At 47.0% G+C, this 102693-nt stretch overlaps 3 protein-coding genes across 7 annotated transcripts; 1 reads left to right on the forward strand and 2 right to left on the reverse strand.

Annotated features, from left to right (window-relative positions):
* Positions 1-3467: 3467 nt before the first annotated feature.
* LOC141927670 (rho GTPase-activating protein 20-like) lies at positions 3468-37456 on the forward strand. 3 transcript variants are annotated; one of them, XM_074834918.1, is made up of 15 exons: positions 3468-3573; positions 18408-18490; positions 21166-21336; positions 21914-22063; positions 23621-23662; positions 24407-24491; positions 25382-25459; positions 26189-26255; positions 28297-28485; positions 28944-29119; positions 29643-29804; positions 31258-31367; positions 32269-32458; positions 33078-33195; positions 33773-37456. In XM_074834918.1, the coding sequence occupies exons 2-15, from the start codon at positions 18411-18413 to the stop codon at positions 35482-35484; spliced, it is 3330 nt and encodes a 1109-aa protein (XP_074691019.1). In that variant the 5' UTR covers positions 3468-3573; positions 18408-18410; the 3' UTR covers positions 35485-37456. The 3 variants fall into 3 exon arrangements, with proteins under 3 accessions (XP_074691019.1, XP_074691020.1, XP_074691021.1); XM_074834919.1 differs by lacking the exon at positions 3468-3573 and adding an exon at positions 15000-15018; XM_074834920.1 differs by lacking the exon at positions 3468-3573 and adding an exon at positions 16732-16750.
* A 2589-nt stretch (positions 37457-40045) lies between these two features.
* LOC141927673 (adrenodoxin-like) lies at positions 40046-55876 on the reverse strand. 3 transcript variants are annotated; one of them, XM_074834924.1, is made up of 6 exons: positions 55260-55876; positions 50988-51145; positions 46766-47005; positions 41577-41701; positions 41040-41169; positions 40046-40788 (listed from the first exon to the last, which is right to left on the reverse strand). In XM_074834924.1, the coding sequence occupies exons 3-6, from the start codon at positions 46942-46944 to the stop codon at positions 40668-40670; spliced, it is 555 nt and encodes a 184-aa protein (XP_074691025.1). In that variant the 5' UTR covers positions 46945-47005; positions 50988-51145; positions 55260-55876; the 3' UTR covers positions 40046-40667. The 3 variants fall into 3 exon arrangements, with proteins under 3 accessions (XP_074691025.1, XP_074691023.1, XP_074691026.1); XM_074834922.1 differs by having other exon boundaries at positions 46766-46981; positions 49638-51145; XM_074834925.1 differs by lacking the exons at positions 40046-40788; positions 41040-41169; positions 41577-41701 and adding an exon at positions 44229-44862 and having other exon boundaries at positions 46766-46981; positions 49638-51145.
* Positions 55877-56010: 134 nt separating this feature from the next.
* On the reverse strand, positions 56011-102240 carry MSN (moesin). Its single transcript, XM_074834921.1, has 13 exons — positions 102139-102240; positions 75445-75528; positions 66437-66532; positions 65641-65915; positions 65084-65167; positions 64591-64737; positions 64038-64134; positions 62908-63071; positions 62315-62445; positions 61482-61642; positions 60874-60966; positions 60218-60451; positions 56011-59232 (listed from the first exon to the last, which is right to left on the reverse strand). Exons 1-13 carry the CDS (start codon positions 102148-102150, stop codon positions 59068-59070), a joined length of 1743 nt encoding a protein of 580 aa, XP_074691022.1. The 5' UTR covers positions 102151-102240; the 3' UTR covers positions 56011-59067.
* Positions 102241-102693: the final 453 nt, after the last annotated feature.

A 102693-nucleotide genomic window follows, 5' to 3' on the forward strand; every position in this document is an offset into this window, starting at 1 on the left:
AGCAAACATCTAATTAGGACCGCTGAACATCAGTGCATTACGACTGTAGGTAGCAGTGTCAGCAGCGTGACAAATCGCCAGCCATGTGGTATTTCTGCAGCACTCTAGTATGGAAAGCAAACTCCGGAGCACAATGAATTTACTTGTTGATCCTGTATGTTGGCAGATTCTTTCAAATAGTTCCTCTGCACTATCAAATAACAACTCAGAAAAATTAAAGCAAAATATTCCTATCTGTTGAGAAATTTACTTCTGTTCAGGGCTGGCCTGTCTCTGAGTCACTCCCGTCAGACAGAGGCCTCATCACTTGATGCTCATGCAACAGGGTGAAGGAGATCTGGCAGCAGCAAAGTTTTCAGCCGTGTCCCATAAACAAGGGAAGTATTCCAAGCCCTTCCCTGCCTGCACAGGAGGATGAGGACTGGACTGCACTATGTTTTGAAACAAATCCATAACCAGCAAAGGAAACAACTGCATTGGAGCAGAATCCCTTGGCTGATTCTTTATTTTCTAATGTAGATGGGGCCAGAGTTGTGGAATTGGGTCTGTCTGAGATGTGATAATGCAGTTTGCATTTTTTCCAAAGCACAATGATTTGAAATAACAGTTCTCCAGGAATTTATCTTGAACGTCCTTCTGAAAACAAATCCCCAACTGTTGGGGTTTTGTTTCTGGGGAGGTGTGGGGTTCTTTTTTTTTTTTTAAGGACTCTTAAAAAACTTACCAACAGCTACAGTTGGAACAAGCTGGGTTTGATCTGGTTGCACATGGGCTTCCCTGCTGGAAAAGGCTGTTTCAGTGGAGCATTGACATTCAGCACCCCTGCAAAAGACACCAGGGACCTAGAGACCACTGATGATGTCATATTTCCAAGACTGAATTCCTCCCTATAATATCCAGGCTTGCAGCCAATTTGGCTGGCTTGGAGCAGTTGTATCTTTAAAAAATGTTTGATGTGTATTCACACTTCAAAAAGGAAAAAAAAACCACCACAACATTGCTGAGCGATTCAGAAAGATAGGCAGATGATGGAGCAGAGCAACAAAGTCACAAGCAAAGACAACACAAGCAGAGATGAGCTTCCCAAATTCCATATCACTAATTCTGCTCCTTGGAGAGAGTGCCTCAGCATTTGCACCCTAGCATGATACAACTATTTCCTTTCTCCATATCTGATCCTCTACATGGCTGCTGTGATACCGCAAAACAAACTAGTTTGAGAAAACAGCAGGCTGTTTCTGAGCTCTTTCTTACCAAGATTAACTGCTCTTCAGAAAATGATCATTCATGGATGTTTCCTGGGCAGGAGGCGAAGGGGAGGGAAGAGGATCCTCTGTCTAAGTTTGCTCATAAATTTAGGAGAAATGTTCTCTTGGTTATTGATGCATTTGCTGATCTGGAAAACACAGATATCCTGAAACCCTATGCCCATGCGATGGAAATAAAGAAACATCAAGCTACCAGTGGGAGTGTAATAAGCTTAGAGGCTCTAAAGCATTTTTAATTAATGTAACGAGTGTTGCTAAACTCAGAATTCACAAAAACTTGCCACTGCAAAGGAAACTTTTCTCTGCTTGCTAGATTAGGAAAGAGGTACTTTGGAAAGAAAAGCTCAAGAAATCTTATCTGGAGAGCTCCTTTGGAAAAGGCTGTGCTGTTTTACTTGCAGCATTGTTGCTATAACAAGACAGTGGGCAGAGCCATATCAGATTGTGGATCCACTTCACCAAACACAGAAAAACACGAATGAAAAGCACTAATAAGCTCTAGTATTGTTTGCAATCTTAAATTTGTCTGGCCCATTTGTACCTTTTCGCTTACAGGAAATGCCTCCTGAGGTATTTCTCAGGAGAGTAAGAGCTGATGGAGGGACTGCACGGTTAGTAACGCTCCATCAGTGTATGCTGGGGGAAGGCTGGCTGCTTTATTTTGTCTTTTTAAAGACAAAACACATCACATTGGGGGGGCGCTATCATTGCATTTTTCAAAAGTATCTCTTATGTATCTTGTGTTCAGAAATATTTGTAAGGGTTGTTTAGAGACAGAGGAGATGTCATTACTGAAAAATCACAGCTTTTCAAATCTTGTATGCATAGAGAAAACAAAGATCAGACCACAGTGTACCAGGTGGCAAATAAAGCATCCCTCCTATTTCTTCATAGCTTTCAAAAATCACTTGGCAGTCTGTGTGACTGAGATGTGGTGCGCTTTTGTTTTTTAAATGCTTCAGTTTATTTACCGCTTTAAGTACTTGTTTGCAGGACTGAAGCTATAATGTGAAAGAGATCAAAACACCTCAGCCTAGATCAGAGTTATGTTCTCCCCATGCAATGTATTCTTTTTAGCACATCTCCAGAGAGAACTTTATAGCACAGGTATTTCTCAAAGTGACAGAACTGTGAAAGTATCCGCCCTTGGTACACATTTACCTTGGAAGAGTTTCCCAAGTGGCTTCTTCCTCAACACAAACAGACTTCCCCACAGAGACAAAATTTCCCTGCCATGCAGATAGAAAACTTTCTAAAGGAAACTTCATACACAACAACAAAACAAAACAAAAACAACAAACCAAAAAAAAAGGAGGAGGGGCAGGGAGGGAATACACTTTTTGCTTTTCCTGTCCTCTCAGTGATAAACGGTCCCAGACGCTCCAGCCCGCGTGACAGCCACCCGGGCAGGTCCCACTTCAAGCAGCGCCAGTAATGGAGGACAGCGAGGAGTTTGGGCCAGTCTCTGAGGGCACTTACATACCTCTCCGCTTGGTTTATGATGGCAAAACATTCCCATGGCAGGAGCTTTAAAAGTCTTGGTGTGAGAGCTTCACAGAGTGCCTCCTGGCTTTAGCTGCGTGGTTACTCCGAACGTTCAGTGGGCCTTGACCCCCCCCCACTTCGGGGGCTCTTTCAAAAAATTTCCCTGTACATTACGGTAACACTAACAAATAACTTAATGATAAAATCTATTAGCACGATTGCCACTAACTGGCTTCCTTGCAGGAAGATCAAGGAAGAGGTCAAACAAATGTAGCAAAGGATGGTAAAGAAGCCTTTCCCAAGATGAGGTGTCGACCCTCCTCCCAGGGTCAGGCACTAACGGGGGTGACAGAGGAGAGGCCCCCGTGCCCCACCCGCCCTGGGGGTGCCCGCACGCTCCCTCGCAGGGCCATGCCTGCTGCCTTCCAGCATGGAGGAAGAGCTGCCTAAAATTTAAAAAAATAAAACTTAAAAAGAGAGTAAGGTAAAAAACTCATAGTAAATAAGTGACAAAATGTTCAGAGCAGATATTTAATAAGAGAAGAGGGACGCAAAGCGGAACAATACAGGTGCCCCCGGCACCCCCCGGCACCCCCCGACAGGGGACGCCCGCCCCCGGCCCCGCCCATCCCCGCGCCCAGCCAATGGCCGGAGGGACCCGCGGCGGGGAGCGGGACCTCCGCCCCCGGCCCCGCCCCCGCCGCGCGCGGGGTCGGTCGCCCTCAGCAGCGGCCGCCGCCGCCCCGGGACCGAGCGGCCGCCATGAGTCCCGCGCGCCGGCCATGACCGCGGCCGCGGCCCCAGCTCCGTGTGGAGCCAGGCGAGTGCCGGGGGGGGTGCCGGGGGGGGGGTGCCGGGGGGGGAGTGCGCGGTCAGCCAGGGGCGCCGCGCCCGCGGAGCCGGAGCCGGGGCCGGAGGCGGGGGATGTCCGGTGTCCCCAGCCCCGGGGCGGCGATGGTGTGCGCCGAGCCGGGGGCCCGGGGGACGTTGGGGTGGGCGGGGGGCTGGGGGCCGCTCGGCTTGAGGCGCCCTTCACGGGGCCGCTCTCCCAGCGCGGCGGTTCGGGGCATCCCGGTGCCGTTCCGGCAGAGCCCTCGGGAGCGCCGTGCCCGGACACGGTGACGGGCAGAGCCGCCCCCGCTGCCGCCGCCGGGGGAAGCCAGAGCGTGCTCTGGAGCGGGCGGCGGGGAAGGGATGCTCGGTCTGTACCCGCAACAGAGCAAACAATAGAATCTCGTATTAGCATGAGGTTAGCCCGTAAGAATGGAAAATAAGAGGGGAAATCTGTAAACATTATTCAAAGCGCCAGTTTGAAATGCTCAAACGAATCATCCAAAACAAACAGTAGCTGAGTGGAACTATTTTCTTTTCAGGGAGTTTCCACTGGAATAAATAGCAAGTTTTATTCAAAAAAAAATAAATCCGCAACTAGTTGTAATACTTAACAGTGCTTGCCAGGGGCTGGAGGGTGCCCGCAGCCAGAGGCACCCTGACCCAGGGTGATGGTTCATTGCAGCTTTTGCTGCCAGGTCTTTAGAGGCACTTGCAGTTTTTACCTGTGGGCCCTGCCTAAGACAGAGGTGTCTGTTTTTCCCTTTACCTTCCCATCTTCGACATTTCGAACATTCCTCGGCGTTCTTTTTCCTAACCAGACCTCTGTCTGCTGATGCCTTGGTGTAACCCAGAGTGTTGCTGTAATGTGCCAGCACTGCACACCCGCAGATGTGGAAAATGGGGCCTTTAACGGCACGTTCCTTGCCTCGGCATCACAGCCGGCCACCGGCTCGCGCAGGCAGAGCAGCAAGGCCACGGGCACCTGCCTCTGCGGGAGCACGGCGCTCCGACGCCAACTCTATTCCCTGGGATGCGTAGAGCGCTGCCAGGCACTGCCTCAGTCTTCCCAGTGTTTTCTTTAAGGACCAGGTCACTGGTTTGTCCAGCAGGACAGAGCTAATTAAGCCCCTGGTACCTGATGGGTTCTGTATAATGGGCCGTGTTCCTGGCCACGGGACAGCTGCGTGACTTGCCGAGACCTGGCACAGCTCGTGCCCAGCTGCAGGGAAGTTCCTGGGTGCATTTCCCGGGCCCACGGGCTGGTGCTCTCCAGGACACACCTAAAGAGAAATAAAGCATTCAGCTTGTGAGCCAGAGAGGAATTGATCAGGAGGCCGTTTTGATATGCACAGACCTTTTAAATCTTCCCCTCCAAGGTTTGCAACGAAACAGTTTTCTCAAAGATCTCACTGCCTGTACAGGCAGTTAGCTTGATTGGGAAGCCCATTTATTTAACGCCCTCTAGTGATGTTTTAAAAACGAACACACATTCCTTTCAAGAGGAAAACAAATACTAAAGTTTATTGGTTTAAAAAGATTTACATTTTCAGAGAGTCAGCTGCTTCAGAGAATGCCTGTCAAGCACGTTATCTGGATTGGTGCAAAACCTACTTTTGGATAGGTGTCCCTAGCCATGGAGGTGTAATGATAGTCTCTGCCTCCCGTGCAGTCTCTCAGTGAGCTCAGTGAAGGTCCTTCCTTCATCAGCACTGGGCACAGTTCCTTTCTCTTGACCTGTCTTTAAGTGCTGCTGCACTTTAGGTGTTGGATGAACCCACAGGTGGATTGCTCAGTGTGGCTCTGGTCTGGGTGAGCCCCCATCCTCCGGCAGGAAGCTGGCGAGCAGAGGTGGTTGGGAGGTGGTACTGGAGGTGGTGCACATCCAATCCGCATCGAGAGCTGGGACACACCTGGTCTGCGTGGTCAGGTTCTCGGCTAAGGCAGGAAATCTGCCTCGCCAGATCCCCACCTCTCCGCGTGCTCTGCCTGGGGTCCGGGCACCTCCTCAGGATGTTCTCTTTGGCTCATCCATGAAAGCATCGTCAATATGAGCACTTAGGCCTAGTAGAGCGAATAGCAAGTCTGCTTAACAGCACCTTCTCCATTTCAGAGGTGGAGACTGTGGCAGTCACTGTGATTAAAAAAAACAAAACGAAACAAAAAACAGTAAACCCCACTTCTGTTCATCTTCCACTTCTCCACGTTTTCTCCTGATGGATCTTAGAGCTGTGGGAAAAAGGACTGGCTCAGGGATGGGTGTGCAGGGGATCAACCCCTCTTTTCTTGGCTCCACAGTGCTGCCCTCCTCACGTTCCCGTGAGAGCACATGGCAGGGTAGATAAGGACATGAAAGTTTCCAAAACCCGGAGCCCATAGTTAGCCCCTCTGAAAACAGCTAGGGTGGAGTCCAGCTTGGGGCATGTGAGAGAGAAACTGAAGCAAAACAGGATGTTTTTGTGATTTAATACTTATTTTTCATAATTCCTGTTGAAAGGCTTGTTTTGATTTGGTTTTGAAGTTGCCTGCCATCTTTATTGGGAAGTTTATGAGCCAGAGAGCTTTGTGTAGGTGTGTGTGTGCAGACGTGTATGTGCACATGTGCTTGCGTAGGGGGAGCAAATGAAGAGTCTACTATTCAGCCTCAGGACAGTTTTCTACCTGAAAATTAATAAAACCAGTAGGGACTGACCACTAAGTGGTGGAAAATATAAATTCCACGTAGCTCTTCTGTAAACCTTGCTGGACAATTGTTTTCTGCTCCAAACACCTCAAAATTGGAAAGTTTCTTTCAAATTACAAAGTATTTATCAAAGATCCACAAAAATGCTCATGCCTGGAGGTATTAATTTACACATAGATGTTTTAAACCCAAGTAATGGGAAGTGAGGCATAAGGGGCAGATTAGGAAGCCTTTGGGGTCATCTGTACCCCATAATGTGTCCTATATTTGGCCTAGTTTCAGCTGATACAGTTTTCATGCTAGTTCCTGTAGAGGTTAAGGCAAAAGTAAAAAAGAAATACCAGGAGAAGTGAAGGCGGGGAATAATATATGAATCAGAATACGTGTCTTTAAACAGAATGTTTCTCGGAGTTTTCCACTGCCTGCCCTTCAGGCTGCGCCAGAAATAGAGGCACAGGGAGTGACATCCCAAGGAGCCCCTCAGCCACGCAGGCTGGGTGCTCCCAGGAGAAGGTGCAAGCTCTGTACCCCTCTGTCCCAGAGCAAAACCGCCGCCCTGACCCCAGCCTGTACCCTCCCGTGGGATGTGAGGAGTCACTGTGCTCTCTCGCGGTTGCCTGATTCGCTGGAGATGTCTGCCTGCTCTTATAAATCCTTCGTGCTGCAGGGCACTGGCATTTTATCATTGACTTCAGTGGAACAAGACATTTTCTGCCTTAATCCTTTCTTCGCCTTGCCTCATCTGTGAATTTCTGCAGTAGCTTGTACCAGTTGCTCCTAGGGAATAATGTGTATGGAATAATGTAGGGCACATGTAGGGAACTTAATGTGAAGTTTGATTTCATTGCTTTTTCCACCTCTCATGTCATCAAAGAACTGGGACACATTCTTTAAGGCCACACAACTTAACTCGCATTGGTTCATAGCTTTTTACTATAAGAATTGTGCGTATTTCTTTGTTAGCCTCACTTGGCAAACTGTCCTGTTGCTTCCAGGCTATTTGATCTCTGAGCTATTCATCCTCCACGGTTCGCCTCTCCCTTTCCCTGTCTCTGTCCACTGGCAGCTCTTCACGCCCCTCCTTCGCACCTTCTTTTTTACGTGGGCTCAGCTCACGGAATGCTGCTCCTGCCTGCCTTTCCAGTCTTGACCGTTGCCCAGCTGCTGAGCCATGCCTCTCCCTTGGCCTCTGTCACTGTTCAACCCTTAGTGTCCTCCTGCAACTCCAAAAACTGGCAAAAAAAGTCCAATTGTTTAAGCCAAAGTCTACTTTTATTTGCCCAGCTTGTATAACTTTAGACTTGCAGCTCCACTGAAATTCAGGATGTTTGGATCCTCGTTTGAGGCTGGGATGCCAGTTTTTCATTTGCATCAACTGCAAAATGCTGTGGGATTAAATCCTGCAATTTAGCACAAACCTATCATGAGTTTTGAGGAGTTCGACAGTGAATGTTACTAAGTGTGTTACCCATCCTGATGCTGACAGGCAGATGAGCAAGCAACAGAAAGAGGAAAATGCCTTTCATAGTGTGTGTGCTAGCAGAGGTGCTCTTCATTAACCCGTTTTTCAGCCAGGCAGCTCTGAGAGTGCCATTTAAGAACCCCAAGTCTGTGTAATGCTAACAGGATGCTTATAAGGCATTAATGTTCAGCTCTAATGAAATCCAGATGCACAGAGCTGACTCTTTTCAAGGTCTTTTCCATGACTGAGCTGCAAATAAAATGATTGAGCCATTGTAAATAGACAAGGAATACTAGACTTGCAACGTGCACTAGGTTCTTAAACTCAGGGGCACCAAGAGCTCTGGCAGTTACTGGGGGGAGGATGGGGTCAGCCGCAGACCCTCTGCCTGCAGCAACCTCATTCGGAAGGTGGGACCTTGGGACCTTTCCTGGGAGCACAGTTCGTGCACGTTTGCGCTGGGGCTGGGGGAAGCTAGCGGGGAAGCAGGCCTGCTTCTGTCCCGAAGAGAGAAAGCCAAGGCAGGCGGAGAGGGCTTGGTGAGTCTGGTCGGTCTGTCAGGGTGTTGGTGCCCCGCTGCAACGTGGCAGCTGGCACAGGACACGCATCCAGGGAGGGCTGAGGAGTCACACCACAGCATTCATGCGCTGTCTGCTCAGGGGACTTGCAGCGTTGCTGCCTCCTAAAGTGTCTGTAGTTTACACTTTCTCTTCCTTGTGCAGTTTATATCATCCTGTGTCTCATACCAAGCGTGGGTGCTGTGCATTTCATGCACTGGTAGTTAACCTGGGCCCTGGCTAGGGCTGGACCAGCACACTCGAGCTCAGAGGCCCTGCTTTGGAAAGGCTGGAGTAATTCTGTAGCCGAGGAGACCCAGCTATGGGTTCTTAATTTTTAATATGGCAGGAGGGGGAGTTTTGAACCAAGAGAGGGGAAGAGAGGGGGGGTTATTTTAAAGACATGAAGGAATGCGTTACATTTTTCTGTTCCTCAGGTTTGGCTGCTCTGCAAGTTTTTCATTTTGCCAAAGTTCAATTCAGTGAACTATTTATTTGCATTTTTGAAGAAAGAGCATGATTCTTAATTTACTTTGGCCTCGGTGATGAATTCTTATACTGTGAAACCCAGCAAGTTCCCTTCCAGTGCTATATATACATCCAACTTTACAGCAGAAACTTCAACCACAAAGTACCAGCCTGAATTAAATGGTTTAAAGGGCTTTGTAAAAGTGTGCCCCCACTGATTTCCCACGAGTCTTATCAGTAGTCACCCCATAATTGTTTGGTGCTACACTCATAACCAGAGCATGCCACATCTTGATGCTGGAGACCGTACGTGTGTGTAGAGCTATGTAGAGGTTTTCTTTAGAGCTCTAGACACAAGAATTCCTTGTGAGAAGTTCCTGGGGTAGCTTTCAGCATTGGTTCAAAGGAAGGAAAAGGGTGATGAGAGTTCTATCAAAACATACAGGGGGAATCTGTTGCAGTGGGTTTTCACCATGGGAATAAGCATTGCAGGAAAATCCCAATAGGCAGCAGCTGTTTGGTCTAATCCATTGTCAGCAAATAGTTAAATTTACTCAGCCCTGGACATCAGAATTGCAGCCAAGCCATTGGGACCTCCAAGAAAAGGTGAATTAATTTTACAAAACAAGGTTTTACTTTTCCCACTGCTTTTGGTCTCCTATGCTGGTACTAGAAGGGGAAAACGCTTTCTCTGGTGGCTGTTGGTTTCTTGCCAGGCCAGAAGCACCAAGTACAGAAAGAAATATTTCTAAATCAACATCAACATGTATTGATCTCTGAAGTTTCCATCAATTAGCAATTTGCTGTGCTGTGCTAGCTACAGAGAAGACTTGCATTTGTGTTATTCAGAGTTTTTCAAATTGATATCGATGCAAAAAAGACTTTGTCCGAGTGCACCATTCAGATGTTCAGAGCCTAATCCCGTTGAAGGTGATAGCCAATAATCATCCTCACCAGCAGTAAGTGTTTTTCTTGCAGTGTTTTTTTTTTGTTGTTGCCCCAGAATACATAGATGTCCCCCTTCCTCCTGAACCTTCAGACTGGCAGAGAAAAGACCATCCATGGGTGTTTTCAGCAGCAGTTGCCCATAATTTTCATAGATTCTGTCCACCAACAATGTATCAGCAGGCTGAGGCTTAGAAATAGCAGGATTTTTTTTTTAATTCTTGTATTCATCAGTTTTCACCTCTCTGTCCACTACCGGCTGCCACAGTGAGGATGCACAGAGCTCCAGGTGCCACGCCTGTTTATCGAGGCACAGCTGATGAACGGGAGCTGTGGCCTTGTCTTTGTATTTCAAGTTTTTGGGCGCTTTTTTAGGTACCTCTCCTGCTGTTTGAGTGACAGTTGAGAGTTTCACTGTGGTTGAGGACCCTGGTGCTGTCAGGGACCAGACCCTTGCACTCATCCCCAGGCATGGACGCTCCCAGAGGAGTGCGGGCAAGGCTGTGTCCAACCGACCCAAGCCTTGACAAATTCCAAGTGTCCCGATTTGGGGTCCAGCCTGGTGTCATTTAAGAGCGTGGACCGTTACATCAGCTGTTCAGAGAGACCCACTCCAGTCAGGAAGGCCTCTGGTGCTCCATGAGACAGCAGTCCCCTCTGTGCTTCGCAGGACATCCTCTCTCATTGCCATCTGCTGCTGGTGTTGTTCCAGACTCCCAGGCAGGCCCTGCAGGCACAAGTAATCCATGGGAGCAGGGAAAAAAAGTGGCATGGAACAGATTAGTGTGAGTCAAACTAATCCCCAGCCACCTCCAAGTGGAAAACCCACTCGGCCTTTGGCAGCCGAGAATTGCTTCTCCCAGTCCCCCTTATATGGGCCATTTTAAAATAAACCAGCAGGGCTCCGTTTCTTGGAAGGAAAAGGAAATGTTTCAAAGTGTGTCCTTGCAAACTGATTTACTGCCATCGGGCTCTGCATATTTTAAGAAATGTTTGAGTTTGGTTGGATCTGTGTTTTAGCAGAAGAGGGAAGCAATTAGTGAAACAACACGGGAAGATGAATTTGTGTAAAACGGCTCAGATAAATATTTACACTCAAGTTTCTTAGCTCTGAGTCACATTAAACCCTGCCCAGTCTCTCTGAGAGGATTTGCATCCACAAATAAAATACGGGGCTGTGGCCACCCAACATTATTTTACACTTCCTCCTCTGATCAATTAGGCTAATCATGGCTCTTAAGGAATTCAAAGGGTTAAAGTAGTGACAGGAGAGTTAAAGATTCTCCCTAGCATTTGCAAGGAAATGTTAATGCTTCACCATATGCCTCTGCTGGCAAAATTCACCCCAAAGAGCTCCTAAAACAGCTGCACTTCTTTTCCTCTGTTCTGGGCACTGAATTTTCACCCGGTGGAAGGTGAAGTAGCGCGAGCTATTAAAATATAGATGGACACACACACATGTCCTTGCCTAACATGAAGGAATATGGAAAAATGAGGCTGGATGGATTGAAACAGGGTTGCATTAGCCAGAAAACGGAATGGACTGCCAGTCTCAGGGTGGCAGGAGGCACAGGGCAGTTAGCGTAGTGTTAATTGGGCTGCGTGAGCAGTTAATACTGCTCCTTATTAGGTGGGATGAGTCATCCCTGTTGTGGAAAAGCTTCTTGTAGCCCCAATGGTAGCAAACAGACCTGTTTCTTTGGACAGGTAGATGATGGCAAATGTTTAGATATCAGGAATTCCTGATAATATTCCATGAGATTTGATCTGCTCTGATTCTGTCTGCTGACAGATGTCGTTGGGTCTGTCTGTGCTTTTGGATAACATTCTGGGGAAAGAACTGGAGGTCTTGTTTTTGCAATGAAAATGTCACAATAATGACTCCAGGAGGTTATACCTTGTGTTTGGAGGAGAAAGAACACCTAGCTTAGCCCTCTCCAGAACAAAGGCCTGGCTTCTGTCACTACTTTTCTGCACTGCCAGGGGCATGTTACTTAAATCTTCATTCTGAGCCTCAGTTTCTCCATTTCCCAAGAAGTCACTTCGAATCTGGAGTAGAAATGTATGATATAAAAGTAAGGAAGGGCTTGGTTGAATAATGACTGTAATGTGGTTTAGAGCCCATCAGCTGGAAAGCACAATAGTTATATGGAGGGAGATGCAGAGTGTCACTTTGGTAAGGCCACCGCTGTCTCAGAAGCAGCCCGTGCCAGTCCGCTGGCAGGTAATCGTGGTCCCAATCGATAGAGCTTCCCAGCTGGCCAGCTGCTCAGGGGCATGTACAGCGCTGGGCATTCCTCTAGACACGTGGAGTTGGCTTCTCTTCCCTTATTCACCTGCGCCGAAATGTCTCTAGAGCAGCCACGAAGGCCTCCCATCCCTCAGGGGTGCTGGCGTGGCAGCTGCCAGGGACCTGGGAGCGGGGTGGTGTCACAGCACAGCGTGTGGATCTGCTCCTGCAGCTGCTGCAAACATTCCTGGGGCTGGGGTGGGAGACCTGGCAGCGCAGCTGGCGGGCCAGCACCTGAGCTGGATGCCGTAGCCTGCTTCATCTTCTCCTGCCTGTTCCACGTAGCGGGAGGAGGCCCGTCTGGTGCCTCGGGGTGGAATATCTGACAGAGGTGTGAGTTTGCCTATACAGCCGCACTGCTGAGAGGCAGAGAGCGTGGAGCCTGTGTCTGTGGGTAGCACTGCTAGAGGTGCAGCGGGCCAGGCATCAAAACAGACACGGTACACTTTTTGCTCTGGCTTTCTCTCAAAATGAGGCCCTCGCTGTCACCATAAGGACTGGGAGGTGAAGTTGTTACAGGAAATATTCCGAATTGCACAGGAAAAGCAACGTGTCCAGCCCTCCACCCTGAGACTTTGTGTGCCTTCTGGCCAAGCCAGCTCCTGCAGTGCTTACACTCGCAGTATTCTTATGCACTCTGACTTGAGGGAAACTAAGCACGGGACAGACGTGGGAGATCCCTTGGGAAACCTGCTCCCCCTTTCTCTAATCCATCTGTCAAGACTATTGTCATCTCCCGAGTGTGCATCTGCAGACTCACTCCCTCAGTTACCTGCCTTCCAGCACGCAGCACAGGCCCTGCTAGTGCGTCTGCTCACAGCGTTCCTGGTGTCAAAAGTCAGTAGGCACTGCACTAATGGAGATTACACTTTTAGGCATAGCACGATTTCTGGATGTCTCCTAAAGACATCTAATGCTTGAACAGCTCTGTTACTCAGCAAACGTTTCACACTAGTGCTCCACCAGTAATTATTCCTGTTACTCTAGTAGCTGGTGGCTCAATGTAGGATGGAGTGTAGCTTTTCAGGGCAGTATCACCCAGGATCAGGCTGGCAGAGTGGCACAGCACATCTGGGTGAGAGGCAGGGCAGGCAGGCACAGCTGAGGCTGCCTCCCAGCGAGGTGGCACTGAGGCTCCTGCAGTGGATTTCCCATTCGGGCCAGGGGGGAATGCCTGCAGGACAGCAGCCTTTGGAACCCCCGCTAAAACTGCTCCTGGTCATGGGGCCACATTCAAATTTGTAGTTTCTCGAGTGGCAGATGAAGACTGGGAACAAGAGGAGAAGGAGACAGCAAGTGCTCTTTCCCTAAACTCATTTTAAGTGCAAATCAATATAAAATGGCAAGCCCAGTTGTTTTCAGTTTGTGTAGCTTAATGCCCCATTTCTTTTTATGCAGTGAACAATTTCCCCTTCTCTTTCTTTGTCTCTCTCTAATTGGGTTTTCTAACTAGAAATGCAACCGCAGTCTTGTAGAGGCCCTTTGTAAGAGCATCCTTTGCTCACATAAACAAGAGATGTACCAGATCAGGAGACTGAAGTGTCTCACATTATCTCATTAAGATACTTCTGTAGGAATGCCACTGCTAACATAAATACTCATTACTGGATGGAAGAGCAGCAGCAGTTGTTTTCACGTGGGTGGATCCAAGCCCAGGCGATCGGTTAATTGTTTCTGTACTCTTAACTGGATTCTTAAGTATTTTTTTGAATGTTGTCTGAGAGCTAAATAACCACGTTCTACATTTATACAGTAACTTTTGCTCTGTTGCAGTAGACCACTGAAAAATGTGCCTTTACTGGGTTCAGTTGATTAATAGCAGCGATTGCTACCTGCTCTGACACAACATACCAGTACTGTGATGAGAGCATTCGTAGGAAGAGAGTGTTTCACAAGATTCATCCAAGAATGAGAATAACATCAGTGTTGTTAGCTCTGAACAATCTGATGCTCCAACTAATCAAAGACATTGCGGCCCATGTTTTGCGCTCTGACTGGGCCTTTAGCAACATAAGCCTCCCTAACTGATCTGAATGTCAGCATGGAATTGATTCAGAGCCCATGTTTATAAAAATACAGGGTTTTTTTTTTAAAGAATGTTACCCTTTCACCACCTTCACAGCTAGAAAGTGGACTGTTTGTCTAACATGGGGAGAATGACACTGACAGCCAAATGTTTCACATAAATGAGTAACAGAACGTGGAGTTAAGAGCATTGGGAGAAGTAAATTTCTCTTGGATGTGTGAGCTGGTGCCTGCTGCCATGCTAGTGGCGCGTTGGTAGGGTCGCTCCACTCAGTATCATGCAGAGAACTCATGGTAAAATGTCAGGATTCTGAGAATAAGGGTAGATCTAAATTAACCCTCTCCCTATATTTGATCTTCCTGCTTTTAACCCCCCTGGGTACTTGGAAGCCAGTCCAGTGTCAGGTCTGAAGTCTGAATTGCTTTGAAAGAGTCTTCCAGTAAAATGGAGGGCGGGCTCTGGAGGAACTCTTCCTGCCACACAGGATCTTAAAGCTTCCTGCCAGGCAATTTTCCACTGGAACACATCCTGGATTCATGCCAGCTTACCCACCCAGCCCCATGGTCTGCAGCTTTGCAGCAGCTCTATCATATGGATTAACCCAGAAACTCAAAGTCCTGTGGATCTGCCACGTCTTTCTGTGCAGGTGGTCCTGCAACCTGGCCCTTACAGGTGGCCGAGCCAGCCAGCTCCTTGGCTCCTGTCAACTTGCAGCAGCTGCTAGAGTCGAAGAAAACACATGGAGGTTTTGAAGACACAGTGCATCAATGTTTCTGAAACAAATATTTCAATTTATGTTTTGCAGGAAAATTACACTATTAAAAAAAATGTTGCTTTCATTTCTGAATGTGAACTTAACCAAATGGCAGCATTCCAGCACCAGTCATTGCAAGCTTTGACCAGCTCTTGACAGGAGGAAAATCCACCCTCTTCTAAGCAGGTGTCGTCATTTTTCGGCTCCATCCCACCTTAACTATCTGAAGAATAACATTCAACTGCAGAGGTCAGTGGGGGGAAAAAAAACCCGCTCATGCTGGCCAGCCGAGCCGATAGTGTAGGCCATACATGGGTTTGGAATGAGGGGTATTAGACTCACAACCTCCCCAGTGCCAAGAAATACACAGCTAAAATTGGCAGCTCAGAGATGAGTAATGCACAAAAACGGTCCAGAGAGTTGCAAGTGCTCAAGCCCTTTCAGAGTATGTTGGGTAAACGAGTATCTGTTTCCATGGCATCAAAACAGCACAGAGATTACACGCGTCCCGTTGGCGGTTCTCTGATTTCAGTGCCTGGTTAACGTGAGCTGGACTCCCAGCAGAGGCTCTTCCTGGCTCTGAGATGGAGGGGCAGAGCGAAGACCCCCTCCATCCCCAGGCAGTGCTCGTGGGAAGGGCTGGGCGACGCTGACGAGCCCTGCCAGCTCTGCTGCTGAGGGGCGGCAGGGCCCAGGCGCTGCGGCTGCTCCGGAGAGCTCCGGCGTGAGACAGAGGCCTTGTGGTGTTCCTGCTGTGTAGGGAGATGAGAGGGGTGTTTTGCAAGAAAACCATAAAACTGTAGACCTTAGAAGCATGCAGGATTTAGAGCACATTTTAGTGGCACTGGAAGAACACTCAAGGTGTTCGGAGACTCTCCTTGTCCAGCAGCCTCTTAAGGAAACATCATTTACATGGGTGAGCCCCTGCAGACCAGAATTGTTTAAAATGAGGTATACAGCGAGGGTCTCCCACGCAGGGAACTGTTTTACCTCGCAAGGCTACTGAAACCAAAGGCAGAACAATTTATTATTCCTCTATTAAATATGCAAATTAGTATGTTAACTGTGAAATGATGCCAATTAGTTGTGTCCCGTTCCCTCAGTAAGATGCCACTCGTGTGATCTTGTGGCCATCACCTCAGTGATGTCCTGCCAAGGACTCCTGACTGGCTGGGGACAAAGAGACTTTGGCTAAGGGCTTGAAAGGCAGTTTTCTGGTTTGCCTGGAGGCTGTTTGGCATCAGGCAACTGGACCTCTGGGCAACGGATGATACCCGTATTTGATTTGGAGATAGCACGTGTGGGGATTACCTTGTGTCCTGTAGTCACAGCGTCTCACTGGAAACCCAGAGTTATGTCTTTGTGAGATTCCCACAGGTAGCCCAGTGCCTGCTGGAAGCAGTGCCAGTGAACAGGTCCTCAGACTCCGCTGGAGAAGTGCAATGGGTGGGCAAAGACGAGGATTCTCGGAAGGCACTGCTGCACCGTTCGGATACAGCCTGAAACCATTCCAAACGGTCGGGAGAAGAAATCCCGGTGCGGTGCGGACTGTCTGATATCCACCCTGAAATTTACTCTGAGTAAAATGTCCTTCTACACCACGCTCACATCATGTGTGTCATTGGCACTCCTTACCACGTTGTACCACAGAGGAGACTAGTTTTGGGGTGGCTAAAATAGTGCTTTACGTACAGTAAGGTTATTATGTGCTGTAGGATTCTTTGGCACAGAAGATACTATCATGTGCAAGGCTTTCGTACAGTGCCGCTCAAGATGTTACTACAATGCCCTGGCACAAAGATGTATCCGATCGCCCCGCGTGCTGCTGTGACCTTGGCAGCGACAGCCCGCTGGAGTTCCCACCAGGCAACCGCACCCATCCTCTCCTGAGACACCGCATGACTGAGGCTTTGCTGTGCTGTGTTTTGTAGGAACATTTTACCCTATTAAGGCACCTCTGAAAGCCGGATGTTCTGTTTTGGTAGGGACCCTCTTTTTTTAAAACAAGCATTTTTGAGCTGATGTTATTTTTATGTAGTCCTCTCTGTGAAACTTGCGAAGACAGATCTTTGCTTGGCAAGGTTGTATCAGGGAATGAGGGAGAAATTGCCATCTATCTGTCACTGTCTACATATATATGCACACGTACTCAGGGAGTCTACTTAGAGAGCACTACGGATGTTGCAAAGCTGAGTATTCATGAGTTAGGAAATTGCTTTATTGCACTTGCAGTCCCACTCCCACTTTGAGTTACATGATCATGCACTCTTTTTCACGAGGTCATCTGTGCTTTGGAGGGCTGGACCTGATCAGGCAATGAATCAGGAGTCTGTGTTGTAGAGAGCTCTTGCCTTTAGAATTCCCTGGTCTTTTGTCACAGAATTCAAAGGTGTATTTTAAATGAAACGGGACGTGAGGAGGAGTGTGCCTTCCCTGGCAGCTGGACTCCACCCCGGCCTCTGCCACAGATCTCCTTTCTGAAGTGTGGTAAATCACTTTCACCAGCTTTTGAAGTGGTCACTAATCCCTTGTTCTTAATTTCTGGGGTTCCTGGAGACAGACTTACAGCCATGCCGAGCACCTGTAGCTCCAGCGAGAGCGAGCAGGAAGAGTGTTTCAAACCGACCCCGCAGCCAACCTTTGTCTGCTCGGAAAAGCCCAGTCCAATGTGCTGAACACCAGGCACCCAAATTCACTGTAATCGCTTTGTTCTTGGCCTTTCCATCAGTGAAATGAGGACAATACCTTCCTCTAACATTGTAAGAATGTCGCGATAATGTGGTTGTAAGGTACTGAGCTGTAATAGCATCGTGTACTCAGATGGGACTAATGAGCTCACATCCAACAAATAGTTCTGCATTCGGCACAGAGTTTGAAAAGTATATGGTCAATAAAAGGGACACGCTTTCTCCATAGGACCTCTCCTCAACCAGCAATCCTGGTTTCTTTTATTCTTATGATATTCCATATTTTGATACGTTCAGAAGTCAAAAGATAATAATTCTCAGCAAAATCTAATCTTCACTTAAAGCTCTAATACAGGCAAATGCTGAAATTAGAAATGAGCCATGGGACAGATTTCTCCATGCTTACTAAGCAAGAGCCATTGACAAAGATACAGGTGTCCTGAGGTTACACTGCCTGGAGAGGGGCCTAATAACAGTCTATTTGCTGAATCTGTGAGTCATAGAAAATGAAGATAGAGAAAAATCTACTAAATAACCTCATCCATTTCTTCAGCCCATAAAATAGGGCTCCCTACAGTATTATATGCTGTTCATAGCTTTGTCCACTAGAGTTTTAAATTGGTTTTCTATACCTTTCCTTAACAAACTCTTCCATAGCATGAGTGTTAGGAAGTTTTTCCTGACCTTCAGCCTGTGGTTTTTTTTCTCTGCATTTTGGCTGTGAAAACTGGAAGCTTTTCAAGTTAGGAAAGTTTTAAGCATCCCACATAAATGTGAGAGTTGACAAGTGTTTTAACAATAAGGAAGGGGATGGAGGTGTCTGAAAGCACAGATCATGGCTCTTGGTGTGGAGGTTTCATGAGTGTTAACTAGATAAAAAGAGAACTTGTAGAGTGCAGTGAGAAGAGCTGCTTCCAAGGCGGCTAACTGGAACATCTTTTTGTCTTGCAGAAGATGAAGCCCATAGTCCAAAGACGACGATCTACCCCTTCTGCCATTACTAAAGCTCTCGGCAAGTCAAAGTACCATTCCAGGTAGGGGAAGTACCTTTCTGACTCCTTTTTCCGCCTTTCTGCCTATACGGACTAAAATCAAACTGGTTTTCAGATTCATTTAACGGTGTTGAGGGCAATTTGTTTGTGGACAGTTAAGGAAGAGTTTCTTTGTTACTGGAATGGCATGGTGCTGAGCATTACAAGCTGAGGGAAAGGATGATGAGGAGGGGACATTAGCATTATGGCATTTGTCTTCCCAAGTAACCACTATGTGTGCTGAGGCCCAGCTTCCCATGCAGAGGCCGGGCATCTGCCTGCTGATGGGAAGTAGTGCATGAATTCCTCTTTTTTTCCCATCTTATTTTCTCCCCCTGTCCTGTTGGGAGGGAGTGAGAGAGCAGCTGGCTGGGGGTCTGGCAGCCAGCTCAGATCAACCCACCATGCAAGGCTGGCTGGTTATTTTCAATGCAGATAATATAGAGAGAGGTTGAGGGAGCTGGGACTGTTCCGTTTGAGGAAGAGAAGTCTGAGGGGAGACCTCATCACTCTCTACAGCTCCCTGAAAGGACATTGTAGAGAGGTTGGTGCTGGTCTCTTCTCACAGGTGATTAGTGACAGAACAAGAGGGAACGGCTTTAAACTGCAACAGGGGAGGTTCAGACTGGACATTAAGAAAAAATGTTTCACAGAAAGAGTGGTCAGAGAGTGGAATAGGCTGCCCAGGGAGGGGGTGGAGTCACCATCCCTGGATGTGTTTAAGGGTCGTTTAGATGAGATGTTGGGGGATGTGGTGTAGGGGAGAACTTTGTAGAGTCGGGCTGAGGGTTGGACTTGATGATCCCGAGGGTCTTTTCCAACCTGAATGATTCTGTGATTCTATACTAGGACTAGACATCTGATGCCTGTTATATCCAAGTATAAATACACCTGGACAATATCACACAGTGCAGACACCCAAGTAAAATCAGGTACAAGAAACGGTGTTTAAGTTCCTGCTTTTCTGAAACAAGTGTGTGGGGTCAGTGTTGTAGGATCATTTAAAATAAAGTGCAGGACTGATTTTCATTTGGTTGTCTTCTGACCAAGTTATGTGGCTTATTTGTCATTCCCACCCACCCCCTTCTAAATTGCACTAAAAAGTAAAGAGAAACAAATTCTTGACTTTATTTGGCTGGAGAATATCCCGTGAGGGAGGGACGCTTTAAACATTTCTCGTGATGGATTGCTCTGGCTGGAGCTGGTACAATGCCATCTTTGCTTAGGCCACCAGAGTATTGATGAGATTTTTTTGCTATCCTGTGTTGTGTTTACAAAGCTGTGTAACTCCTCCAGCTTTAGGAAATCCACTGCTGAGATTGTGAGATGGTGTGGCTCCCACTGCTCAACTGACGCACATGGGGAGCTTTTAAAATCAAGTTTAAAGGTGATTTAGCTTCTCACTTGTAGAGGCAACAGATGCATAAGCCAAGAATTCGCTTGTTGGTGGCTGTGGAGTGGAAAGGAGGGAAGAAGGAATTTCTGCTTGCAGGAGTGCGGGTGTTCCTGTGACTGGGGGATGATTTTAGAAAAGCAGCTACTGGTTAGCTTTAACCTCACTCCCGTGAAATCCACAGAGCTCAGTTATGAGGCCGGTGGAAACTGAGTTACGACTAACAACGTCAAAAATACTACCCTTAAAGCTCATGTGGTTTTCCATTTGTTTGCGTAGAGACTTCCTTCAGACTAGAGTAGTATTGCTGAGGGGTAGATGGAAGGTAAAGCTCCTCCGCATGCATCCTTGCCTGCAGGCAAGAAACACATTTTTGTCTGTTCGTAGAGACAGGAGGATTTCTGGTTTTCTCCTTTCTGCATAAATCTAAGGCCATGTCTCAGATGTTAGTTAACGCAGTCAGGGTCGGGCACGTGAACACGGTCTCTGAACAAGGCTCAGCAAAGAACGATCGCTTGTTCCTTCAGCACAGGCCACCTGCAGAGCAGGGGCAGACCCAGGCAATGAGGGTGGGACCCACCGTACTGCCAGCACTGCTGACCAGAGCCAGGGGCAGCGCTGAGACAGTGCTCTGGGAGGGTGCTGAGAGGCACGAGGGGAGATTAGCACTTGGCAGAGCTTTTCCAGCTGGGGAGAGCATAGAGAAGGGATCTGGTTTGTTGACTGCAGTCAACATGCAAAAACCACCAGGTTTTTTTGGAAATGGCAAGCACCTGTATCAATCTCAGTAGAAACAAATGCTGGATTGCAGCCAGGCAAGCCAGAAACAGATGGCTGGAACTGGATGAGTGCGTGCAGTCCATTTTCTTTGTGCTACAGCCCCTACATTGACAAGCAGTTCAGTACGGGTGGAAGACATGCACAGAAATGGCAGTCCCTCTCCATGCCAGGCTGAGCAGTGCCATGGGTTTCTGTGTTCAACTCGAGTAACAGCTCACACCCATGTGCAGGAAGTAAGTGTTTTACCTGAGTGAGAGATTACTCAGAAACTAATATTTCAGCAGCTTAACCTCCCCAGATTTGGGGTGGGCATTTTCCATCTGTCTGAGGCTGGTAAAATTGATTGGGCAGAGGCAGGCAGTTGCAGTTCATAATTGAGAGCAATAGGGGCAGTGCTGGGAGCAGCAGGGGGCTGTCGGGCTGTTCCGAAAGAGCCTGTGTCCAGTCACAAACCCCTGTGAGAAAAGCTTCTGACAAAGTCTTGCGATTTTTCTTCCTCCTGCAGGGAAACTACCCTTTCCTCTTCCCATTCGGACAATGGGCTGCCAAGTGGGGTGTTCAGCAGCCCAGGCTCCACTTTCATCCTGGACGAGCGAGTACAGCTAACCGTGGGCCTGCAGACCCAGGAAAGACATCTGATCTTGTTCAGTGATGTGCTGGTCATCGCCAAGTCCAAGTAAGAGGAATTCGCACTCACTCCTTCTCCCTGGTATGTGCTGTTGAAGCTGTTTGTGGAGAAGGCATCAAAACAACTCTTCTTTACAAATGTGGATCTAAAATGTGGCATCTCCCCCTTCCACCTCCAGAAATTCTTCTTGGTATTAATGTTTCGCACCATTTTCCTCAAGGAAAAGGCTGTCTAATTGGTTTTGCCCTTTCACTTATGCGGCTTCTTGGAGAAATAGCATGAGGACGGGAGGCAGTAAGGACAGAAGACTGACTCCTGGTCTGGCTACTTCTGCCACACATAAATTAACAGCTTAGGTGACTTCAGTCTAATACACAGACAGTAATTAGCCTAAATCACCATTACCTGCATGGGGCTCTAGTGGATCACGTTGCCCTAAGCCACAGCTGTCCCACTGCAGGCACCACCCCCAAAACTCCCTGGTAGTGCGTTCACATGCCTAGACATCTAGTTTTGGGGGACTTGTTGCTGTCACTGCATCCACGTGACTGGAAGGTGGCACGACCAGACTCTGAAGGTCTAGATGTTAGTATCTGGCCTAAGAAATCTGTAACTTGAATTGCAGATCCTCCTCCAGCCTGAAGCTGAAAAAGCAGGTGCATCTGAGTGAAGTGTGGACTGGCACCTGTCTCAGCGAAGTGACAGAGAAAAAGATGGGTCCTGAGAATTCGTTTGTCATCGGCTGGCCTACCACCAACTATGTTGTCACCTTCAGGTATCTCGTCAGACACCAGACCTCCCTCTGCAGCCTGGCAGCTGCCTGAGTCTCCCCTGTGTCAAGCAAAACAAGGACTGAGGCTAGAGCCCTGAACTCTACCACAACCCTTGTCCCCATTGAGTAGAGCACTTCCACTCAGGCAGTGTGGTAAAAACTTAGATGTTGGGAGACAGTCACCTTAGACAGATATCTGCCGTCTGGTCCCTGAGAGCCTTTCAGAGGACCAACCCTTGTAAGCATTGTTATAGCAAGGGCTAACCCTGCTGCAGAGCATCCTGGAACATCACAACCAAATCTGCTGTAGCAAACCAGCTCGTGCCATCACGTAACCTACGAGCGTGTTGTTTCAGCACCTGTCAGCAGCCATTTCTGTCGGGGATTAGCCCTAGTTTGAGAATTTCTCATTACAGAGGACAGGTTAGTTATGTCAGTGAAAAGTGCCAGATGGCCTTGTGCCAGGATTAAGTCCTTTATCCACCCCGTGTGGGCAAACCTTCCTCCTGCATTTGTCTGCAGGTGTCCCAAGCCCACAGCAACAGGCTGTAAAATGGAAAGGTTCTTCAAGATGGGTCTGCACAAGCAGCACAGTCCAGAGCTTGCTTAGCCCTTGCTAACCCCAAAAGCAGAAATGCAGGGGAGTATGGAGCAGGCTAGAGAGTAGCCCATTCGTGTCCAAACGCCATCTCGAAGGCTGTCCCAACGTTGTGCCTGAGCTAATAAGGTTCACCAAAAAGGAGGTGAGCTTTTTGTTACCTGGAGCTCAGTCTAGCCTGGGTAGATTGAGTCTGGAGCTGGTATGTCCACAGGGAGCTCAGGCCACTGCTGGCTTAGGCACCTCTGCCTCATATTCTCTTGCAGAGCAGAGAGGTCAGCAGTCTTCCAGGGTCGCTCTGTCCTCGGGGGCTCTGCTGGCACAGCTAGGAGGGGCTGAGCTGGTCTGAAGCTTTTCCCTCTGGGGACAGCTGCCTTGGTGGAAAAAGAAACGGGAACCATACCGTGGTTTCATGCACACTGTGTCATCATTTCCAAGGGTCAGGATGGTCTGTCCTGGGTGATGCATCCTTGGTCAGGATTCGTGCTCCGACATGCAGCTGCTGATTGTGTCTTAGTCCAAACTCAACGGCCGTTCCATTCCCTTCACATTGCTGAGACCTGGGTAACCCGTGTTGGCAGCAGAAGCTTCTAGGAACAGCAGACACTGGGAAGGAAATAATAGGAGAAAGAAAATAGCAATTAAAGGTCACTGCAAAGATAATAAGGGCTCAGAAGATGAGTTAACTCCAGCATCACAGAAAGATATTTGTCCCTTATCTGAACGCTCACCATCCTGGGCAGGAAATGTAGTCCAGTTTGTTTCTGGGATTTTTTTGTTACTATTATTTTTGTTATTTGTTAAAATAGGACAGAAGCAGGAAAGGACTGTGCTTTTGTTCCAGGGCTTTGCAGGAAGGAACTTTGACTTACAGCTATATATAAATAAAACTGGGTAGAGTTTCCAAAGGCTGTTACCCACTCAGCACTTGTTTGATGATCTGCCTCCCTTTTTATCTTCAGCTCAGCTGACGTGAAGGAACGATGGCTGTCAGCATTACTGTGGTAAGTGACCCTCCTTTCATCCTCCTCCTGGGTGGTTCCTGTACAGTCCTCAGAGAAATTTGTCATGCTAGGTGTCAAATTGCCGTCTGATTTTCAGCACATTGTCTAGCTACTGTTTGAAAAATCCACCTTTGAAACCTGAATGTAGAAGCCCCTGGGTGAAAGCAACATTGGTGTTAACAGTCCAGAAAAGATGAAATCCACTAGAAGATAACATTGTTGGAGCACCATTTTTCCTTTGGAGCTGGAGGCTGACATTGCTAACCACTGTGAAAATGTCACAGGTGTTACTGATTCTTCAGATGTTTTCTGATTCAAACTAAAGTTTGTATTTTGTGGCATCTAGAGGCTACAGTTGTTTCTTTTTCATGTTATGTTTTTATATGTTGTTTCCACTGACAGGCAGAAGTGTTTATATAGCTACAGAGAGGGGAAGAATTCTCATTTGTGGAGAACAGTAATAATCCTAAGGATGCTGGAAGGTGTTATGTCAGATGCATCTATCTGTGTTAAAGTAGTGCCATGTGGGGTTTCGCTAGTCTGGGGCCTCAGGAAAGATGAAGAAGCCAGTAAGAGCACATGACCACACTATGAACATTGCATGCTATTGTAACTGTCGTAATGAATCCGTATTTATTATAGTGCCAAGGAGCAGGTCCCTTGGACCTCTTGGATCGAAATCTTAGAGTCCTTCTCAAGTTTGGTTGGGAAATTATATTCCCTCTCCCTTTCTTTGACTTTCAGGCATATCAATGAGGTCAAACAGAATGAATATCTGAAGAATCTAACCCTTCAGATCTTTGTGCTGGGTGCTGACAACAGTTCTTCTGTAAGTAAAGCTAAGAACCTGCTCATCAGACCAATGTTACGTGGAGGTCTATGGGGTAGGGGTGGGAATGGAGGGCTGTGCTGCTGCTGCTATCGCTGTTTAAAATTCAAGTCCCAGCTGTAAAGGTTTTAGAGGGTGTGCATCTGAGCAGCTGCATCCTTCCCACTGGAAGCCCACTCAGAGAGTTTTGGTTTGGGAAATCAGGAGGTAGCCAGACCCTTACCAAAGAGCAGTTAATTCTTAAGATTATTCTTGGCCTCTGGCTTCTTTTCTCTTTTCCTTCTGCATCACTTCATAATTGGTGATGGTTTGTGGTTGAGTGCCCAGTCATTCCCATTTTCAGTGCAATAAGTTGAGGATATTGATCATGAAAGAGTCACCGGTGTGTTCTCCCGAATTAATTTCCTGGAATGTGTCCCAGTCTCTTCATATTCATAGCGTATATTCCTAGGCTTCATGCCAAGCTTGGTGGGTCACATTGAGCTCCTGGGGACTCTTCTCTCAGGGAGCGACCCCAAACACTCGTGGTTTATTAACATTGTGCCGTGTGCACCCTTGGAGTGGCAGTGGCACCACTATCAGTCAAATACTGATGGGATCAAATACAGCATCTGAACATCACCCACTTCCTGTGATTTCTACCAGATGAAATGTTTGGATGGTATAATAACCCCGTGATGGAACAGTTTTCACAATGTATAGCCATCACCCTTAACAATGATGCCAGCGTAGTTCAAATTAGTACAACTTTTCTAACCATGAACATTTAGTGAAGACAGTCAACAGACAGATGAGTGACATTTTATCCAGATTTTCAAGCTACAAGAAACTACAACCAAACTTCATGCCTCCTTATTAGCTTCCTGTATTTTCTCTGTTTTCCTTTCCAGACTGCTGCAGTCAGTGTCTCCAATGTGGAAACCGCAGAGAGTGTGATGAAGAAGGCCCTTCTGCAGCTTGGACTTCCTGTAAGTGGCAGTTGCATAGTCTGCCCGATCTTAGCTAAGGAAGCTGGCAACGTCTGGTTTACAGGACAGTGCAGCTGTGGAGAAGTCTAGATGTGCTGAACCTAACCAGTAAGGCATTAATACTCTCTGGCCTGCAAGATGAATCTATTTGTGTGGGTGCCAAGAATTAGAAACACAGACGTGCTTAGATGCCTACATTAAATTCAATCCTTGTATAATAAAGTCCTTTGGATTTCAGAGGACTTCAGTGCTTGCGATCCAGCATTAGCCAAGCTTGTCAAAGGATTATTAATGTAGCCATGAAATACTGAATGAATCAGTGGTGTTACCAGATGGGCCTTGCCCATTGCAGTGGCCCAGCCTTTCCCATCCCAGTCTTTGACAGGTAGCTTTGACAATGTTCCTGTAGTTTAATACCAAGGAAGGTTGTGGAACACAGTGCTAAAATAGTCTGGGAAACCACCGTCGTCTTGGTTTACATCCTGCTGGCTCTCAGCCTTTTTCTCTCCTGAACCTTTCCCCCTCCACTCCGTATCGGGCAGGCTGACCCTGAGCGCCATCCTTCCCGGCCTGCTGGCTGTCCTGGAGACAGCCGTGCGTGTCGGGCTCCTCAGCCTCTCCGGACGCTTGTTGCTGTCTCTTGCTGTCTGAGTGGAGTACAACCTTGTGGACCCTCACCCTGGCCCCCTTCACCTCATATTTTTCTCTTCTCTGTTCCTCAACCACCAGGGCAGGACAAGTGAACACCACCTCTGGGTGATCTCGGGAAAAGATGACCCTGCTTACCCTCTTATTGGTAAGAGCTCTTCCATTTTCCCTCAATCCTGGCACCACAGGAACTAGTGATAAATGGTACTGGTGTGTGTGGCAGAGAAACACCTCAAACGTTGCACTCTCCACTTAAAAAAGCAACGGTCGGGGGACTGTTGCTGGTGTGAGATGTCACATCAAGCTGATGTGAGATGTCACTTGGCTTTTATGGTCACAGAATCCATGTTTAACCAGCGGATGGTGGCGTCTTTGAACATCTTCACACACACCTCCCTTTCCCAAGCAAATCTCTGCATTTCTGGATGGGAGCCTGTGACATTTTTCACCACATGCTCCAAATGAAAGGGAGATTTTTAGGCTGGCCTATGCAGTGGGTGTGATGCAAGGGTAGGACACGCCTCGAAGCCCAGTCCCATGCCCAGGGCTGCTGGTATGAGCTTGCAGGGCTGCGTATGTGAAGGCTGCTCAGCCTCCTGCTCAGCTGTGCAGGCTTCTCCTCACAGCCAGCACCTGCGGTCTGGAGCAGCCTCAGCCCAACTTCACTGCCATGGTGGAGACGTCCAGGGATGTCCCTCACACAAAGCAGCCCCTGACACCTCTTGAGCTCTTTGCCCTCGGGCTCCATCAGAAGCAAAACAAGTCGCTGCAGCTCGGTGGTCATTCAGCAAGAACATGCTGGGTCTAGAGGAAAACACTCTGGCAGCTGAAAGAAGCAGAACTTTTAGATGGATCATTGGTGACTTTTAAGCCCCTAGTTAGGAAGCTAACATGTTTATCCTACTTTTTTGGTATTTATTTAGTTTTCATTGCGTTTCAGTTCACAAATAAGGAAACTGTTTTCCACATAAGATGTCATGTCATATTAAAAACCAAATTTGTTGCATACGGCACCTTAACGTTACTGTCCTCTGAATTGCCACCTTAATCCCGTAATGATCTGATCTCACAAGCACACGTGGGCCACTTGAGGCAATGCCTTTGCAGGCTGTTTATTTGAAAACTTTCCTTTTTAACAATTTGTGTTTAGGTCTTAGAAACTCCTAAGGCTTGAGGGAAAGTAGGTATGTATGTAAAGGGATTTGAGGACAGTCACAACGGAGGAGAGTGCTGGAGATCTGTAGGAGATGATTCAGAAATACAAGAAGCATTTTCAAATAAACCACTGAATTTTGTCTGTTAAGCATTCATCACAGAGATCACCAAAGGTGGAATTTTCCAGTAATAATATTTAGTTGTGGATTGTTGGCTAAACCAAGACAGCAAAATACAAGATTAAATGTACAGTCTGACAGAGAGGAAGCAAGGAAATACACTGATTTACCCAGCATCTAAACCAAAGCTGTTAGATGCATTTAAACTGCTGCTTGCTTCTCTGACAGATGTATCAGTGATGCAGCCACTGCTCAGACCCTATAGAACACTGCTTAGTTACACTGAACGAGTAATCTCTGCATTAACTCTGCATTGTGTTTTCAGTGATAACCCAATAAATACATTCCCAGGCTCTCCAAGGAAGTTTATGCATGTTGGCTTATTAAAGAGATCTTGCTCCAAAGACCATGTTGTTGTAGTAAGACTATTTATTCTGGGGCTTTTTCGACTGCCGTTGTTTATTTGTGGGTGTTTATTGGTGTTTTCCAAGTCGTCATGGCACATGCTTGCTTTTTGCATTCGTCCAGTACACACCAGACTGTCAGAGTGAACTGACTCCTACACAGAGCCACGCTCGCTGCACTTCGTTAGTGCAGCGGGGCCCGTGAGCCTGTTAATGAGGGCTTAAACACAGTTAATATTGCTTTGTTGCATGATCTTCTGGGGAGCTGCTAATGAAGAGTGGCCGGCCAGGCTGAATTGGATGAACTTATTTGTAAAGCAATGATCATATATATGCATAGATGTGGCCCCTGTTAGTCCAGAGTAGAGGCTTTCAGCAGCATCGCTGAGGGGCCCAGCTGCAGTTGGAGCATTTGGATGTGGCCTGGGCACTTCCTCCTGCCCAGGTTTGGAGCTGTTTTCACACAGCTCTGCATCCTTGCTTGCTCCTTACACAACCGTTTGCTCAACAGGGCACGAACATCCTTTCAGCATCGCATTGAACTGTCTCCGGGACTCTGCTGACCAGCAACAAGGCACCAACAATAACACCCTCCTGGCTGACGGGACAGAGGCTTCCTTGCTCCATCAGCTCCCAAAGGAAAAGCAGTGCCAGTTTGTCCTGAAGCCCAGGCTCCAAGCTCCCATGCAGCTGAGGAGAGGTAGGGGCTGCAGGGGAGCCTTACAGCCAGGCAGAGACTGTGCTGCTTTCCATGGCAGTGACAAACTTCTCCTGGCATCCTACACGTGTCCCAGAGTCGCTGACCTGAGCGTATGCAAAGAGGAGGAGATTGCAGAGGGGCTAAATTTGTCTGTGCAAATGTTCAGAATTAGCTTTCAGTCCTTGATTAGCTTTCAGTTGCAAGCCATTCGTACATTGCTCAGACAGCAAGGTTTACCTGAAGAACAGTGACTGAATAAGAGTTTTGCTGATGGTTTTGAGAGGAACGAGTGGTTTCACTGCTGTATGTTATCTGACCGTCCCTGTTCAGGGTAGTTACTAAGCACACGATGACAGAAGGTCCTGGCTTTGCTGGGAGCTCTGCCTCCACTGTGGATCACTGACTGGCCAGTAGGAAGCACAGACAGGTGTGTAACGAAGGTCTGTCTTTTCTTTCAGAGTCACTGCAGAAACATACCAAGAGGAAGAAGTCCTTGATTGACTGGGCCCTGCGCCGCAGCACCAGCACCCCCACAGGTAGCCCTCCTTCGCAGTCGCCCACCACCCCACGGAAGCTCTTCGGCCTGTCTCTGTCCTCTGTCTGTCCTGACGGGATCCTTCCCAAGCCCATCATGGTAAGGAGCAGCCTGGACTTTTCATCCTGACATCAACTTGATGTGTTTAGCCCAGGATTTAAAGCCACTTGTGGTATTTATGAGGATTGGATGGGGAAGAAGGCCATCATTTGCTTGTGATCAGATCTAGCTCAGTAACAGCAGTGAGGGCACCCCTCTCCTCTGTAATCTTACCACTTTATGTCCATCCTGTCTCAGTGGGTGTCTCCAGTCAGGTCATCACACGCTGACAAGGGGCAGTGTCAGTGGACTGGACCGCGCTACACAGCCTGGACCTCCTTCACTGCAAGAGTCCACTGGGCTCACAGTTGTCACGGGATAAGAATACCCACATGAACTGTACCTGCAGCTTAGCTGACAGGCTCTTGTCTCTGGTTAAATCATGATAAAACTCTTGTGTGTCTGTCCTCTTCCTGGTACTGGCTAGGTCTTACACAAATTATGTTATAATGGGTGAGGTATAATATGCATGGACAACAGGGTAAACTGTTAGGCTCTTAAGTACAACTGGGCTTTCTCTTAGGATATGCTGCTCCTGCTGTACCACAAAGGGCCCTATACTAGGGGCATTTTCAGACGTTCTGCCAATGCCAAGACTTGCAAGGAGTTGAAAGAGAAGCTGAATTCTGGAGATGATGTGCAGGTGGATGGAGAGTCAGTCTTTGTGGCTGCTGCTGTCATCACGGTATGTTTGGCCAAGTAACTCGGCTGTCAGGGCTAAGGGTACCTTCCTTCTTTAAGGAAGCAACTTTAATGAGTCTTTATGGGTAGGGAAGATTGTGGGGGGAGCAGAAAGCATTTTCCAGCAAGGCACATTCTCACTTGGTCCATCTGTGTGCACAGAGGCATCTGCTGGGCCCCGTGGTGCTCAGTTTCACTTGCAGATACATGTAGTGGCCCTGAGGCCAGTGTGTTATTTTCACCTCCCTGTACAAAACAGCCTCCAGCAGGCAATATCGTGATGTCTGCCTCCAGGATAACCACAGTATCTATACAGTGCCAGAGTCTGGAGTCAGCAGGTCAGATGCTGCACTGCTGTAGCGTGAAGCCCTTTGGTGGCAGCAGCACAGATGCTCTGTGTCCTTTCTGGACACAGGGGAGACTGGGGGAGATGTGGGAGGACATTTAAGTGCTCTGCATCGCCCCCAGACAGGCCGTGCTCAGAGGAGCTGGCCCGGGCTATCTAGACCCTGAGCCTTCACCTTTAATCGGCCAGCATGCAAGAGGGAGAACAGCTGCCAAATCCAAGTAGAGGGGTTGTGGTGGGTGGGGATGCAGCTTGCGATAAGACCAAGTTTTAGTAAGAAAAAGCCTGTCTTTTGCATTGGCAATTAAATCTCGTCAAAACAATTTATGTACCTAAAGTATCAAAAAACATCCCCGTCTCTTGCTCTTGTTGGCCAAATGCAAAAGGCTGTTGACTGGGAGGATATTCAGGCACTTTCCAATGCAAGACATATATTAAGTTGTTAGATAGTCCCTGTGGTGGTTTAGCCCCTGCCCAGGTCTGAGACCACGCGGTCGCTGCTCCTCCCCCACAAAAGGAGTGAAATACAAAGCCCCGAGACTGAGATAAGGAAAGGTTTAATACAACAGTGCAATAGCAACACAACAAACAATAACAATAACAGTGATACCAATGAACAGAGCAAAGTATATACCGATACAGCAAAGAGAGAACCGGCTGCGCCAACCCATGCGATCACCGATTCTTCCCACGCTCGCGCCAGGATGTGACGTCAGCATGATATATGAATAACCCGGCTAGAGCTTCCCCCCCACTGCTGGGGAAACTTAACCCTATCCTGGCTAAACCAGGACAGTCCCCTGAGAAAAAAAAACATCAGTCTTCATAGCTAAGAAATGTTTCAAACAGAACTATGCACAGCCTCAGGGGCAAGTCCTTTGCCTGCTCAGCAGAGCTCAGCCGGCTGCAGAGGAGCGGCAGGGCCCGCAGGCCGGCACTGCGCTGCCAGGGGAGAGCCCAGAGGAGGTGGGGAGGGAGGAGAAATGTGTTTGTGCCATGTCTTGTTTTATCTTGTGCTTAATATGAATAAACAGTAACTATATGCATCGTGAAACCACAACAAGGAATTCAAAACTGACCAGACTGCTCTGCATATATATATTTAATTCAGGATTTTCTCCGAAATATACCTGACAGTGTTCTATCCTCAGACATGCACGGACTGTGGATGGAAGCTGTGGACACAGAAAATTGGGCACATAAGATTGAAGCTATCAAAAGGTTCGTAAAAGCCTTTGTAAAAGCTTCTTTTGGTGGGAGACGGGGGATCATATGGCCCTACACATAGACGTCATCTTCTGGGAGACTCCTGGCGATGCTCCAGGCCACAGTACAGCTATTGCTGATGGCCAGAGTCACTGGTCAGAACATTTTCCTTTCGGTGGTCTTTTATGAACATTGTTAACATTTCGACCCCAGAAAATGTCATTCGAAAATTCCTTTCTGACGACCAGTTCAGGTTACCAGAACCAGCAAACTGAAAAAGCACAGTAATTAAGCCACCAGTAGTACAAGTGTTAGGGGAATTAGAGCCTTAACAATGGTAACTTTTCTCTTATGTGCACAAAATGAAGCTGATCATCATATTGGCAGTTAGAAGAAATGGCCCTGTCAGGATGGTGACTGGGACCTTAAAAACAGCTTTACTGCCTTGAAGGTGCTGCCCTGAGCAGGACTGTCCTGTGCAGTATATCAGACCTCTTCTTGTCTGTGGCTCAGCTGAGTTTTTGAGCCCTGCCATTCACCTGGGCCTGCTCCCTGCGCTGTCCTGCAGCACGGGGCGCGGGCAGCAGCGTTGCCTGGCTGCTGCTGGCCCAGAGCTCTGTGCCTCCCCTGCGGGAGATCACTTTGTTAGTGCCTCACGGGCTCTACCCGCGTGCTCTGGACTCACGTCCCTCGGTCCCTCCAGCTCTGACCGAACAAGCAGGCAGTATGGATGTGAAGTTGTGGCTCTCTCAGAAGTTGGTTCAGGGGAGTGACACAGTCTTAACTTTATTATCGAATGTGAATGTCTCAGACTGGTTGCAAAAGGGGGCAAAAGCATTGGGAAGCACCTTCTGGTATCTGAAGAGCGGATTTTTGTGAACAGCACTGTTTTCCTTTGTTCCCACTCTCTGAACAGTCTGGTCAACCAGCTTCCGGAGGCCAACTTCATCTTACTCAGACATCTCTTTGGAGTCCTCCACCATATTGAGCAGAACTCCGGCGTGAATCAGATGAATGCCTTTAACCTGGCTCTTTGCATAGCACCCAATATGCTGTGGCTGCCAAGTCCCACTGGTCCTGAAGAGGAGAGCAGGTCTACAAAGAAGGTAATTGCTCATGGGTTTGGCCTCACGCCGCCTTCCCCTCCTACTGCTTCTTACGGGCACTCGTAGAGGAAGGCACAGGGCCGGTGACAGCGCTGGCTGAGCGGCATCCACGCTTCATCCTTTCCCCCGTGCAGCTGTGCCCGTGCTGGAAGGGGAATTCAGCTACTCAGTGTGTCCAGGGTGGAAAGGGAAGTTGTGGCTGCTTCACCAGAGGGACGTCCTGTGTGGTCAGGCAAGCACAGGAGCAGCTGAAGTTAGACACTGCCACTTCAGCCGGGTCTAAAGCCAACTTGCAGAGGCAAAGTGAGGAACAAACATGACAGTGCATCAGAGGGAGGAATGCTTGCTTGTAGCTTATGAGGTGTCACCAATAGTAAGGAAAATTGTAGAACGTGCTGTACCTGGCTCATTGTACCAGTTCATGTAGCTCATATTCTTGCCCCAGGTGTAGTTCATAGAGTCGCATTGCCACGTTCTTAACAGCTCCTTCAGCAAAATGTTCTGTAGGAAATTACATCTTTGTCAAAGGAAATGGACCATTCTGGGACTGATTTGACTTGCTTTGTACAGCTGGCTACATTCTCATGAAACCAACTGTGTAAATTCATGTCTTTGCCAGGTGGCATTATTAGTGCAGTTCCTGATTGAAAACTCAGGAGAGATTTTTGGAGGTGACATTGCTTCCTTGTTTCAAAGACCAGACAAAAAGAAGTCCAAAAACTCAGAGGAATCTCTGGGTAAGTCAGTGGTGCTGTATCTTCCAGAAATGTTTAACATCTTTGAACAGGTAAACTCCTTGTGCAGAAGAGTTTGCTTTCCCTTCATGTCTCTTCCAAGGAAAAGCATGGAAAAACAGTTGGGTTTGGTTTTCCCTTTGCCTGTCAGGCAGAGGGAAGGGCAAAGCAGAAGGCTGAGGTACAGCACTTGAGACGTGTCCCTGAAGATGGCTCTTTCTCTGTGGCCGCTGTTCAACCCGCTCTGCTGTCACAAGGGTTTAGTGTAGCCTTGGCAATGCCATGTCCCAGCCGGCTTTTCTTCCAGATTAAGCTAAACCAAATGGTTGAATGGAAAGAGATCGAGTGGTCTCTGTTAACTATCTGTTAGCTAACTCTGTTAACTATCCTGTGAATACACCTGGTGAAAGTTCAGGTCATCAAGCCAGAATTTTTGATATTGTTCCCAGTCCTGCTCTGGTCCCTGTGAAAATAATGGATCGTCTTTGCTTTTCCATGGACTTGATAATATTTCCCTGCCTTGGTTGTAAGATACCCTATGGTATCTTAGCAACAAACTAATTTGCGTTCTCTGCCCCAGGTGTAGGCTTGGCTCAGCATGATGATTCCTCTGATGAGCTGGAATTCTCTGCTTGTGACCCAGAAGGACCAAAGCACCACCTGGTACCTGAAACAGATGCCATTTTTGGCCCATCCAGCGGCCTGTTACTCGATGAGGACCAGGAAGACTGGGACTTGTTCAGCGAGATCACAGCCTGCTACCAAAGCAAAGCCCGGAAGAACACCCGTGCGGACAGCTATGACCTCCTGGAAGAGGAGGGCTCTTTCTGCTCCCTCAGCTCCATCCGCTCCCTCAGCCCAGCCAGGGACCGGTGCTCCTCGGAGCCCAGCGTCTGCCTCAGCTCCCAGCCCGCTCCGAGCCACGAGCCGGTGGCCCGCCAGTCCAGCTGTGACGCCACCATCATGCGCAGCCACATGGACTGTATCCACCGGCTGCGGCAGCTGCAGGCCGAGAGCCAGAAGCTGATCGACGAAGGCCTAAGCCCTGGGGTTAGTAAGGCCAGGCAGAACTTGTGGCAGTCGCCTCAGACCAGCTCTAGGGTGAAGAAGCTCAGCCTTCAGAAATCCAGCCTGTCCAACAGGTCCAGCTTCTCCAGCCTGTCCTCTACCACCACCTCCCCGTCCGCCTCCTCGCTCAGCTCCTTAGACAGTGCCTTCTCCTACTGCTCCGAGTCGTCAGCCGTCAGTCCCACAGACATCTCGGCCCTGCCCTTCATGTTCGGCACCTCTGCCAGGCTTCACACTGTGTCCCCCAAGATTGCCAAGAGGTCCACGAAAGAATGGCACAAGTCCTTCAACTCTCCTGTGCCTTTACACCCGTGTGACCTGGAAGGTTTCCAGGGGTATGAACCCAAGTCTGTGGAGAGCAGTCACTGCCTTGGAGAGGGGAGGAGGTTTCCGTCGGTCAGCAGCGTTGCTGTGGGGAGCCCACAAACTGGCGGTGACTGGGAAGAAGAGGAGGGACAGCTGAGTTGTGCGGGGGGCCCTGGCCCAGGGCTCAGGAGCCAGGATTATGCCAAAGAGTTTGAACAAACCCCAGAGCTCCCAACTGCCAGCCCAGCCAGCAAGAAACCCCCACAGGTCAGCCCCCAGCAGCACCGAGAGAAGGCAGTGAAGAACGTAGAAATCAGAAGTGTCGATGCCTGCCCGCCAAGCCAGGAAGGCCTGAAGCGCACCAAGATAACGTTTTACATGGCCCCAAATAAAGAAAGCTCTTGGGGGCTGCCAGAGGAAGAGGAGAGCCCCATGGCAAACAGCAGCAGCAGCGGGCAAAACCTGCCCAAGGGCTTGCAGACTGTCCGAGTCCACATCCCCCAGACAGTTTTCTACGGGCAGAACACCCCCCTCGTCCTGCAGTCTGTCTCCAGGCGCTACCACCACGAGCCGGTGATCCCGTCCCCGCAGGCAGAGTGCAAGGAGAGCCCCCCGCGTGCCCCCACCCCCCAGGAGCCGCAGAGCCAGCCAGTGGAAACGGCGCAGGCGCCAACCCCTAGCGAGGGCTTCAGCACCTTCAGCCACACCATCCGCATCATCCTCCCCGCCTCCATTCGAAACACCATCAGGGAGTATTTCAAGCACGATGAAACCCAGACCTGTCCCATGGCCGAGGCCGAAGAGGTGGAGAACGAACTCCTTCGGAGCAGGGTGGAGTGGCTCAGGGGCCAGCCTCCAGCAGAAGCGGCCACAGAGGAGCGTGATGCAGTGGCGTTTGCAGAAGAGACGTTTGTCTAGGGGAGAGGGGTGTGGAAGAACTGAGTATTTTTTTGTGTATGATGTGCAGCAAAACGTATTTTGTAAGATATGATCAGGGTGTGAAGAATCTAGTAGGCTGCATGGGGCAATAAGTGTAAAGTGACACCAATGTGTACGTAATGTTGGGGTTTAACGTTCATTTTGGCCAGGATGGGGTGGCGGGCAGAGGGTGGTTCTCATTTTTTTTTTTTCTTTACACCATTTTTCTACAGAAGAGACTTCACTGGCTGGTGTCTAGTGGGCTGAACACCACCAGACTCTCCCTGCCTGTGAATGAGCTGACCTGTACAGGGTCCAACTTTTTTTTTTTTAAAGCAGTGAAGGAGAAACTCTGCTTTATTTTCTCCAGTCAGTTGCTGCTGCTGTGTGTGGATGTCTGGAGAGCTGGGACAGCTAAAGCTCCATCAGAATTAGTTAAAAATCTTTACGCTTGCACAAAATCCTCCACTGTTCACCACCACCATTCATCCAGAGGAAGACCCTTCACCTCCATCCCAGAAACCGCTGCTGCTGCTCCTCTCTGCTCACCTTGGTCACAGTCCGTGTTCATCACTGGCTGAGGCCGGCTGCCAGAAACACCAAGCAGACCCCAGAGCCCAAAGCCCAGCTTTCACTGGCAGACCGCATATGTGACATTTTAACCCTGAGATATTGCGCTTTTTTTCCCCCCAAGTATTTGTGCATTAATTCTCTTCTCCTACCTCCCCCAAAGCTAGCATTTGACAGAGCCACAGCTACTATAAAGGATTTTAACACTGTCACTGTGGCAGGGCTATGAACATTTGTCTTCTTCGGTGTCCTCTGGGAGTAGCTGGTCCTTTTAGTCCTAGTAAAAGGTGACATTATATTTCTGTAAATGACTGTGACATTTCAGAAGGCCCTTTTCCAGAGGCAGTGTGGATGGGGCAACTAATCAAATTCCTAGTCATGCTGAGAGGGACTGAAGCAGGATTTGGCTTTAGCACGAGGTCAAGGAGTTGTGGAAGTTGTCAGGAATGTTGTCAAGTGGATGCTGAAGCAAAGCCCCATCTGGTCAGGCAGTTGTCAGACAGTCCATGAGCTGAGACTCTCCCGGCTTCAGCAGCACTGGCGGCATCTCGGGGACACATGGGGTTCCCACTCAGCGCAGGACCTGGCCCAGGTGCTGCAGCAGAATGAAGCCTGGGGAAGTGCCAGGTGGGCACAGGCTGCTGGGGTTGCACCACTACAGAAGTGCAGCCAGTGGACTCTGGGGGTGTCCACGCCCTGCCTCTCAGAGCGATGCTGGGAAGCACTGTAGCCACCATGGGACTTGCTTAGAGGGTTGTGATGCTGCCAGCTGAGCTCTGAAAGAGGCTGAGAACACCACATTAGTCTGACAGGCATTAAGAAAATGATGGGAAAAGGCTGAGAGGTTAAAAGGTTCAGGATGTTTCATTTGAAAGTGATGGGAGAGTTTTCTAAGGTGGTTTCTCTCAGAGACGCTCCTTTTACGTAATTATCAGTGAATGGGTGAAGGACCAGAGGAATACCTGAACCCTAATGACTGACAGGGACTGTCCTGGTGGAGCACAAGCCCCTGCCTGCTGCAGGGTGGCTGTAAATGGCCATACCTGGAGCTGCCAGAAACCCGTTGTGGTTCAGTCCTTGCACAGTGGGGAAGCCACCTCTGTAACAGGATCTGCCCCAGCACTCCAGATCCCCACCATGAAATACCAGGGCAAGGGAGAGAGGGGGGAAGCCCAGAGCCCCCATTCCAAGGTATACAGAGTTTGATTTGTTATATGGAGGGTGTTGAACACTCCCTGTCCCAGATCACCTCAGTGGCCCTTGTATGATGAAAGGTGTATGTAATAATAATACAACCCCCCTGCCATCATTTCCCTCACACGTGAACACTGACAAGGCATTCACAGCCTTTTTCCAGAGCTACAGTTTTAACTATTTTAATAAAAGACACACAAGTTTGTCATCATGGTGCCATCATCACCTTTTGTTCCCTTGCTGTTACTTCCCTCCCTCCTGTGCTTGGGCCATGGCATTTGCAAAACACCAAACTGTGCTGAGAAACACAGCGAAACACTGAACTGTGCTGAGAAGTGGTGGAGTCTCTGGACCTGCACTCCTGGAAAGCCCAAGGAAGGCAATTGCAAAACCTACAACTAAGGGCCCCTTCCCTCAACAGGAGAGTACCCCATCCTCACAGGAGGATATGATCAGTGATGCCTTAGGGTGCTGCTTGATGTCATTTTCCTGTCACATATTACATCCAACTGCTACCAAAATTCCTTTCTCAAGTCTCCCAAGTGGGATGTGCCCCTCCCTGAGACACAGAGGTATCTGGAAATCACCAAGCAGTCTTGAAAAAATTTCACAGCACCCAGCTTGCTGATAAGAGGAAATACCAAACACACAGACAGGTGGCTTTCTGCCCCAGAAAGGCTACATTTTCCCCTTTATGTACAGCCCTGACACAAAGAGGTTTCCCTTCTCCCTCTGCCCTTTTTCAGCCCAAAAGGAGAGATTTAGTCCAAGTTGGCCTGACACATACCAAAAGGGGTGCCCCACCGGATACAGTCACTCAGGAAGACGCATCGTGCGGTTGCCATCCGGGAAGCGAGGAGCCCTCACGACCTGCTCCCGGTATAGATCAAGGCCAGACAAGTCCAGCACATTTGTCTTGAGACAAGGACTCACACGCTTCAGCCTCTTCTCGTTTCTGCTTGGCATGTAGGATTTGTTCCCTTGCCCGCAGGCTGACAGAGACCCTGATGGAAGCACCTGGGGCAGCTGTAGTTTATTTCAACCATCCCACTCTCTTCTCTGACATCCCAACAGAGTCAGGAAGACCTGCTCTGCAGGAGGCTGCTTTGTGCAGAGTCCTCTGCACCACGGCACCGTTGAGGGACAGGTGGGCTGTTCTGGCTGCCTGCGTATCAAAACAGCTCCCCTTAGAACCTTTCTTCAAAGGTCACCCACACACTGAAGAGGAAGGTGACAGTCACTCAACCCCTTCACGCCAGCAGCTATTCCCTCCCTCCCTCACCCTCCCGCCAGCACACGCTGTCACATCTGCACGTGGAGAACTGCTAGCAGCAACCTGGGACCCAGCCCCAAAGCCACGGAGAGGAGGGAGCCGAGGAGCAGGACGGCCCAGCCCCAGCTCAGCTCCAGCCCAGCCCCAGCTCAGCTCCAGCCCAGCCGAAACAGGGCCTGAGAAGGGCTGGGCCGGAGCTGAGCCGGAGAGAAACAGGCACACCTTGGAGTTTTCTGAGGTACAACACAGCAAAGGGCCACCCTGCAGAAGGCTTGGCCTTGCCCTGGCTCATGAGAAATGCCAGTCAAGAGCCTCTGAAGCCCCCATACACCACCACATCCAGGGGCCCAAAGCAGGGCGGGGACCCTGCGAGATCTACCCTGGCTGCCTTCCCCTCCTACAGCAAGTGGTTCTGGCTCACGCTGGAGAACTCCCCCAGCAGACACCTTCTGTCCAGCTCCCTGGATACAATTTTGTACTGATTTTCACATCATGAACCAGAGAGGAAGACAAAGACTACAGAGGGGCTTCACGGGGCGTCCCTCTCCCATGCCCAGGGCCCCTGGAGTGCCCTGGGAGGGGCTGGATCGTGTCACACTGCCACGGCCATCCCGGAGGTCACCCAGCCCTCATCTCACTGGACTTTCCCAGGGTGTCCCAGCCAAAACACAGTAGGTAACGGGGGAAAACTAACTGCAAGAGGTGGCAGGGGTACAGGGTGGTCCCAGACAGAATCGCTTCACACACCTGCAGAGGTCCTGACCATTAGATCCCCTCCACTCACTCCACACCAGGATGCTTCAGCTCGGAGGTTCCAGCTCTTATCTCAGACCTAGAGGACGACTCATAGGTCTGAAACCGTCCACCCTCCTCTGCCATTTGCTCTAATGAAAGATATTACCTCTCTCTCCATACAAAATTTGTTTTTCACACATCTTACCAGGTGCTATTGCCACAGGCTGAAACTCCTCAACTTGAGGCATTTTACTTAATTTATTACCAATTAGCATAAACTTTTAAGTACTGATTGGGGGGGCAGGGGACAACACAACAGACTGTCAGATCACAAACAATTAAACAAACAGGGACACATTTTTCCTCACTCTTCCACAAGCTCAACCTCAGTCATTGTCTAAACATCCCTTTACCAGCCCCTCCCAACCCCTCCCATGAGGGAAGAGGTGGCAGAGGAGGTCAGGATATGTGTGTAACAGTTTCGTTCTGCCAGTCCTGGCTTCTTACTCATCTACTGTTGGTTTAAATTGGTTGCTAAAGATAGCCTAGGTTTTAACTAAATCCATAGGAAAGGTTTCTGTGCAGAACTCTGTTTGGAAAAATCAGTTACAGGTCATGGGTTCTCTATGACATTGAAATGGCAAGTCTGACATATTCATTCATACACGAGGGGAAAAATCCAGTCGAGTCAACTGGGAAACAGGATATTATACCTAAATTTCCATCAAATTCATTCTATTCCAAGCAGACTCATGTTACCAGAAAAGTGCATCTCATAGGTCTAAAAGCCTGATTATTAGAATTTTATTTCATGTGGTAGTACACCAACAGGAAAATTTAATATGTGGAGAAAGTAGCAGATTATGGCACATAACAATTCAGTGACGTGTAACGTCTTGAATTCACAGAAAGTGGTTCCCTCTCAGAGGAGCTGTCGGTGTTCAAGCACTAACCAAACTCAGCCTGTACCATCAAGCCAATAGCATACCATCTTGTGCTTGGAACAGCTCTCTCTTCTTAAGCTTCCCAAATGGGGAAAAATCTGTTCTACAGTTAAAGAGCCAAGCCTTGCAAAATGCCCAGCAGTTACTCAGAATAGCAGAATTCCTTAAATTTCAAAGGAGAAGGTGAGTCATACAGCACAGATGTTTACTGTCACCCGCCCAGGGAAACATAAAGCCATACGCTTTAGTCCAGTTGTGTTCAGAGCACTTAGGCACTTAAAACATGTACCAAAAACCACAGTATTAAGCTTTGTTTAAATAAGAGATTTGCTGAACAGGCATTTATACTGAATCAGACCTCTACGGTGTACTGCAAGCCAGCCACAAAAAGCAATAGTGTTAACCGAAAGCAAAGTACCCTGCCACACCTAAACCGAGGATGTGAGTTGTGCAGGAGTCGTTTCCAGCTACTGTTTGCTTTGCTTTCCAACCTCCATCTGCCTCCTGATGTCCGATACATCCACGGGGACCCGCACCGTCAGACCATCCATTGACTTCTTTATGCACACCTGGCAGCCAAGGCGAGATCTGAGAAAACAACATTAAGTGAGGCTCATCCGCTCCCACAGTAAAGCAAGAAATTCCCCACCCGCATCTGGATGTCTGGTCCAGGCTGGGTTTTTGATAAAGCTCCTGTTAAAGGTCTCATGTGCCCCAAGAGAAAGCAGCTCTAGAGGCACAACTGTACCACAGAGTAAGTCCTGTCCCCTTGGAAACAGGTGCCAGGAGAATCTGCCTGGGAGGTTTCAGAACCCGCTGTGGTCAGCGGGGAGGCTTACGTCTCCGTGAGCCCGTACGCCAAGTCCAGCATGTCCAGCTCTTCATCTGAGATGGCATCCAGCTTCTGGAAGGTGTCCTTCTCAAAGATGAGGTGACAGGTGGAGCAGGCTAATGTCCCTTCACATGCACCTGGCGGAGAAACGAGGGGGTGACAGCAAATCAGAAAAAACAAGGAGGTGAGAGAGCTCATCTTGGGGAACAGTGTGAGAGAAGGTCCTTTAACAGACCGGGAGCATGTCAAAAGAGATGCCAGAAAACTCAACAGATGATGCAGATTCCAACCTGCCTCTTCTCTGGGAGGATCCCAACCAGTTTCCAAAATTGTACGTCAGCTCTAACCAGCCAAATGCATTGGCACAGGCGCTGGAATCCCAGCCGTGACAGCGTGGGAGTCACACTGTCACCTCGGTGTGGCAAAGCAGCCCAGCAAGCCCAAGTTTGCTTCATGGTCTCGCCAGAACACAGCAGCGTGTGTACCGCTGGTCACAGCACAGGCACATAAATCCTAAGAGCACACACCCTTGTGCAACACCTACCAAATCCATCAATGGCCAAGTTCTGATTGACTACCACTTCCAGCAAACTCTCCCCTTCTTTGGCTATGGCTGTAAATCGCTCTCCATCCCGATTTACAAAATGCACTGTCACCTGGTCCGCAGAGCTGTAAAACAAGTTTGCAGAAATCAGAGGAGCCCACCCCGCCTGCACGCCCACCGCTGAGGTCTTTCGGATGAGCACTAGAGACATGACACTTGGAGGGAAACGTGCATACAAACACTTTCTAGAGGGATTACACCACTCATGTCGGAAGAGGTTCAGATTATCAGTTCTCAGTGACAGGCAAATCCGAGTTGACCCACTTTATCAAACATCCCCCGGAATAATGTTTAGCTGCACATGAACAAGTGCAGATGCTCTGCACCTGCTGCCTCTGCTTGGGCTGACTGGCAGGCAAAGCATTTGCAAGTCCTGGGCCTGGGATGTTAATCCTAAACAGAGTGATGTAATAACAAGAACAGCGCTCAGGTTCAGACGCTCATCACGCAGTAAGAGCTGTTGTCATTCACATTTTGTTTCCCCTTCCCAAGGAGATTATGACTGTTCCTTTTCTGCTGCTTGTTCGTTCATGAAGTACCTGCTCCTTCCCTGAACTCAGTCACAAGGAGCCTTGTTGTGATGAGACATGCTCAGCCCCAGCTTACAGAGCAACCATGCTGAGTAACCCCTGAGCTGATGTTAGCCTCGCTCAGGAGAAGCTGATAGTTATTTTGACAGCCTGTGAGATTTAATCTGTAGAGAGTTAAGAACAAGGCCATCAGCATCTCTTAGCGCTGACTTGCAGAAGCCGCATCTCCAAATAAGATGGAAACAGCACCCACTTCATCCCCTCCAGAGCAGGCTCTGCTCCCCACCAGTGTGGAGAAGGCTGCCACCCTCAGCAGCAGTGTCAGGGGTTTCTCACCAAGACAGCATATTCCGAGACCATCTGTCATACTGGGCAGGGGAGCACACGAGCAGGGGGTTTTCTTAGTGTACCCAAATGGCTACTTGGAAGCAGGAGGTACCAGTGACCCAGAGGTCCCAGCCTCTGTGCTGAAGCGGGGCAGTGGGGGTTTTGCCCAGTACCCCTTGCTGTGGCACTGCCCCCATACCCGTCAGCTCAAAGCCCAGGACCCTCTCCAGTGGCAGGAGCTGCCCCCACCCTCTTCTCGTCTGTCAGGCTGACACCATGCACCACTCCCAGGGCCCTGGAAAGATCCACCTCTGTCCCCAGAGCTCTGACCAGCTCCCGAGCACTAGCAGTGCCAGCACTGCCCATGGCCTTGGTGCTGACATGTCTGGCACAGGAAGAACAAACCACAGCCTTGGAGATAGATTGGATTTCAGTGAGAACTGCCCAAGCTCACAGTCCCCTGATTTTTCTCCACTTACACAAGACTGAGCGAAGCTGCATCTAGCTCCTTCCAATAAAAGTGCTGTTTGGTACAAAGCTTGCTAACACTTCTCTGGGAAGCCCTGGGGCCAGTGGAACAAACAGCAAGTACAGCTCAGAGCTCTGAGAATTTCCAATCTGCCAGTTTCTTGCAATGTAATTGCAATATACACTGATACAAACTGCCACAGCCCCAGAGTTGCACATTACAGCAAACCTGCCAGCAAGGAAGGGCTGTAGCACCTACACCCCTCTGTGCCAGGCATCCTCTTGGACAGTCACAGAAGTTGGGAGGAGGAATTGGTTAAGTGGGAATTGTCCCTGGGATAGCAGCACCAGCAGCTGGAAGGATTTACCCTGCCTGCTCATCCCTCTCTGCTCTGTGGCAGATGAAAATGAAGTATGTGGAGATCTCTGCTGATTTCCTTTGAACATTAAGCACAGAAACATATGAGGATCAAGCTTAAACAATTTTCTTTGCTCTTTTTTAACTCACAAGAGGCAGAGGTGGGGTATGGGGGAAGTATCCAGCTGAATAGGAGACAGGAAAGAATTCCTGTAAAAATGTAATGGAAAGGGGAGAAGAAATGTTCTCTTTCAAGTTTTCAGGTCTTGTTCATTCTGCTTCACATAAGTCACAATCACCATCTAGATCTGATCCCATTTACCTGCTGACAAACCATTGCAGTACATCTCTAAGTGATTAAGGATGCTGGTTTTTAAAATGCCACGTGGGCTTCATCAGCAAAACTCCAGAAGCAGAAAATTCCAAACAATTATCTCTTTGGAAAGCCAATCCCCATATTCCATCAAAACTTGGAAGCGGAGAAAAGAGTAAAACAGTGTCGTTTGCCTTTTCTGCTCTTTTGGTTTTAGTTGCGTCTTGATTCAGCTAGCAGGAGCAGAACCCAGGGGCCACTGTACCTTCATCTGAGGAGGCTGGCTTCCTGTTTTTCAGAAAGCTTCAGCAGAAAACAATGCCTGGGTCATTAGTCTATAACAGGGTCCCCGGTTATGAAAACAGCTGTGAAGTTAGCACTGAGACCACGCTGCAAAGGGAAGACTTTCCTACATGCAGAATGGAAGGATCACACTGCAGTCACACGCAACCACCCTACCTCCCAAAGCAAACAGCCAAAGAACATCTTTAAGACATTTCAGTCTCCTTCAGAGAGACACCCACAGACTTTTCTTTGTAAATAAGCAATTTAAAGACTAGTTCTCAAATGTCAAAAGAAAACAAAACAACCCCCTCTATATTTTGATGGATTAGACCCATTTATTCCATTTTTATGGCAAATAGGCATGTTTCCTGGCGATGTTGGTTTTACAGTTATGGGTGAAATCATTTGTTACGCAATAGCAATAGTAAAGTCACAGGACTTCACTTAATGCTGCAAGTCAATGCATTCTTCAACAGGATAATGCGAGCTGCCTGCCCGCAGGCAGAGCGTGCTGGATCCAACAATCCCAGGGCTGCACACATGTTTACTGACAGAAGACTTAATTCATGTTGTCTCTGAGGCACCTAGAGCCAACATTACCCAGGAAGATCCCCGCACCAGGCTCCCAGGAGTGCTGGGGGGGTCAGTTCCCTGCAGCCCCTCCTGCCCACAGCCCTGCCAGTTAAACGAGCCCCAAGACAGCTGAGCTGCAGCCAGGGACAGCACAGGGAGATTGGGATGGAGAGAGGGGAGCGCAGATGCTGTGGCCACAGACCACCTGCAGGACTCTGGAGTGCCTGGGTGCAGCAGCTCACCCTCCTTGGGAGCGGGGATGCTGCCGAGCACTCCTGACCACCACACAGAGCACACGTGAGCAGCTTCTCTCTCTTCACTGGTTGTAGGGGAAGTTTAAGCTGTTCGTCTGTGTTCTTAGTAGAGGTGTCTCTGTTGGGGGCATAAACCCAGCCTGATTAGTCCCCATTTTCACTGTTCAGTTCAGTCCCCTCCCACAGACCCGCTCGCGTACCGGCCTAGTTGTCTTCACATCCCCCAAAACAGTCCCACGCTCCAGTCTCCTCTGGAGGACACCTGCTTGGGGTACCCAAGGCTTCAGGAGAGCTCAGAAAGAAAACCTGGAGCTTTCATTTTCTATTTACTTCTGAATTTGTTTACACATGTTTTTGAAACTGAAAAAATTCCTTTCACATTTTGTTAAGAAAATTATTTTGAACCAGGATTTTAAAAACAATTCAAAATGGATTAAACTAAATTTTGCTTCATTTAGGCTGAACTATTTTACAGTGGCATTACTGTCACAGGACACACAGTCAGAGCTTCGGAAAGATCAGGATGTGACAAACTCAGCACTGCAAGTTCAACACTTGTCAACTGAGTATCCCCTTTCAAAAAAAAAAATCTCAAACTTTCTATGACACATGGAACTAGTGAAGGGAGTTTCAAGAAGGTTCTTCTCCCTGTCTGTGTTTTTCCCTAAAAGATACTTTCCAAGGCCATACAAACCAGCAAGATGCCTACAAGTACTGCCAGAGATAACTTCATGAGCAACAAACCAATTAGAAAGAAACCCCACTGATAACAAGCCTTCATAAATCCCATTAAGCAGGGTTATCAGTATAACTTTTCTCTAAGGTCAGATAGCAAAATGTTTTATTGCATTTTCTGTGATGTTGGTTGGCTCTTTTTCTCAATGTCTAGCAGATTGCCATCTGACCCAGATCATACTGAACTAGGCGATCTGTGAATTCCCTTTATTTTGCTAAGACAAATGCAATCTCCTTTTGAATTATCCTTCAGGAACAGACAGAGGAAAGACTGGCAGGGCGTCTGCAGTAGTGCCTGCTGTAGGAATACAGATGGGTGCTCTGTGCCAGGCTCCCTCTCTTGCCAGCCCCATCTTTTCAGCATGTAGGCAGGGCCTGCTCCTATGTCTGTAAGATTTCCTTCGGGAGGAACGTCCAGTCTTCCTAGACTCCTCTGCCCTCCAGGACTGCCAAGGGATCTGTCAGCCAGGCCCCTAAACAGGCCAGGGCCTGCCCCTTCTAGATGATGAGCCGGGAGCCCTCCACCCTGGCAGGGACCAAATGCATTTAGATGCATTTCTAAAGACAAGTGTCAAACTGATTTCCACCCGAGTTCAACTCACAAACCCAGGCACCATAACCAGCTGTGCGTCCTGTCCTCAGTGAGCAGCATCAGCAAAGCCCAGCAGAAGCTGGGGGCCTCAGGAGCCCGGCAGACACCAGCGCTGAGGGCTCCGACAGCCCCTTGCCCCAAGAGCCACCACCGCCGAGCGCGTGAGCCAGCTCCTGTCTCCCTGCCACGGGCAGCGAGGCACCAGAGCTTGCAGCGTGGCCTCCCGTAACCCAGAGAGCGTTTGGCTCCCTGGGGCTGCAGACACCATCAGCTCCCCATTCTGCCTTTACAGCAGCCAGGCCTGCACTTTCCAGACCAGCCCAGCAGTCACCGCAGCCTCCCCACCGCAGGAACACAGCAGGCTCGCAGCCCAGCTGCCCAACACCCCTCGCCCACCATCCCTGTTCCTCGAAGGCTGGTGACTGGGCCCCAATGGACTCTGGTGCCACGCCGCCACCTTCACACGCTGGGCCCAGGCCCCTGTCTCCAGAAGCAGGGAGCGGCTCCTCTCGCGGAACAGCTCCCCGCTCCACCTTCCTCCTGTCAGCACCTGCTCGGCCTGCGCTGCCTCGTCCACCTCCCCCCCGCCGGCCACGCTCTGTGCTGGGCTCTCTTTTCTCCCTTCTGCGGGGCAAGGCAGAGGTAAGCTCGTCCCTCCTGGATGCAGCAAGGTCAGGTTCAGCATTTCACTCACCTCGTCTCCCCAGGTGTGTCCTGGAGCTTGTGCGTGGAGCTGAAGCCTCTTCTCGACCACTGCTTCACTGGTGTGTGATGCTGCTCAGTCACCCCACTCAGATAAATAAAGCGAATTTTGCTCACATTCAGTCCACTTCGCAAGGGTCGCATGAGCCCCGAGATGCCATGAGCCATCATGCTCTGTCTCCTGGGCTGTTGTTTGTTGCAAGGCCAGCTAGATTAAGAGTTATAAGTACAGCTGGGGGGTGGGGAGGGGGGAAAAGAAAGAAAAAAAAGAGGAAAAGCTAGGACAGCCTCCCTGGGGGTGGAGGAGGGAGGGGAAGGCGGAGGGAAGGATGGACAGAAGGATCATGCTTGGATCTTACTGCAATCTAGCCCATCAGGGCACAGGAACTAGGTGAAGCACGGTGAGATGAGCAGCATCTCCACATACCAGTCCCCCAGCGATGCTCACCTCATCCTGCCTCACCAACCTCCCTTTTAGGAACCAGACCTACCTCCAGTTACAGGCGCGATACTCACTGCAGTGTCTGATCATACAAGAGGTTGCAAGCTGAGGGCTGGACCAGCAGACAGGAGCACAGAGAGCTGCTGCCTCAGGGAGAGGGGCACGCCAGCTCTTACAGCCATGGGGCATGAGTAGGGCCGACAGGTCCTGCTCTTGATATGGATTGTCATCGAGCCACATCACCGCCTGCCCCAGTGCTGCAGCTCCCAGCTCCAAAATGTGAATATTCACTTCACAGGACAGTGGTGAGGAAGCAGCCACACTTTGCTCATTTGCTAAATTCTCTGCTGAAAAGTGCCATAAAGGCACAGATAAGGATCATTCATTTCACACTGATACTCCATGCTAGTGAGACTTCTCTAAGAAGAAAACTCTTAAATGTATTCCCAGAAACACTGTCATTAATTTAGTCTACTCTCCCCTCCAGGGTAAATCAATTGCCCCCGAGGACCAAAATGCAACAGTGGACAGAGTTTCAGTTCCTGGGTTTTGTGGAGTTTAAGAACAGCTCTCATCTCAGGAACCTGAATTGTCCCTAATACCAAATTAACAGTTCACCATTCGGTGGGATGTTTGCTTTAGTCAAGTTTTGTAATGCAGTAATGTATCAGTAGTCAGTATAAGCAAAAACCTCTGAAACTGGACTCTCTAATCAATCCATACAGGGGAGAGAAACTACAGCATAAGAAGAAGAACTAGCTAGAAAATGTTCAGAAAACAAATCCTCCACACAGACACACACACACACAGACACACACACACACAGACACACACACACACAGACACACACACACACAGACACACACACACACAGACACACACACACACAGACACACACACACACAGACACACACACACAGACACACACACACAGACACACACACACAGACACACACACACAGACACACACACACACAGACACACACACACAGACACACACACACAGACACACACACACAGACACACACACACAGACACACACACACAGACACACACACACAGACACACACACACAGACACACACACACAGACACACACACACAGACACACACACACAGACACACACACACACAGACACACACACACACAGACACACACACACACAGACACACACACACACAGACACACACACACACAGACACACACACACACAGACACACACACACACAGACACACACACACACAGACACACACACACACAGACACACACACACACAGACACACACACACAGACACACACACACAGACACACACACACAGACACACACACACAGACACACACACACAGACACACACACACAGACACACACACACAGACACACACACACAGACACACACACACAGACACACACACACAGACACACACTGTTTTGAAGATAATTGGAAAGTTTTGGTTTTCCACCCCAAAATGAAAGTTTCCTACCCAAAGCTTTCAGGTTAGGAGATCCTTAAACCTTCGGAGAAAAGCATCAAAGACATTGAGTGCAAGAATTTTCCATAAGGAGTGGGGAAGGGAATCCTATTCTTCAGTTCAATAAAGTTTTAAAGGCCAGTGTCCAAGCATTCAAACACACCACCAAGATAGCTTCAGGGGAGAGAAACTCATGGGCAATGCATAAAGGATTAAAAAAGAAAAAAGATTTTATTTCTTAGGGGGAAATCCAGTTTCTAAAGTCACCTGTCCAGTTCCCTCTGTTCACTCTGCACCTGGTAGAGCACAGAGGAATATTTCATTCCACCTCACTCCCGTTTGCCAAGTGCAGGCTGGGCGTGACTGCTCCCGTGACAGGGCACAGGCAAGAGAAGGCAGTGCTCTACAGAGGGACGTGATCTGAGGTAAGGGAGTCATGTTTGCAGGGCATCACTGACCAGTCTCCTCACCCCTTGTGCCAAACACGGGTGACACATCCCAGCTCAGTATGTGATGGCCTTGGCCACCGGCAGTCACAGCCCTGCAGCAGCCTCGCACCAGCCCCTGCTCGTCACACAAATGCGTTTTTTCTACTGCAGGATTTGCCCCTCAGGTTTGTTCAGGCCAACAGCTCTGTGAGCGCAGGGAGGGTGGGACAAACCACTGAGTATCACCAGGGTTTTGATCCAGGGCGAGTGCTACCCCCGAGCCCAGAGTGGGCGAGAGCCGTGGTGCGTGTCCCGGGGAGCAGCAGGGTCGGGCACAGTGCGGAAGCAGAAATGTCAGACTGCCCAGGGTCACTGGGACTGCTCTGTAATTCCACCCCTTGACCCCAGCTAACACAAAAATTCCTTACTTCCAATCATCTGTAGAATGTCCTTGGAAGGCTTCCCTCCCCACCCTCACTTGTATCAGAGGAGAGCTGGCAGGGGGGTGAGTGGTTTGCTTTACCTGGACGCAGCTCTGGCCAGCGTCCTGCTCTGTGGCCCCTCACTCAGGTCAGCCTTTCCAGATGGTTTGCTCTTTCTTGCAAGCTGCCCTGAATGCCTCAGCCTTCAAACCCAAGTTCTTGGGCTGCAGCTCACCCCTGAATTTAAAATCCCCCTGTGCAGACTCTGCAGCCAAGACGCTCTGCCCAGCCCTGCCTGCTTTTCAGGCCCTACAGGAAGGCAGCAGTTCAGTGTCTCAGTCATTTCCGTAGCAGGAAAGCAAGGCTTGCCATGAGAGATGCAAGGAAAGGGGCCACAGCACATCCAAACAAACCACAAAGCATCTTATCTCTCCAGCAAACCTTGAATTGAGAAATACATCGGATATATGTGCAGCAGTTTTTCACAGCAAGGACACTTGTGTGTTTGCCCAGCACTGACCCCTCTCCGTGCCAGAGCTCAGAGCACAGCAAGTGACGGGTCAGTGCCACCCGACGGGAGAGGGGCAACGCAGAGAGGGGTGTGGGGTCTGAGCACACCCAGCCCTGCAGGGAGGGAGGCAGCAACGGCCTGCTGGAGTAGGAGAAAATCACACCCTGTACCAAGTTCGGATAGCCTGTTTTAGGGTCTTTGAAATAGGGGGAAAAGGGCAGAACTAAGATCTTCTTTTCCCTCCTCTTCCCCAACTCCATCTAGCAGCAAGCCTAGAAGTAAACACAGGCTTTCCAGAGTAAACCGGTGTTCATTTAGCACCGGACACAGAAATAGAAAACTTTGCAAATAATCACCCCTCCCACAAAAAACAAACTAACAAAAAAAAGAAAACAAACTAAGCAAAAATATCCTTGCTTTGAAAAAACACTCTCAAAATGTTGCTTTGGAGGTCAGCACACACTTTATGTGCAGGAAAGACACTGCTAAAGTGAATCTTTAACTCTGTTTCACAGAGGTCTGGCAGAAGGCAAGTTTCCACGGGTGTGCACACAGGCACACACACCCCCAGCCCCCAGCCTGCTTACCAGCAGGTCACACTTCGCTGTCGGTGCGATGGCTGTGCCTACACCTCTAGCGATGTGTTAGCACATGCTAGGAAGGAAGTGGTTTTCTAGCTCAAAACATGTTGTCCGATTTCTTCCGTACCACGCAAAGGACAATTTGCCCCTGCCCCAGTCTAGGGACTCTCATGCTAATGCCCAAAATAGCCAAGAGGTGCCATTAACTCCACCTTGTCCCTGATTTCTGCACAAGAAGTAAACAGACTGAAGTCAGCACTGCACTGATCTAGCAAAAAGTTATATAATACCACTGCAGCTCTCCACAGACAGAAGCACACTCAGACTTCCGAGATACCAGACCCAGATCTGCTGCCCACCGTCAGAGTTTCGATCCTTCCGTGGGCCAGTTCAGCAAACACGTAGGGATCGTCAGCACGAGGCCGACTTGCATCAGTTCCTTTGGGCAGGAGATACTCCGGGCAAACAGCTCTGACCAGAAGAGATCTTCCATAAACTTTGTGGCTTACAAGAGATCCTAGATGGAAGGTTTAAAATTACCATATTAGTCTGCTGGCTCTCTGAAAGCAGATGGAAACCACTGTGTAATCCTGTAGTTATTAATATACACATTAATATAGTTTTAGCGATCCTGCAGTTCTGGGGTTGTGAGAGTAACTCCACTACCATTTGAATCAACACTTGATACATTTGATAAATTAAGGGAGGAAGAAGTTCCTCTGCAAAGGAGCAGAAGAATCAGAAGGAGCAGGAAGCACCAGGAGAGGCAGCCTGTCCTGCAGCAGAGCAGCCACGAGAGCAGGAGAGGGAAGAGACAGAAATCTCACACGAGTCAGAAACCACCTGGCTCCTACCCATGGGCAAGCTACAACATACACAGAAAGATTACAGGTGTCATCCAGGCAAGCAAAGTAACACCTGTTTGCTCCAGTACTGGAGGATTTCATCAAATCAGTACTTGATAAAATCCCAGGTGCTCGACAGTGGAACTCCCAAAGGAAAAGCGTCCAGAGTGGAGGGAGGAACTGAACGAGCAGTTCAACAAGTCATGACAACGCTGAAGGCCAGCACTGAGCCCCAGCACAGAAGTCAGCGCCCCGTTACCGTCTGGAGCAGGCAGGAGCGGCCCGCGCTCTCCTCAGGTTTGTGGAAGGCCGGTGGTCTGGGCATGCAAAGGGCATGGAGCTGGCGGCCTGAGCTGAGGTCTAGGAAATGAGCCACCAGGTTCAGCCACAACTCTTCTGCCTTTGAAGAAACACATTGTCCTCTGTGCCTTGTTTTACCTCTAAAGAAGTGGGAGAAAGGATTCTTGGTTGGCCTCTGAGGAGCGTGGATGAAGGATGATGGATGAGACAGAGAAGTGCTCTTGCCAGAGCTGCACTGGCTCAGTCACTGCCAAGAGGCAGCCAGAGGCAAACCCGTGCTGTTCCCACAGGTGAAGTCTCGGGGACTGCAGTCAGAGCAGCAGGCACACAGACCCAAGAATAATAAAGGTTTCCAGAACACAGCCTTCGTTCTTAACTTGAACAGCAAGAACAGACCACCCCCCACCTCCTGCCAAGCCCACTGCCTCAGAGTCCTGCGAGGAAGCAGATACAGGCTGCTTATGTACACAGAACTAAAGCCACTGAACTAAACTAAAATTCCCCTTCCCCGTTGTCACTATGAAAACCCATCACCCACCCTTCCTGTTCCAGAACAAGCTGCTAATAAAAGCAAATAGGACAAGTTGTGCTTGTTCTGCTTTCTCCAAGCCCACAGGACCAGGTACAAAGTGCTGCCCCAAAGCAAATGCACTGATACAAACCTGCAGACCAAGTGCTCACATCAGGTGTGCTCAAGCCTCAGACACTGCCACGGAGGCTGGAGGCTTAGGGGGAAGACTGTCAACCTGTCTCAGTTTCTACATCTCTCAAACAAGACTACCGTTTGTCCGCTCCAGCCTTTCTCTAGATGTTCCACAGCCTTCTGAGAATCACTGCCAACAGGAACAAGGGCCAAATTTTCACCAGTGGAAGCAAGAGGGCAGTGACGCAGTCATCGGAGATGGGCCAACACGGCAACAAGGAAACAGAACAAATTCAAAACAGGGCTTCTTGACAGCAGCCACCTCTGCAATGCAGCTGCTGCCCAGCTGGGTGAAGGCCACTGAGAAGTTACAGTGCCCCAGCCAAGGCCTTGCAGATGCTTCTCCTTTAGTCAGGGATGCTCTAAAGATAGATGAGAGCACATGTGGGGTATAGACAACCTTCACTGTAACCTCCCAGCTCAAGAACAGTATATTCCACATCACCTTGACCCTTCAGTCAGTCTTGTTGATTGAAGATCAACCCTGTCTGGTATTTCTTTAAAAGATGATCCACAGCTGGAGACAATAGCAATCACGAGTGCTTGTAATTTTCCAGCTAGCTCTGCTCACTTGAAAACTGCGTCAATGGTATTAACACCTGCTCAGAGCAAGTGCATTCTCAACAGAAGTCAGAGGATCAGTCCCTGCCAGGAGCTCCCAGTATTCCTTTTTGCAGTCTCAGCACTATTCTTTCCTTAATGTCGCCTCCTTGTTCTTTTCTCCACTTTTCCCCATACCCACTTCACACTGCCATCTATCCTGAGAGACTCCATCTTAAAGTTACTAGTAACTTCCAGAGACCCATCACTTGCAGTCATAAGGACCTGCACCCTTGTCTACAAACTGCACTTAAATTAGAGCTGCAGACATCCAAGACAAAGGCCAGCCTCAGCCTAACATTCAATGCATTGAGGCCCAGATTCTTTTTCTTACAGATAATTTTTCTGTAAGGGAGACATTAACATCACAAGTGGAGTCAACTTGCATAAGGGTATGCAGCAGTTATGGGTTGACATCAGCCACAGATGATTGCACTGCTCTCTGCTAGTTGTCACATGCTCCCATTACACACTGGTGTAAGACAATTCGACTGTCTGCCCAAGACTGGGTTATGTACAGCTGCAAAGCTGGCACTCAGCAGAGGTCACACTGATTGGACAGGACAAAGCAGCCACTCCTCAGTTACTCTCTGCTTTCTCATTGAGATGGTCTGTTCACAGGTGTGCAAGCAGCTGCCGTGCAACAGTCTACAATTATCATACCTTGTCCTGTATATCGCATTACCAGGCTTTGCAAGGTGTTGGAAAACAGCTATTAGATGCAGCTACTGAATGGAGAGCTACTGCAGCATGAAGCACCAAGTCTGAAGACAGGTTACAGACAGAAGTAGCAGCTTCTAGGACCAGCTAACATGAGAAAGAGGGAACAAGTCTTGTTTGGTATCTCAGAGACTATCAACCCCAAACAGATTTCAAGAAGATAGTGCTGTGAAAAGGCAGAGTCCTACCCTGATAAGTAGAGAGCAAAATCTAATCTAGTTCTTACTGCCGTAGTTACTAACATAGTTACTAACACAGTTCCCTTACTGCCATAGTTACTAACAGTATCCTACACAAATTGACCTGAACTGCCACAACAACATTCTATTATTGTTCATCACAGAGAAGAAAAAAAAAAAAAGAAGTGGCTGGGAAGCTCCCAAGCCTGCTCATCTGTTCACTGAGAATCTCACACCAGGCCACTTCAAACCTAAAAATGCCCATGCTGCCCTCCAAATGTCTTAGCCTGAGCAAGCAACCAACAAGCTTGTCACCTACTTCGAGAAGTCCCTACAGGACCTGTCTACATCAAAACAAAATCAGAATTTGGAGACCAATCCCTTGCAATTCCCTGCCTTAAAGTGAAAACAAGAGAAGGAAAAAGCAATCACAGCCTTATTTCTACAGTTGCACTGACTCCAAGTAGGAGGACAAAGTATCCTAGGCCAAATGGATTAGTCCACTGGACAGATTTATCTCAATAAAAACTTGACTCTACAGTTACTTTGGCTTTTAAGTTCTCAGTAAGTTGCACTGCTTAATAAAACCACATTCCAGAACCTGCAAAAAGACAGTGTTTCTGATCCCCAGCTCTTCTGAGAGCCTTTTACGCTCCAGCCTGTCCCTATCCTACAGAAAAAAAAATCATCTGGGCCCCCAGCACTTGTAGGTATAGCCTAAACTGGATCTGAAATGTATGACAGACTATAACAAATCCCGCAGCGGCTGTCTACACAAACTAGAGGTTAAATACAAGTTTCTGATTCTAAACTACAAAATGCCTTCCAACAGATCAGAAGAATCAGGTGTTTGTTTTGGGTTTGTATTTAGGTTGGGTTGTGGTTTTTTTTACACTATGTGGTCCTGTGGAAGCAGCCTTCTGCCATTAATGCTTTGCACTTCATTTTTTCAAAGACAAACTGAATATAGATATACCTATAACTGGAGAATTACTAAGCCTCTTAAATCTCCACGGTTACAGGCAAGGGAATCCATGAAAGCTAGGCCACGCATGCGGAAGAGTAATCTGGCTGCAAGCGCAGAGACCTCGGAGACTCCAAAAATTATTGGGCATTGAGAAGCAAGGGCAATAAAATCAGCAAGAACCCCATTTGTGAGAGCAGCCTTCCCAGAGCAGCACAACCTTCACCTGAAGGCTGTGGTAGTACTGGAGCAGACGCACAATTCCTCCAGTGGGGTTCGAGTTTTTGGAATCCTGGAAGGAAGAAACGAGAAAGACCCACCTATGGAAACTGGCTCTGTGCCAGGCCTGGCGGGGATTGCAGAAGTCTCCGCTGCTCCACACTTCACGTTTTGCTTACGGACAAGTTCAGGTTTCTCCCCTAGCACCAGAACTCTGCGCACTAACACACTCCGATGGAATCTCTGCCTTATTCTGCAGGGCAGCAACCACGAGACTGCGGTTCTGCAAAGCCCCTCTTCTCAACCACACGGAGAACGGCTACAAACAGAGACCACACAGTTAATTAGCAGGAAGGTGGCAGCAGCCACGCTCCTCCATCACCAGTCCCAGTCCCTGGCCCTCAGGAACCGCAGGAACGCAGCCACAGCAAGGTAACCGCTCCGCAAGATGGGCTGAAATCCCCAGTACAGGGTCAGGGCCAGGCTCAGCATCGAGGCCCCACACCCCCGGCACCCTCACCTGGGCACGGCACAGCAGGTGCTCACCTGCAGCAAGATCCAACAGCAGCTCCTCATCCTCCTCCATTTCACCCGTCCGATACAAATTTATACTCAGTGTCTCCACAAAGAAATGTGAATTCCAGCACTGGCTCCAGTCAGCTTGGAGGGCTGGGGAGGGGGAAAGGGAGGTTATTCAAGCAGTTGCTTTTCAGGATGCAAGTAAGAGATGTCCTTATTGATGAGAGTGCTTCAAGGCTAAACCTCTGGGGAGCCCCACAGCAGACCCATTTAGCTTGGAGACACAGCACTAGACTCAAAGCAACCTTAAGTAACCAGCCAGACACCATCTGCTGAATTTCTCTGAACTTTATTGGCACTTTAGGAAGAACAGGGTATGGATTTTAACAACTCCTCGAAACAGGAAAAAAAAAAAATGCCTGAATATCAAGGTTCTCTCTGCAGATAAGTACATGGACCCATGAATTACTCCACAACTTTAAGGAACTGATGTTTTATTATAAACCAGTAAAAAGACTGGTCAAAAACTTCCAACATAATTTACAGCAACAAAAAATAAAACAAGAAAAAATAAGTCAGGCAAACATTTGACAAAGTACTTCCCTGACCCCCAAGAGGAGTAGTTATCCAATTAAACTGGAACATGGAGAGGAAGAACAACTCACTGTATTCTAACAAATAAAAAATGTGTCTACAAATCTCATTGTAATACTGAAAGCTTCTTAACATTAGTTCTCTTGCAAAATATCATTTCTTTACAATACAGTATACATTTCCAAGGGAAGGAGGACAATAAAAACATCCTCTATCCCATGACTAATATTTTCTAATTGTGCATAGCTAGAAGTATTGAAATCAAATATCATTAGATACCACTTGAATATAATACTGGTTAAGAAGAAGGCAGGGCTGAAACAACTACAAAGAGTTAGGTGGACTCACTGGCACAAGCTGTTCTATTCCTATATTGGACCATCTGGAATTAGAACGATTAAAAAACCCTATAAACAGAAGTCATGCCAGCATCATAATACATGAGCTCAGCAGTGTTGTGTGACCCATCAAAGCAGAAAAGGTTTACTGGTTTATTATTTGAACACGTATTCCAGGCACCATACATCAGCTTGTTAGGAAACTTAAAATGTAATAAAGGCTTTTCTCCCCCCAAATGCATCAATAGTTGCCACAGACAGAGCAGAAGTGCTGAGAACCAGCTTTAAAGCACCAAAACAGAAGTGCAAAGGTTGTCTGTTCCCTCAGTAATGAGACTCACATAGAGCCAGTGCCAATAACCCTTCAGTATAGAAATACGCCAATCAATTCTGACAAATTTAACTGCAATCTTTCATTTGTGACTTTCAAAGTACTGAGGCATGTGTTTTTGGCCAACCAAAAGCTTTCCATGTCATGCGTCTCCCAAAAGCATGCTGTATCCAGGGGAGAGAAGGGGCCTCCCACGTGATCCACCTGGATGTTTAGAAGCAGCATGCTAAGCTCGTGCTCCTAACGGAGGTTGGTCGGTTGGTATTTGTGTGGATCTCCACACAGACTTCTATTGCTTCCAAAAAAAATATAATACAGCACTGGTAAGGTTGTTTCTAGAAGCCCAAGAAATTCTTGGGGAAATACTGCAGTTTATTAACACTATCATGAACATTTCTTTTTGGCACAGTCCCCCTTTACCTCTCCTGTAGATCAGGGAGCTGAAAATGCTCTAGCATTTAGATGTTCTCCTTCTATCACCACTAGCAGTGATACCATACGAAGGGGGAATCCACAAAGCTGAGAAAGTCACAAGATTTAGCATCATGCTAGGCAAGAAAATAAATCCCAGGCTAGCCTGATGCCTTCCTACAGGGACAGGCCAATCCAAGGAGGGCAAAGCAAAGGAGGACTCCATTGCAGGTGGAATACATTTTTAAGAGGCCTCTTCTGAAGGTTAACATGTCCTTCTACAAAGGATCAAGGCAAAATCCAAGTCAACCCTGAGCATACATAGCTGATTCCTCCCCAGAAATGGCAGGAAGGATTCTGGGCAGCTACAGCATGGATAGCTTGGAAGACAGGAGGTGATGGGTATTACAACAGCTGGTACAACAGCTCTCGGGACCAGCCTCCCAACCACTCGTGTCCCACTGCTGAGACAGAGCCTTCTGTTCTCAAAGACACAGAGGGGCAAAGCATCCTTCTGGGGAAGGAAAAGCACTTCAGCCAGGGATCTGGCAGAACATCAGTGAGGATTAAGGCAGCAATTGGACAAATATCTCAGGATCCTCTCCCCTCAAATGCTGCTTGAAGCCAGGAAGACAGATGCAGTCTTGTACATGTCCCAGATACAAGAATAGTTTTTGGTCCCCAGCTGCTGATCACTTTTTATGATTGCATCTAGTTTAAACTAAAGACAGTTACAGTAGATCTATACACAGTCATAAGGCACCAATGACTATGTGCTAAAAAGGCCTCTTATGGAAAAAACTCTGAAATCCTATTCACATGACTAGAAATGTATTGGTTCAGCAAGGGAATACACAGCTACAAGAATTTTTAGTCTTTTACATTTCTGCTCACCCCTTTAGGTCTCCATTGGCAAACCCAAAAAGGAAGGCAGCATTCTTTAGCTATCTCTGCCTCACTGGTTACCACTCAAGTCAAACAAATGACAGTGAACAAAGCCATTTACCAGAGACAACACTTCTGGAAAGCAGGGAAGTCAAGGCTCCAAACTACACTGCATCAGTGGACATATTTCAAAGGCCTCCTCATGATTAGGAAATTCAAAGTTCCATCATTAAACAACAAAAGGTAACACCAGCAGGAACGCCACAGAATCTGTTTGGTCTGTTTATGTTTGAAGGACAAAAGCTTTGGTCTTTTAGGAAGTTCACATTCTACTTCCAACACCTCTTCCTAAGCTCCGGCCTCCCCTTCTCAACTACATGGTTCAGACCCTGTATTTAAGTCAGAAATTCAGACCCTGGCTACTAAGCTTAATACTGAAGCTTGCACAAGTTAGTAGGAAGGCACAGTGTCAAACTGTTAGCGCTTTATGTAATTCAATAAAAGTATCTGCTGTCCTCCCCACCCAATGGGAGAGGACAGCAACACAGCCACTTCAGTAAGCAACACAAAACTAAATGCAGTGAGACTTTACCCAAAGCCAAACAATCTCAGATTTGCCCCAGTAAATGTTTGTTTTCCCAAGCCATCCTAGGAAGATGACTACTATTCCTTCTTCTGTCGCTTAACTCCAGCATTTGCCCAAAACTTGATAAATAAGACCATGGTCACTCTTCTGTAGTGGTTCCAGCATAGCATGATTACGAGTGAATGACGGGAGAGGATGGGAAAGAGGGGAGAAGAGAGTGCAGGGCAGCAGGTGCAGGGGAGAGTTTACATGGACTCAAACTCGTCAATGCGCTGCTTGGTGTTGCCCTGCCGAATCTGACGGAGGGTCTTGTACTTGTCTCGGCCTAGACGCATGTTCTCAGCGTGGATCATATCATTGGTTGTCTTCTTGGTTTCATCCCGAGCATTTGCCAGCTCTGAGGAAAGAGCCTTCAGAGAAGGGGAAACAGACAGCAGTGGGTTAGCACATGCCAGACTCAAAGCTGGACAAGGAGGTTCCTTGCTGATCCTCCCAAAGATTCAGTATCACTGAGACAGGAAACAGATAAGCCCAAATGTTTACAGTTCTGGGCAACCTGCTCTAGCTGACCCTACTTGAGCAAGGAAGTGGGACTAGATGATCTTAAGAGGTCCCTTCCAACCTAAACAATTCTGTGATTCTGTAGAAGTTGTTAATGTTTTCCCCTAACATTTGAAGGTAGAAAACATCAGGCAGTCTGTCACCCTATTTACCTTTGTCTAGCACACTAAGAGAGACCATCTCCAATGTACTTATGAAGAATCAAGTGGAGGGATCCCTAAAGAAAACAGGAGCATCTTGCAGAATTTGAGCAATTACTAGCCTTCTACCACAAAAGAAACTTGCTGCAGAAGATAAAGTGCACCTCTGTCACTCTGCCTGTGCACAACCACCACAGGACGATGCGAGTCAGTCAGCTAGCAGGCAGCATAACAAAATGCTTGGAAAGAGTCAACACCAGGACACTGTCATTCCTTGTGAGGTGGTGGTGCAGCACTGCTCCCTCCACGCCGAGCCCTGGTGTGCTGCTCTCGGGGTTTTGCCACGCAACGCAGTCAGACAAGACAGCTGCTCGATAGGAGCTGACCAAGCTCTCCGATTCACTGCAGCCAGGGCTATGGACAGCTGTCAGACAGCCAGACTCACAAAAGCACACTACGTCTGACAGATGCTGCTTTTTGGCACTGCTAGAAAATACTTCACTACTTCCAGCAAAATGGAAGTGCCAGGAGACAAGATCTGCCCCTCTGCTCAGTGGTTAAGCAGCTATCTGGCAAGATCATGATGCCCCCCTCTTCCCCCCGCCTTTTTCTTTTAAATACCAGTAATACCTCCCAGCTGCAATTAATGGTGAGAAGAATAGAAGCAGCACCTTCTCTGCTGCCAAGCTCTTACCTTCAAGTGTTTCTGGACCCGTTCATTCTTCTCTGCCTCAGTGGTGCGCTGCTCCTCACTGCGGTCCTTGATGGTGGCCTCTGATCGTAGGTCAGCACTGGCTTCTGCTGCATTCTCGTCCTGCTCGTCATCGTGCTCATTCTCAGAGTGCATGGGCTCAGTGACGTGAGGGGTGCTCATGGCTGTCTTCAGCTCCTCTTTGGTCTTTTCCAGATCCTCCTGCACCATCTGTGCCTGCAGTAGGGCATGCCACAGTAAGTCAGTGTAAACCTGAGTGTGTGAGACTTCTGGCAGAAGCACTATTCAATGCTTATTACAGGAAACATTGCACCTATTGCATGCTGAAGTGGTACATTCCAAAGCTACTCTGCCACAATCATTTGCAAAACTTTCTGCTGGATAACACTTCAGAGATTTGAAGAATGGTTGTAATTCGCAGAAAATGGGCTATAGGCCTAGTAAGTCAAAAATATTTCTACATGGAGTTAGAATACGGCACTCATTCCAGCAAGAAAACTAAGCTGGGTATTTACAACAGCCTCAAGCTCGCAGACACTCAAGTCTAGTGAGGTATCTAGTGCAGTAGTTTAGATCACAACACAGAATGAAGAACAACTTCACAGAAAGTACTGCTGTTTGCTCAGATTCTGCTTTACCTTCTGTTGCCACTCCTGGGCCTCGCTCTCTTTCTTCTGCCTGGCCAGCTCCAGCTGCGTGATCCTAGCTGTGAGTTCTGCCATCTCAACAGCCTGCAAAAGAAAGGCTTTTAGTGGGGACAAAACCAAAGTACTTGCTAAATGAAGCATTTAGTCCAAGTCCTGAACAAACACGGTATCTTTAACATCTTTTTGGTAAGGAGAAGGCTTTCCTGTAAACTTCAGTCCCACTGATATCTCCATGATGCAAGGGAAAAGGAAGCCAAAAGAGTTTGGAGCTTTGTGTGGTGTTGGTTTGGGTTTTTTTGTGGGTTTTTTTTTTTTCCTTCTCCTCCAAACAAAGCTACAGAACTCAATTCCTGAATCCAAACCAGGGAAAGCAATTAGTGAGCTCTACACTATTCTCAGTATCACATACCAAAAAGAAAGAGCAGAAAGCACGACAATCCAGATCTACTGTACAAATACACTTGTATTCAGGTATAAAAGGCTAAAAATTAAAGAACCAAACTATACTTCCTCACTATATTCATAACCTTGTTTGCTTCAAGAGCTTACATGCCTACCCTGTCACTATTTTCCTACCCAGTTTTCAGCCACCCACTTACCAGCTGTTCCTGGGTCTTTTGTTGATCGTGGGATGCTTTCAATAGGGCTTCCTTTGCCTCTTCTGCTTCTCTACGTTCTTTAGCCAGTTTCTCTGCCTCCTCCTGAGCTCGTTTTCTCTCCTGTTCCAGCTCCATAGCTCTGCGGGTCTGTTCTTCCAGTTCTGAAAGAATAGGGGAGTGCATTTGAAGAGAGATCAAGTAAAGAACAGCAGTAGAGGAGGAAGGTGCCGTTACACCTATATCCTGGATGAGGGTTTTCCTTCAGAGGGACAGGTAAAGGAGAGATGCAAGCCACTGTCCCCTTTCCTCTCTTTCACATTGTAACTGGAGCTGGAAGACAAAGAGCCAGGCTGTTCCAAGCCAACAGACTACTTGCCTGATTGATTTGTGGGGAAGCACTTATCCCAAAGTGACATCCTTAAAGGCAGAGGCATCCTTACAGCATTTTGCTTGGGCAACAGCACACTGTAAGACTGGCCAACCAATGAGTAATCACACCAGAGTACTGGCTACATGACCCCTGCTACACTTCAACTCCTTCCTCTACAGACGTGCTGGGATAAAGCTTCCAGCCAGCACATGAGCAACTGCAAGGTCCTCCCGCTGCAGAGAGGCATCTTGGCTGCCACCCATCTCTTTATGTGAGTCCCATAGGCAGCTACTGACATAGGGGGGCTCAACATCCAGTTTCAGAAGGCTAAACCAGGGCCCTAACACCAGTTAGCACAGAATACAGGAGAGCCAAACGGCTCAGAGGTGCTCACAGCTTTACTGCTTGAGCCCTTCTCACTCAGACTAAGCATTTAAGGAAATACTCGTACACTTCATATTACCTTGCTGAGCTTTCTTGGTTTGCTCCTCAATTTGCTTGAGTCTCTCCATTAGCTCCTCCTTCTCACGTTCAATCTTCTCCTTCTCCTTTTCTGCCAGCTCCCTCTTCTTCTTCTCATTCTCCAGCAGGGCTCTGATGAGGGGGAAGTCATAATGCAATTTCAAATTAACAACTACTCTGATTGGAGCGCTTCTTGGTGAAGCCATGAGCACACAAGAGATGTGCACTACAGCACTCAGCTGATGAGTTTTAGCCCAGACATGCCCCTTTTTAGAAGTGCAGAAGGAAAAAGCTCTGCTGGCATTCATCTCAATGGTGAGTTCATAACAGGAATGTTTAAGGGAAATCTCCTTTTATCAAGATCCATACTAGTCCCATCAAAGAGACAGACAAATTTTTAACTCTAAAAAAGTAATGGTGGGTCACATTTGTGATGAGTGCCATTTCCATCATCCCATTAGATCTACTGAAGCAGAAAAACAATCTGCTGTGTTTTTTGCTCAAGCAGATTACGGTGCTGCCAGCAATTTATCCAGCACCTGATGCTACTGCGCAGTGACTGACAAAGTCCAGGTTCCTCAGAACCCTACCAACCTCTCCATCTGTTTCTGATGCTTCTCTTCCCGAGCCTGTGCTTTCATCTGCTGCACCTCAATGGTGTCTGGTTTACGTCTGCGCATGTAGAGCTCATGGTTCCCCATGCAAAGTGCCAAGATCCGTTTGTTAATCCGTAACCGAGGGGCATAGAATACAAAGTCCTTGGGACAAAAAGAAGCCAGAATTAGACTCATTCTTTCAGCATAAGCAGCTCCCTCCATATGCAACACGCTCAAGACCCTGAACTTTCTAGAACTGCTAGCTAGCTTTTCTTATCGGTGTCTAATTCATTGGTGGTGGTAGTCAGACACCTGCCTTTCAGGAATGAACTTCAACCTGACAAATAGGCACAGGACAGAAGTGCCCCAACTCATCGTTACAGCGTGCTGGGTTTCACTGCAGAGCATCCTGAGCACAGAGTGCACAGCCACTACGCTTTGCTGTTTCATCAGGAACACCATCAGGGGCTGGTTTACTAGGCACACCGAGACTGTGACTTCTCCCCCCTGTCTTCCCACTCAGTTATTTAATGCAATAGTCTGGCCAGCCACAGCAAGTGTCACATTTTGTCGTATGCCAGAAAGGGTGATAAACAGTATGTTCAATGGGTAAATAACTTTGTTCTGTTAAAAAGGAGCAACAGCAGTGAAATGCTTCCAAGGAACAACACAACAAGAATTACATGAAGAACAGAAGGTGTCAGCTGACACAGAAAGTTAATAAACCTTACAAGATGAAACCAATTACATTCATTATAAGTTTGCAAGAAAAAAAGCCTCCCAGCATACCCTACAAAATGAGCTGAAGCTTCAGCTTCAAGTAAGGTGAAAAACTGCAAAAGACCATCCCACACACCACTAAAGCCAACAGGCTGCAAAGGCAGCATTCAGTTAACACAGGTGCCTCAGATCCCTAATTGTATTATCAGAGAATCTGAACAGCCTTAGGAGAATCAGAAACCCTAAGCAAGGAGCTTCTCCCTGCCACTGCCTTTGAACAGCTCAAGGTTATACTGAACAAATTTCTACTGCTTAAGTCAGCATTCACATTATTGATGAAAAGACTGTGTGCAATTAAAGAGAATTGAGATAAGAAGTCAAAAGTATAATCTGAATGTTGCTTCTTACTGGTGCTTTCTTGTCAATAGGCTTGATAACAAATTTCTTGTCATTGAATGAGATATTTCTGATCTCACTCCAAGGGAATCCAATTTTCGGTGTTAACCTGCAGAAATGGAAAGCAAAAGGAAATAAGAGCCCCAAGTCATTCCAAATTCTTGACTAACAATATAAAGCTGTAAATTCTACCAAATCTGCCCTCATATTTCAGTACTCTTATGGTGACTGGAACCAGCAAACAAAGTTAGTCATGCAATGAACTACAAACATAAGAAGCAGTTTTTCAATCCCACTTTTTTAAAATGGAAAATAGGAATGTATCTGTGGCAGGAAGAGTAGGGATACAGTAAAAATAGCTTGATAAGATCTGCCAATTTCTTGTATTGTTGGGTCCAAAGCAGTACATTTTATGGATCATTCTAGCAGTGTCAAAAACACAGCCAAGAATGATATAGAGACTGTAGCATTTAGTTAAAAAGTTGAACTCCAGAAAAGATTAGTTTTGAATGCTTTCATACTAGAAAGAAGCTGAAGGCAATGATGAGGAGAGGGGGTTTATTACCTGTCATTCTGCTCATAAATATTGAGTCCAAGAGCATCTACACCCAGCCAGAGTTCAGAGCCCTTCTTGTTCTTAATGCTGAAGTAGTTCACACCATACATTTCCAGATCTTGTGCAATTTTCAGGTACTCCAAGACAGCATCTTCTCTGCAGAGTGCAAAAAGAAAGCAGATATTCCTTTTTGAGTCTATAAGCCATTAGAGCAAGAAGGTGCTCTCTTCCTACATGGGCAAAGGAGTAACAAACTGGCAAAGATTCCAAGCATCACCCTAGTAGACAACAACAAACTCTGCAAACTCAGTTTTGTTTTACTAAGAACAGACAGCTGATGACAACTAGAAACAACAGAGGCACATGAGCCTAGTTACTCTGAGCAGAATAAGCTGAAAAATGTTAACTTATTCTGAAGCAAGCTACAGAATTCTGTATGCATTACAGAACTAGCATATATCGCACTACTTTAAATACAGCAGTTTCACACTGCATCAGTTACCTAATCATTCCTCGATGTTCCTCATGCCACACCTGGATCCTCTCCTCCCACTGGTCCTTGTTGAGCTTGTGCTGCTCCAGAACTCTGGAAAGAGAACATGGGATGTTTGAGACCAGCCACCGCATTTATGCGCACACAGTCATGTAACTCTTGAATAACGCTTCATTAAATACTCCACTGGCATCACAGTTACCCCCCAAAAAATATTCCAGGAAATACAGTTTTATTATAAGGCTAACTACAGACGCATTGGTCAGCATTCAGACTTCTGACAAATAACGAGTTGTATTCAGTTGTGCTTCTTGTACCATTACATTTTTTTTTGTTCAGAGCTTCTCTCACTAATTCTGATCAGAGTTTCTTCAGTAGCAATAGGATGTTTAAGATCAAAGCTCTTAATTAAATGAATACTAACCCCAATCCTCGGAGAGGCACCAAGAGCTGTATTTTATTCTGAAGATTCCAATCAAGACACACACACATACCCCCCCACCCCTCAAAAAAAATCCCAAGCCCTTTGAGGCAAAGAAGGTCTAAGACTAGCCAGGTTCACTCACCTCTGTGGGAGCAGTTTGTCACTAGCGAGGTAGCCAGACTTGTGCACCTCTTTATTGAAGTCTCCATATTTTGACTGGACAGCATAAGAAGCCAGAAGGACAGCTGTTTCTGGAGGGCAATAAATGTCATCATTCAGAATTGCCTCCTTCACTTGGAGGAAGAAGAGGCGCTGCGTGATGTCCTGGATCAGCTCTTCAGCCACATCCTCTGGGTAGAACTTGGCACGGAATTTGAAAAGCAGGGGGCTTTCCTTGCGTACATCCTGTGCAGTTACCTGGAACAGAGGCATCAGATCTCACAGCCTACAGACCAAGTGAAGGGGAGCAGGTTTACAAACAGGAAGATGAGCACACATTAGAAAACAAAAAATTCTCCTTTCCAATGCAGGAGGAGTGTGCAGAAAAGCAAGGATTTTCAATTCCTTGCTGCTAAATACCTCACCACCTCTCCCCACAGGACTTAAGCCGCTAGTTACAATCAGTGGCAGGTAAGTTACTTTCCAGGTTTCTCTCCAACTGAGATGCTCACATGAGCACCACACTAGTGTGTTACCAGGAAGGGTAACAAACAAACAGTACTAGATGCAGGAGGCCCAGGTCAGACACCAGGACTCCTTGTACCTTAGGGAGGGTGTGTGTGGACTGAAGGAAAGCAACACCAACTTGGTAATCTTGTGGTACTTCGGGTGTGTGTAGAGGCAAGGACAGATCCCCAACAGAAGTACAGAGACTGAATTTGCCCCTACCCACCAAGAGAAGGGAACCCAGGACAAGTGAAAGCTTGGAGCAAACATACCTTTTTGTTCAATTTCAGCCATGTTGAGAAGCCCTTGGTGTCTTGATACTGAAGTCCAAAAAACCAGACCTCTCTTAGACCAATTGTCTTGACGACCTGAAAAAAAGACAATTAGCAAGAGCCCCAGCCAGATGGGGTGATCTCACTGGTGGTGGAGAATGTGTGAGTGGTAAGTTCAGACTAACACAAAGACAGCCAGTGCCCTAGCCTTCTGCCTCCCCTGCTACGGTGATAGGGTGTCCAAGGGTCTTAAGTGAGAGAGGTATTCTTCCTTCTCCCTCATCTTTAAGGCTTGTTGCTATTTATAAGCAACAGCTAGGACACTTTTCTTTAGCTACTTATAAGCCAACATGTAGAGACAAAATACAATGCAACAGGTCTGACAGATGGAATAGCTGCCAGAAATCAACAACACAGCTCCATAAGCACCCCTCACTTATCATGCAAATGTACTTACTCCTGGGCAAGCTACGAATCACCCTGCTAGGTCGTGTCCTGCTGGGCTGTGCTATTTTAAGATTGTATTCTATTCCACCCATAGCTGTGGACAGGCCTTTCACACATCTCTGAGTGGCAGCATTAAGAGGTACTGCAGTGGGTAAATCGATATGCTATCCCTTGTGCCAGGACAAAGAGACACCGCAGAAGTTAACTACACTGCTATGTAAGCTCTCCCATTAGTCATTTCCCCAGCATGCCACGGGTGCTATGTAAATAAGAGTTAAGAAGGCTTTACAAACATACTGTAACAAGAGACAAGAGCCTCATGGAGAGGCAAAACTACTGCAGTATCACGCTACTGCCGGTAAAAAGGAGGGGGAAGTTTCTTGGTAAAGCCTGTTCACTAGCACGAGGCCACAGCTTTGTGCCCTGGCAAGTCTGAGACACGTGACAGGGCACAGCAAGCCTGGAAACTGAAGTTCCCCCACGTCGTTCCTGAATGCCCAGGAGCTGTTCTATCAGCAAACGAGGCACCTACCTTCTCCACTACTAGACAAGGAAGAGGACACTTGTCTTTATGTCAACACTGTACCGGAAGGAGGACACAGCAGCTGCCTTCACACACCACCGGCCCCTCAGGCTGGCTCACAGCTCCCCTCCCTCAGCCAGGCTGACAGCCAGACAGCAGGGATGAGCCTTGCCCTGGGAAAACCAGCTGCCCGGATCATGGTGTCTCCCCTGCCAAGTAAGCTGAGGTAATTCTGTATTGCCTTGTCTCATGTTTCATGATTTCTCCCTAAATGCCTGATTCCTTTTAAATTACTTCCTTGATGAATCCTAAGGATGCACTGTCCCCTTCTGATGTGGTCTCTAGCTTTGGCAAGATACAACACCAAGGATGTAGGTTCCCTGCAAACACATTACTAGTTAGATTCTTTAGGGCTTGGGTCAGACATTTCTGGCCTTACAAAAGCAGCATTAGGGCCCTAGTTCCTTTCAGGCCCAAAAACCAAAGGGAGCGTTCAGCAGAGGCATGCTATTAGCAGCACACACAGAGGCAGAACCTACACAAGGTCACGTAGTCTATATACTTCATCCCACTGGAGTCCATGAAATTATTCAGCCTGTTCTTGCGTGAATATGAGCTTGAGAGATTGCCTAAAGCCCCTGTAAACACGGGGGAATGTGGGGCAGAAACCTCCCCTTGTGCTTGTCACACAGTAGGATGCACACCGCTAATCAGAGTTTGCTGCAAGCACTGAAAGCCCGTGGTATGAGGGGAGGGAGAAAGGCTGAGCCTAAGGAAAGCTCAGTTCTCAGCAGCATTAGCATCTGAATGGGATGGAAGCTCCCACTCTGCTGCATGTGTCTGCCTGCCTCCCTTCCATTTGTCAGCAGCTTAGGCCTGGCAATGCAACAAGCTGGACTGCCAGTGAGGAACTGAAAGGCCTCACACTGAGGCCCTGCACAAAAGGGCTTTTATTCCACAGCAGAAGCCTGCACAGCAATAGCAGTGACAACGGGACTGGACAGAAGAGAGGGGAGACAGCACAGCACACATCACAGCTCCAAGCTGCTACTGAACTGGGGGGCAGATAGTCCTCCTCCCTCCCACCTCAGCTTTAGCAAGCTATTTAGTTCCTCTAGCAAGGGAAAAAGCACGAAGAAGAAACAGCTTGTAGAAAGCTGTAGAAGCTGCAAGGAGTCTGGCTGGCAGTTGGCAGGCTCAGTTGTGTTTGGGGGTGTACAGCACTCAGAGCCCTGATGAACTGCAAGATGTTCCAAAAAGCGAGCGGTTACTGGCAGCGGCCGAGGATGGAAGAGGGCTGGCAGGCAGGACAAGGGAATACAGACTACTGTTTAACACAGACCACTATATTTAAATACCTAAAGTTTACACTCTCAGCTGGAGAGTGACATCTTTTCTTCATGCCAGGGAGAACATTAAGCCAGTCCCTGGGTTTTGTTTAGCCTGAAGTACAAGGCTTCGTCTACAACTGGCAGCCTTAGAATCCAGCTGTCCCACAGTGCTGTGACCAGCCACGACAAAGCTCTTCAAGTACAGTTGCTTAAAATCCCACTTTGTAAAGCACTACTGCCTCGGGGGAAAAGGTGCATTTCTGGTGACTCTCACTTCACTTTCTGAAGACAGTCCAAGCACACAGTAGTACATTTTTTTACTTATGTTCAGAGAAGAAACACGAGGTTTTCCAGGTAACCTTTTCTCTCACTTCTCCTTACTCCACACTTTCCAGGCCTGCATGACAACTCCCATCCTTCCCCTCAAGCACTCACACATCCCTCTCCAAACTACATTCTTGTCACTGAGTGCTGCCCCACTGCAGGAGAGCCATAAGCAGCCTCTTAAACGTAGATTTTAGCATCAAGATGATTATTGAAGATTGCCTTCATTCTCAGCCCGGGGAAATACATCACCCCACTGGCAAACAAGTGCAGATCCTGCATGAAAGCACTATCTACCTATGGGCAAGACCAAAGCCTGAAAGCAGAGAAGACATTCCACTCAGACCAAAGTCCTGTGACAAAGGTCAAAGCATCCGAGGCTATACCGCAGCACAAATCTGTCTTGAATCTCACCTGCTGTCCTAGTTAAAGATGAAGTGGGCCTCTCTCCCTTTCTATGACAAGCACGTCAAGTACTTCTGAGAGAAAACTGCTAGCAAACCTTCGTGCTGGAGGAGCTCTGAACTGGTGCCACACCTGCAGTTTCATATGCCATAGCCAAAAATGACTTAGAACATGGTCTTCCAGGTACCCTAACTTAACACCCAAGATGGGCTCCCTCTACAGCCATAAATACTCAACTGTTCCCTTTCCATTTGGCTGATGGATATATTTCTAACTTTCCCTTCCAAAGTGCTAAAATGCCAAAGTGCTAAATGACAGATCTTTGAGTTTTCAAGCTTATTACAGTTTGCCATTGACCTCCTTAGCAACAAGCAGCCCATTTTTGTTTGGACTACTGCTTTTATAAAAAGCCAGTAATTTTCCACATGTTCCTGTGAAATCCGAGACACATTTCCATACCACCCAACCACAAGCCCTCATCACACAAACAAGAGTTCTGGGGTTTGCTGGAGGAACCAGCCACTGTCCTGAGACTCACTGCTTTCCACCACTGAAACTGCCATAGTAAGTTTTCAGTTCAGTGCTTTCATCTACTGGATCAAGTGCTCCAGACCAGTTTCCTATGTATTTAAACACTAGTAGGTAGGACCTTACCAAGGCTGAAGTCTTCTCTACAGTCTCCCTCCTCAGAGTTTAGTTTACAGTCCATGAGAGACGAGCCACTTTTATTCCAAGTACAGCTCAACTCAGCTGGAGTTACTCAAAAGTCAAGAGGGATTTGGGCAGCCTGTGTTGTAAGCTTTAGCAACCATGAAAGAAGAGACTCAAACTGGTACTCTACAAAACCATTAACATCGCGGCAGCAGAAAAGCAAGCCAGGGCAAGGTACATGAACTCAGAATCTTAGGAGCTCTGGCTCTTAATGAAACCTGTACAATACTTAATAAAAAAGAAAAAAAAAAAGATATTCCTACACTCCACTACATATTAGGGTCCATGCTGAACATAAAATACAGCATCAGTGACTAGGTTTAGAGTGAGTAGAGAGATGTTTACAAGCTTAGTTTTGACCCCAAAAAGCTCAGGAAACTGAGGAAAGCCTTCCTCATTCCTTTTGCAATGTCCAAAAGCTGACACTGGGAGGACCGAAGTTTACATGGTCAGCTATAGGCTCAGAAAGCACTAAGCACATCACTGAGAAGCAAATCTGTCCTGAAGTTGGAGAAATAAAGTTCATTTTTGGTTGGGGAAGGAAGTACTGACTGAACAGTTTAGTAACCACAACGCATTGTTCAAGAGATCCTGATGTAAGGCTATCATCAAATGGGTGGAGATCCCCACCCATCAACTGCACCATGCACCACCAGACCTAGCCCAGCAGGGAGCTGCACCTCCTCCACCAGAGACCAGGAGGAACAAGGGGCTCTGGAGGGGAATGAAAGAACAAGGTGCCAGCAGGATCCAAGGTCAGAAGCAATCATAAACAGCATTTGAGAAGCTGCCTCATACAGCACATGGGGGACACGGAGGAAGGGAGCATGTTTTCCTATTGCAGGAGTCGGAGCTGCCGAGGATTTTGTGACTAGCTGTACGCAGGCTGCCTGAGAAGCCTGGAAGATGCAGCGTCCACCACACTGCGGCACTTCCGCGACAGCTTGCCAGCCAGCTGGGGAGCACTTAGGAGGGGTAGTTTCCTCTCTCCCTGCCCAAGGTATAGGCTAGGCCCCCTTGCCTCCCCAACAGCCCAAAATCTCACTAATTCAAGTTAGATTCAATTTACCCAAAAAAAGGAAGTTTGAGCAGAAAAAAAGATTGGAGGGACACAACTTCAAAGCTATCCACCTCAATAAGCAGCTAAGCAGTTTTACCAGAGAAACGGTTCATCTTTGACATGTAGGAGATATGCAAAGCAACACTTTGTTTTACACACTAGTCTCCAGTCCAATGGCACTTCAGCCTGATACAGGAGCAGGTCAAAGGAGGAAGACAAGCAGCTATCACTGTTGCAGCGCCTGTGCCCTGCATCCCCAGGAAAGCAGAATTTCAAGGTACCTCCGAAGTGACCAGGCCTGTGGGATAAGCAGCACCTGACAGGCACAGCCCAGCCTCAGCTGCTCTTTCAATCCATCACTAGCAGCTGAGGAAAGGGAGCAGAGTTACTGGTTTTGCTTCTGAGTCAGTAAGCACTGGAGTTCAGCAGCTGATGCTAAGCAGTACATAAGCAAAGCTGCACAAGACAGACAGTACAATCCTCCTGTCTCAGTTAATCCAGGTTTTGTCCATGCACACAAGCTTAAACTACTTAAACTTAAGCTGTACAGCTACAAGCCATGGGATGGGGTGTTGTAAGAAGATCATGATGTTACTGCACAGTGTATCAGCTCAATGCTATTTCTACAGCCAGCTACTTTGGGGCACAATACAATTTCCAACAAAGCAGTGAAGCAGGCATTATTCTATCACTACAAAAATTCACTTTGGAATTTAACCAAGCAGGAAAAAAAGAGGGAGACAGGAACATTTCTACCTCAAACCCATTCACCTATTATTACTATAGAACTTTAGACTCAAACTGTTCCTCCTCATGAAGTTACTACCCAGATACAAGCTTTCCAAAAGTCTTCTGAATCCTATTCAGAGTAGGTCAGAATTATGTGTGGCATAATGAGTATATTTATCTACTGATATACACAACAGGTGGAAACAAATACTGCCTAAATGTTACTGAGCAAAGCCAGCAGCATGCACCAAGGTAGCTGAGAAATTATTAATTACCAAGAAACCTTGGTAATGCTCAGCGGCTTCCTTTTTGCTTAACTCAGAACCAACAGCTCAAAGTGAAAGGGCACTCTAGGGCAAAAAACATGCAGGATATCTTGAAATTTTTCTGCAAAACAGTCAAAAGTCAGGTTTCACACCAGAAGGTCAATGTGCTGCAACAGCAAAGCCATAAATTTGCTTTGTAGGGAAACTCTCCCCTCCCTCAAAAAAGCGTCGATGAAAGCAGCTTTCTTCAGAACCAGCATCATGCAGAAAATACTAGATTAACAACTCCAAGAGCACAACATAGTTTAAGGGATCTAGAAAATGAACAGCCGTAACTTTGTTCTTACACACCCCATCATGGGACCCAAGACCACCTCAGGATAGAAACTGCGATGGAGTGAACTGATCATCAGTCAGACAGCAGCCCCTGATAGTCCTGTTAGCAGTATCAGTGGGGAGAACAGCTCCGGACCATCCCTTTACAGGAACTAATCCAGACAAACAGCTCAGCCATTTGAAACATACTGGATGTATGCCAGCTGACAACACATTCAAAGCCCCATCCCCATACTAAAGGGAGCAAGTTTAGTATTCACTATCAGCTCACTAGAGACTCTCATGTTTTGGTTTGGTGTTCAGTTAGTTCTTTATGCAAAGATCAATAATCTGTTTGAGCATGTCCATGTACAAGAAGTACTTGCTTTCCTTCACTTTGCTTGTCTGACCATAAAGTCTCTTTCACAATACAAGAGAGCCTCGGATTTTTCAATTAAAAAAAAAAAGCTGGACAGACAACAGTCTGTTGTGTACCTGCATTAAGGGACCAAGATGAAACATTTCCCATTGTGGCAGGAGCTGAATAGCTACCTTCTTTGCAATTAGATTCCTTAACTGTGAAGGGCAAATTATTAGATTGCAGGGCAGCAACAGAAGCTGGGATTAGGCTCCTCAACCGCTCACATATCAGTAGCCTCCAAAACTCCTTATTAAAGCCAGAGGTGGAAGACTTTTGACATCCCCACATCTACTGCCAACTCCCCACCTTACTGCTCACAACATCCCCAAGCCCTGGCAGAGGGTCAGTCTTTCTACCACCACACTAACACCACCCAGCACTGCTGTGCTAGGTCTCTGGCCTGTCAAAGTCAGCCAAAGCCTGGACATCTGCCACTGGTGAGGGTCTAGGACATTCATTGCAGTATCAGCCCTGTCTGGAATCAATATCACTACCTCCACAAGGAAATCTTGTGTGCACTAGAAAAGTTTAATTCTTATTCCAGCAAGTGTGATATATGGACAGTGTAAAGACATGGTGTCCACCAGGCCTTTTCGAAATAGCAAATGCTTAAGATTTTAAGCTGTTAACATATGAGCTTCAGACACTTTCTTCCCCACTGTATTTCCTCTTCCAACTCCACCTACAATCCAATTTAGCTGAAGTAAACACTGTCTCATTTACATTAACAACTTAGAAACTTAGTTCTGCAACAGCATTTGTTTTCTGCCTTCAAAAAGTGTTTACTATGGAAAAAACAAAACTGTTTAGACAGGTGCTGTGTGAAACACTGCAGGGAGGAGAACATGCAGCTGTTGGAGAACATGACACAAAGGAGTGAAATCAATTACTAAGACATGATGAGTTCACATACTGGAAACATGATCAGATGCTTCTCAGAGACAACTTGTTGAAGCCCAAGTCTGCCACCACAATGACAGTCTGCAGCAGAAGCTGCAGATGGTCTAGAGATGACTAAAAAAATCATGCACAAATTCTTTGCACCTGGTGCTTTGATTGGATAATGTCAGAAACTAGATATTGAAAAATAATGATGGGAAGTATCCATGTGAAGAACATCCTGTCCATGAAAACAGTTCACCTTTTGATGAATTTGGGGGTATGTCACCTCAGCTTCATCGGCATATGCTCCCAGGAACTAACTGTGGTAGAGTTCCATGTTGCACACATTCTGGACAGAATCCAGCTCTCACTTCTATGAATCAAAACCGGTCATATCTGAGACCACACAGGGCCTACTGTGTAGTAGGACCTACTATGTAGTAACACACAGGCAGCTGAGAACTACACTGCAACTCAGAGCTTTCCTGAAAGCCTTCCTGCTTTTCACATTATGAAAGGATGCTCGTTCAGTAAAGCTTCAGATCTCACTCCATTCCCTCCATTTCAGGGCTGGGCTGCAAAGAGCAATATAATATCTAGTGTTGAATCATCCAGCTGAGTATGAGAGGAAGTAGTACTTTGTGGTTAAACATCTAAAAAAAAATTTAAATTATGTTTGCTACCCCCAAATGAAATGGCTGACTTCTATGGGTGGGTCAGCCCTTAAATTTCTCTCTTCATTAAGATAGGTACTATGCAGAGCTGGCCCCAGAACACTTAGCACTACTGAACCACACCCATATCTGGTCTGGCAGTTGCTTCATCTTGTCATTAATCCAGGATTTATTTTACTTTTAAACTATGAATTCACTGTTCAGATTTTCCTCCAAGTAGCAAATGATGGCCTTCAGGATTACAGCACAGAAACACAGTGGAGCCTGTCAGAGTTTCAGCTGCTGCAATTGAAAGTGTCTGTCTTCAGCTGCTCCAACTTCAGGCTGTACATGCCTCCCTGCTTCTGTTTGGACCAAAGTAGGAGGAAATTCACCAAGCCAGTGAACTCAGAAGAAGGCTGAAGCACCCAGAGGAAGACAGTGCAATACAGTGCAGTTCGTAACTTCTCTTAAGATTTCCCTCAGGGCACGATGAGAGTATAGAATATCACTTCCCCTGCACTTAAGGGTTGTAGCAACATTTGAAACCCAGCTAAACCTCTCCCATTTTAGAGACCAACTACTCTTTGAAATTAATTACACAATGCTTGCAAGTAAGCCAACCAAAGGTAGCTTACTAGCTCCCTCATAAGACTTCATGAATTATGACTGCAGACATCTACTGCTTGGCAATCATTATTATTATTAGCTATAGCACCAATTCAGTTCATTAGAGGTAATAATAGCTCCTAACACATTCTTGGAGATAAAAAAATGCAGTAGCTTTGAAAAGTGTAATTTCTTACTCTGCTGAGTTCTCCTGGAGTTATTATACATACTGCCACTTAATCTTTGAAGTCCTTTAGAAATTGTTTGCTGTTGCCTTAATAGAATCACAACATCTGTATCAACTTCAGATCTTCTGCAGGTCCATCACTTACTTGATCAAAGAGTTGCTTCCCTGTAGTGTTGGGCTGGATGGCAAACTCCAGCTCAGCATCCATGGTGGTAACACGCACACTGATCTGCAAGACAGAAAATCCATCATTACGACCCATGCTCTAAGTGATACCCAATAATGAAAACCAACATCTGCCTAGAGCCAGGACCAGCTCCTAGGCCTCCAGGAACTTCACTACCAGCAGTTACAAAGTCGTTTGCCCTGCTAGCACAGTGTTCCCAGTTTCCCCATAGAATAGAACTTCCTTGTTTCACAGTGTAAGAGTTTATCCTCTCTGTTCCTACTAATATTCCCATCTATATACTGACACGCTTGAGAGCCATTTACACTTACGAAACTGAATTTCTAGTGTAGAATGCTCTGGCATCTTTCACAAAAGCAGAGATGTTCCAAGCCTCAGCACACACCACCAGACATCCACCCCTTCCACCTGAAGGACGAATGTCAAGCAGGTCCCTGGAAGCATTAACAACTCAGCCTGCTACAGAAGACTGGTCGATACTAACAATAGTGTTCCAGTCTCCATGGGTATTTGGAGAAATTAAGGCACAATCCCTGACATGCTCCAAGGGCTGTGGGTACAAAGCAGACTGGATACAAGGAGGATCTCATGTGCTAAGGCAAAAAAAGATGCATGCTGAACTAACACAGGCACTAGTATGTGCAGATACTTCAAAAAGCGGTAGAATTACCTCTATTTGCTTGCCTACGGCTTTCTAATTCTTTCGGGGAAGTGAAAGATCTCTAAACACTGCAGAAGTGGTGCAGGTGTAATTTAATATTACAGTCAAGTTTTCATGACAATATTAGCCTTAGATGCAAGTAGTAAGATCATGAATGGTCTTCCAGAAGAAACACTGTGTGACATACTCTTATCTTGACAGAAAAGTCTCACCACCACGTTTTCACACGTGAAATGAAAGCAGCAAGGGATTACAGCAGTTCCATCCCACAGAAGCAGGAAGACATCTGTATATCTTTCACCAATAGTTCTCATGAAGCAAGTTAAACAGCAGAGGCATTTCTCCTCAAAGATTAGTGTAAAACATAGCCAATTCCATTCACAACTCCTGATCATTACTGGAAAACTTCACATAGATTCTCAGAGGTAGAGAGGAATGCTCATGCCTGAGCACAGACACTGTGGTGGTTTAGCCCCTGCCAGGGTCTGAGACCACGCGGCCGCTACCCCTCCCCCACAAAGGGAGTGAAATACAAAGCCCCAAGACTGAAATAAGGAAAGGTTTAATACAACAGTGCAATAGCAACACAACAAACAACAACAATAACAATAACAGTAATAGGGATAGCAATGAACAGAGCAAAATAGCTACCAAATACAGCAGTTTGAAGCACGATGTACAAAACCACGAGTGCACCGCGCTCCGCGCCAGGAAAAAGTGTGACCGGCCAGGTTCGCATGGTATCTGAATAAACCCGCTAGAGCTCCCCCCCTACTGCTGGGGAAACTTAACCCTATCCTGGTTAAACCAGGACAGACACCTTAACTTTTGACCAGGCAAGGTAAGGCCTGCAGGTACACCAAGCTGTCTGAGAATTCATTTCTATTTGCATACATATCAGCTGAAAAAGGTGGTGAAGATATTTCACAATTTATGAACACAAGCTGCAAATATTTGATATCAAACCATTTTAATGCTTTTCCATCAAAGCAAAGGTTCAAAACCTAAGTCGTACAAATAAGATATTCACAGTGCAAACCTCAGCATACAGGTCTCACATTCATAGTTCTCCTTGCAGGGTAGAGATGTTGGCATCAGCAAACCCTAATTTATTTGCTCTTCAGTGCAATCGATCCTCTTAGCATACTCCATCAGCCTTCTGGGATGAGGGGAATTGTGCTGCAAACAGTTTTAGTAAGAATAACTCAAACTCACATTTAGACTGTAAGCTAACCACATGAGACCAGAGACCAAAAAAGCCAGAGTAAGCAGAGAAATATTTGAGGAACCAATGCTGATATGATCGTAGTCAGTTCTGACCCCTGTATTTCTAACAACTATATGGATATATTTCACATCTTGTTCACTAAGAAAGCAGTAGCAGACTGCAAGAGCTACAGACAGGTTTTTTTTCCCATAAGCAAGAAGCATTCTGCCTGTTAAGTTTAAGTCAAGTGCTAGGAGAGACCATTACAGCCAAATACATTTTGAAGTTTCTCAAAAAGCCCACTTAAGCCTAGGCACACCACTATTTTGTACCTGATATCCCCTCATGATGAACCTGAAGGTTTTCTTGTTTTAAGTTTAGTTAAAATTAAAGTGTATTCTGTAAGAGGTTAAAGGTAGGCTTAGCACAGTAAAGCTCAAGTCAAGAGGAGTTGCAGTTCTAATTGCTGCATGCTTAAGAAATGCCATTTAAACATTACTGAAGCAAAGAAATCACGAACAAGCAGACCAGGAATAAGTTGGGTTTGAAACCCTCTGAATCTTCTGACACAGTGAAGTCAAACTGAGGAAGAAACATCCCATAGAAGTAACACGGAAAGAGCAAATGACCTAAACTCATAAGCAATAATGCATTGTTTAAAATTAGCAGCTTTCAAGAGCATGGAGTTGTTTTAAGTCCTCTTGTTATACCTTCACAAAATTATTCTCCTCAGATCCTAGATGTTGATGAGTGGCTAATTTCATGGTGCTTTGGTGAACCAGGAATCCAGTTGCTTGCTGGAAGGGCTGAACACTCCCTAAAACAGCTTTGCTACTTATATTTGGAAGCAGTCTCTTCTACCAGGAGGAGTGCTGGCTTGTAAGCCTGACCTGCCCAGCACACCTACCAGCGAGGGCAAAGATGTCCATAAGCCACATCTAAGTATAAGAGGGGTTACATTAAATGAGCTATTAAGCAACAGGTTGCTTTTTGTTTGTTTTAAAGACTTTCCTGTTCAACTAACACACAAAGTGTGCCAGCTACCATGAAAGAAAACATCTTTTTCCTCCAGTTTATGGATAAAACACAGTACCTACTCTTATCTGGTATCATCTGCATAGGTGATTGAACACTGAAGTATCTGAGCAGAGAAGCACCAGAAAACAGAACCAAAACATTTGCAGCAGCTCTTTGCCACCTGTGCCCAACTAACTTAAGCTATTTGGAGCAAATCAGACTTAAAATTTAAAATAAAGCTGCTTCAGTAAGCATCCTCATAGTTCATGCAGAAGACTTAGTTGTAAGTCACATCTTTGTTAGCACAGTAAAGTAAGGTCCCAAGCTGGAACCAAAACCCCTTCACTGTCACTCAAACACACCTAAACTATCTGACCAGTTAGCATCCTTCAATTAGTATGTTCCACAGGAACAGATATACTTTTTTCCCCTCCCTCACAGAAGCCCCCTGTGCTCAAGATGAGTAGCAACCTAAGGCTTGGTAGTAGCAAAGCTCTGAATGGGGTCTGCACTTGCCTCTTCAGTCTATGCTATTTTAGAAGACAGCGTAAGCTAAGATACCACAGGAAACAGACTTGTGATTTAGAGAACCACACCCCGGTAATGCTTAGCTTCCCTGATCTGAACAAAGTTTTAACACATGCGACAGCCCACTGCTGTTAACTGTCAGCAGGCTGAGCTGGGGAAACCATGTCCTGGGCTGTACCAGGGACATTTTAACAACTAGTTTCATAGTAATTTAATACTTGTCTGAGAAGTTAGTTTGCTGTGAAATTGAGCTTTGTTAAACCTCACTGGTGTGGAAACAACACACAAAGAACTTTTTCCCATATGCTACCATGCCAGGTTTTTTTGAGCCAGTTGTTGTGACCTGGAAAAACAAAGCAAGGCTTCTACCATTTCAGGTGGTGGGAGGCACTGCTGTCCCTGCCCAGTTAGCAGATAAGAGGCCAACCATAGATAAGAGCAGATGCAGCTTTACCAAGTGTTTTGTTTCATTTTGAGAGTCTGCATACTGGCACAGAAATACAAATTGTTTCTCCTAGCATGTAAAAAGGCTGAAAAACCAAGCACAAGGGAGGTCCATTCTGAAAGATAGCCGGGGGCCACCTCACAACTGGCAAGGGAGTTTCACTGACCTTAGTGTGCTCTGCCTGCAGCTCAGATAAGCTACAAGAGATCTACCGACTGCTATAATCTCTACCTGACAAGTGCCAGTCACTGCACGTTTACCCTCATCCTCCTCATTCAGGTGAAGTCTTACTTTTAGTAAAGCCACTTTACCGAGGCATTCACAGGCGAGTGCTGCCCAGCACAGATGTTACACAAGGGTTACACAGAAGTGCTATAGGAGAAGAAAGCCAGCATGATCAAGTCCCATCATAATTTAGACTCATTTGCCTTGTCCCTTGAGAATTACACTGCCAAAGCACTTTTACACCATTTATCTAGTTTACCATCAACACTTATTCTAAGAAAAGCCTCAAGATTCATCAGCATTAAGCTTTTATACTTTGTATTTCTAAACCATCTAATGAGGACTTCCTAGGTTTCAGGGCTAGCATAATCATCAGCATGCTTACCATTTGGGTTGCAAACAGAATAAAATGCTCCTCAATAAAATAACCAACTTGGACTGCAGAGGATATACAAATCTAGCTCTGTCAGTCCAGACAGGCAAGGTGCACGCTGCTGAGATGCAAGGAATATGAGTAAATACAGTAAGAAAAAGACGTTGTCCACCAGCGATCAGATCACAAGGTCCACAGTGGCAGCACTCATGCAAGTACACTACACCCCTTTTCCAAAATTTATTGCTAGTAAACTTTTGTCTTAAAACTTTCAACACTCAGGAGGTGTTTTAAGAGGATTTACTGGATTTCATCATCAACAGATTTACCAAACATACTATCCTAAGGCAGTAATTTATACTGAAATTCTATTTAAAGCAACTGAATTTTTTCATCATAGCATTTACAATGCACTCAACTGCTGCATCCAAGTGTCTGCAACCCTCTCAACAGTACTTAAATCTTAAACTAGCAGAAGTCTTTCCCCAGTAGGTGGCCTCTAAATAGCCTTCTTCTGTCTTTCCATCATAATTTAGTATAATATTTTGCATACAAACAGCTAACAACATTATATGAAAAGCTTCCAGAGGCCATCTTGCACATTACAAGAAAATTCAAGTATTACATTTCAACAGGCAAATTTACACTTACCAAGCTAGTAAATACTCAAGAAAAAAAGCCCACATTTAACTGATTCATTTCGTAACACCTACAGGAAAGCACTAGAAACCTAGCAAGTCTTCCTCTTCTGCTTGAGGAACGACCATTGTTCTACCAGTTTAAGCACAGCTAAAGACTGCCACTACCAGAGCACATCAAAGAGCTTCGGGATGCCAAGGGCAGTGTTGTGGTGAGGACGAGACCTTCTGCACAGACAGAACCTCTTGCATGTTCCAGCCCCCAGAGCAGCTCCAGACAAAGAAAGCTCCTTTTGACAGGCAAAAGCTTTCACAGGCTACAGGATACCACCACCCTCCTCCCGTGGTGTTTAGCAGGAGACAAACGTAATAGGTGCCTGGTACAACTGTCTATCTGCAACATCTTTTCAAAAATTTTAACATTGCCCATATACCTTCAAGTCTCATTTTCTGCCCCATTGAGATTCCCACTAAGTGTTAGTAGCAGCAATGATTATCAGTTATGTTCCAGGTCTCCGAGTGAGCCCTACTAATAACCTGCTCTAACTACTTCCTAAAATGAAAATTTGTAGCTGCATGTGGCAGGACAAACAGGAAAGACTGATACCGTCACACTGAGTAACGGATGTATTACTTGTACTAATGCCCCAGCGCGTTGAGCGGTGCAAGAGGTAGAAGAGACAATTCTGTTTGTTGTAAGTTGAGACAGGAACAGAGTACTAGGAAATTCATGTCAGAACAACAGATAGAGTCAGCACAACAGAATATCAACCTCTACAAAACCCTGACCCTGAGCTAAAGCTTCTTTCCTCCCTGGATTTCCTGAATGCAAGGAAGCCGTTATACCCCGCTGGTCTGTAGGCTTCAAGCTTCAGATATTCATGCGTTCCCAGGCTCAAGCTATCAAGTGGACTATTTCTGGAGAAAATGGCATAGGGAAAAGTCCTATTTTATTGCTCATTTGACAGTTACAGAAGTAAGTTCAGTTAAAAAGAAATTCCAGGGCATCCTTTATGGACACTGCTATGGGGCAGCAGTTCATGATACCAGCCTAACACCATGCATCAGTTCCAAGAGCTCTGACCAGAGCAGCACATCCAATGCAGCTAGAGTTGCATGAACTCTGAACTCAAGATCTCATAAGGCACCCTAATAATCTAAAAACCTTCCCAGTTTTGGCTTTCAGCAAGATTAGCAACAATACAATAAGTATAACAAGAATTGTTCCCTGTCCCTTAAAATGCACAGCTGTTTTCTGGAGGACATATGCTCCCCAGGGCCGTGCTGGCCAGCCCAGCTGCAAGGACAGGAGCCACACGCCAACCCGCAGAGCCTACCAGGGCATCACTCTTCACGCTGCCTTGGACAGCGTCATCAGAAATGCCCCCCCTGCAGCACCAGCAATACTCACAGACATCTGTCTCCTTCCCGAATGCCAGCACCCTGCCGAAACAGCCCTGGCTCCTGTGTCAGGGTGAGGCTCCAATCGGGTCATATGAAAGCGCTTGCAATTTCTAAAGGGATTACACTTAATTAAACCAAGCCCCCTTCCAGCCATCTTAAAGGGCCTTTTCATACCCCTAAGCCTATCAGAGAACAGAACAGCAGCAGCACAGCCCAGGCACCAGCCCTGGCCCTGCCACACTGCAGCCCCCCCCCTCCCCATGGCTCCCTGAAGCTCCCCAGCCCTCCCCACCGACACGGACATGACACTCCTCCTTTGGCTGGAGCCATAGCAGGGCCAGCAGGGCCAGGGAAGGCATCCCATTCCACCTGCTATGATAACAGGAAAAAGTCACCATAATACAGTGGAGGAGGAAGCTTGCCCACCTTTGATGGGCTCAGTACCAGTGAGCCACAAGTACGACTTACATGCATGTGGTTCTAACATCACCCTTACAGGCACTGATTGTGTCTTGGCTTTGTTCTGGTCCCTAACTACAGCCTGTAGCAGGAACTCACCCTTTAAAGAATCCGTAACGATCTTAGTGCAGAGCCTAAAGACAAACAGCTGATGTTAGAGAAAAATTGAGCTTTTTTGCACATACATCTTTTAGTATCTTATGCTGACTAAAAATGGACACAAGTAAAGATCATTATCTGAAAACATTTCACCAGATATAAGACACCCCCATGATTGCTCTAAGAGGGGAAAAAAAAAAAATTGCACTTTCCCCACCTATCCCCTGTTCTCTTTGCACATTTGACAGAAAAGCATCTCAACTCATTTTGCAGAAGTAGCTGCCAGTTATTCAGTTGGGGCTATTCTTAATGTCACTTCCGACAAAGCCAGACAGGGAATTGACTGCACCTTTCAGCAACACACTACTTATAAACATATCCCAATCGATTGCACCTGCTGTGTATTAAGACATAACACAGGACAGTCAGCTATAGATTGTGGACAGACTTCTCTGTAAGCTGCTGGTGACGAACAAGGAACTGGATACCCTAATCTCAATTAATGGGCTCAACCACGGAGTTCAGCTTGGCAGAGACATCAAGAACTATAGTATGGAAGCACAGAAAGAAGCTCCACTTACTAGCTTCAGCAACAAATACTTTTTCTGGCCTGTTTTCTTATCCCCACCACCACCCCTCTTGCAGAAGGATGGAGGAGATCATACATCTCGTGTGCTATGAAACACACATCACCACGCTCTAGACCAAAACCACAAGGAACTGGTAGCATCCTCCAGATTCCACTGGAAAGTGCATATTGCTGCTGGCTGACCTAGAGATCACAAACGTGATCCGAGTCCTCAAGGAGAGTCCATAACCACTGGGTTTATGTGCAGAGCCCTGTAGTCACCTATGCAGTATATTGCTTTACCTTAAGTATACCACATGTATTAATAAATTCATTTCAAAAAAACCCAAACCCAACAAACTTCCTTTGTTTAAAATCAAGTGGCAGATAGGGCTGAGCAGCGCCCCATCAATAAAACCTCAGGTCAGCCTTTGAACTAAAAATTATAAAAGAGCAAATCACTTGAATTGCAGCATGATTATCATATATGAGCCAGTTGGCTCAATGGTAAACTGTAAATGGTAAATTGAGGAGGAGCTGGGAGATGGCACGCTGGCTGACACCACAGAAGGACAGACCGTTCTGAGGGCGCCAGTGCCCTCTGAAGCCGCAGAAGGTGCTGAGCTGTGCCCACGCCGCTGCATGTGGGAAGAGGCAGCTTCTGCAGCACCACCCCACCGCTCAGCCCTGCTCTCACTGGGGCCCTGGGAAGCCGTCGGGCTACATCTAACTAGATTTGTGCTCATGGGGTCTTATGCCTTCCCTGTGAAGAAGCACAGCAGCAAGCCAGCTTAGAGTCAGAAACCACTGCAGAGCCACACCTTAACGTGGCCACGCTGGAGCTGCGTCCCCTCCACCACCAGCCTCAGTGCCAGCTCGGCGGGACAGTGCGCGGGCAGCGAGCTGCGGCTTTCGCACAGCTCAGGAGCCAAGCTGCTGAGGACAGCAAGAGGAAAACGCTGCCACAGGAAGCGAGCCACAGCAACAGCAGGCAAGACTGAGAAGGTTCACAGCTTTGAAGAGCCTGCCTGCAGAAACTGAAGTGAGAAAGGGTGGAGGAGGGAGCGCCGGGGCTGCTGGAAGCCAGACGTGCCCTGCGACACAAACCTACATCTGACACTGACGGCAGAGACACCGAGGGGGCTGCCAGGGCAGAAAGCACTCTGGCCACAGCTTCCAGCAAAACTCACCTTTATGGCACTGGTTTACTAGCACAGGGCAGGGGGGAAGCTAGTTACAGCACACTGGCCATTAAAAAGCTACACTGCAGGTCACCCACTCTTGTAGCACTTGGTGACTAACACGGAGGTTTTCAGAAGTACCTCTGCCTCACACAGATCTTGGAAGAGCAGAAGATTTCTGCTTTAAGAAAGGGGTTCAACATAAGCTGATTCTGTGTCCACTCCAACAGCATTTTCTAGACAAGTTTTCTGACAGGGTTTATAGCAAGGCATTGTAACCAGTGGTTGAAAGAGCCAATCCCTATTCTTGGAAAGGGTAAAGAGAAGTGACTGAGGTGCCTCTAAAAATCGTGTACAAAATACAATGCTAAAGCAGTCAGTTTCAAAGAGTAAACCAACAGATTTATCCTAATATAAACCCTGTCATACTACGGTGTCAGAGCTCCAAATATGTATTTGTTTGGCTGTTAACACAAGACTATTGAGATGAATTTGGACTGATCATCTCCCAGTGATAAAGAAAATAAAATTCTTCCATACAGCCTGTAGTAAACAGGAATGTTCTCATGAGAAAAAAAAAAATCCGTTTCCTTGAAGACACTTCTGCCATTGAAAAGGTAATGCCTGCAGAGCAGAGCAACACAGCAATATTTTGTTGCTTTTCTGGTTCTCAAGATCAAGTGTGAGAAGCCACAACTACCCTCATGTTTAAGTTCCCCCTTGCAACTGATCAATACACAGTATTGAGAGGGGCCTGAGTACCGGTAACCAAGAGGAATGAGGGGATCCTCCTCACAGGACATGTCCACCAGTCCAGAGATCAGTTACTCATATCTAGTCAGGGAGTCTACTTTCACCATCCTTATATAAACCAGGGCTTTTTTTTTTTTCCTCAAGTAGTGGAGAATCAGATTTATTACCCCCAAGGACAGCCTCTCTCAGAAATAAAGTCTCTTTCAAACCATTCACAGAGATCACCAGAGGCTTCAGCAAAGCGGCTGATGTTTGCCTTAGAGGTCTTCACTCACCCACCCTGTCCCAGCTTCAGTTCTCATCATCAACACTCCAGAGGTTCAGCCCTGTCCTCAATAAGTACTAGTGAGCACATGGTAGTAATGCAAGAACACAGAGCCTCGCAAAGCCAGGGCTATCCCAAAGCTTCCTCATAGGTTGGAGAACTCAGCATTTTAGAACTCTGGAGGCATCATTCACCCAATTTAATGAGTGATCTGATTTGGGCAGGCAACTTTTCCAGAAATAAAAGTTCTACTTTATAAGATTACTACAAAATTATTAATTCAAAATTATAAAAAAAACACAAAAACCCCCAGGGAATTCTCCTACCCCCTACACAGCATGGCTTCCAAAATCACTAAGGACATGTTTCATGTAACATAATTCATGTAACATAATTTCATGTAACATAATTCCCTCCTTTTCAACCAGCAGATAGTAAGCCACATCCTACCAGTGGTGCTTCAACACCATGGCTGCTAGCAGCTTGCCACCCTGTCCAACGGGCAAACAAGTTTCAGTTTGACAAAAGGAGTTGCAAGATGAGAGTACTAAGCTAGTAAATGAAGCCATGGGTGGATCCGCACATTTACAGACAAGTCCAGATACTTGTATGCCACTTATTACACAACTTAGTCACAACCTTGTGCAATGGATTAATTCCTCTATTTTTGCCATTTCCTTTCTCATAAATAGATTCCTCGCACACCTCCCTTTGCTTTCCTGTAGCTGTTCCAAGCCATTAATGTTGCCATTTGCTATTTCTTTCGAGCTAGTTTGAAGAGGTCCATAGAATAACTATTTTCGTACCTGTTTGAGCTATTTGGAGAGAACATCCTTTACTAGTCAAAACCCAGAAGATTAAAAAAAAATCATGGGGAAAAACTCTGACCCCTTTTTCCACAATATCTGGATCAGGAGGTAAAACTCGAAGCAAAATCTAGCCATATGCAGTTGCCATCATTCAACTTCTACACTCTGGGTAGCTTTGGGTTTTGTTTTGTAAACACCCATCTGTCTTGTGCCTGTTAGAAGGTGCTATTCTCTGGAGAAATAGTATATGCCTCTTATGGCCTCTGCACACTAATAGCAGGGTTGGCAGTTGTACTTCACATGTCTGAGCTTAACCACATCCCTAGCTAAAGCTCTTCAACCTAAAGGCAGTCAGCAGGGCCGTGGGTGTGTTTGAAATGCCAGCAGTGGTACGGGTGACATTCCTCACAGCTATTGTACGCCCCTCCTAGGCAATCCTATTCATAGGTTACAAACAAGTATTTTGTACACCCCCCCCTCCCCAAATTGTACACCGTGCACTGGTGTTACCATCCTGGCTGCTACTGCAGTAACTTTATCAGCAAAACAATTCCAGCACTCCCCACCACCACCAGAAGCATTTCAGCTTTTCTGAGAAGATGCTTAGAGGGCAGCTTTTACCCCACCCCTAAACTAGCCTTAGTCTAGTTCTTCCCTCCCAAGCCTCATTCTAAAGTCTGGGGATTTCCCAGTACCGTTTAACAGCTGCAAAGACCCAGTTCAAGGGGTTAAGCAGACAAGCCCGGTAGCCAAGACGCATTTGCAGACAGCCAATAAGCTTTCCAAACCTAGCATCCAGTGGATGTCTGCCAAAATTACAAGCAGCTATTTTGCTGGAAGGGACTCAAAACAAGATCAAGACAGGATGCTAAAGACAAGTGTGAGCTGCGTAAAGGCACCACACATACAGTAAGTACTTGAGGTTAATAGACTAAATACGCATTCCCCAGGTAAAGGTCTCTAAATTCACCTGCAGTTAAGAATTGTTTTAGACATAACTTGGAATGGAGGGCAAATTAAAAAAGCTATGCTGAGATACTCTGCTTATCATTCCAGAGACCTTCCACAGGGAAGACAGCATGAAGATGACTGCTCTGAGCTCTTCCTTCCAAAGGATTTTTGTGTTTGGATGAGCAAGTCAGAAGCGTGCTTATCTGTTTCACATGCTCCTATGTTCTTCAACCAAGAGTCACCCAGCACTTCAGCTCACTGGTAACGAGAGGGGCAGCTGAACACAGGGCTGCCTGTTTCAGACATCCAGAGCACTGCCTGGGTGTGGCACGTCAAGTTCTTGGCCAGCTCACAGCACTCACTGAATATCTGAACAATAGCCAGACTTGCAGGAGTTAGAACACAGCCTTACTGTGGGATCTGACTGCCCAGACTGTGAGCCATCCCTCCAAATTTAACTGCAGGCACAGTCAAGTGTGAGGTAAAGATGTTTCATCATCCTGTGATTTTCAATTTTATCATTTCCAGCATGCTAAACAAATCCTGCAACTTCCTTTCAGTACAGGGTCTCATTTAGGCTGGCTGCCTGCCTTTTCATATCTGTTTAGGTCACGGCTCCCTGAAATGGCTCAGTTCTACACTTCTTTTTAATATTCAGCTTCTCCACCCACATTTACTTCCCTCACCACCAACTTCTTTAAGGCTTTAAAGAGCTCTGTGGGGACTGTACATAATTTATAAGAGACCAGCTTGTGATTGCTGAAGTACCTTTTGTTATTTTAAGCTCTATCTAGTTCAAGCACTTGAGCTTTCCTAACACAGAGGAGTATCTACATCACCAGTATCTACACCTGTGTCCCCACAGGCTCCCAAAGAGGCCCAGAGCTGTGCGGGGAGCCGCAGGCAGCAGTGCCAGCACAGGCAGGGTGTGATCCCACCGCCTTCCCCAGGTTCACATCAGCACTCCACAGCCACCCCACAAGCAGGACCAAAGAGTGAATCAGGCTGAGAATAACTCATCTGCTATTTTTTCCAGCAGAACCATGCCACTGGTCCTGTTCACTACATTTAGAGAGGCACTGCTACAGGTTACGGGAAGTGGGAAGGCCAAGATGGCTTTTTGGGTACAATTGGACAAGATGGGCCAAGCTACCAAACCACTTATTCCTTGCTCCCAGGCACTCCTGCTTTATCTTTTGCAGTAGCTCTGAGACACAACCCCTCGGTGAGATTTATCCCTTGAGCCACACGTGCACATGCTGTTAACCCAGTGTGCTGCTGAGCCAGCAGAACAGAGCTGAGGCACTGTCAAGTTGGACTATCCAAAGCAGTGCAACGCAGGAACACACAGGTGGGAGCAAGACTTTACAGTGGCAGCAAACCATCAAAGCTCACAAACATGCAACCAATTTGATCTAGCCCACTAAAGGCTGCAATTAAATGCATAGTCTCAAGTTCACACTCATACACCTCTTGAAATACATTGTTTGAAATTGGGCTATTTGAAAAGAATGCTTGATAAACTTCAGTTACCACTTGAGACCTGGATGCATGCACAAAGACATTGCTAAATGCCCAGGAACCACAGTGGTCGAGGAAGATTTATTAACATGTCTTCCTTTTAAATACAGGTCCAGTACATACCACCCTTACTGCCCATGAAATTAAGGGTAGATGATAGTTGGACATCCTATAGATCAGGCAGACACCATGGGACCAAGTAGTCAAAACCCAGCCATAGTAGAGGGTATCACTTAGACCGTTTCAGATGCAAAAATAAACATTCTGCATCGTGTAGCCTTTCACAGAAGGCCTGACTAAACTGAAAAAAAGGCACAGATATATATTTTTTTTAAATATAAGAAAACAATTATCCCTTCAACTCCAGAGTACTGCTGCTTTGATCTTTCAGGGTGTTCTCAAAGTCTACTAAAAAGATGTTACAGCTACCTAAACATAATTCATATATGGCAGACTTGAGTTAAAGGCTATAGCTGTCTACAGTTTTACAGAAAGACAAACTCACAATTTAAAGAACAGAATAAAAACCTTAGACTTCCAGTGACTGCTACAGAGTCAAGCTATTCCCAGTTCGCTACAGGGCTGCCTGTTCTGAAACACAGCTGTAAGCACTGCTAAGAAGCAACTATCAAATGCATCAGTAACACACTGCCTCAGGACTCTCACAGCTTAATATCATCTTCTGGCCTGTGCCAGCTTTGTGGGGGGAAGTGTTTTTAGAATACTGCCTGGCCATAACCAGAGACACCCTGCATAGCTCAACTGTACCAGCAAACACAGCGGATTAAGATAACTGTACTCGCAAGTAATTGGGCTTATATTAAGTATTCCTTAAAGGGTTCACTTTTGATCGGTTTTAATCATTATACTCAACTAGATCTTACTTTTTCCATGCTTCTACGCTCCAGAGGATGAGCTTAAGAACTTCCAGGAACCTACACAATACTCTGCAAGTTCCAGTACTTTCCAAGTTGTCTTTGTCAAGAACTACTGTCCCACTGTAACAAAAGCAAGACCTTGAACAATCCAATTTAACTTAGAAAGTGATCCAACTTTGAAATTGGCCTTGCTCTGAGCATGGGGTTGGACCAGATGATTTCTAGGTTTCTCTCTCAGCTTAACTTTTTCAATAATTCTACAAGACTGCAAAGGCTGTTGGGAAGCTACCCTACATTAGCTTAAACATTTATAATATGGCGGAAACTGACTTCTTGTATCAAGAAGGCAGGAGCGATTTCCTTACATGATCTGCAGTTTCGATATTTAGATCCTTTAAAACTCCTCTGTAAACACTGATGTTATGAACTACCTTCATGCAGCCAAACATCCAGATAAGCTAAACTGTTAGTGATCTTCGGGAAGCTGAAGGTCAAAACTGAGAAACACAACTGAGTAGCAGGAAGAGAAGTAGTCAGATGCTGAGTACATCTCCTGTGTAAATCAATATTCAGGCAAATATAACATACAAAAGCAAACAGTAAAACTTACTAGACTAACCAGAGGCAGGGAGTCTGCAAAGCAACTCTCTGCAAGGAGCATTCATAAGTCAGCTTGAGAGCTTAGCTCTTATTCAGACCTGCTGCATATGGTTGCGCTTTTTTTATGTTTTCAGGTTTTTTCCATACATTAAGGAAGAGCAGCAGCATAGGATTTGCAGGCATTAATTCAACTTTGATCAAAGCCTGAGGCTCCCTCAACATTCCTGCATGCAGATACCTCACCCCCAACTGCACATCTCCAGAACACCGGGAGCAGCAAGAGCAGCTAACTGCTCTCACTCAGGCTTGTTGTGAGACAGACAGATCCATGCTAACGCATCTAATAACCCATCTTTCTCTAAGGGAATGGCAGACCAACGAAATCACTTTGTTTACAAGACTGTCTGAATCCCCTCAGATCCAAATTATTTTCAAATCCTTCCAAACACTGCCAAATCAAAGCTGCCATTAGAATATTGTAAAAGCATTTCACTGGAAAGTCCTCTCTGCCAAACTTTTCAAGAACCAAAGCATTTGCAGAGACATGAGGAAAATCTTGGAAGGACAGAGTAATGCAGTCCCAAGATACAAAGAGTCACATGACGAGCACCCCTCCTCTAAACCGAGGGAAGCAGCTTACTGAGAAGCAAGCTTACGATGCAGTCAATCTTAAATTTAAAACACCTTATAGGAATTTGAGGGGTTCTATATAAAAAGAAGAGACACCCACCAACCATCCTTTTTTTCAGTATGAAAGAAAGACACTTTCAAAGCTTCGCCATGGGAGAAGTGGCTGGTCACCTCCTCTGACTAAGCTACACTTGGTGCTTAGTGGCAGAAGAGACTGCACAGAGGTGAATCAAGTACGGAGCAAGCAACAAAGCCTGTGTATTAAATTTGTAAGAAGTGAAGCAGCAAAGGAGAAGCAGGACAGTCTTTGACAGATTTCTACTTGATTATTTAGCATTTGTCAGAAAAAATGCTAAGATAGTGTATTTCCTGTGTATGATGCTGAAGCAAGTATTGTTCCAGACATCTCATCTTCAGTTGGTTGCTCTGATCTTTCAGAAATTTGTAAGTTTTAGTTCTATTTGCTCTATCTTTTCACAGGAGATTCAAGACAGACACTACAGCAATACGTTCTTACAGCTGAAGATGCTGACACATATCCTCATTCAAAAAAGATCTCTATTCTGTTGGATGTGCAAAGGGGTATTCAGACTGAGCACAATACGCTGCATTGCAGCTTGCTGTCAACCTTCAACTTCAGAAGTTAGTAACAAACCATAGAGCAAGATAAAGCAAAAAACACCATCAGCTTGGGGGGTTTTGAGCTTTAACTCACTTCTGCATGTATAGCTGTCACCACAACACCCTAAGCATACACTGTGCCCATCAGTGCAGAAGAGGCGGCCATGAAGATGCTCAGGAGGCTGGAGCACCCCCCCTGTGAGGACAGGCTGAGAGAGTTGGGGGGGGTTCAGATGGAGAGGAGAAGGCTCCAGGGAGACCTTAGAGTGGCCTCTCAGGACTGAAAGGGGCTACAGGAAAGGAGGGAGAGACTCTGCATCAGGGAGGTAGGGATAGGATGAGGGGTAGCGGTTTTAAACTGAAAGAGGGGAGATTTAGATGAGATCTAAGGAAGAAATTCTTCCCTGTGAGGGGGGTGAGGCCCTGGCACAGGTTGCCCAGAGAAGCTGTGGCTGCCCCCTCCCTGGAAGGGTTCAAGGCCAGGTTGGACGGTGCTTTGGGCAACCTGGGCTAGTGGAAGGTGTCCCTGCCCGGGGCAGGGGGTGGGACTGGATGGGCTTTAAGGTTCCGTCCAACCCAAACCAGTCTGTGATTCTGTGATTATAGCAGCAAGGAAAGCATGTCATCTCAATACTCCAGGAAGGAATAAGTTACAGTCCAGCTCCCATCACAAAGGCAGCACAACGGAGCTGCAGGCTGGAGGACTAAAACACATTTGCTTATTCAAGTATTTTCTTGGTTTAGTGATAAAGTGTTTTATGGTGCTGAATAAGAACACTCACAAAGTCTAACACCTTCCCAACTATGGACTCAGAACTTTCAGGTATTATAGGTAATACTAGCCTGTCCTGACCCCATTATTCAAGCTACTAGTAACCTTAACGTTTTTGAGGCTGCTCACAAAATGAGCAGTCACATGTAACAGTTCATTCATACAGCAGCTTCTGGCTCTCTAGGAGATTGTGGATATTGCCTAGAACATAATCATTTTACTGCTCTCTGCTTCCTGTGTTTCACCAATGCAAACAAATTCACATGTTGAATGCTCCTTGGTGAGAAATACAGATACTGCAACAAAAATCCAACTGCTCAAACAGGACATTTTCAGAAATAGAAGAAAGGTTTCTCAGCTTGAGGTGAGCTCAGATTTGGACTTTCCACTGAGGATAACTGTAGACACAGAGTGCTGAATACAGCCAGACACTGAATTCAATACATTTCAGCTAAAGTTCTCATTATCTACCCAATAAAACAAATAAAGTGAACAAGTCCATTTTTCCAAAAGTGATTTTAAGTTTCCTTAATACATAGCTACATGTAAGGGCAAATGAAATAACCAGATGTTGGTAAAATAGTTACTGATGCTTAAGCTTTTGATCTCATCTCACAGAGCAGTTATCTTAACATTTGGTATGTAGTATCTAGTAGTTACAAACAGCAAACTAAAAAAGCAACACCTTGCTTACACGTGCTGTGCAGCATCTCCATGAATGAATGCTGCCAAACAGAACTTAGTGGAACATAAGAATATAATGAGTAATATAATCTAATATCATCCCTAAATGACAACTTTGGTTTTAAAAAAAACTAAGAATGCACACACAAACAAGGCACACACACCAAACCCTGTCACGATTTCACATGTTGTTATTGCTTAGACACTGAGTATTCTATTGTCTCAGCTGCACTATAAGGTACAACACAAGCAAGTTTCTTTCAATCCATCCAACTTTTCAGGTAATTTTGCTTTCTTGACATGTAGTTACTAGAAGATCTGTTTCAGTGGTCAGATATTAACTGCATTAACCAAGAAATTGGGCACTATTGAAAGGACAATGCAATCAGGTCTGGGGGTGCTGGTGGGCAGCAACTTCACAGGAGCTAGCAGTGTGCCCTGGCTCCAGGAGGGCAACCCAGGGGCATCCAATCCCGCAGTGGCCAAGAGCAGGGACTGTCCCACTGCATCCAGCAATGGTGCAGCCTCACCTCAAGCACTGAGTGCGGTTCCGGGCCCCACCATTCAAAGATGTGAAGGTGCTTGAAGGCGTTCAGGGGAGGGCAGAGCAGCTGGTGGAGGGCTGGAAGGCAGGTCCTGTGAGGAGCAGCTGAGGACTCCTAGTTTGCCTCGTTTGGAGAAAAGGAGGCTGAGGGGCGACCTCATCGCTCTCTGCGGCTTCCTGAGGAGGGGATGGGGAGAGGGAGGTGCTGAGCTCTGCTCCCTGGGATACAGGGGCAGGATGCCTGGGAATGGCTCAGAGCTGCGTCAGGGGAGGTTCAGACTTGGCATGAGGAGACATTTCTTTACCCAGAGGGTGGTCAAACCCTGGAACAGGCTTCCCAGAGAGGTGGTCGGTGCCCCCAGCCTGTCAGGGTTTAAGAGGCATTTGGACAATGCCCTTAATAACACATTTCAACTTTTGGTCAGCCCTGAAGTGGTCAGGCAGTGAGACTAGATGGTTGTTGTAGGTCCCATCCAACTGAAATATACTATTCTAAGTATAGGTTGTGATGGACAGTCCCATCTACTTCTTTTATAGCCCAACAAAAAGATAAAAAATGCTATTTCTATATTGCAGGCATGTTGAACAGACAGTGGTTTCATTACAGGACAAAATCCCTCAAAAGTTAAAAGCTCTTACCCATCCTAAGACAGAAAAACACTATCTACTTTGGATGAAGCTACAGAAACCAAGTTCACTAGAACCTTTAACTTTTCAGTTTCCACTGTTAGAAAGCTACTCTAACAACCTTGAAGTTGTATGTTCAAGATACAAGATGAAAGCAAGAAACTCTCCAAGAAAGTGAGCATATCTGAAATTATATCCATGCCTCCCATATCCAACATGCTGGCAGATTAAAGTTCTTGTTAAAACAAAGGGAAGAGAAGGATGAGAGTGGAAGTTTTCTCTTAGCTTAAGTTCAATTTTGAACATCTTCATACAAGTATATTTATTATTACCCTTCTATAAAAAATGTTGATCTACTGACCCTTTCTTGACCAATGGTCAGCATGACTTTGATAATGCTAGGAAAAAAAAGAAGGTATCTAGAGCAACAGTTCTTAGTTTTCCTGCACATATACACCATTGGCCAACTTCTGCAAGAGTTGCACGCAGGGAGGAAGCATTTCTGAAGATGTCTATACAAAGACTTCTATGCCATATGCTTCTTGCTAACTTGCAAATGAACAGGTCAACCATTCATTAAAGTGTCTGCTTAATGGATCAGAAAGTAAACCCTTACTTTTAATACATATGTACAAGTCCATCCTTCTCTACCATTTCTAACTGAAACTCCAAGGTTGCCAGTAAATTGTCATACTAATAGCATTAATAGGATTGTTTTCATGTAAAAGGATATATTGGACCACAAAGTATTGTGTGGGTTTTGTATCACCGGTTTTTTATTGGTCAACTTGATTCCACTTGACTTTGTCATGAGTAGAACGGCCTTACTTCCTCACAGAGTGCCTTCCAAACCATTTGCTGCAATTCTGCAAGTCCTGTGGATTATGATAATTTTAGGATGATATCAAGTTCTGGATTTTAATAGAGAAAAACACACACAATGACAACCCTCTTGTCCATCCAGCAGTCAGCTTGAAAAGACATTTAGTGTATTGAGGAAATAGATATATATTCTTTTTAATTCACTATTCCAGAATAGCCTATTCAGAAGGTAAAGAGAAAAAAAAATACCTTGTTATTCTTAGTGACATTATGAACCAAAAGCCACACCTCCAGGGGGTGGGGAATTTGAGAGCCCTGAAATTTCACCCTAATGATTTGTCCAGCAACTCATTTTTTGCACTGTAAACAAGCATAGAATTAGTATCAGAGAGTTAAGTTCAGTACAGTTTAAACACTATGGCAAGGAAAGATTTAGCCCAGAATTCCATGATTTATTACCCTGTGTTACATAAAACCAAATACATTTATTAAATGGTGTGACTAAGTGATTGATCAGACTGCAATGGCAGATTTTTCCTGTACTTAGTCACTTCCCCACCATAACTAGGTCTCCCAATCCAGAGACAAAAAAAACTGTGAGTCATTAGAACTTACCGGGGAGAAGAGGCCAAATCAGTGATATACAGACAGGCAAGAATGGCTCATGGCTGCAGTAAGCCATCAGTTTTGCTTTAAAAATACCTGGAGAACACAGGAAGGTATACAATCGCAGAATAGCAGTTCTCCAATATGCTGCATGCAAGGTTCTCCGACATCAACTTAATCCCCTCCTCCCCCGCCAAAAAAAGAAAAAAATACCCAGGTTTTACAGTATTTACACTCGAATGCAGTGAAGCCTGTTCTCCTGAGTAGCCTCCCTCTACAAAACAAATGAGTTCACCAACAGAGCTAGAAACTTGCAAGAGATTATAGCTCAGTCTGGACCATGTGTATCATGCCATTCTTACTCATTACTTCAGTTATCCTCTTTCTGATCTGAGATTTTATTTTTCTCTACACAGAATCACTGCTGGCAGAGAAAGGAGTCTGTCTCTTCCCCGCCTAGTCTCATTTGTGCCCAATTGCACATTTCTCTACAGAGTGGATCATATTTCGAGCTTTTTCATTCATTCCTCCTTTAGGAGCAACCCCCCCGTGCCTGTGTCTGTAGCTATTGGTCAACCAGCAACAGCCAAAGGGAAAAGCCTAGCATGGCCAAACACTCCCATTTCTTACCCTGGGAATGGGATAAGAACCCAACATCATTCCTTCATCCCAAGTCTGTATTTTTGAATAGGTTCCTCAGAACAACTACAGCTTCAGAGATGTTGGAAGAACTAGGAAAAAGCATTTTTTAGGAGTCGTACCATTAAAAACCTCTTCAAAGAGTGTTTTCTCCCCATTTAATACAAGTTCAACAAGCTGCTATACAAAGGCCAGGAGTTTCTGACCGCCGGGTACTCCACTGGAGGATCACATATTTGCACAAGTGAAGACACCCTTTCATAGCTGCACAGGAGGGGAGCGGCACTAGACCACCTGCTTACCCTATCCACAGCAGCCATAACTGTCTCTTGCCAACATAAGGCCCAGCCCTTTGCAAATTCAGGTTTTAAACCTCCAAACAGTTGTGGCTGATCCTGTGGCTTTATAACCACCAAGCTTGCCAGTAACTGTCTCGTCCTACAACACTGCCAAGTATTGGCTGCACAATCTTTTAAACATTACAGCAAGTCAGCATTAGCTACTGGAGTCAGAAGGGTGGGTTTTATGCCCTCAACTTCCAAAACACTTGAATACTCCACCTAGAAACAGCTACAGAAGCATTACAAAGATGTCTGCCCAAAAGAGTAGCCTTCCATGAATCTAAATACTTCAGCCTGATTTAGAAGTTTCAGATGGGATAAAAGACAACCCCCTTTGATGCAGTTTATTGGCTGCACTATGCGAATTCCTGCTGTTCCCAAACACCCCTAGGGAAGAGCAAGCAGTTAACTGGCTGCTTACTAGTGCTCTTAATTTACATCAGTTAATTGCCCTGGATTATTCCTGCACAGGGAGGGATTTCCTCTTTTCCAACAGAGTGTCTGCAACAGCAGAGAGACTCCTCACAGGGTGATGTTGATTTCTAGTACAATCATTTAGCAGACAGACAAACAAGATACCGGGAGGGAGGGAGGCCGAGGAGTTCTGTTGAGATCTTGGAACTCTTTTTCAAGCAGACCCCATTGTAGCCCTCAGAACATCGATTAAGCACAGATAACAGCTTTATTGTGCAAATTCAGGGAGGCCCTCTCGCTGCGCAGAAGGGGAAAAAAAAAGCAAAAAAGAAGTCAGCCAAATAAGGCTGCTTGAGCTGCAGAGGCCAGGAAAGCGTCCAGGAGGTGACGTAGCTGGAGGAAGCTTTTAGTCAGCTTCCTCCCCTAACCTGGAGCAGGGCCAGGGCCAGGGCCTGGGCCACCTCTTCCAGGGGAGCCTCTGGGAACACCCTCGGTCTGTCCACAGGGACCTACCGAGCCCAGTGGCTCGGGAAGGGTCCTGCCCCCCGCACACCCAGCAGCACAAGGAGCAAGGGCAGAAGGTCTTCCAACGCCCCCAGTTTCAGTTCATCAGCGGTCTTTCATGCAGCCACCGAGGGACTTCAGGGAGCTCTGTGCAGGAGGATTTCACTTCAGACCAGACACTACACATAAAACAACTGAAACCAGTTTCCTCTAGAGGCAGTGATGCCATTTCCTGTCAAAAAAAGGAGTCCATATTAAGACATCTTACGAACTATTGTCACAAGAAAAGCAAGAATTGTAATTAACCTTCATGGGTGATTAATCAGAAGAGGCAGAGTCACCCCAAGGAAAGTGCTGCAACCCCCTGCAGATCCAAAAAAGGTGCTGCCTGTAGATGTTAAGAGGACAGGATGTTTGCAAGAAGTGAGCAATGACCAGCCCCTGGCATTAGGCACTCTTCTCCCCACAGGATTCTTACAGCAGAGGCAGCAGATCTAAAGCTTTCCTCAGGCTCCTTTTACTGTGTGCACCTCACCAACCCACTTCTTGCTTATCTGCCTCAAGCAAGAAATCAAGAGGTCAAAAACAGAAGGACTCAACTACCACTTTTAATCTTCTAGACCCTCTGGTATGATAAGCACTCTTAGGCCTAACACTGTCACGTTAAAGTTTTAATAACTGGATCATGACTACCAATTCAGACCAGGCACTCAGAATAGTTCTTGCTCACTACAGTCTGAAGCTGCTATAACTCGTGTTTTCTGCACAACACTGCCAGTTAGGTGCAAGGCTTGCCGTAAGAAGAGGAAGCAAGATTTTACCAGTATGTAAAAACAAAGTGAACGCTAGTTTATCAATGGTATTCTTTAATTCTGTTTAACTTTAACATAGAAGACCCAGAAGTACCCGATAGAAGCTTTTGCTCACCACCAGGCTTCACTGCTTCATCTGCACAAGAGCTAGAACCTTGCTATTCCTGCAGAATCTAGGAACCAAGCTGATGAATACAATACAAGCCAGGATGTAAAGGCCTTTCCTGATTTGTAAAATCCCATGGTAGGTATAAAGCTACAGCTAACTCATTGTACACCAGTCCAATACCTGGTCCCACTGTACACTCAACGTGTTTTAGCTGTCATTGCTTCTTAAGTACAAAGTCATCTGAAATTCATCAACAGGGACAACAGAGACGTCTGTTTACAGCAAGGTCTTTGGGAGCTCTCACCTTTTTACAGCAACTCCATGCATCTTATACTGCTAGAAGAAAGGTACAATGGATTGAGTCTGCCTAAGAAGCTAGCACTCACATCACACCAAAGCCTGTCTAACTTTGATCAGTGCTTCCCAAGCTATATTGAGCGAGGGAGAGGAGGAGATAGAACACCAAAGGGTTGGTCCTCAGATATGACAGAAGGCATCTGGAATGCTTCTGGTGTTCCTTCATAGCACAGCAGGATCCAAACCCAGGGCATCAAGAGAAAAGTGTCCATCCATTACAAGTCATGGTTTTTATCACTGCCTACCCTTACCCCTCAGCTTTCAAGACCCCTAGCAAATTCCCCAGGGGAAAAAAAAAAAGTATCATCCAAACAAGTGTAGCACTCTGCTTGTAGCTGCCATCTTGTTGCAGCACTTGGTAGGAAGTAGCTACACATCCAGAAACATCTAGAGGAACCTCCCGATACCTACCTCAGTTTCTCAGTTACCTTTCTAATCAGACCTCTGCTGTTCCAAAGAACAATGGGATATATGCTTCAAGGACCTTTGGAGTCCAGCTGAGAATTAAGACCATCAATTTAAGCTACAGACAGATTCACTGAAGGCCTCAATGGCTATTGCTAAACTGAGTTTTAGAAAGTATTAGGGGAAAAGGCAACAGCAGAAAAGACTTTTTAAAAATCTTAAATAGCATCATACAGCTGAGACTTAGGAATCTTACTATTCTTTTGTGCTGAAGACTTCATGCTTGTCCAAATTGATTTTCCCTGTAGTAACACTTTGCCCTAGAAATCTGGACACTTATGTTCTGAACAGAGGGAAACACTTAGTTCTGCTAATACAATAAGGGGAGTCCAAACTTTATTATACCTTAGTTTGAAGCTTTCTGTATTCATGAGATTAGTTCTGATTAAACCCATTTCTCCCCAATGAGTAAAGACAGTACAAAAAAGGTCTCTTTCCCTCCCACTCCCCCAACTAGGATGGTTTTTGTAATACTAAAGTTCAAGTGATTAACTATGGGGCTTGGAATAGCCATCACCATGACAGTTCAGTCACTTCTACCAGGATTTGGAACTGTGACTTCCAGCTCTGCCCAGCCTGAAATGACTCAGCGAGAGACCAGAGCAGACTCAGTTAGCATGAGATCAGAGCCTACTCATGGCCAATAAACTGAAACCAGGGGAGAGACTTTTCAGAGCCTGACAATGGCTTGCAAGAGGCCTTTTGGCACTCAACGACTTCCACTCCTCTGCCATACAAAGTGTGAGGGGAATTATATGCCCTCTTTGGTGTGTGTATCTTTAACTGTTTATATCTTGCAAGCCTTTCAGAGCAAAAAAAAAAAAATTTACAAACCAGAGTTGGTCGCTTAACTATAAAAATCACTCTAGAAAAAACAGTGAAGCTTTCCTGTGGCAAGCATGGCAGGATCAGCAGGCCGGCCCAGGATAGACTTTCTAGGCAGCCTACAAGGCTTCCAGCAACCAAACCCCACAATTGTGCAGACATTTCACTTCACAATGGCAAATCACGTGCCAGTAGTTCAAAGGTTACTGGAGTTAATCTTGGATTCCTATTAACAGTGCACCAAAGCACAGTGCCACTTGTAGCAAACCTTGTGTAACAAAATGGCAATCTCTAGCTAGATGTGTTAACATTTAGCCTAGCTTAAGGAGGAGTAGGGACTCCGAACTCAACAGGTTCTGCTGCTCAAACCACGCAGCAGCATGTTCTGTAAGCCTGGTGAGATGAATGATAAGAGCTACCAAACACTCTAGGCACAAGTGTTTTTCCTGCCCAGCCAGAACTGTTCCCAGGAACATTTCCTCCATCTGTCTTCTTCACAATGGATTTATTTTTGTGATGAAGCCCACATATAGCTACACCTAACTGCTCAAGTTTCACCCACGTTTGACCTTCATTGAGGAGTCACTTGCATTTTAACGTTTTGTTAATTAAGTGGCTATTTACAAATCTTAAACTAGCACACTAGTAGTCATGTTTCTTTCACATGAAGAACTGATTACACAGTTATGCCAGCATATCCTGTTCCTGCAAACCACAGCTCAAGAAATAATGTTTAAAATATTATTTCAGTTGGGTCTGCAACTAGGGCAGATGGGGCAGGAAACCAAAGGCTGATAGAGCAGGCAGCCAGCAGCTCTGTACCTCAACAGGCACAGACATCTGAACCACTTTCTGCAGAATCTGCGGTGTGCAATACACAGTGTCACAGCAAAGCACTTGCATTTCTTTATCTCTTCCAGTTTTTAAAAGCTCCGAAAGCAGAACTGCTCTGTCAGAACCAGAAAGCAGCAGGCTGAGAACATGAATCCAGCCCAGGGCGTGTCTGCAGAGACAGGCTGCGGCGAGCACCTTGCAGCGAGCGCTGTGTCCGCACATCTAGATTCGGCCTATTAGTGGCAACTCAGCCTCGCAAGCGCCTCTGCGACACGTCCAGGATTTCTGTGCTGATTCACACTAAAAGAAGTCACTCATCACAACTGTAATCTCTCTGCCTAGAAGGTCTCAACTGCATTTTACACACAAGTTCCCTAACCTGAACTACTTCTGTTAATCTGACTGAACTTGTTGCCGGTTTTTTTTTTGAAGTAAAACTTCACTAATCATTGCTGATGTTTGAAGAAAGGCCTTTCAAAAGCTTCAGAAAATACTGTCTTAACCTTTAAGTGGCTTGAGTTTGATACCCTTTCAGATGTTGCTGTTTAGAAAAAAAATAATCCAGCTATTGTCTCAGAGAGCTGCTTTTCCTGCTGTCTTAAATGCCAGAAGTCAGTCAACAGGCATTTAATACCTATTTTAAAGTAATAAAGTTATCTGTAAAAAAAGAAAAAAAAAAATCAGGGTGGATTCCCTTTCAACGTCCACTTGCATGGGGGTGGCTTTTTATTTAGGGTTTGGGGTTTTTTTTTTGTCTCGCCTTTATGTAAACCACAGGCTCTTAGCTTAAACATCAGATGTTCTTAGGCCTTCAGATCACTCCCAGTGAGGAAACATCCAGAGCCTTCCAGCCAGCTCCTTCCTGTTCTATCAATGAACTAGGACCAATTCTCTTACCCCAACCAGGAGAAATGAAATGGAAAAACCCCGCGCTGCTCATTAGCCACCGAACTCCTGCTGTGAGAAGGAGAGTCAAGCCGGGACTTGACCAGACTTTCTGAAGTACCGAGATCTCTCCAGCCAAGAAATACTTCGAGTCAAGCCGGGACAAGGCTCCCCGGCAACTCATGCTGACTAATTACAAGTTGCGAAAACCCCAACTTCTCCTCTTTGCACGGCACATGAGGGGCGGCCACAGAATTAATTAATTTCCCACCAGGCTCCAGGAGGCTTCGCCCAGCGCGGATCAGTCCCGGGGGGGGCGCAGGGCGCTGCCCGTTGCGCCGTTACCAGCCGCGGCCCAGGCGGGGCCCGGCCCCGGGCGGGGGAGCACAAGATGGAGGGGCGGGCGGCGCCGCTCCCGCCCGCCGCGCCCCCCACGGCTCCCCCCTTCCTCCGCTCGCTCGCCCGCCTCACGGGCCCCACCGCCGGCCGCAGCCGCTCCCAGGCGGGGTCGCCGGCGGGAAGAACCCCCCAGGGCGCCACCACCCCCAGAGCTGCCCGCCCGCCCGCGGCGGCACCCACCGTTTTCGGCATCTTCCCGGCGGACTGGACACGGCAGGTCGCTGCTCTGGCGGGCTCCGCGCTGCTTCTAACGGGACGCGGCGCCGCGCCCTCGGCCCGCCCGCCCCGCCGCAAGCCCCGGGCCCGCCTCCGGGCCCGCCCCCGGCCGCCTCCGCCCGGGGCTGGAGCTGCGGCGACTCCGCCCCGGCCGTGCGGAGGGGCCCGGCCCGGCCCGGCCCGGCGCGGCCCGGGCCTGGCGCGGAGAGCCCGCGCCCGTGTCGCCGCCAAGACTCCGGGAGGGCTCGGCGCGGGGGAGGGCGAAGCGTTCGCGGCCGCCAAGCGGCGCGGCCCGGCCCTGCCCGGCGGCCTGGGAAGGGGCGGCCTTGGGGCAGCGGCGAAGGCCCAGCGCCGGGGGGGGGCTGCCGGCCCCCGAAACTCCGTGCAGAGAAAGCCCTGAACGCCGGCCTTTATTTGCGTATCAGGTGTCACTGGAACTTCTGGTCCTTGCTGAAAGCATTATTTTGAATAAACCGTGCTGTTTGATGGGCGATTGCCCTGTTGAGAGCAGCGCTGACG

Source organism: Strix aluco, chromosome 10 (genome assembly GCF_031877795.1).
Source record: "Strix aluco isolate bStrAlu1 chromosome 10, bStrAlu1.hap1, whole genome shotgun sequence".
NCBI lineage: Eukaryota > Metazoa > Chordata > Aves > Strigiformes > Strigidae > Strix > Strix aluco.

Bases quoted from the DNA above. Each gene is read 5' to 3' on its own strand.
- LOC141927670 (XM_074834918.1), top strand. From the start codon at position 18,411: ATGAAGCCCATAGTCCAAAGACGACGATCTACCCCTTCTGCCATTACT. The intron at 21,337-21,913 runs GTAAGAGGAATT...CTTGAATTGCAG, and splicing joins CTGGTCATCGCCAAGTCCAA to ATCCTCCTCCAGCCTGAAGC. The intron at 32,459-33,077 runs GTAATTGCTCAT...TGTCTTTGCCAG, and splicing joins AGAGCAGGTCTACAAAGAAG to GTGGCATTATTAGTGCAGTT.
- LOC141927673 (XM_074834924.1), bottom strand. From the start codon at position 46,944: ATGATGGCTCATGGCATCTCGGGGCTCATGCGACCCTTGCGAAGTGGA. The intron at 41,170-41,576 runs GTAGGTGTTGCA...TTTCTCCGCCAG, and splicing joins CTTGGCCATTGATGGATTTG to GTGCATGTGAAGGGACATTA. The intron at 40,789-41,039 runs GTAAGCCTCCCC...TTGTTTTCTCAG, and splicing joins GCGTACGGGCTCACGGAGAC to ATCTCGCCTTGGCTGCCAGG.
- MSN (XM_074834921.1), bottom strand. The intron at 66,533-75,444 runs GTAAGTGATGGA...TCTTTTTTTCAG, and splicing joins GGAAGCAACTCTTTGATCAA to GTCGTCAAGACAATTGGTCT. The intron at 64,135-64,590 runs GTAATAAACCCC...CCATTTCTGCAG, and splicing joins ATTTATGAGCAGAATGACAG to GTTAACACCGAAAATTGGAT.